Source organism: Tenrec ecaudatus, chromosome 6, assembly GCF_050624435.1.
Source record: "Tenrec ecaudatus isolate mTenEca1 chromosome 6, mTenEca1.hap1, whole genome shotgun sequence".
In the NCBI taxonomy this organism is placed as follows: domain Eukaryota; kingdom Metazoa; phylum Chordata; class Mammalia; order Afrosoricida; family Tenrecidae; genus Tenrec; species Tenrec ecaudatus.
Window position 1 is genome coordinate 25,955,123 of NC_134535.1, and position 116,738 is coordinate 26,071,860.

At 44.0% G+C, this 116,738-nt stretch overlaps 1 protein-coding gene across 2 annotated transcripts; it reads right to left on the reverse strand.

Annotated features, from left to right (window-relative positions):
• Positions 1-11,228: 11,228 nt before the first annotated feature.
• NR1H4 (nuclear receptor subfamily 1 group H member 4) lies at positions 11,229-115,345 on the reverse strand. Of its 2 annotated transcripts, none has more exons than XM_075552718.1 (10): positions 115,004-115,345; positions 94,027-94,159; positions 66,416-66,781; positions 47,937-48,077; positions 44,692-44,825; positions 42,832-42,930; positions 42,401-42,500; positions 37,038-37,184; positions 15,050-15,163; positions 11,229-12,612 (listed from the first exon to the last, which is right to left on the reverse strand). In XM_075552718.1, exons 2-10 carry the CDS (start codon positions 94,103-94,105, stop codon positions 12,374-12,376), a joined length of 1,419 nt encoding a protein of 472 aa, XP_075408833.1. In that variant the 5' UTR covers positions 94,106-94,159; positions 115,004-115,345; the 3' UTR covers positions 11,229-12,373. The 2 variants fall into 2 exon arrangements, with proteins under 2 accessions (XP_075408833.1, XP_075408832.1); XM_075552717.1 differs by having other exon boundaries at positions 47,925-48,077.
• Between the last annotated feature and the right edge of the window lie 1,393 nt (positions 115,346-116,738).

Consider the following 116,738-nt stretch of genomic DNA (forward strand, 5'->3'; position numbering starts at 1 on the left):
AGATACAAACGGTAACACCACGGCGAGATGAAGATGTCGACTTCCTCCTGGGAATACCATACACACACAATCTCAAAAAAAAAAAAAAAAAAACCACCCAAAACTCACTGTCATTGAGTCGAAAGAGCGATTGTACAAAAACCGAACTCATGCCATCAAGTCGATGCTGACTCCGCTGCCCTATAGGACAGGATAGAAGGGCCTCTGTGGGCTTATGACACGGTCAGTAGAAAGTCTCCTCTTTTTCCCACGGAGCAGTTGCAGACCATGCATGCATGCATGCCTTTAGCATCCCAATGCATAACCACTATGCCACCTTAGTGTAATGAGGGATCCTTAGTACACTCAGAGTGGAGGGCAAGCAGATTGTGGGCATGATAGTGACAGGTAGGTCTGTGATGACTATGAATAAATACAGCTTGTTGGTAGGTAGGTTGAGGGAGGGGGGAGAGACCACATGCTGAAAGCCAGGAGGCATGATTCTTGTGAAATCACCTCAGTCGCAGGTCCTCATCTGGAAAATGTGGGATTGAGCTGGAATGATGGTCTTGCTCTCTGACATCAGTTCTTTGGTCCACAGAGCACAAATAGAATGAAGTCCTAGCGTTGCTTGTCAAAGAGCCTAAAGGACGTGTCTCCATAGTGCTCACAGCAGCAGAGGGCAGGCTAACTGGGAGTCTGGAGACTCGTGAGAAAAGGGACGCCTTGTGAAGGGTGATGGTGTAAGGTTAGAAGGAGCAGGGTTCTGAAGAATGAACAGGAATCCATCAAGAGGCAGGAGGAACTGGGAGTATGGAGTTCTGTTAGGGTGGTTTAGAGAAACAAATTCATTGACACTCATGTGTAAGAAAGAGCTTTATATAAAGAGTAATTGTATATTAAGGAAACATCCCAGCCCAGTCCAGATCAACTTCATAAGCCCGATATTGGCGTATAGGTCTGATAGCAGTATATCATTTCCTTTTTAGACTCACACCACACATGCAATGATGCTGAATGCAGGAAGATCGCAGTGGATGCAGTGACAGTGGAAGCATCTCAGTGCTGCCACGGGTTTCCACATGGTTCCTCCAGTTCCAGAGCTCTGGTTCCATCCGTGTGGCTCCATGTGTCCTTGTCAGTAGGAATATGTATGTAGCAGAGAGAGAGAGGGTCTGCCCTCCAGTGAGCCGTTTATTTCCATTGCACCTCCAAATGAGGGCAGCAAGCTTCGACCTGATTGACAGGTTAGACCCCACCCATTCACTCTTAATAGTCTCAAATTGACATCAGATTATGTAACTACCACAGAGGTGCTTCAGAGATGTGAGAGTGTATGGAATTTTCTGGAAATCCTATTTCTAGGTGACTAAAATTTAGCAGTAGGAAGCTCAATCAGCCTGGAGGACTTGTCACAAAGGCAACCCTTGCTGTAGGTGTGCTCAGGAGTGGACATTCCTGCAGTGGGTCTCTGCTGACAATGCCGAAAAGTACAAGATGGCAGGTGCTTGTACTAGCTCAAGGAAGGTATGTCTGTCAGCTAAGTCTGTGGGACGCACTGATCTGGATTTGCTCAGGTGACGGCAGTGCTAATATCAGGGATATGAAGAAAGCCTGCTGCGGTGGGAGACGCATGCATTCACGTCTGAGGTGTGTTGAGTGGAAAGTGTCGCAGGAGCATGTAGGTGAGGCAGGGACAAAGCGCAGCTCCAGAGACCAAGAAACCTGTGGACCAGAAAAGCTCCCGGTGAATTTCAACACCCAGCCCCAGCCCCAGCTGATTCCCTTCCTTAACCTGCTTGCTTCCTGCTGGCCAGCCCCCTTTTCCCCCCTGCCCCTGAATCCACTCCCCTTCCTGAAAGCTTGGTCCCAGATTTGGGGGGCGGGAGAGGAGAAGCAGGGGTCGGAGTCTGGATACAAATCTGCTGAGCATCTGTGCCTGCACCGTGAGGGTCTTCCTTTTGTTATACCTCACGGGTTGTTGGCAACATCTTCAGAGTGAGTCCTGTAACACAGGCAGGGATGTTCAGGAGCTAATTGGAAAGGTAGGTTTGAAGCTTCTTAAATTGGTCTGCACAGGGGATATTCAGACGTCAAAAGTCCACTCAACAGGTATTAGCAGGGCTTACTCTGGACTGGAGTCTGGTAAGCACAAGAGATTCTCTTCTGATGGAGCTTACATTCAGGGGCGCGTAGGTGAAAATGGTTATCTAAAAGTTATCAGGGAGGTGACAGCTGAGCCTGAGACCAATGTCTTTTCTCTCTCTCTCTCTCTCTCTCTCTCTCTCTCTCTCTCTCTCTCTCTCTCTCTCTCTCTCTTTTCTTAACTGAAGTCAATCCCAGAATACTTAGCTGCCTGAGGCGGCAAGAGATCAATCTTTACAGGGCCCATTATTGTGCAAACCAATCTATGTTTAAAGCGCCTTCTCTATTAAACTAAAGGTACTTTGTCATGTCACCATATTTATCTAAACTCCAGGCTGAGTTGGATCTGTTGACTCCTGACAGCAAAAATATATACACTTTTCCACAGAACCTTAAAAATAAGTAAATTATGTTATGCAGATATAGTTTGATGAGTTATTAGGTGTCAACAGACCTTTTCCCCTTTGTATGCATACTCTGTACCAAAATATTTGAATACTACATATTAAAATTCCAAGTGATTCTATATGAAAGTACGTACAAACATGGTCTCTCACTCACACACACTTAATATTTCTAAGTCATTTTTGTTTGTTTTTTTGAAAGCTTGGCCTCAGGAAATTTTTATACTCACTTTCTTTCTTTTCCCTCTTTGTCTACTTTGTCTTGGTAACTTCTTGACCTTATAAAGAGAAGGGGCAGTGTATTCCAAGGTGACTCTAGAGTCAGGAACTCTGTGTCCATCTCTTCTCTCGAAGGTGTGTGGACGGGGCACTGGTTGAATGTAGGAATTAGACGGGCGGTTTCTTTGATCCTTTGAGTCTTGTTGCTCTTCTCCACTGCGGATAAAAAAGCTCTCTGGTTGCTCTTCCAATGCCACTTTTCCATTAACCACCAGTTAGCAACACCCCACTCCCCATCCCTAACCACACTCATCAGCTCCTCAGCTATCTTGATCTCCACACTGAAATTAAGAATGGAGGGTTGGTGCTAATGGACTGCAAGCTACTTTCATGTGTATACTTTCTAATTGGTGGTTTGGTTAATAGCCTATTTTAAAGGTTCTCTCTTGAAACTGGCATGGTTGTAACATGCAGAGCAAGCCTCGCCAGTTTGCCTCCATCAGATGACAAAATCTTAGTTCTCACTGTCCCAGGACTGAGACACGCCCTGCTTTAAGAACATGCCATAATTGGCTCTTCAAATGTGTGAAATTAGTATATTCATCTTTTTTGCTATCCTTGGGGGATACCCATCCTGGGTTGCATCCCAAGACCAGGATGATCGAGGCCTTTATATAAACACTGCCTGGTCCTACGTCATTCTCACAATTAGAGTTATGTTTCGAGGCCAATTTTGTAGCCACTGTGTCTGTCCATCTCATTGAGTCTGTCCATCACGCGAGTCTCCTTTTTTCCACTGCCCCTCACTTTTACCCAGGATTATGGCTTCTCTACGTGAGATGAGATTTCACTATCCTTCCTTCTAAGGAGCATTCTGCTGTGCTTCCTCTTCAAGACAGATTTGTTTGTGCTTCTGGCAGTCCACGATGCACACAGTTCTTTACCACCATCGCATCTGAAATGCATCACTCCCTCTGCAATCCGCCTTTTTTATTGGCCAGCCTTCACGTGCATTTGAGGCAATGCAAACGGTTTGAGGGTTTGAAGTACTGAGATCTTTGAGTAATGGAGATCACCACTTGCTCATAATTAATTAAGCAACTCATTCAGCAGACAATCTGAAGTAAGAGCCAACAACACTAAACTCTATTGTAAATTGGAATGATACAAATTTGTTTGAATATTATATATGTGAAGCCCAATGACTCATTGAGCGATATGTAATTGTAACACAACAAGCCTCGTGGTTAATGTTATCTGTCCGACTGGAGAGAGGTGTAGAAATCTAGCACCATAGAAAGAATGTGATTAACAATAATACACATTGATTGATATCTCTTGCTTGTGGAGCTGTAAGTTACTGCCCGTAGAGGGGGAAGAGTGCTCCTGTCAAGTGTAGGTTGGGCTTCGGGCTCTTGGAGTCTGGGACTTACAACTCTCCAGGGCTTGCTCTTCCCACGGCAGATGGCAAGAGCTTCAGACAGCAACACATGATGTGTCTTAAAAACCTCTGTTAGAAGTGGCACATAGTCCCTCCCACCCACATTCTCTTGGATGAAGTGAGCCTCATGGACAAGCCCAACCGTTTCTGTCCTGCCTACTCTTCTGGGAAGCACATTGGAAACATTGCCACAGCAAAGGGCCTGGGTGCTTAACTCAATCACAGGGAAAGTTAAGAATTTGGTGAAATTATCTACATCGACAAATGACTGGCACAGCCAGTTTTAGGAAAATATTTATCTGAGTGGATCACATAGCCCATCCTAAACTAATTGCTGTCACCAAAGGTTATGATGCTCCAATTGACTGTGCCAGTCAAACTTCCAACTCTGGAACTCCATTCAAAGCACATGAACTGAAAGTAGGGCAAGTTATAGTTCATACGTACATATCAGATATAATGACAAAAACGAATAGGTGTGCTAACATTCAAATGTGATATGGGACAATTTACTAAATAGATTCTTTTCCACAAGAGGGGGAAAAAACAGTAAAATGTATTTTTTTTCTCATAAAAAATCTATGAGGCAATAAAATTCCACTGCTATAGATTGGGTGCGTGAAGTCAGGTTGCATGTCTCAACAACAAAGAAAGAAACAACACTTCAACAGCGGCGGTTTAAGCCCAGCACTTGGATTCATTGTTAAAACAATTATTCACATGTTGGTATGAGCTAGAAAATTGCCGGAAGGAGAGAGTGGGGTTGACCCTCGATCAAGTTAGGAGAAAGAACAGGATTAAGGTCCAGCCTTTTCAGACTTAGAGAAAGCAGGGTTCTCCTCCCCAACACTATTGATATTTTGGACCAGGCAGTTCCTCATCGTGAGAGCATGATAGGGTATTTGCAGCATTCCTGGCCTCTACCCACTAGACGCCAGGATGCGACACCCAGAACTGTCTTCCCACATTGCCAACTGCACTCTGCTTCTCTGATTGAAGAGAATGGAGCATTTAGGGAAGGTCCTTTATCCGGAAACCTAGAGTTTAGACAGGGCTAAAAGCCAAGGCTACAACAGAAGAAATGTCCTAAATCTGATTGTGGTGGTGATTGTACAACTCTTCTTGATGTGATTGGACCATTGAATTGTACTCTCTGTGAATTATGTGCCAATAAAGTGGGGTAAAGGGAAGAAAGTAAAATTTTAAATAAAATGTTTTAAAAATCAGGTGATCTGGAAGGTCACAATTGCCCATTGACCTGTCAAAGTGATGTTTTTAACAGAAGGTAATGAGAAACTACTAAGGGTGAAGGGGACACACCTAGATTTGCCTTTTAGCAAGCCATCCTTCTCAGAACTTTGAAAAACGGCCCCGACAGGTGTGCAGTCATGAGAGGGAAACACTTTTCTTCATAGCACTTACCCCCATTGATGCTTATTTCATTTTCATGTACGCATTTCTCATCTCTCTGCTAGAATGTAAATTCCACGAGATCAAGGAATTGTTTCCCGGTTCACTACCATCACTCCATGACCTCAAAACTCAAAAGATATTTAGAAAGAAACCACCAGCAACAGGAAAATTTTTGTAATAGTAGTAACAATGGAGGCGTCCCGGTAGCACAATGATTATGCGTAGGACTGCTAACTGCAAGGTCAGCGGTTCAAAACCACCAGCTGCTCGGAAGGAGAAAGGTATGGCTTTCTGCTCCCGTAAAGAATTACAATCTCGGATTTCAGGCATCAAAAGACCTTAATTGTAGTAATGTGCATACCTAGGTCCAGCAAGATTCGTGAGCAAAACTAAGGCCAGAGTAGTGGGAGGAGGCATTTTAAAGAACCAGAGGCTAGTTCTGTGTTTCATCAGTGCTCTGCTGCACCCTGGATATAGTGCCACTTCCGTGTGGCCCCTCTGTGAGGATGGTCCAATTATCTTACAAGTGGGTTTGGGTCTCCACTTAGCCTATGTTCCTTCTCCACATTTTGATTGCTTGTGTTTGAACTTCTGATACCTGTTCCCATCGACACCTCATGATCACACAGGCTGGTGTGCTTCTTCCATGTGGACATTGTTGCTTCCCTGTTAGATGGCCACTTGTTTCCCTTCAAGCCTTTAAAACCCCAGACGCTATGAATGTCTTTTAATAGCCGCTGGGCTCCATCCGCTTTCTTCACCACATTAGCTTCTGCACCCATTTTGTTTTCAGCGATCGTGTCAGGAAGGTGAGCATCATAGAATGCCACATTGTTAGAACTGGAAGGGGGTGGGGAGAAGGGGAGGAGGAACTGACTGCTCCGATGACTGTATAACCCACTAAAGAGGAACAAACATTAGAATTTTAGGTGAATGGATACATTGGATGGTGTAAGTTATTGCAAATTATATATATATATAAAGGGCCCAGGGGAGTGGTAGGGCTGGGGAGGGAGGGAATAAGGGGAGCTGATAGCAAGGATTTCAAGAAGAAAATATATTGAAAATGACGATGGCAGCAAACTGCTTGATCTAATGGAACTATGGGTTGTAATAATATATGTAAGCACTCCAAATAAAATGTTTAAAAAAACCCAAAACTACAATCTCAGACTCACAGGGGCAGTTCAACCCTGTCCTATAGGGCCACTATGAGTTGGCATTGACTTGATGACTGTGAGTTTGAGTAAGTCATCATGGCAGCTACCATTTATAAGGTCCCCAGTGTTGGTGTAGTGGGTTACAAATTGGGCTGCTAACCCCAAGGTCAGCAGTTCAAAACCACTTGCCACTCCACTGGAAAAAGGTCAGCCTTCTACTCAGGTCACGAGTTACAGTCTCAGAAACCCTCAGAGAGACGGCAGAGTTTGGGGCAGTACTGCATGTGACAATAGCTCAATTGCTTTGGGAAACATAATCTTGTTCTTCATGCCAGCCCTGGGAGGTAGAGAGATTATATAGAGGACACTGATGTATAGCGGGATAAATTTCCCCCCGAGGTCATTTGGCCAAACAATGAGCTGCTTTTCTGACATTTTGCATCAATGTTAATGCATGTTCTGATCTTAAAGCCAGATTCTACACTACCAGATGTCTCCAGGGACATGGTATCTGATGGTACAGTGCTTCTACTCTTGGCCTTGCTCTTTGTTTTTTGTTAAAGTCTCAGAAAAATTTTCCTTGAAAAAAAAAAGCCAAAAACAAACTATCCATTCATTTTCATTCGGGTTTGATATTAAAGCCTTAGGTGCCTGACAAAATGCAGAGGACTGAGCTTTTAGCCCTGCCTACAGGAATCCGTGAGTTCCACATCAACTCCTACCACCTTCCCCACAGACACCTTGTGATCTCAAACACCAAACCACTCTCAGTTCCCCAAATTGGATCTCCTCTTCCAATTACCCAGAAACAGACTCTTCTGTCTTACATGCCCCTAGCTCCTAGCCTTCTCCCTTGTGGGCCCGCGCCTTCCTACTTCCCTCTCCGCAATCAGCTACATCCTTTTTATTGCTAAGAATCTAGATTAGGATTTGAACTTCATTTTTCATCAGAAGCACCTGAAAGCTTGATAAAAATGCAGATTCCCCAACTCCCAAATTAGGAGTCCAGATGTCTGTGAAGGAGCCCAAAGCATGTGACTGTTAAGCAAGCCAATCTTAATAGCAGCAGGTTTCAGGCTCCTCTGGAGAAGTAAAAGGTGCCCTGGTGACACTGGGTTATGCTGTGGGGCCGCTGAGGGCATCATCTGCTGAGGGAGAAAGATGAGACTGTCTGTATCCCTAAGATTCACACTGTTGGAAACCCGAAGGAATGGTTTATACTCTGCCCTAGAGGGTGACTGGCTGGGAGTCAGAATAGACCCAATGGCAGTGAGCTTGAGAAATAATGTCCTAAGAGTGCATGTACTTCACTACTGCCCTCACATCAGGTCACAAGCCAGAGACAACCACCAGAAGTAGTGACCTCTCAGGCTGTGTAGTTTAGAGATGATGAAGCATTTTCGGCAGACTGCTACAGTTGATCTTCCCGGTATCGTCATAAGGTAGATACATCTAACCCCCTTTTTGCATATGCAATGAGGCACAGAAAGGATAAGTGATATATTTATTGAGGCTCTTAATTGCAAGTCACAGAAATCCAGCTCAAATGGCCTTAAGTTCAAAGGGACATTTATTACTCTTAGAACTGGCTAGTAAAATGTGCAATCGATCAAAGAGAACGCTGAATCTTAGGAAGGCTTATTCTCGGGAGAGAGATGACATTTTCTCAGAACCTTCAGGGGCCCTGCCTCCTAGAATGAATCCCTTATCAGTCGCCCTAGGCTTTACTCGATAAGACAAAGGCCCATGCAGTCAGGTCCCTGCAGCCATCCAAAGGAAGAGGCAGAACTCAGCTGCCTGTGAGTCAAGCCGCAGGTGCTGTGCCTTCTAAGTGCTGATGCAGTTTTTCCAGCAGGCCGCCCCTCAAGAGGGAACATAAACCGGGATTATCTAGGATTTCCACAATGCCCTGCTATATTCCATTAAAGACAAGTCAATGCATAACGAAGACGTGACTGAACATAACTAAAGCATACCTTTGTCAGGCTTTCCACATAAATACATTTGCAAGTGAGAAAAACAGAAGATTGAGCTTAATCATCACACACGTACACACACCACCACCACCCCTTGTAAAGGAGGATGTGAGCTCAAAGCTGCTGGGTATCTGACTTCCGAAATCAAAATAACAAACAGTGGGAGGCGAGGGCTGGTTCAGCAACATGCCCACTGGTGGGAAGAGCAGAGCCAGCACCGACCTACTCGGGACCAGGGACTGTGCAGTCTCACTAATCCTTTCTTAGGGAGTTTTCCCAGCAAACTTTCCTCTGACTCCACAAGCCTTTCTGGACAGCTCAGCTTGTCCCCCAGCAAGCTCAGGCCCTGCAGACTCTGCTTTATTGCCCCAGGGTCACCCAGAATGTAAGGAAGCTCCTGTCCTGGGGGGCAACTCTCAACCAGTAGAAAAAGGGAGTTACTGGCTCAATGCTCCAGCCTCTGTCCTGCAGGTGACTAATTCTGAGGAGCAACTGCATGGTTCATGAGAGGACTGATCCTCAGTCGCTGTAACAGGGGAACTCCAGGGTGGTTCAAATGATCAATGCACTTGGCTGCTAACCAAATGGTTGGTGGTTCAAGTTCACTGCAGAGGTGCTTCCGAAGAAAGACCTGGCCATCTACTTCCCAAATCACTGCCATGGTAAACCCTATGCAGCTCCATTATGCTCCGACACACTTGTTGCGACGAAGAGGCTGCATGAACAGTAACTGGTTCTAAGGGGGAGGCCCACCACGGTGAGTTTATTTGCTTATTTGCTCACCTGTTAAGGACGTTTCTTCCCATTCCTTACTCATTCTCCCCACTCACTCACTTTGGCTGTCTGAAATCACCTCCTAAATAAAGCGTTTGGCCCTAGTGTTGTGTCGGCTCAGACCCCGACGAAGACATTAGACTGTGATCTCTTCATTACACAGTAGCCAGACAGGCTCAGGCAGGGACAGCGCGACCCATCTCTTCTGGCAGAACCCTCATAGTCCTTTAATAGGTCCACAGTCACCCGCCTTCTGCCTTCTGGCCCTGCCCCTTCTTCCTTCCCTCTTACCCTGCCCCATGGATGTCCTGTCACCCTCTGAAGCCCCGCCGTGCCACCCCCGTCACGAGACTTTCCTGGTGAGCGAGCACATGGCTTTTCTGGGCAGACTGTCTTAATCATCAGCGTTCCCAGACCAAGCCCACTGTTGACTCTGACTCAGAGGCACTGCAGGGAACAGAGCGGAACTTCTCCTTGGGGTTGCTGAGATGGCCACTCATTAGGGAAGCAGCTTAGCACCGTGTGCTCCCAAGGAGCAGTGGTTTGTGCCACCGACTTTGCAGTTAGCAGCTGAACACTTAACCCATGGAGCCGCCGGGGCTCCTTGTATCCCCCACTGAGGCTAGCAAAACACTCGTGCACCACGAGAACTCAAGCCGTGTGCTATATCAGATGGAATCCAATTGACACGAGCCCCATCCCGCTCCTTGTCCCACTGGTTTTAAGATCTCGGAGAAGGCCTAGGATTTTAATACCAGAAAGGAAAAAAAAATCTGTCGCTCCTTAAGTAGATTCTATTTTGTCAGATGTCAAGATGTCAACACCCCCTAACACGCACACACACACACACACACACACACATACACCTGCTGTAGAGTCCATTCTGACCCCCGGTGACCCTATAGGGCAGGACGATCTTCACCCCAGGCTGAAATCTTTACAGGAGTGGGTGCTGGCACTGTAGTGGGTGCAGTGGGGCTTCCAACGGCAAGGGCAGCAGGCTCTGCTCCTGTAACGCCGTAGGGCCTCCGAATCCAGGGCAGTCCTCCTCTGCCCCACGGGGGCTGTCCTATAGGAAGCCACTCCATGGCAGCGAGTTTGTTTCAGCCTCATCTCTCCGGAAGCAGAGGGCCACGCCCTTCTGCCGTGCGGCTGCTGGTGGTGCCAACTGTAAGCGCCGCGCCACCCGGGCTCCGTCCCAGTGTGTGACGATGGTGTTTTCGTACAGTCCCTAAAGAATCAGGGGGAGAGGAATGGAGGCAGGAAATGAACAATTCCTGCTGGAGGGGAAATACACAACAGGTGTGCGCCCAGCTGTAGGCGTGTTCTCAAAAGGGCAGAGCAAAATAAGCAACCAAATTGATGAATGATGTGCACCGAAGCCAACCGCGAGCATTTTAGAAGGCGATAAGGGACTGTCCCTTTGCTGTCCAGTGTCTGTGGACTCAATTTATAAATGCTGATAGCGCGAAGCAGTATTTCCTGTGAGAATTACTAACTTCTATATTGCATGCTGCGAAATTGAAATGTTCAGACAACCGTTACGAATGAATGATAGTTCTTCAGAGATGACATAGTACCATTTGCGAGAATTTCTCTTTCTCAAAATTATCCACCTTAGGTTAAGGGGTTGTCACCATTTAAATAAATAAGAGTTGGTATATTTTTCTATTTGAGTCCCACCCCACCCGCCTCCCAAGAAAACCTATTGACAGGCTTGTTTTATTGCTAGCATTGAACACAGCTCTTTAATAAAATATATGAAATAGGTAACATGCAGAGCAACATGAGATCCTTGCCCTTTATAATAGATAGGCCTGAAGTAGCAATTTAATTAGGCAAACAGGATGTGTCAATGGGAATGACAGATTCCCCGAAGTCTTTTAAAATACAATATAGAGAAAGTCACTCTATCTAAACTCTTATTTACAATTATGGACGGTATACAATTACTATATACATCAAGATTCTTGTGTGGGACCCAATCTCAGGGGACTCCTGGATCAACTTGCATGACAGTTCACAAAGGCAATAGTCTATATCCCACTTCGGGCTGAAGGTGTTCACGTTTTTTTTTAAGTGGCCGTCTACTAGGCAGCTCTTGGTCTCGCCCCACAAGGAGCCAAGATGAGTGGAGAAAATCAAAGCATCAAGGAAGTAACTTGGCTAAAGGACTAACAGACCAGTCAAACCATGGCCTCAGCAAGCCTGAGATGGGAAGAACTGGAGGGTGCCCGGCTACTACCACTGACCCTCTGCCGAGGAACACAGTAAGAGGTCCAGGACACGGTGGGAGGAGGGGGAAAAGGTAAGACAAAATTCAAAATAATGGCAGCAAAGATCTGACGTACTAATCTGGTAGAGATTAGGAAATCCCCTGAGACTGTGACCCGAGGACAGCCATTAAAAGTCTAGTCCTGAACTCACCCCTTCCCCTGGCCTCAGGATCAACTTCCAGGCAAATAAGTCTCTAAAGGGAACAATAAAACAATATCACCAGGGAGGAACATAACTCCTCAGTATCATCAGCTCCAGGGGGGCAAAGACTGCTTGAAAAGACAGGGGAGCTCAGGGAGGAAATGGGAAGCATGATGTTGCATTGTGTAGATTGCCCCCCATGTCATACAAGATGTGTATACATCATTGACCGGAAAACTAACTTTCTCTGCAAACTTTTACCCAAACCACATTAAAACATTAAAAAAAGATGTATGTGTGTTTGTGAGGGGGGGAGGGGGGGAAGCATGAGGTGTGGTAATCCTTCAGTGGAACCAGGTACAAGTGAAATAGAGGAAAGCTATACATCGAACTTCTGTTCCAAGAGAAATCAGGAGCTAACCCCGTTCCCTGCCCATGCCCTGTTCACTGCACATCCCAGATTTCACAGAGCAGGGGGGTGAACTTGTGGTCATTGACTCTCCAGGACATCAGCATCTCCGCGTGGTGATGGTTGAACGTCCGGAGTTCGGTTAGGCGACCCAGGAGACAGGCAAAGTGTTGAGGATTCTCGGGTTGACGAATCTTGCACAACTTCTGCAGCACTTCCAGCAGTGGCTCCTGCAGCTTCTCCACAGCCTCTCTGTCCTTGATGTATTGTCTGTCTGTGCGGAAGCGGAGAATGGAATGAAATTCCAATGGAAAAGGGGGGAACGTATTAAGCGAGGTCCCAACTCTTTGGAGAGGAACGTAGAAATGTGATACATAGCTACACAATAGTTATGTTCGACTTGATTGATTTCTATGCACATAGATGCCCAGGTGGGGTCTCTGAGGGCCACACATGGTTATGTACGCAACTGCTAAGCAGAAGGCTGGCTGGAAAGGCCTGGTGGTCTGTTTCTGCAAGGTCAAAGCCTTGAAAACCTTTGGGGGCAGTTCTCCCCTGCACCTGTGAGGCTGTCGTGAGTTGGAATCAACTCAACCACAACCAAAGCCAACCCAGCTGATGACAGGTAGCTGGAGACTTAGAATATTGACACCTCCCAGAAAGACTCCCTAAGGTCTCATTCAACAGATGCCTCTAGAGGTAGCCCGTATGCTCTCTCCACCACCTTAGATTGTCCGGTCTGTTTCCGTGACTGAAACAAGCTGACTAGTACAGTGTGTGCTTGCTTATTGGCCTGGCACCTACTCAGTGTGTTACCTGTGAGCTGCATCTATTTTATGTAACAGTTTTTTGCTCTTTTTCTTATTGCCATCACACAATATTTTATTCGGTGACGATAGCATAATTTGTTCATTCTACCGTTGACTGACATCTGGGTGATTTTCAGTAGTTGATTATTAATAAAGCAGCTGTGAATGTTCTTCTCATCTTTTTTAAAACATTTTATTAGGGACTCATACAACTCTTATCACAATCCATACATATACATACATCAATTGTGTAAAGCGCATCTGTACATTCTTTGCCCTCATCAATTTCAAAGTATTTGCTCTCCACTTAAGCCCTTTGCATCAGGTCCTCTTTTTTTCCCTTCCATCCCCGCTGCCCTCATGAGCCCTTGATAATTTATAAATTATTATTTTGTTATATCTTTCCCTGTCCCATGTCTCCCTTCACTTCTACTCATCTTTTTGATAGCTAGAAGGTTTCATTTGGCAGGAATTGAATTGCTGGAGCAGGAGAGAGATGCATACATAGTTTTACTAGGTACTACTCTCTTTAAAAAAACAAATTTTTCCCCATGGTAATGCCAATAACATGATTAGCTTCTGCATCCGGATTGTGTATAGAAGGAAGGCAAAGCTACTGTTCAGTGTGGTATGCCTTGCATGTGTAGCTTTGTTACGTGGCATAAAGCCTAAACATGGCATTGCTTCCTCTCAAATGAGTTAAAATAAACTAAAAAGACTTATGCACAGTGGCATTCATGTCCACATTTTCAGAACTGCAAAAATGGGAAACAGGAATTTCTAAAGATACGCTAAAGAGGTAATAAGTTCGTGTCCATCCACATAGCAGACTGTAATGTGTGTACTACAAAGAACTTTGCCAATATAGTTCTTTGAAGACATGGGGAACTACTTTGTAAGAAATGTGAATTTTAAAAATGTAAAAGGTTCAAGAAGCCCCTGGGTGACAAAAACGGTGATTCGCGAGCCTGCTAACCACGAGGTTGGCACTCTGAGCCCACCCAGAGGCACCTCAAATCGGGCTCCTTGGTATAAGCAGCATGGCTGCCTCTTCATGAGAGGCGCTTCATAGGAAAGGTGTGATCTACGTCTGAAATGCCAGTATTGAAACCCCCGATAGCAGTTCCACTCTGCAACCTGGGGTCGCTGTGAGTCAGAACTGACTCAACAATGGTTCGGGCCATTGTCATCACCGCCACCTTCCCTTACCAGCACACACTCGCATACACGCCTACATCGATGGACATTGTATGTTCACTACTACGCTAACAGCATGTGATGCTATTCCGGTCCCTGCTCGGATGTCAATCCTTTCAAGACGTATTCTCTAGCACGTACTTTCCTTGCAGCCTCATCTTTCTTTTGTGGAGAACTTACCACTTCCTCAAAAGTTACTGTTCCTTTATCATCTGCCCACCCGCTAGAAAAGGCCAATCCCCGGGAACGAGAGCCTGCCTGTTCTCATTGCTGTACCCTCATCATCTCGAACAGTGCTTCCCCAAGTGGGCGACACCCTCCCTGGGCGGTACGGGAACAATCCAGGGAGGGCGGCAAAAGCAGACACCTGCCCTTTAGCCCAAATCATGGGCTATAGAACCAAAGTGCCAGGGGGACACTGGGTAAACTGCTTTCTAAAAATGGGCAGTGGGTCAACTAAGTTTGGAAATTTATGCTCTAGAACCATGTTTATCACCTAGTAGCTGTTCAATATGCATTTATTGAATGAATGAATGAATGAATGAATGAATATGAGGCTTAGAGAAAAGACAGAAGTGCTACGTGCTAAGAGGAGTTGGTTTTGAGTGGTAGGATTACAGGTCTCTTTCCCCTACAGTAACATCACTACTATAACACGGAGGAGAAATGGGTGGTCCAGAGTACCGAGCATAACATGGAGTTTACCTGGAGAGAGGATAACAATCGCGGTAAGCAAAGCATACTCCTCTTGAGTCATCTTCAGTTCTCCAACGCTTTTGTAAAAACTAAACATGGGTGTTATATATTCATCTGAGATACCTGTGGGAGAAAGTTGACAAATTGTAACCGCACAGTACTGTTTTGAAGGACTAAAAGGTGTACAGTATGAAGACTCTATAGATATATTGTTAGGAGTTGACTCATGTTCTCCCGCAAAGGGATGCTGGAGTCTCAGCCTCTGGTGCCCATGAATGGGACCCTCTGGTGCCGAAAACCGCACGGAAGGCCATAGATGACCATGACCTCTTCTGGCTTCCCTGTTGTCACAAGGCAGAGGTCAGACATGCTGCCACCCTCCATCTCTCTTTACCTGTTCGGACACCCACTGCTCCTCCCACGGCACTCGCCTTCTGTGCTGGGTTTGAGCGTTTGTTGCAGTACGCGCACAGAGCTCACAGCAAGACTCACAGCAAGGGGAGTGACCAGGGGGGGTGGCCAGGTTACCACAAGCCCCGAGCAGTAACCAGTAAGGACACAGGTGTCCCACAGCAAGCCCTTTCCTCGGCGAGTAGCCATGTCTCCCTCCAGTCCTCAGGCTCTCAGCCACGTGGTCCCTTGGCCGCTGCCTGCCTGCTGCTCTGCCTCACGGCCTCGTAGTTTCAGTGTTGCGCCTCTGTTCCCTTTCAGTCTCCCTGCCTTGGCCTCTGCTGCCTCTGGTCTCAGCCTCTGCCATTCAGACAGCAGACAGAGATCTAGAACGTGCTACACTGATGGCTTTTCTTCCAATGGCCCCGGGATTTCTCTCCCCCCTGCCAAGCCGGCTCATTCGCATGACACCTAACGATTCCCTCTATTCATGGTACACATGCCGTGTTTGCGTCGCCCCACCCAATCATCTCATGGAAGTGACAGAGACATGGATAGAAGAGGGTCATTAAGAAAGTTCACTCTACCCAATCTGGAAGGAGCTGTCTTTGATGCTCCATTCACACAAAGCCAGAGCAGAGACCTGACAGCACAGCGCCTAAGCACAAGGCAGCGAACCGAATGGCCCACCCAGCAGCCCCACGGGAGAGAGATACAGCAGCATCCTTAACCACGGAATCACAGCCCAGATGTCCTGTGGGACAATTCCACTTGGTCCCACTGGGGAGCTGTGGGTTGGGGTTGACTTGCGCTCCCAACACCATACAGGAGTAGGATGGGGCTTATCCAGTCAGGGTGGTGCCCTTATAGAGAAGGGACAGAGAGAAACAAGCAGGCAGATAGGAAAACCATGTGAGGCCACATCTACGACCCACAACGCTCCTCGTTCTACCAGAAGCAGGGAGAGATGAGAAAGAATCTTCTCTAGACTTCAGAGGGAGCCTGGCATGGCCAACCTGTTGGCGTGGATGTCGGGAGTCCAAGTGGAGAAACAATACATCCCTGTTATTTCAAGCTTCCTGTCTGGTAGGACCTATACTCCCATGTGAATATTTATGTCAAAATGCACACATGCAAATGACTAAAGGCAATTTTGTGACCCAGCCAATGGCAGGGCATTGCAAAAAATATATATCAAAGAACAAACTCCTCAAATATATACTGGAATCAGCAATTTGCCCGCCTTTGATCTCAGTGGTGCCCGCAGTTCAGCTGTTCCCACATCTGGCAATGAATGATAAAGTTCGTTAATTGCCAAAACATTCTCTGCACGCCACCATTTTCTAGACACCGCGTACTTCCTCCTGCTGATACTTTTATCTATGACTGAGGCATGGGAAGCCTCCTTAAGAAGCAACCCCGAATTGTTGCTTTTTGTTCCACGTGGATCAACAACTCCAATTGGTAGATTTTCTAGGGTTCTTACCAAGCGGCTCTGGTGTCTCAGAGAAATACCAAACCTGCCTCGGCTTTGCTTACTGAGCAAGCTTCTCCACTTGGCTAATCTCTTCAAAGGGAGCTCCTGCAGGCGGTGGCACAAGTGTAAGAGCTCACTGCTAACAAATGGGGAGATGGGCAGATCAGGCCCACCCAACGGTCTTGTGAGAGAAAGGCCAGGCAGTGGGCTCCTGCAGAGATGGTAGCTAAGGAACCCTTTGGGGAGGCTCTACTGCTTCGGCGGATGGAGTCGCTGAGAGTGGAAATAGACTCGAGGACACTGAAGAACAACAACAATGCTGTCTTCCAATTCAGTAGGTCCCAAATCACCATCAGTGTCCACAACCAAACTCCCCAACGCCCTCCAAATCTGTGGATTCTTCCTGTCTACTCTCACTCCATCACCCCTCATCCCTCCACTACCAAAAGTCCCCCCCCCAAAAAAAAACAAACCTCTCCTCCCCTTCTAAAGCTCTCCAAATAAAACTTTAGTTGTTTTCTTTTTCTAGAGGAATCTGTTTGGGGATCTGGTGCTTTACTGTCTTAAACAGCTACTACTCAGCCCACAGGCTGAGTTCCCAGTTAGCGAGTCCTCACCAAGTTGTCCTGATGGTTCTCCATACATCTTAGGTGATTAGTGTTTATTCATGAGGTAGATCCAGAGAGGCTACGTAACGTGCCCAAAGACACACAGCTGGTGACAGGTGGAGGCAGGATTCAAACCAGCCTAACAGGCTAAGCTAAGCAGGTGTTTGGCTATTCACTCCGACAAGCTGCACCGCCTACCCAGCCCTTGAGTCGGTCACACCCAGCTTCACGGTGCCCAGCGTTCGTCCTTTCTCTCCTCTCTACCTGGGAGTGCGTCCTTCTCCTTTCTCTAACGGCTTCCTCTTCATCCTGTAAGGGGTTTATGTACCACTTCCTCCACTCATCCAATAAATATTAGTTCAGTGTCTGCTCTGAGCAGGGCTCCCACCCAGAAAAGAGTTGGTGAGGAAATTATAGACAGAGAAGAAGAGAGGGGGAAAGGGATAGGGGGGTGGGAGGGAGAGTGAGAGAGGGGGAGAGAAATGTGCATTACAGATTAAGACCAAGGCGAGTTTCCAGACCTGGTGCAGACCAGAGAAAACTACTCTGTTCCTTCTCAACCAGATCCAGAGCCCTAATGCTTGAGTTGAACCAAACCAGAATGAACCCGGATTCCAGATGCCAAAGAGTACAATCATTTTATGTCATACTTAACAGCACCAGAAAGTCTAAAGCCCCGCTTTCACCAGAGCCTAGTCTTCCCAGGCTGGATCCTTGCCTTTCCCTCTTGGACAAAATACCACACTATTCTTCCCCTTTGACTTTTGATTGACCCTGGTGAGCTCAGTGAACAACGTCTTTGTCGAGCAATTTGGGATTTATGTAATGTGGAAGCTAGCTCTTTATCCAGCTGCTACGTATTGGGCTGAAGACCCGGGACCAAACTAGAGACCGCTGTAAAATAAAGAGGGCTGTAATTAAGGCAAGTCATCAGTTTAGCTTCCCAACAAGTGTTGTCATTCAAAGCCAGAGGCTTGTTCTTGAGTACATAGGTTCTTTAAGACAGATTCTTTAATTCTAAAATGTGAACCATAACAACAGGGGATGTGTAGCGTGCTTAGCATCATGCCTGGCTTACTGTTAGCAGTCAGTTAATCCATGTTAAGGAAAAGAATCAGAACATTTTAGTATTGTTGTTTGGGAGAATAGGATCAATGTGTCAGTCTCGGTTCCTCTTTACACAGTTATGCTATGTTTGTTTTGTTTTAGCATTCTGCAGTTTTGCAGGGATGAAACAAATGCATCAGTGAATTGCTTCATAGGTTTCTCAATACTAAAGCTAAATTGTGATTTACGTTGAAAACAATCGTAGACTTTAGACTTTCCTTAGCATTTGAGAGGACTAAGCCCATCAGTTACTATGACCCCCAAATAACTGTGCTATTGCTTCAAATAGATTGGGGGGGGGGGTTCTTGAAGCATTCTGGTTTGAAAATATTTCGTTTTAAAGGAATCTTATTAATTTCCTGCTTTGTCTTTCCCAGTCTCCCCTCACTGTCCATTAACGAGTTGCAGCTGAAAGCTTTTGAGCACAATCGGGCTGACATGCTGGGTATGATTACTTCATCTTCTGCATGATAGGAGGGGCCAAGAATGAATACAGGGAAAAAATAAAGCGACAGATCGTAAAAGTTCCTACAAGGTATATCCTGTATGGATTTCGCTTTGGAACGCAGGCTCAACAATCAAAATTAACTATGCCAACATAAATAAAGGGGCATTCGGCACCAGTTAGGAGCCCTGGCGGTGTGGTGATGACAGACTAGGTTGCTAACTGCAAGGTCAGCAGTCCAAAACCACTATTGGTTCCATGGGAGAAAGGAGGCTTTACAGTCTCAGAAACCCACGGGGGCAGTTCTACCCTGTCCTATGGGGTCGCTGGGAGTCACAAGGACTCCAGGCAGTGACAGGTTTTCTGGTTCTGAGTGCATCAGCATTTCTAATCAAAGAAATGCAACAATAACATTGTCCTGCAGAGGGCAGCCTTTTCCTGTTTTCCCGCTTCCTCCTTTATGGAGATTTGCCTACACAATTTTTTGTTGTTGTTGTTCTTTTGACCCAATTAGCTGAATTTTGGTCACAAGGTGGGGCTATTTTCTAACTAACTACATGGATTTTACCAGAGAAAAATTCAAAGATGAGCAGCACAGTTTACGTTCCTGCATCTTTTTCTTGTGTTTGGGGGAATTTTTTGTTTTGTTTTTAAACAGAGGCCAGTGATTGGTAAATTAATTCTTCCATGATCAAAATATTTTAGAGAATAACTACTTGGTCGAATGAACACTGTGCTATTCCAAGCTATTATTGTAGCGGTCAATGTTGCTTGTTTCCTTGTTTTAATTGGAACCAAAAATAAACCAGAGTTCAGGTGTGTACACTATACACCGGTGTATGCAATATATACACCTCTTGATTAACTGGAGTCCTTAAAGGTTCTCTATGAACTGGAATTAAGCCCGTGGTAGTGATGTTAGTATGGTTGGTGCAATAGTTAGCCAGCTAGGCAGCTCACCAGTAGGTTAGAGATTTTTGTCTACCCAGAGGATCCTTGAGAGAAAGCCCTGGCGTTCCACTTCGGAAAACACAGCCAAGCAAACCCCACAGAACACGAGCATGTCTACCCTGACACACTTGGGTTTGCCATGGACCAGAGTCAACCCAATCCCAACCGGCTCATGACCGTTTATCATTAATAGTTGCAAAAATAAACCAAGAACCTTGTTAAAATGTAACTATTTTCTCAAAATCACATCCATGGACATTTTCCTAGAAATAATGACATAATCCGTCACCTAGAAGTTAATGTACAAACCCATGCGGCATACAAGGCTGGGTCTGCTTTCTGCCTTCCCTTCCAGCTAAATTCTCTCCATCTTAATGGTTTCCATAAAACTGCTGGCACCATCTCCCTCGATTCCCGGCTAATTTCGTTGACTGCCAACACGGTCTATCTACACTAGCCTATGGAGAGACAGACCCCAGCTCCAGCCTGAGGTCCACTGGACGTAGTCAATTAACATGGCCCTTCTAGCTATAATTTCTTATGCGATTTATTGTAGCCTCTATGTCTGCGGTTAGAATCCCGTTTGGCCAGGGGTTCCTTGCTGTGCTAATAGAGAGGATTGTGATGGGATGCATTCAGAATGGCCTCCAGGAGAGGATTATCACGCTTTGTGTCCTGGAGGTACAGTCAGCTAACGGACGAAAACCCATGTCCACATGAACCATCTCCTAAGCAAACACACACGGAGAAGTCCCAGGAACATCAGAAGAAGAGCCAACAGTGGGGCATGTTTGATATCTCTGCCTGAAGTCGGGGACTAGAGGCACAGAAGCCATGGCACGGAGACCAAGGGGCAGAGCGAAGGAATCATGCCAAGATTAGAGAACGGGGAGGAGACCACGAGAGGAGCAGTGGCCAGACTATGACACTGTGAGGCAGAACAGAGACTAGCCTCCTGGCTGACAGACGCAGAGGTCAAGGGTCTACAAGGCTGAGAGGCGGAGGCCTGGACAAAGACTAGGGTACTGGTTGAGGAGAAGTGCTGAGGTGGACAAAGCCCTGTATCCGTAGTGCTTCCTGATTCTGGCTTGTAAGCTGTTAACTTCCCTAATAAGCTCCCTTCATGGTGAATATTATTTGTGAATTCTGTGTGGCATTGCAACATAGTATTGAACTTGGCACAGACATGCTGTGGGAACAAGAGTTCCTGTCAGAATAAGTAAAGACAGAGGATGGGAGCATGTCTGACCCATACATGAACGGGCTTATTCCAAACAGATAGAATTAGGCACATCTCTAGGAAAAGTGGGCGAAGGCTACAGACAAGTTCTTTCAGAAATAGATTTGTCTTCACTCAAAATTCACTGCTGTCAAGACAGTTTTCCTAGTCTTGACCAAATCAAACCAACTCACTGCTCTTGAGTCGATTCCAATTCATCATGACCCCACAGGATAGGGGAGAGTGGTCCCTATGGGCTTCTGAGACTCGAAATCAGGCGTCCTCAGGCCCGCGGGCCACATGCGGCCCAGCGAGGACATTTATCCGGCCCGCCAGGTGTTTTTGCCCCGTCTGTTTTTACTTCAAAATAAGATATGTGCAGTGTGCATAGGAATTTGTTCATAGTTTTTTTTTCCTTTTAACTATAGTCCAGCCCTCCAATGGGTCTGAGGGACAGTGAACTGGCCCCCTGTTTAAAAAGTTTGAGGACCCTGTTAAATCTTTATAAGGGTCGAAAGCCTCATCTTTCTCCCACAGAGAAGTTGTTGGTTTTGAACTTCTGACCCTGAGGTTAGAGGCCCCCACATGCTACAGGGCTCTTCTTTAGTCGCATCAGGGTGCCTTTAAAAACAAGGATCTTTTTTTTCTGCCAAGGGATAAAACAACTTTGAGGTAAGAGTCCATATAAAATTATTAGCAAAATTCAAGCGGACATCTTCTCAAATCCTTGCAGCTTTGCATCAAGTTTCTGGGAATGCCGTTCCTATAAAACACGGGTTTTAGTCTGGTTACGCATTTTCAAGAAGGCCCGGATGACCTCCTGGATAACCAAGGGAGGAAAGAGCTTCCATCTAAGAAAGGAGAAGCTGTGGGTGAAGCCCAGAAATGAGTGGAAGAAGATTGTAGACGGACCATGGATGCTATAGCTGCTGAGCCTGGGCTCGCACATGGTTCACCTCGGACTCAACAAGCTGTGGCTCCATGGAGACCACACGCATTGTACGAAGGTCCATTAGTTCAAGAGCTGGGCTCTCTCTCCACTAATCGGCGCTCACAAAGACAACTTCATGGAACAAAGTGTAGCGGGGAATGTGTCTTAAATTTATCAGCCCAATCCAGTATACCAGGACAATACAAAACAAGGTTTCTGAGGGGATCTACTGGGTCCCTGAAATTCAGGGCAGTGTGGAAGAGGTTGAGGGTTGCTCCTTGGGATTCTCAAAGGCTCATCTTGATCGATTTTCTCAAAGGACGCAGGATCATCGACCACAGAGGCTGATGATGATGCAGTTTAAAGAACCTGAAAATAATCAGGAGGAATCCCTGCCCACCCCCCCTCCATGACAGTGCGTCTGTTCATTCTCGGACGACTGTAAGGCTGCTCGAGAGAACGTCACTGGAGAACCTGACACCCCCCACCCTTCGGCCCAAATCGTGTCCTTTGAGGATTCTTTTAGTTTTTTTCAAACCATTCTTTTGGGAGTTAATGCAGATATTATATCATTCCACGGTCAATCTCATCACAGCCCTGAGCAATCGCTACCACCGTCCGTTTAAAGACACTCTTTTCCTTCTCATGTTCCTTGACATCAGCCCTTTTTCACCCCACCCCACTCTTGTACCCCCTGAACCCTCATTCTACTTGCTGTCCTTACAGGTTCATCGATCCTGGGGTTCTTACACTGAAAAACAGAAAACCATAGAACACAAATTCAAGAGGGTGACCTCCAATGACATAACACAGCTGAGAGAAACCCCAATAGGAACAACAACAACAACAGAATACAGAAAATGTTGAAAACCAGATCAGGCCTAACGTGCAACAGAGGAGGAGGGATCAGCTGACATGGGTTTAACCATTCAAGCCAGGTGTATCCTTTTGACCTTCTATAGCCATCTCGCCAATGCACTCCGTTTGGTAACCACTTTCCCCTCGTCCCTCTATTACAGACTGAGGGAAATCGCTGGAGGCATATTCCCTATGTAGCTCCCACAAATGTATCTTGGACTCCCGCTGTCATGCACAGCCTCCTGCAAACCGGATTCTCCAATTCAGGTCCTGATACTATTCCTTCCTTCAGCTTTGGATTACATGATTTACAATAGGGATTCTTTTGGTTCCCCAAACTCAGAGAACCTGCAAATGGGACATGATTGAGTCCGTCCAGGATGGGGAAACTGCTGTTTTGATGTGGTGTAAGTGGAAGAGGTCAGAACTCCTTAGGGAAGGCTTAGCAAGATGGAAAAAGCCTTCAGAAGTAGGTAGCTCTAGATGGAGGATATGTTGAGAAATACTAGCTCTACATTTTGATCGTTTTATTTAATACAGATTTCTATGATAGTGTGGGGATACACTTTGATTCACCCTTGCATCCTTTACTACATATATGACATGCACGATGCTTCCATAAACAAGCTCGGACTCCAGCCTCTGTTGAGTCATGCGTGACAATATCCTCTGCTAGACATGCATGAGTGCCTCTCGATTAGAAATCTCTCCATTCTCTGACTTCACTGCTTCTACCCTTTACTACTCACCTGTCTCTAACTGATAACTATCTCCTGTGCTTAGTCTCTCAATCAATCAGCAGGAGCGCTTTCTTACTGCAGCTCCACATCGCTAAGAGCCCACCATCGGGAACATATTAGGGTTTTCCTAGCAAGATATCCCAGAAAGCACGCTGGGCTTCAAGTCAGAACACCTGCATGATGCTGGTTACCTGTGTGGCCTTGGGCAGGTCCTCTAGCCTCTCCAACCCCATTTCCTAATCTATGAAACGGGAGGGTGAGCTCCACAGCTAGAGGCCATTGGGAGTAGTAACAAGATGATGCGCATAAGAGCAATGTAGGGTAAAGCTGTGAAGTATATCATCGCTCCAGTAAAGACTAAATTGAAAGGCACTTACATCTCATGAGGACCAAAGAAGATCTAAAAGCGATGCCTTTCAGGGGTTGTCCATATTTGAAATTAACAGGATGTCCCCTGGTTAAGACTTCTCTGAGCAAGTTGGTTTGGTTTGTGAAAAGTTATGGCTGTATGCATTCAGTATGGTCAAGATTATTCAATTCTACCAAATTTTTAATGCTATCATATGATTATTCTAATTTTTGCTTAAGATTCCAGTTTGAAATACAGTTTGCATTATAATACTATATTAAAGATAAAGTCACTGACACTGCGTGTCGTGTAGAAATAAGTTACCCAGCGGTTGCACCAGATTTGTACATTAGTTCATGTCAATAAGTTCTGTAACCTCATGAAGTGAATGTATCTCAGCGGGCAGTATCTTGGTGTATGTAACTGAGTTTTAATAATAGCCAACAAGAGTATAACTCGGAAAAATAAGAAAATAAATTTCAGATTGCATGAGGGGACTTCCAAAATTCATGGGAAAATGCTGTTACCTTTCAATTCAATTTCCCCCAACAACTTTATTAAAGCCCCTCATATTACATAAAAAGCTCTCTCGGCATAAACACAGTAACTCTGAGACATTGTGTTACTGTGGAATTTCCTGTATACTAAAAATAAGAATGAGCTGTGTTAGCATAAGAATAAAGTTATTCTGAAAGGTCATCCTCCAAGATCAGGTTTTTTATGCATTGTGTGGAAGAGGCAGTGTTCTGAAAATCCACAGAAGAAAATTCATAAATATTAATAAATGGGAGCATCGCTATAGATAATAAAACACAAAGCAGCGCGGGAGTTTGGATGGTTTTTATTGTTACCACTGGTTGATATTTGGGGAAAGCATCTCATTATAAACCAGAGGCATTCCGACTTCTACAGATCATATTCTAGAAGACTTTATGCTTGAACATAAGGTTTGAAGCTTGTGAAATTACACCTTTTTGACTGCATATGTTTTTTAACCCGAAAGACCCTCTTTATTTCTTGCCGAGTTACTGCATAATTGTGTTCACAGGTCTTCTGCTCGTTGTTTCAATCTCCCAAACCCCCCTTCTCATTACTACTAGAGAGAGCTCTGTGAGGTCCAGCCATGGTCATATCGCGTCCCCATGATAGAAGAGCTAAATTACGTTACTTTTGCGGTCTTCGCTGTCCTTCCTAACCCAGCACTGTCTGCTCTCGGCTTCAAAACGATCATTGTGCAACACTATCAAGCCACTTTTGCATTCTGTCGTGAGCAGCTCAATGCATCATCATTACGCCACCACAACTCCTAACTTTTGCATTTTGTACACAGATGCTCTCTCTCCTCGACTCTTTGAACTTGCTTCTCTACCTGGGGCAACTTTCTAAGGCTTTTTGGAGCTTCCCGGGTCCCTAATCATAGTCCTCCTCAATTCAATGATCAGCTTTACGGTCCTTTCCAGATTCACCAAGCGGACTCACGCAGGAAGGCAGGCACTTTTTAAAGCACTGCGTTTTCTACTGCTGCTAGAGCAGGAAGAACAGAAAGTGGATGGCTTTGCCGAACACAAATTTCTTCTCTCACAGTTTAGCGGTCCAGAAGTCACATTGCAGGGGACCAGCTCCAGGGGAAGGCTTATTCTTTTCCTTGGTTCTGGGGAAGATCCTTGTCTCTTCCAATATCCTGGCGTTCCTTGCAGGGGTCCATGTGCCTCAGTATCAAGTGTGGCTGAGATTCCCAGTGCAGTGACCCTGGGTCTGCCTTTTCTTTCTTCAAAATAGCCATGTCCTCTTTGCCCTTCTCTCTCCTTTTAGCTCTTGCAAGATCAAAAGTCTCACTCAAATCCACCGATGATTTGCATATGGGCACATGGGCGGCTCTTAAATCATCCTTCTTTCAAGGCTGTGAATCCAAAGATGACCCACCTAACCCTGCCTTATTAACATACAGAGGTTAGGATTTGGGAAAATTGCATCATTCCAATCACAACATGGAAGGTAGCCACACAATATTGGGACGTCTGGCCTAGTCAAGTTAACACACATTTTTGAGGGACACAACTCAATCCACGACATGTTCTCGTTTCATTTTGCCTGTACTTTTCGTATAGTGTTTCCCGCCTGCCCCTAAATTCACAAGTATTTGCTTACCCAACTTCCCTACCTCTTTGTGATTTCCTAGAGGAAGACACCACTATCACCACAGAATGCTCGGAACAATGCAAGTTTTCAATGTACGAGGGGGAACCACCCCCCCAAAGAACAAAAATTTTTCCCAAAGCTATGTATTAATTTTTTCCCCCAAAACAACCTTGTAGCCATCAAAATACTCCCCATTTCAGTTAATACATTGGGCAAACCTCAGATTCCATTCCATTCTTGGAAACATTTTTCAAACTCATCTGTTTGGATGGCTGGCAGCGCCTCCCTTGTTTTTTTCTTCACCTCTTCTATGTTCTATCCCTGTCTCTTCATGTCCCTCTTCATTGGCAGAAACACGGGACATTGAACTGTGTGGTCAGGTGAGTCAGGTGCTTGGGGATAGAGAGGCATGCTGTTTATTGCCAAAAGCTTGCACACAGAGATGGCTGTGTGAGGAGGTGCATTATTGTGGTGGCAAAACCAGTGTCCCTTCAGCCACAGATCAGGGCTTCTTTGTTATGTAATCCTTTTAAGAACTTCTAAATAGAAAGCTTGATTAACAGTCTGACCTGGTGGAATGAACTCCAATGCACTATAAGTTGACATTTTCATCTGTTCAGGAAGTTGACAGACGTCCAGAACGAGGTTTGTCAACAATCAACATTTCACCTCATTTGAAATGAGAAAACCACTCATACACTTGAGTTTTTCCCATAGTGCTGTCCTTGTGAACTGTGTTCAACATCACAGCAGCTTCTGTGGCATTTTTCCCAAGCAGGAAACAAAATGTCACAACTACATGCTGTTCTCTTAAATTACAAAAAACAAGGTTTGAGTAAAACTGCTTTTACGCAAAAATTCACTGTGACCAGAGAGAACCTTCCCAGGTGACGCCACAGGTTACACTAACTCAGAGTGAGTTGCTGGATGCTCACCTAGTGTGAAAAATTTGTACTATGAGAGCTCTGCCCAGCGGAGCTTTTTTTTTTTTTAGGTACCCCTGTATACATGTTGAATGAGTCACTCAATATATAGATAGAAACATCTGGAATAAAGTGCCATCCTGCTGTCCACCTTTCCAAATGTTCACTACAGCACATCACACGGAGAAGACCCTGTTACTTGTCCCCTAATATCCACACTCTCCTTCTCAAGACAGGGTTTTTCAACCGATGAACTACTGATAATTCAGCCAGATCATTTCTTGCAGTGGGAGCCAGCGTCCCTTGCCTCTCTGCCCATCAGATGTCGGTAATATTTCTTCCTTTTCAGTCATGACAATAAAAAAAGTCTCCATACTTGCTAAATATCCCTGAGAGGCAAAATCCTCCCAGTTGAGAAACAATGTTCTATAATGTAGAAAGATAATTCTTAATTGGGCATAAGACTGCCCAGAATAAAGATGGTTTTTTCAGCTCCCCTTAAATCTGGGTGTGACCAGGAAACTAAGCTCTTGCCAATGGGATGTGGAGGGAATCCTGTGTGCTGCTGCTGGAACATTGCATTGCAGGGAGGGTCTTACGGCTATCACGTTGATTCCAACACACAGCCACTCTATAGAACAGAATAGAACTGCCTCTTTGGGTTTCAGAGGCTGTAAATCTTTGTGGGAGCAGACAAACTTTGTCCCAAAGGGCAGTTGGTAGGTTCAAACTGTTGACCTTATGGTTAGCCATTCCACACCCAATCCACTAAGCCACCACGGGTCCTTCTTTTCCCCTCACCTGGCTGGAATGTGGGTGTGGTGGTGAGCCATTGTGGACACTGCAGATTCAGTCAACACTCTATGGAAGGATGAGCAGCAAGACAGAGGGAGCCTGGGTCCTTACCCTTGTGAACTGCCTTCTACCAGGTCTGCTCTCCTTGGTCAGATGTTACAAGATAGAAATGAATATATCTCGCATTACCGTTGAAGCCTCTAGCTTAATGTCTAGGTGATACTCAATTGCAATCAGTTCTTTTCACATCTATTCTTTCTAGAAGATGAAGTATCTAAAGGTTATGACATTATTGTATTAGTTTCTGTGTCCCAGTGAACCTGGCCCATAGCAAGTACTCAGTTAAAGTGTTGAAAAAACTGAGTAAAGGTGTAAACAAAAACAATGAACGTCCTGATAGAAAGAGTCTCTCATGGTTATTGGAGGTTACCATCTTGACAGAAACAAATGGGAACAATCAGTTCCTAAAGAAAGAAGGACGACTTATGAGCCTCCAACCTGAGAAATTTGGGGATGTAGTCTGAGATGACAACCTTGGTAAAAAAAAGGTTAAGCAATTCTTAAGGTTTAGGGAGTATTAGTTATCTCTACTTTACAACTGATCTGTTAATTAGAAATCTCCCTTAAAAAAGAAGAAGAAACTGGAAAATGCTAAATTTGTAAAAGGGATAGACAAGACATGGAAGAGCCAGAACATTTGTTTCTGCCTCCTGGAGGCAGCTGATATATCAAGTACAGAGAGACTCCAGAAATTTAAGTCAGTAAAAACCGAAAAGAGTCTGCATGTAAGCATCCGTTTAAGAACCCAGAGGAGTCTGCATGTAAGCATGCAGTCGGGCCTCGTTCCTGGAGCTCCTGTGTCTTTATGGATGGAACCACTCTGCTCTCACCAATCGGTTCCGCCCTGCCCCAGAGTTCAGAAACTATGGCGATCCTCAGGTTAGATCTTATTCTAGGGATGCGGCTCTGGCCTTATTCCTTTCGATGATCCCTGTCTTGACCCACTGACCACATCTGGGGAGCCCTCCTATTCTAAGCAGTTCTCTTGGGGCTTGACCGCACTTCCGTGAAGCCCACATCCTATGTGGAACTGTACCGTGTATCTGACATACTCTTCCATTCTGGTGCATAACCAGAAACCAAACCCACTGCCATTGTTGAGGCAATTCTGATGCATAGCAACTCTATCTAGGGGCCCCAAGACCGTAAACCTTTATGGGAGCACACAGCTTCTTCCTTCTCCCAAGGTAGGTTCGACCACCAAATTTGTGGTGAGTAGCCCAACAAACACTTAACCCACCACAGAAAGCACTCCTGAAATCCTCTTATGCTCACCCAGACCCCTCCTTTGTTGCCTGCCTGTTACTAATTCCCAGGGCTTTCTCAAAGATCCTGACCCATTACAGTGGTCTACCAAGATCTAGCCCTTGACTCCTTCTCATTAGCTGCATCTCACAGCCCACAGAAGCTGTGTCCTAAAACTTATGAAGACAGAACATGGTAAGAAGAGTGAAAACCACGTGCCTTCACAACCAGGAGTGTCATTTGTGACAGTGCAACTGTCCAAATGACCGAGGGAGGGTAGCCAGTGGGGGAAGAGTGAATAGGGCGGCTGGTGTCTCCTTTATTCTTCTGAAGCTTTCAAGAAACTCACCACCATCGAGATGATTCCGACTCATCATGACCCAATAGGACCAAATAGCATTGTCCCTCTGGGTTTATGAAACTGTAACTCTTTACTGGTGGGGTAGAGGTTACATGGAGCTGCAATCTGCAGGGTTAGTGGGTCAAAACCACCAGTCGCTCCACAGGAGAAAACCAGTCATTTTGATTCCCATTAAGAGTTACAGTCTTGGAAACTCACAGGGGCAATTCTACCCTGCCCTGTCCTATCAGGTTAGTATTAGTTGGCATAAACTCACTGATAGTTGAGTTGAGATGAACTCTTTATGGGAGTGGAAAGCCTCATCTTTCTCCCTCTGAGTGGCTGGTGGATTTGAACTGCTGACCTTGTAATTTGAAGCTCAATATATAAACCACTATGCTACCAGGCCTCCTTTCTTCAGAGGCATTTGCCCCAATGATAAGTCTAATCTCATCTTGGTTGTAGCCTCTAGTAGAGCTCACATTCACACAAACAGAATAGAGCCTGACATATAGTACATGATGAATCATTGGTCATTTTAATACTATGATTAATAGATCTGTGCAGTATGCATATATGGCTTTTATAAAAACGCAAGGTCTCCCTCTTAGTTTTCTTTTTTTTCCCTCTTAGTTTTCTAGTAAGCTTTTTTGAAAACAATTTTTCTCTCAGCTGAATCAGAGTGAGAAGGGACATGTTCCACTGCAGCCACCCCGAGGGAGGTCTTCGTAGTAGTGAGACACTAGATATGGAGACTGGTGATGCTAGGGGTAAGGTACCGGGCTGCTAACCACAGGTTGGTGGTTCAAACCCACCAGCTTCCCTTTGGGAGATAGAAGAGGCTGTCTGCTCCCATAAAGATTTACAGTATTAGAAACACTAGATAGAGTTAGTATGGTTTTGGAAATTCTATATAAAGTCACTATGACTGATAATTGATTTGATGGCAGTGGGGGGGAGGACTTGGCTCAGGACCCAGGAGATTTGACGGAGCCAGACGAAGAGAATATGATTGTAGGTTTTCTGTGCCAACATGGCTTCCATAGGAACAAGTGGGCGGAGTTTATACTATCCATCAAGGTCACAGAAATGGCTTTCTAAGGCTGGCCTCCCTCTCTCCTTCTCCCTGGAGTCGGGCCACACTTTCTCTCTCTCTCTCTCTCTCTCTCTCTCTCTCTCTCTCTCTCTCTCTCTCTCTCTCTTTCTCTCTCCTTTCACCTTCCTATTCACAAGCCACGTGGAGCCACACTGAGGCCTGTGAGAGCCCTGGAGATGCTTCTACTACCACTGGATCCACAAGACTTTGCACCCACCAGCCTGGGATCTTCCTGCATTTTGCATCATTGCATGTGCTGCATGAGTCCGAAGAGGTATTTATGGACTAATATTGGATTTAAGGACTTGGTCTGGACTGGGCTGGATGTTTTCTTAATATACAATTACTCTTTGATAGAAATTTCTTTCTTATACATCTCTGAGTGTCACTGGATTTGTTTCTCTAATCAACCAGGCCTAACACAGAGAACAAATAGAAGCTGAGCACTCAGGACAGAGATGGGGCAGCTGCTGCATCATTCCACTTCAGATGTAACCTTTTCAAACCATTTCAGTGAATACAGCAGAGAGTGTGTGCACATTTTTCTGCCCTAGCACATGAATCAACTTAAAAAATTGTTTTATTAGGGGCTCATACAACTCTTATCACAATCCATACATACATCAATTGTGTAAAGCACATTTGTACATTCATGGCCCTCATCATTCTCAAAACATTTGCTCTCCACTTAAGCCCCTGGCATTAGCTCCTCATTTTTTCTCCTCCCTGCCCACTCCCCACTCCCTCATGAACCCTTGAAAATTTATAAATTATTTTGTCATATCTTGCCCTGTCCAACGTCTCCCTTCATCCACTTTTCTGTTGTCTGTCCCCCAGGGAGGAGGTAATATGTAGATCCTTGTAATTGGTTCCACCTTTCCACCTCACCCCTCCCGGTATCACCACTCTCACCATTGGTCCTGAAGGGATCATCCGCCCTGGATTCCCTGTGTTTCCAGTTCCTATCTGTACCAGTGTACATCCTCTGGTCTAGCCAGATTTGTAAGGTAGAATTGGGATCATGATGGGGGAGGGGGAAGCATTTAAGAACTAGAGGAAAGTTGTATGTTTCTCGTTGCTACACTGTACCCTGACTGGCTCATCTCCTCCCCCAGACCCTTCCGTAAGGGGATGTCCAGTTGCCTACAAATGGGCTTTGGGTCTCCACTCCGCTCTCCCCCTCATTCAAAATGGTATGAGTTTTTTGTTCTTTGATGCCTGATAACTGATCCCTTTGGCATCCCAGAGCATGCTGGAGTGTGAGCACACAGGTTGGTGTCCTTCTTCCATGTGGGCTTTGTTGCTTCTGAGCTGGATGGCCGCTTGTTTACCTTCAAGCCTTTAAGACCCCAGACACTATCTCTTTTGATAGCTGGGCACCATCAGCTTTCTGCACCACATTTGTGTATGCATCCACATTGTCTTCAGCAATTGTGTCGGGAAGGTGAGCATCATGGAATGCCAGTTTACTATAACCAAGTATTCTTGCACTGAGGGAGTACTTGAGTGGAGGCCCAGTGTTCATCTGCTACCTTAATACTAAATCTATACATATATGCATATAGATCTATTTCCATATCCTCATATAAAATGTATTTACATATGTAAATGCCTGTATTTAGACATCTATAAATGCCCTTTACCTCTTAGCTCTTTTCTCTATTTCTTTTTACTTTCCTCTTGTCCCTCTATCATGCTCAACCTTCATTGATGTTACAGTAATTCCTCTCGGTTGCATTGCCCTTGGTCATGCCCTACGAGGCCTCCTACACCCTCCTCACCACCGATGTGGATCACCTGTTGTTCCCTGAATCAACTTTAAATGACTCATGCTTGAGAAGAAGGAGAGCTAGCACAGCTCCCCAAACCTAGCCGTTGTTTCCATTTCTCATCTTCAAATGTGAAGGCTGTCTTCCCCCAAATTAATTACTCTAGGTAAGGTCTGGAGAAGAGGCACATGGTAGGCTAATTGCTGGACAGGATGATACCAGTCAACCTGATATTCATGGCAAGGACCATTTGAAAAGTACACAAAGGGGCAAGATTCATAGCTTCAGACAAATCTCCATTCATTCATTCCATTTGTTCCTCATGAGCATCTACTGCAATATAAGCACGCATTTAGTGCCTGTGGTGAACTATAAGTGAAAGAAAGGACAATCTAATGTCAAAATCCAGGTAAGACTGCAGGAAAAATATTAAAGTCAGCTCTGATTTTAAAAAGATAAAACTATTTGATGAAAAAAAAAACAACAACAACTCACTGCCATCAAGTCCATGCTGGCTCCTAGCGACTCTCTAGGACAGGGCAGAACGGAGCCTGTGGGGTTCTAAGACGGTCATTGTTTATGGCAGTGGAAAGCCTCGTCTTCCTCCCCAGACTAATTAGAGGACCTATTTTTAAAGCTTTTAAAAATATAGGACACATACCTAATAAGTAGTAGCCCTAGATCAAGCCAAATTCCAAAGACACTCCTCTTAATTATCGCTGTCTCTCAATGTATAAACTAAAACACACATTAGAGTAGGATCTCTCAGTAAAGAAAGAGGTTTATCTGTAATTTTTTTAAATGCCACATGAGCCAAAACGCCTTTTTATTTCATTAGCTTTAAAAACATTAAAATTCGATGTATGGGTCTTGTGAAAAGAGCACTACAGACATCCGGTTCCTGGAAATCAGGAAAAGTTACCAACCAAGAGCGCCATCCACCATATTAATTTTCTGTGTAAACAGAGAACCACAAATTATAGTCTAAACTAACAATTGAGTCAATACACATGAAACGGCAGCAGCTTGCACCCTATAACTATTCCTGAATTGAATGGTCAATTACTACTTACTTATAGTTTCAAAAACAAGACACTCAGGAAGCAGGCCGAGTACTTTACTAAAGGGTTCATCGAAATAATGGAATTCATTAGGAGAAGAAAAGCAACAAGTCCAACAGATCGTCCTGGTGGCGACCAGATTCACTCCTTTCTTCATCCTTACCCTCAACCTGAACACACATGCACACACACACACACACACACACACACACACACAGGATTAAGGTTCAGATCAGAATCGACACGCCTTAACACACAGTTTTCAAAGAGTGCAAAAGCTTCAATGATGGCCACCTCAGCTTGCTCTCCTCTCTCCATTCCTCCGGAAGCCAGGATCACATCCTTGAAAGCGCTCACCTCCTAACAGCTGTCCCCTTGTCCTGGCTTATGCTAACATTCCTGGAAGGGTGACCATTTGAAGCAGGGGGTTGACGCTTCCCCACCTCTTCAGTGTCTTCCTATTACTTAGGAGATAAAGAATAACATCTTTAGCACAGCATTCAAGGCCCTCAGCCATCTGGTTCTGACATTTCTTTTCTCACCTCTTTAATGTCACCTGCAATCTGATCCTGCTCCACGCCTCAGTCTTATTTTGGTGTGTTTCCCCTGAGATTCTCACCTGCTCCCTTTCTTCCTGCTGGTCCCTCTCTCTTCACCACCATCCTCAGTATCGCACTCAAACATCATTCAAGGCCCTGCTCAAATAAAACCCTGCCAGAAGACTCCCAAGGAGAAGCTACCCCTCTCATTTAGTTTTTCTCTTCCACATTTTAGTATAACAATTGTGATAGTTAGGTTTATTGTGCCAACCTGGCCATGAGGAACATGTAGGATTAATCAGGCTGCAGTTGGATTGTAGGGCAAAGAGATAAATGACTCTAACAGGCCCAGGCTTGTCTCTCTTGCTCTCTGGTGATTGGACCAACATGCTGCTGCTTTGACTAGTTCTCTGCCTCAACACGTATGCTACACCTCCTTTGGGCCAAGCCAACGGATGGATTGAGGATCCTATTGTTAGAGCCTGAGGCTCCTTTGAGACCTACTGTGCCATGCTGCATACATCACTTGAGCTTGAGGTTGGTGGATCCTGTCGTTTTGTATTGCTTAGGTTCAATATCCCATCCGGGCTATTGCTGACCCACTGTGATAGTTAGGTTTTAGTGTGCCAACCTGACTAATAGGGACATGGGGATTAATCAGGTCACAGTTGGATTGGAAGGCCAAGAGATAAATAGTTCTGCAAGGCCCACTCCTCTCTCTTTTGCTCTCTGGTGATCAGAGCATGCTGGAGTGTGTTCACTGCTCCTGGAGCTAGTTCTCTGCCTCAACCTGTGGGCTATACTACCTATGAACCAGGCCAACCCATGGATCATGTCACTAGAGCTTGAGGCTCCTTTGAGACCTGCTTCTCCATGCTGCTGCTGCATAGATCATTTGAGCTTGAGGTTGGCAGATCCAGGCACCTTGCATTGTTTGTGTTCGATATCCCATCGGTCCTGCTTTGCTAAGCTGCCAAGCTACTGACTGTTGGTAAACCACCCTGCTGCTTGCTGCGCCTGCCTTGCCTGTGGGAGGACTCCAGTGTCTGCTTCCTTGACCTTGGACCTGGCAACCCATGAGAATGGAAGAACTTCCAGTATATTAACTGTTCCAAGAAAGTGAATTGAGCTGAGCCCTCTGTGCTGCTGTGTGGACTAATTAGCTGTTTTATTCCTTCTCGCTGTATAAACCTATCCATATATGTATAATCCGAAGTGTCCTGGTTTCGTTTCTCTAGAGAACCCTGCCTGACACAACCATCTATGTACGCCTCCTGTCTTCTTACTAGAGAAAGGCTTCTTAAAGGCAAGGGAACAACCTGACTCATCTCTTCACTGCCCCCACCATGGCCTTAACCTTAAATATTCATTGAATTAATAAATCCATAAGAATGATATGCGCTTTAAAAAGTATGTGTTTTTCAATCTATCAGGAATGCTATTTTGTATTTTCAGTTTTCAATTCAGAGAAGAAAACACAATGGGAAAACCGTGACAAAGTGAAATTGCTTGATATGGCTCTTCCCTCCACAGCCTACTGTAACTGGGTGGGAGCAGGTGAACAAGGGGTAGAGCATCGTCATTCAAAGTTTGCTCCGTTTCCCCTTTCCTCTGGGGAGTAGATGAGTTAGCTCCGAAGTGAGAAGGGAGAGAGGCCTGTGACTGCCAAGAAAGAAAGCCACCAACCTGCCTAAAATAGTGAAGGCTGTAGGGGAACCAGAAGTCCCAGCTAGCAAACCACGAGCCAGGACCGAGGAGCCGAGCTGCAGTGAGATGGAGAGGCAGCGGGCTTCCTGGCCCCAGGTTTCCTGGCCCATGGAGTCAGAGGGCAAGGGACCACAGGACTGAGAGACGAAGATTCAAACAGACATACCTGCCAGCAGGGCAACAAAGAGATGCTGCTGTGGACACAGGACTGTGTCCTTAAGATTTTCTGATCCTGACCCGTTAAGAAGCCCCTGATAACCCCCTATGACCGTGAATATTGTCTGTGAGTTCTGTGTAGACATTACAATAGATTATGGAGCCCCGCAGAGAAGGAGAATGCTGTAGGAGAAACAGTTCTCAGAATAGGGTAAATCGGGTAAAAGAAGGATAGAAGAGGGAGGAACATCTGACTGCTGCCCTGGGGCACTTGGCCTTGAGCTGGTGCAGAAGCAGATCCTCCATCTCCCTTGTGTAAGCAGAGCAGGGTGGGTGTGGCCCTCATGCCATCCATCGCCACAATGTTTAAGATGTGTTTTCAATCCTTGTACTTCTGTCACAGGTGCAGAACCACCAGAAATGCTCCTTCCTATTTCTTTTTAAAATACTGATTTAAAATTTATTGAAGCTTGTCCTAGACAACCCTTTAAGTAGAAAAGGTCTTGAGAAGTCTTTTCATCTCATCCACTCTTACCCCCATGTATAAACTCCCTCAAGAATGAGAACTTAATCTGCTTGAATGTGTCCCACGGATAAATTGCATAGAAATCTTGGTCATTCATTTCAGTGTCTCTTGACCTTCCCTATCACTGTACCCGAACCCACTGCCATCAAGTCCATTCTGATTCGTAGATCTCTACCCAAGTAGACAGCTGCAATGGATGGGTTTTGAACTGCTGACAGCGCCATCAGGGCTCCTGGTCTCTCAGTATTGGACCATTAGTGAGTTAAACTGTGTAGCTCTTGTTGTTGCTTCTTTATGTCTCTTGTGAGGCAGCTACATAGTGGTTAGGACACAGACTCTAGCTTTCTTACCGTCCACCTCCCGGCAAGCCATTGGCCCTCTCTTTCCCAGGGACAGCTTCAGAAACCCGATGATGAGTTAGAATGACTCCACCCACGTTATGAGTGAGAATGGACATTATGGCAGTGGGCGGGTAGGCAAAGGGAGCCATGAGCACAGCTTTGATCGAGCGCCTCTATCCCGACTTACAGAAAACAAAACTCGCGTGCCCTAACCAAACCACTTACCGCTCTTTCGGATTCTTTCTTCCAGGAGGTCAGCATGCCCAGCTGGGAGTTTCTTATTGAAAATCTCTGCGGAACGGAGAAACATAGCTTCCACTGCGGATCCCTTCAGTAAAGCGATCTGATCTTCGTGGTCTAAAGTCTGGAATCCTGATAAGATGATAATCAAGTCAATATCAAGGAGCTTAGACTACTGTGTGGTCACATATCCAGAAAGCGATTTGGGCTACTGTTTTCAGATGACTTGGTCAAATGGAGTCCACGCGAATCTATTCCACTCCCCCAAATAGAAGTTGGCTTTATTTTCACTGAGTAGGGTTTAGTGAACAGGTTAGGCAAAAGCGATGTCAGTCCATGCCAAATTTTATGTTGAGGAAGATGCTGTCCAATTCACAACAAACGCCTCATATGCCTGGATACTCAAAAGCTCAGCTGTCCAGTCAGTGGCAGGACCTGGTGACCCTATACAACAAGGTAGCCTTTCCCCTTGGGCTTTCTGAGACTGGAATATTCTACGCAGGAGGAGAAAGCCCAGACTTTCTCCCAAAGAGCAATTGGTGGCTTCAAACTGCTGAACTTGTGGCTCACAGCCCAAAGCATCACCACTACACCACCAGGGCTCCTTGAGAAGGCTCTTGAATTTCCCAGACCATGTTAATTTCTTCATGTAGTCAAGGCTTCCTATGTCTCTACCCTCATGATACAGCGCTGAACTTGGATACCACGACATGACATATTGGTTTTGCTGGAAAATGTTACACAGTCTTCAGATGGACAAAGATCGGTGGCTCCTCGCCACCAGTGACTCGTGGGGAGAAGTTGAGACCATCTGCTCCTATGTGAAGGTTTATAGGCTCAGAAACCTTCTCCAGGGCCTCTATGAGTCAGAGTCCTTTTGGTGGCAAGGGGCATGGTTCCGCATATGTTGGCATAAGTCTGTTGCCCTCAAGCCCCTTCTGATTCATGGTGTCATGGTGCCCTCCTGTGTTGCGGAGCAGAATTGCTCTGGGTATTCTGAGTGCGTGTTTATTGCAGCATTTACAGAAGCAGATTGCCAGACCTTTCTTCTCCGGCATCACTAAGTGGTGAAACTTTAGGTTAGTAGTTGGACACAAACCATTTGTGCCCCTCAAGGGCACATATACAGATACATAGACCTAGAAATTCACACACATGGAGGGAGAAGGCTGATTAAAATGAAGCAATCCCTAGAAGATGGAGGTAGTCTGACTAAGTCTCTTTGAGTCACTATTTTTGTCACAACTGATGTCACAGGGTCAAGGGTAAATAACAGCAGCATTTTTATGTAAATTCAGAGGCTTAAAGGCTATTTGGCTGACACAAGAAATATTACCCTCTAGAGAATAGGTATCATTTTCAACAAAACCGATGAAAGTCACGTTGTAATATCTATCCAAGCTCAGCACTATACAATAAGGGTAGAGAAAATTAGAGATATTAACACTGCCTAGACATATAAAATCCTTCTTCAGGCTTCTAAGTCTTTGGTGTGGCTCCCTCAGGGCTATGTACCTAATAACTACAAAACCAAAGTTTGGTAATTTGCCTGTGGTATAGATTAAATTTTGTTTCTCCAAAACATAGATTTAAGCCCTAACCTCTGGTAGCTGTGAACATGGCTTATTTGGAAATTGAATCTTTTAAGAGGTTAGCAGGTAACATGAGGTCCTCATGGAGCAGGGTTGGTCCAAACTGAAAGAGAGAGAGAGAGAGAGAGAGAGAGAGAGAGAGAGAGAGAGAGAGAGAGAGAGAGAGAGAGAGAGAGAGAGAAGAAGGAGAAGGGAGAAGAGGAGAGGAGAGGAGGAGGGAGGAGAGAGGGGAGAGGGGAGAGGGGATAGGGGGCAGGGGAGAGGGGAGAGGGGAGGGAGAAGGGAGGAGGGAGGAGGGAGGAGGGAAGCAGGAAGAGGGAGGAGGGAGGAGGGAGATCATGTGAGCATGTATCTACAAGTCGAGGAACTCTGGAGCTACCAGAAGCTGGGAGAGACAAGGATTTTCTCCTGTAAACTTTGGAAGGAATATGGCCGGGTTGGCACGTTGACTCGGACGTCTAGCCTTTAGAACTGTGGGACAGTAACTTTCTTTTATTAAACACCCTGTTTGTGGTATTGTGTTGCAGTGACCCTGAAAACAAACGCAGCTTTTACAAAATGGTACCGACTCTGGTCGCCTCTCTGGTCTTGATTTCTCCTCCTCTGCTTCTTAGATCGCCCTGCTCTCTCTATGACCTCTGTTTATGCTCTGAACACAGACTGCTTCTGTCTCAGGGGTTTTACACACACACACACACACGTTGGTTTCTGTCTCAGGGGTTTTACACACACACACACACGTTGGTTTCAACTCATAGCAACACCCGAAGTTAGCTTCCCTGAAACAACACCCCCCAATGCTCACTAACCCCTATCTGCTTTATTTTTGTTCAAGCTGTGACCACAACCTGAAGGAATTAGAGATCTATGTGATTAACTGTTGGTTGTTTGACTCTTTTACTAGACTGTAAAATCCTTAGGGGTAAGACTTTGGGTTTTTCGCATCTCTTTCCCAGTGTCTGGTGTGTAATTATTGTCAAGTCGTCGGATCAATAAGTAGGTCCACACAGCACACACGTATATATTTGCATGCACACGAACACACAGAGTTTCATACAGAGGCCAATGAATGCCGCCGGGGTCTGAATAGGAAAGACTAAACAGTAACTGGGAATTTACAGAGGAGAGTAATGTTATGGATGAAAGTCAGTGGTTCAAGTCCTACCAGAGGCACCTGGGAAGCAAACCCTGAGGGTCTACTTTTGATAAGCCAGTCAATGGAAGCCCTATGGAGCACATGGTTGCCTTCTGGCACACCTGGGTCATCATGAGCTGGACTCGTGGACAAATGAGTTAGTAGTAACTGCTTTAAAATAAAAAAATCTTATTGAACATGATTTGTACTCTTTCTCTGAAGGATTGTGCTAAGTATTGGGATGTAAGAGACATGCAACATTTGCAGCTTCTCTGATATTGCCTACCTTCTTACCAATAAGATTTTGTTGTTATCTTCAATGATTTCTTTTTTTGTTTTGTTTAATAACTCATCAGTTGGGCTGAACATTATTCTCCTATTTGTGGCCCCAAACATCATATTTCACCTTTCCCCAGCCCCGCCCCCGCAGTTTCTGCTCTTATTTAATCTTGTTCTGATCCCGAGTGCCGTCTCCCTAATTAGCATATCATGCCTTAAGTTCCTCTTTCATTGTTAATAAAGAAATGAGATCATATTCATATCTTGATGATAGCGAGAACTTTCTCCCCGCACTTTATGAGTTTTGCAGATGCTTGTATCTGTGACACATTTAATAAAATAATTCCACAATGCTGGCAAGTAGAAGGCACATTAGCATGTCTAATTAAAGTCCTGTGCCAGAGAGTTACCTGCTGTAATTCAATATTCCAATAAAATGCTGCTACATTAAGATCCCCAAGGGTCAGCTCTTGACTGCTAACTCAAAGGTCTCCAGCTCAAACCTACCAATGGCTCAGGGGGGTGGGGTGGGGTGGCGGGGGGAAGGCCTGGAGACCTCCAGCTGGGAGAACTCTAGGACAATTCTGCTCTGTCCTGATCACAATCAGCAGTACAGCACACCACAGCATGCTGCTCCACTAGGTATTTGTTCTACTTCCTCAGCCAAATGCTCCTAATGTACTACTATCTCGGAAAGCCACTCAATCCCCTTAGATCTGTTAGCGTAGGATAGCAGTGATGATGTGGAGGGAAGACGTCCACACTCCACTGTCTGTACGTTCACCTTCTATCAGCACGCCTGTGGACCTATCCATCTTTCTCACTCCACACATACCACTGCTCATCAAGCCCTCTTACTTGTGAAATGTGTCTTCATTTGGTTCTATATGTCAGCCCTCTCACTCGGATGGGGGCGATAGCATGCTAACTGATCTGCCTCATGCCTCTCCTGACTCAAAAACACAGACCAAGCTGACGGATCGTCTCTCTACACCATAAATCTCATCATTTCTCATCCACTTCAAAAAAATCACCAGAAGCTCTTTACCATCCAAGGGACAAGGTTTCGATCACTTATTGAGACTCGTATCTGTTTAGTATCAACCTATATTACCTCTAGACACACTGAAGACATGCTCCCAAACCAAAATCCAACCCATTGCTGTCAGGTCAGTTCTGACTCACAGCCACCCAATGTGGGTCAGCAAAGAGCTGTGTTCCATAGGGTTTCCAATGACTGGGACCTTTCATATACAGATCACCAGGCCTTTCTTCTGAGGTACCTCTGAATGTCTGTCACACCAAATTTTCTCTCTTGTCTCTAATAGTCCCATTCTTGTTTCCGGCTTGAAATTTCCCTTCTCCTACACGTCACCTTAAAACCTGTGTTTTCTTTTAGACACAACTCATGTGTCTGAAGCCACCGTCATTCCCAAACAAAATAGTGTGTGTATGTATATATGGATATTTAATTAATTATAACATTAAGCACTCTTTTTGAAAATAATGGTGCTTAGTATATATGGTAGTTATCAAGAGATGCTCGATGGGTGAATAAGTGAATGAATGACAACTTTGCGTGGTCTCAATATCCTTACCAGTTTGGAAGAATAAATCGAAATTGGTTTTTTTTTGTTTTGTTTTGTGTTTGTTTTAAACGTTTTATTAGGGGCTCATACAACTCTTATCACAGTCCATACATATACATACATCAATTGTATAAAGCACATCTGTACATTCTTTGCCCTAATCATTTTCTTTTCTTTCTTTCTTTTTTTTCTTTTCTTTTTTTACATTTTATTAGGGACTCATACAACTCTTATCACAATCCATACATATACATACATCAATTGTATAAAGCACATCCATACATTCCCTACCCCAATCATTCTCAAAGCATTTGCTCTCCACTTAAGCCCTTTGCATCAGGTCCTCTTTTTTGTTCCCCTCCCTCCCCGCTCCCCCCTCCCTCATGTGCCCTTGGTAATTTATACATCGTTATTTTGTCATATCTTGCTCTATCCGGAGTCTCCCTTCCCCCCCTTCTCTGCCGTCCCTCTCCCAGGGAGGAGGTCACATGTGGATCCCTGTAATCAGTTCCCCCTTTCAAACCCACTCACCCTACACTCTCCCAGCATCGCCCCTCACATCCTTGGTTTGAAATTGTTTTTAAAGATATTTTTATGGCTTTAATGTGTCATGTCTATGGTTGTTAGCTATATTAACTTAATGCATCCAGGAGACCCACACATTTTTACCATTTCCACTTAAAAATGAAATGATTCTGAATGCCACAAGAAGATTGTACCAGGCAGCAGACCGATCACCTCATGTTGGCATACCTGGCAGCCTTTTGGTGAATTCGACAAGAATCTGTACATGACTAGTGGCCATTTCAGTTAAGATGAGAAAATTTTCTTCTGCACTGAATTCTTCTTTTAACTAAAATTTAAGGAAAATGCCACAAAATACAAATGATTAATAAGTCACCAGAAAAGGACAAATCAATATAAAATCATACGTAAAATCACTCATGAAGAACCAGATTACAAAGTCAGATTATAAAGCTCACAATTTCTCAAATCCTTGGAAGCGATTATTATTACCAAAGTGGATGTGAGCCTTCTCGCTTTTTAATTGCTCCGTGCTGCCCAAAGTTTAAATGTGTAACTTTAATCCTCGGTTCTCATGATTTCCAAGTCGGATGTAAGTTCCCCTTCCAAACTGAGAACGGTGGACTTTAAGCCCACGTATTTCCAGACGGTGTACGTACAATTTTGTTGGTGATTTCCTGAGGCATCCTCTGTTTGCTGTATGAATCCATAATGTAACGCAGAAGGTTCTGTTGGTCGGTGGTAAGTTCAGCTTTCTCCTACTCTGGCAGGAAAATAGCAGGTGCTGGTGTTAGGGCGAGACTCATCTAAAGAGACCCAGTTGTAGAAATTAAAGGGGAAAAAATCCTAACTATGGCAGTACCTCTGGACACTGGGACTTTGTGCCCTTGGGCAGGCAAGATCCTATTTACTCACACATTTTCCTATTTGTAACTGGGGATGAAATATTTCTTTCATTTATGCATTTCTTGGAACTAACTATTAATCCAGATATGACCCATATTAAGCCCATTCATGGAGAAGTTCAATGAAAGTTCAAGATCGACTCACAACTAAAGAAAACTCCCTCCAGAAGAAACAGAGAATCTAAGGGCTTTCATGTAGAGCACGGTCTACAAAGGGTGGACCATGAGCAAAATCCACCTGGTTTTATGAATAAAATTTTATTGGGACACACCCACACACCCATTTCTGTTTCCACACTATAAAGGCAGAGCCCACACTCAAGCTCAAGCTCACTGCTATCGAGTTGCTTCAAACTCACAGGGACCCTGGAGAACAGAGGAGAACTTCCCCTGTGGGTTTCAGAGGTGGTATGGAAGGGACTTTATGGGAGTGTACAATCTCATATTTCTTCCAAGGAGTGGCTGGTGGTTTCAAACTGCTGACCTTTTGCTTAGTAGCCTAACACATAACCCACTAAATCACCAAGATTAAGTAGAATTCATAGAGATGATATGATACATAGCCTAATAAATCTGACCCTTTAAAGAAAAACTAGATGAGTCCCCCCAAAAGATTCATCAATCTAGACAATTAAGATGCCCAGCCTCACCTTCTCTCTTGGGAATAGAGACTGAATTATATGCTAACTCTTTCCTTCCTTCTACCGAAGTACTATTGATGATGCCCTATGGCAAAGTAGTATTTTATATAAGATTCTTTTTTTCCTCAGAAGTGATCTACTTGACAAATTAAATGTAGATACAACTTTTTTTTGATCATTAGGTTAATGGATATTGAGACGGGAATGACTTGAATCTTTCTGATTTCCTGGTGTTTCAACTAACGGCAAATTAAAGGTTCTCCAAATGTCCGATGCTTATCACAGCACATCATCCTGTACACAGTGCTTCTACCACACAATTTTGACCCACGCTTCTTGACGTCTTTCTTAAGTAACTTGTCACCTCAGTGGGAAGGGCTTTTCTCTATGGGTCACAGATGTGAATGCCTCCTGTGTTACCCATTCTGATGAACTAGCCCGGAAGCCTCTATTCCGTCTGCCTCCTTCTGAGAAGGAGTAGCGGATTGTGTCTTGGGCTGCTGCCCTCAAGGTTGAAGCCACCAGCCATTCCACAGAAGAAAGAGGAGGCCCTCTGCCCGAGGAAGATGTACAGCACTGGAACCCTGGGAGCAGTTCTCCGGCATTCTATGGAGCTGCTGTGAGCAGCGACGGACTCAGTGGTAGTGGGTTTTGTTGCTGTGCGCAATGGCAGGAGGAAGATGGGCTTCCCAACTCAGTGTGGACATTGCCATTCTCTACACAGAACCATTCTTCCTGACATCTTCTGGATAGGCTGAGTGGGCTGAGCCTGGGAGAAGGAAGGCTCTCACTGTTTGCTTCCTATACTGCTATTATTTGAGTACACCAAAGCATGTACTCTCTCGGTTAAAAGGAAAGAAGCCATCCATTTGAGGCACACTTGAAATGGGAATTCGGCTCGTAGCTGTGACTCTCCTTCAAAATCCCCCCGGCCAGATCCCGGTGCACCCAGAAGCTCCGCTCCCGTTAATACCCTGCTGGACTTCGTGGTGGAGGTCACTTGTCGCAAGTCTCGTCCTTCGCTGTCCTCACTGGCGGGCTGATCTGTCTGCAGCTTCACATTTTTCCTCAGTCGTTTCGATTTACACTGAATTTCCGTTAACAAGCCTGAAAACATAAACAGAGATTTCACCAACCACAGGAAATCCAGTTGGGTGCATGTATGGTCACCGGGCCACACACATGCAATAGACTCAGAAGACCTCATGTGTGAGATTTGGCACCGAGCTAATGCTAGTCCTTCAATGGTTCCGAAAAGCGAAGGCCAGTGTTTAAGGCCCGATTCTTCTACTCGCAGGTCTGCGCCCCTCGACAATCAATACGTCATCCGTCTCAAATTTAAATGTGAGGTGAAAGGCGCTCGGTTGAAGTCCAGCTTTTTAACAAGTAAATTGGAGCCCCCACTGGGTGTGAGGTGTGTGTGACAGCAGAACAAATTTAAAACTGTCTTTGGTTATAAAATGGGCCTGCGATCTAGTTAGGGGGATTTTGTGTAGATTAAATGTAATCAGATCAGTTTGTAAGATGAGCTTTATATAAAGACATGCTAATAGTGAAACATTGTCCACCTGTAAGATATTTAGTCAATAGAATAGTGAGGCAATGTAGTCCACCTTTTGCAACTGTATATTGTCAAGGAAAACACAACTGTCTTCAAGAAATCAAGTGTGAGCTCAACTGAAACCCAACCTCACTGCCATTGAGTCAATTCCAACGCAGTGACTTTATAGGTCCCAGTCAGGTTAGAGCTGACCCTGTGGCTTTCTAAAACTGCAATGCTTTGTGGGTGTACAGAGCTGGGTCTTTCTCCCGCAGAGAAGTTGGTGGTTTTGAACTGCTGACCTTGCACTTAGCAGCCCAATGGATAACTACTGTGCCACCAGGGCGTCTAGTGAACGTGAGATAAAGGGCTGCTCTCAGTTTGAGTCAAGGTTGTATTAAGTACAATTGAGCGTCCGCTGTATGCAAGGCATTGGCTGCATTTGGACCAGCAAAAAGAAAGCTGTTAAAGCAGGCACAGACATTTGCACCCAAGAGCCTCTCTTGGGTCTGGGGGAAAAGAAGGGGGGAGGGGTGGGGAGAAGAGAGAAAACACTATAAGAAATACTTGAAGCATTCTGTATTCATCAGGAAAATAATAGAGCCCCAGTATTTTAAAATATCATCTCTAAGAGAAGCTTAGAGATCCTGAGGTCCAATTCTTTATTTATAGAAATTTCTGCCCCAGACTAGTCAGGCATTTGTTCGTTGTTAGGAGCAGAGCAAGGGTAGAAGAGGCTACTGTCCTTTTCATCCACGTTTACCTAACTGCACCATAAGAATTACATTCAATCTCACATTAAACCCACAAACGTAAATTTCCAGAGTAAAACAGATGCTAACAGCTTTTGGGGTGGGGGGAAATTAAATTCTCTTCACTTTCAGAATTGTCTAAAAGGTGAGAATGTAAAGATGAAAATCCCTGAGTTTATTTTGAAACTTTCTTTAGACTGAGTCTACAATATCATCAATTTACATTTAAATGGAGCTGAGAAAAAAACAAGCAATGTGGATTTTATCTCCCTTATGATCCATTTAAATTTGTTCTGGTTTTAAATATTTTCTACTTTTGTTTCATTTGAGGTTTTTACCTGTTTTGCTTTGTTATTCTTGTTAGTTTTCGTTGGCTTGTTTTTAAAAATGTTTTTCTGTACATGAAATCCATGATAGGTAAATCTACAGGCAGTAACTGGATTCGCAGTTCCTTGGGGGCATGGCAGGGAGGCTGGGGGGATGGGGAGCCCACAACAATGAGGACAAGAAGGAAGGGAAGGCTCTAAACTGACTGTGGTGATGACTGCTTGACTCTTCTTGACGTGACTGAACTATTGAATTATATGAGATGTGAATTAGAGGCCAATAAAGGTGTTGGGGCGGGATTGAAAACAACGTGGACTAATAGCCCACCTCTCCATTTAGATCACCTCCATATTTTTCTCTCAATGTGAATGCAACAAAGTTCTAGTGATTTCTTATCGAATTATATGAAATATCTGCCGTAGCACCTGGCTGAGTTTGGACTCATAAATCATACGACAGACCTGCTTATAAGCAAGTCATGACAAGTGGCGCTTCCCGCCCGTGGAGCAAGTTCATCTCTAAGTGATGAGCAACATGAGCTACTTCGTCCCCGTAGCCAAGTGTTTCCATTCCAAGATTGGATTCCGGCAGGAGCCCTCCTGGCCGGTCTCTTGTTTCCTATTGCTAACAGGAGATTGTGATCGACCACTATAAAACTTTCATCCACCGGGAGCTGGCTGGCTTACACTGACCTATTTTCTCTCCCCCCCACCCCCCGCCCCCCGACACACGATCATTTCTTTGGGTTCATCCTAGTTGTCGTCACAGTGTGAGAACAATGGAGCTGGAGTCACCTTCCCAAGGAAGGCTTTCATTTCCCGTGGCTTTCCCTCCTGAAACGCTGCCAGCCCCTTGGGGACATCGGTTTTGTCTATGTGTGTCTTGAGGAGGCAGAGGACGTGTCTCAGAACCCGAGTGGTCTGTAAAATGTGCAGAAGGGAAAAGTAATTATGTCATAGAACAGCATCCCTTCCAACGGGTGATGGAGAGGACGCTGCCTCGCAAACGCGCCAGTTAATACAGGGTCCCTTTATCAGATCGAAGGACCAAATTATATTAAAACTCGGAGCTGGTAATTTCCGGTGTAAACCAACACAAATTGGTTCAAAGCTGCACCCAGGGAAGGAGGCTTCTTCGTAAAATGACTCGGTTTAAAACTCTATTTAGACAATTCCGAGGCAGTTAGAGCTTATTGACAACCTTCATTGCTACCCCCACCCCACCCCCACGGCCTCCAACTGCCCGTTTTAATGCTAATTGAGCAATAAATAGGAGATGTGGCATCATTAACTATGGAGTAAACTTTGAGACTGCAATTCTTTGTTGCTTATTAAAGCCTGTTATTTTTGCAGCCCATAATTCATCACAACAACGAGCCAAAAGATTCGTCGCTTCTTTCAGGTGGCTACCGTGCTCCTTGGCTGGCAGCCTGGGCAATTTCAGGGGTTCTGGCCCCTTTTCGCGACACTTCAGTGGCTGAACAATCCCTTCTTTGATGGGTGAAGCGCCGTTCTGGTCATATGAATTACCTGACATCTGCCTCCTTAAGAGATCTTTCAGTGGAAGTTAATGGCTTGATGCGAATACCTGTATACATACATTCAGCCAACATTCCCATCTCTTTGCATTTCCTTAGTCGGCACTCTTGGCATTTCCTTCGCATGTACATGTCCATCACGCAGTTGCCCCCATTTTTACACTTGTACACAGCATTTTTGGTGATGCTTCTCCTGAAGAAGCCTGTGGGAGAAACACCACAAGGAGTTAAAAAGGTCCCTAACAACTTCAGTTCCAAAATGCATGTTGGAATTGAGAGTTCTCCAAGCACTTTCTCGTGACCCCCGGGACGGTCCAGGGACTGGACACTGGTTGGTAACAAAGGGCACTCTCAGCTATACTCCCTTGGCAAGAAGGACGCCATCTTAAAAGTTCTCTCAGAAAGAAAGACAAGTTGGCATTACACTCTTGCGGGGCAAACCTCGGGGGGGGGGGTGTTCTTCTTCATCTAGTCAATTTTAAACATGCTTTTATTGTTATAAAAATATAGAGAGCCAAGAGTTTACAATTCAATATTTGTTCACATATCCAACCCAGTATGACCAATTATATCAATCGCTTGTGCAACCAACTCCAAAACACTTTGCCAAAATGTCCATCCACAAAAACAAAAACTCACCACTTCCTAAATTATAGTTCTGCCCATTCCCCCTTCCCACTCTTAGAAACCACTGTTAAACTCTGGTCCCTTTACGATCACTTCACATTAGGTTAGGTTTTGTTGGTTTTTTTTTTTTTTTAAGATAACTTACTGTTACAATCTTTACTGAGAGACAAATCATGTGCCAGTGAGTGCTGGGTGTTGGTGCGAAAAAGGTGACTGATTCATCCCTGCCCTTTTAGAGCTTGCAGGATGTTTACAAGCTAAGACGTGCAAGGAGACAAGCAAGGGAAATGAAGTGTGCCATGGGACGTGACAGGACAGAGCAGACACAGAGAACAGTCGTTTTTGGATGAAGGTCGGAATAGGAAATGAGCGTGGAGAGCTGAAAGTATTAGTTGCTATTTGTCTATCAAGCAGGGAGTAGGTCATCCTCAAGGTTTCAATTCAGGACTGAACATGTCCGGCTTGTGTAACAATAAAAATGCCAAGCTAGTCTTAATGGTTAATGTCTTCCCCGAGAACAGCTACAGCCTACTACCGATGAGATGCCCTGAGTTGGGGAAGGGGCATGATTGGCTTCTTCCACTTGAAGTCTTTCTCCTCCATTTATCTAACCATGGCTTCAGACACTTTGAGAACAAACGAGAATAGGGAATAAGAAGAGGACTGTGTGAGGTGAGGGACGAAGGGCCAGGAAAGTCCTTTCTTGTTTGATGTTGTCATCAGTTGGCTTCTACGTAGCCAGCTCTGGGAGCCGGACTCTTCCTCCTTGAGAGTGGAGTCTTTAGAGAACCGTTGTCATCATCGGGATGAGCTCATCTACAGCTCTCTGCTGATAACAAATACACACCGTTACCCAGTCCACGGATTATATTCGTCTGCAAGTAGGTCACTCAGCTCACTTTGCCCCTCCATGTGGCCTTCTCAGCGTGGATTTCAAATAAGCCTGTGCTGCCTTTCTTTGGTTCAATAAACTCTCTGGGGTAGGAAACTCTCCACTTATCTCTAAGCAACGAGGCGCCTGACCTCTTGCCCTTTACATTTCTCAGATGAAGAATAGAAAATTAGTCCATTGTGTTCCGAAGCTTCATGGTTGCGTTTCCGTCTCTTCAAAGGGACACTGTTGAAGACACTTGCACTGAGATAAAAGACAGCAGGACCCCCTTAGTGTATAGTTTTGACCGAGGGAAGGAGGATAGCTTCTCCCAATTCTCTCAAAGTGCCATGTGTTCCGGTGATGGTCACACAGAGCAGTCACTATGACCCCTGCCCCAGCCCTGGTCAGTGGGGATATGGGATTCACGGCATATGAGTAATATGCTCTCGAATCTCCACTTCTATAATTTACAAATCATCAAAGTTAGTGCTTTTGAATACAACCAAACATTTCTGTGAGATTGGCTTATTTTGCAATAGAGCATCTCATTTTCTTCGGCCTCTATCAAGATTGAGACAGCAAGAGTTCGTGTTTATAAGAGCCATGCCACGAGTGGAAGAAAGACTAGGGTTTCTCCTCCCATAAACACTTACAGGCCCAGAAACCCACAGAGGTCTCTATGAGTCAGCACTGACTCCATGTCAGTGGGTTTTGAGTTGTGAACAGAGGTGAAATGACTAGATATGCACACACTCCTATTCATTGCAGCACTACTCTCAGTAGCCCAAAGATGGAAATAACCCAAATGCCATTCATGAAAGAAAGGATAAACAAACCATGGTACATACACACAATGGGACATCATACAACATTAAAGAATATACATGAAGATAAAAAATGCCTTCTAACAGGGATAACTCTGGAGGAAATTGTGCTGAGCAAAATAAGTCGATCACAAAAGGGCAAATATTGTAAGAGACAACTATCGTTAAAAGCCAAAAAAAATTTTCCTAATTAAGGAAACTGATGGTTATCAACATGGAAGGAGAAGAAAGGGTAAATTACTGGTTAGAGAGTTGGCATGTGTTCACTGCATAAAGGGCAAAGTAATATGCAATAAAGGGGAGTCAGCAACAGATGGCGGAGGTAAGGAAAGACCCCGGGAGTCTTGCAAGAATTAAAGGTAACAGAATTAATACTATTATATACACAAATTTGCAAGCCTAGTGACTTGTGCATGGATGCATGGATCGCCAAACATGGTGAACATGCTAAAAAGGTATGGGGGGGAAGAGAGGGAATGTATATATTTGTACACATGTATTTACCTTAAGTGCAAATAAATTCATAGAGGTGGAGCATAAAAGGGGCCAAGTTTTGAAAGCTTCCTAGATATAACAAAGCATCTTGAGAGCGTCACAGCGCCTGGAGGTCAGGACCATGGTCTCAGGGAACACCAAAGGCAATTGGCGTAACAATACACAAAGACAGTGTTCGGCATCCTACTGTGGTGAGTAGATTGATATTTTAGAAGTTCTTGAGTGGCCATCAAAGGGGTAACTATGGTTTTTCCCTGTCTGGAGCAAAAGAGAGTGAAGAAAATCACAGATGCAGGGAAACAGTGAGTTGAACTGACCACGTGAACCTCGGTCTCTACAACCCTGTGGCCAGAGCAGTGGTTCACCACCTTCCTGATGCCGCGACCCTTTAATATAGTTCTTCATGTTGTGGTGACCCACCCCCCAGTCATAAACTTATTTTCATTGCTACTTCATTACTGTCATTTTGCTACTGTGATGAATCAAGCGTCCCCTGTGAAAGGGTCATTCAACCCCCAAAGGGGTCGCAACCCACAGATTGAGAACCGCTGTATGGGTATAGGAAACACAAAGAAGAAATGGTGAGGATTGCAACGAATGAGATGAAACAAAACATGTATGAATTGTTGCATGGAAAGCTGGTCTGCTCTGTAAATATTCACTTAATTTGTAATGAAATATATATAAATTTCTATTTTGACAATCTGTTCAAATAATATCTGAGCGGCTTAAGTGCTTGACTGCTAACTTAAGTCAGTGGTGACACCATAGTGAATAAGACATTTTGATTCCAACTTAACGAGAAACTAAAAAGTAAATGGACAACTACAAGGGAGAGTGACAGAATAGCTAACATGTAATAAATTATTGGACTAGAGAGACAAAGTGGCCGTTTCACTGTCATAGGATGTATTTGTAAAGACTGTGCACATTTAAGGGGGGCAACAAGCACATTGCAGGCATGGAGACTTGCCTATTGATCATGACATGTTTCTAGAAGAAGGCAATACACTACATTGCAATAAGTATAGCATGAAAATTTCCTAAAAGCTAAAAGTCAAGTATACTGAAAACAGAAAACCAAAAACTGTTATAGGGGCAGAGGGAAGACTCAACCACCGATCCCACCGCCATTGAATCCATTCATCAACCCTATAAGACTAAGTAGAACTGCCCTTTGACCTTCTGAGGCTGTAACTCTTTATGGGAGTAGAAAGTCTCATATTTCTCCCAAGTCTCCTGGTGGGTTTGAACTAATGACTTTGCACTTAACAGCCCAATGAGTAATCCATTAGCCACGAGGGTGGGAAGAGTTCCTGAGCGAGGGGAGGAGGAAAGGCATCGTGAACCATCTGAGCTGGGTCTTGGACAAGAAGAATTTGGACACATTAACTCTGAGAGAAAAAGGGCTTTCTGAGAAAGAAGCAAGGTGGGGTTGTGGAGATTTCAAGGAAGGGTAAATAATTCAGTGAGAGCAGAACAAGAACAAAAATAAAGGGAGACAAGAAATGGATGGTTTTGTTGTGATCAGGTGTCATAGAGTCTGTTCTTGCTTACAGCTACCGCATTACATCATGATAAATCATGGCACCGCCATAATTTTCTCTCGGAGCAGCAAAGGCCATGAATGCCAAGCAAATTCGTTGGGAATTTGCTGTGTAGAAAGACAAAAGCCACTACAGGTTTTTGGCAAAGAGAAGTATGACTTACCTCACACTTTGAGTCCTTGGTGGAAGTGACAGTGGTGAACTAAGGAGACAAGCGATGGCTGACAGCCCACTGTTAGCAAGGCATTGCTGAGAGGCACCCAGTGTTTCGAGGAGGCTGGGCAGTGAAGATGGAGAATGAAGAGGAGGCAGAGCATTCAGGGCGTGGGAACTAACTGAACAGGCAAATGCAGCCTGAAGGAAGAGAAGTCAAGGGTAACAAAGTCACCGGCTGGCTTGTGAATATGTCGGCTGACATTCATTTCAGAAGGAAAGAGGTTTAAGTTTTCCTAATTATTAAATCCAATCAAATATGGAGAGAGAGAGAGGCTAAGCTTCAGACCATTGCTGATATTGGGAGTGCAAATATCAAAGCATGTACTCTAAAAGGAACCCTAGACAAATGAGGATCCCCCCCCCCCCCAATATCAAATGATTGGCTTCAATGGCCACTTTGGCCAACATGAGTCAGTCTTCAGCTCCCTCCAGGAACGTTTCCCTTGAGAACTGTGACAGGTCCTGACAGACAGCTCAATAGTTAACAGAATAAAGCGCCTTGTTCCAAGATGCGTCATAAGAAGAGTACATAGGGCAATTCTACAGGTTTCTTTCTTCCTTTCTTTTTTTTTAAACTCTGATATTAACCGAAAGAGAAACCATTACCATCTCAATAGCTGAATTAATTAGCTTTCACTCTGAGGTGGCAACACAATATTATCATCATATCATTTCTATGTGGGCACATATACTCTATTTGTACTTATGCAAATTGATCGCTACGCATACTTTTGTCACTTTCTTGTGCATATTCAACAGTGCTTATATCAGGAAAAAAATCATTTGGAAATGAATGGAAAGGAAATTCACTGAGAAACAGAGGCTTCCAGGGTAACAAAGATGGGTCGGGAGAGAGGGTTAGCAGTGCCCTCAGGAATGTGTAGCACTGAGGAGAATGTTGGGGTGGCAGGTGAACAGGATGGGGCTTTTCATTAAAGTAAAGTAATAGTGCTATTGGTATATCATTCATATATCATGCAATTCAACAATTTAATTCCATTCAGAAGAATTGTGCCATCACAACCAATTATAGGACATTTTATCTTTCCTCTTACTCAATGCTGTTTGTTCTCCCTTTCCAACCAATCTCCTCTGCCATATCTCCAGGAAATTATTAATTCAGTTACCGTCTCTATAGCTTTACCTATCCTGAATTTCATATACAGAAAATCATATAAAACAAAACCAAGAAACAAATAGACAAACCCAACAACAAAACAAAACAGAAAAGTCTCAACTGAAAAGAAAGCAGAAAATATATTAAAAACTGAAAAACTTTAAAATGAGTCAAAAGGTCGATCACATAAGAGGTTACATTTTACCCCACTATATCTGCCAGAGGAGCCCTGGTGGTGTCTTGGTTACTCCTGGTGCTGCCAACCACCAGGTCGGTAGTCGGAAGCTCCCAGGCACTCTGAGACAGAAAGATGAGGTTTTCTTCTCTCGTAGGGTCATAGTCTTGGAAACCCACAGGGGGCAGGTCTACTCTGTCCAGGAGGATCGCGTTGTGGGGGAATTGACTTGATGGCAGTAAAGATAACAGTGCCTCTGCCATAACTGATTCGGCAATGCTCTGTCTGAGAGCAAGGTCATTCACATCCTGCAACCATCCACGTGAGGTGGCAAGGACGTCCACACAAAAGCAGCTCACCAGCCTGTGTGATCCAAAGATTGTAAATAACAAAGTCCAGGGGAAGGAATGGGAATCTGAACCCCCAGTTTGGAGAAGGCTATGGATGACAATGGAAGCCCAAAATCCTTTTACAGGGGCCCCACATAGATTAAGACCCCCCGTGAATCCCCTCTGACCATAGGATGGTGTTTTAAATGGATCTCTCAATTCTCTAAGTGATTACATGTAATGTTTTTCTGCTGTTTTAGACAGGTGGGACCCCGCATACAACACATATGCACATGTGCACACCAATGCACACAAACTCACTTGCGCACGTGCGTGCACACACAAACACACACACACACAAAACTCCAACTGCCTGATAGGAGACTGTGCACTATTCAGACATCAGCCAACTGTTGAATGAGTGTTTACAGCTCCAGGAGCACCTTGCTTTTTAATCAACAACACACAGACCTGGGCAGCTAGTGATCTTCACATCCAACATGGCCTGTGTCAAGACAGCTTTCATTTGGCTTCAGCTTGCTGTGGAGTAAAAACGTTGAATAATAGGTGATCTCGCTCTCCATCTTGGAGGGATGGGAGGAAAGGGGTTACTAGAGAGAGTGCACTGGAGAGATGAGTGTAGAAGATCAAAGAATAGACCTAACTTGGACAGTCAAATTTTGTTAGCTGGTTCTCCTTCTGATGCATGCTGGACCTGATCTGGTTTTCAACATGTTCTGTATTTTTGTTTTATCTTGTTTATTTGTTCATATTAGGGGTTTTCTCAGAGGTGCCAGGTCATTGGAGGTCATCCTCTTGAAGTTGTGCTATATGTCTTTCTGTTTTTCGGTAGGATTGATGAACCTATAGAGACAGCAAGTCGAGTAAAGGGTTTTTTTTGGGGGAGGGGCTACAATGATGATGGAGGGTAGGGGCAAAAGGAGTTCAGGAAGAAAAAGAATGTTTGGAAATTGATTGTGGTAGCAATTTTACAATACTGCCTGACATGATTGAATGATATATGTATTAACTCCCAGTTAATAATAAATTCAAATAAACATAATTTTTAAAATGTTTGAACAGTAATAATGTTAGCATTCGCTTTAGAGGTAAACCTAAACAATTAATTCTATCATTTGCCTACTGATTGAGGAGCCCGTAGGTAGCATAAGGCTGGGAGGGAGATTTTCACCAAATAGTTTACAATTCTAAAATAATGGATCACCTCAATGTATTACCAAACCAAATACCAGAAGCAAAAACCAAACTCACAGCCATCAAGTCGATTCTGACTCACAACAATCCTGTGGGGAAGAGCTGCCCCATAGGGTTTCTGAGTCTGTAAATCCTCATGGAAGCAGAAAGCCTCGTCCTTCCCCAACTGAGTGGCTGCTGGCTTCAAACTGCTGACCTCATGGTTAGCAGCCCAATATGTAACCCATTATCAGGGTTCCTTTGAAAGTACTGCAGTGCCACACACACACACACACACACACACACAGGGATAATGGGTTTGGTTGCTAGCCGAAAGGGCAAAAATTGGAGGGTACCCAGAGTTGTCTCAGAGGAAAATTCCAGTGATCTATTTATTAAAAACCAGTCACCGAGAATCCTGGAAAGCCCAGTTCTACTCTGAGCCACGTTGGGCCACCGTCAGCTAGAAGCTGGCACCTTTCTGATCGCCATCCTGCAGTTTCTCAGACTTTCTCTTGAGCTGCCCTGCCCGTCTTCGTGATTGGCTTTCTAATCTGATCCTGGATTCCTTCTTGCGTGGTAGCAGCTGTTTCCATCCACCCCTTAAAACAAAACGACAAACACAAACCCTCTGTGACGAAATGAGTTCCTTCCGGTGGCTTTTGGAAAAATCCGCTTGAGAGATCTTTCTCCCATAAACTGTGAGGAATTTGCTTTGCCCAGTTTTCTAGCCCAGAGGGTTACTTTTGTCCAGTTTGGTGGACATGTCCTGTGTGTGCTCTAAGCAACCTGTTTTTGATACTTTGTCTGGTCCTGGGCGGCAGCTTCCTTGTGATAGGTAGGTACCTATACAAATGAGCTGTGTCTGTAGTCTGTTATGCAAAAGAGGTAGAGGTGGCCTCCCCAGAGGGAATTTGGTCAGGATGGGGACCCTCACTGAGATGGGCCAAGCCTTGACATTGAGAAGCAGTTTTGTACCTAAGCAGCCAAGCCCACAGATGTTTCAGGCAGAAAGCAGCAGGAAGCAGTGTAGCAGGCTGCAGTAGAAGGAAGGAAAAAGAGACAGAAAAGAGGAGAGGAACCCCTCAAATGATTGGTGACACAGGTCTAGGGCCGTAACACGCAAGACAACAAGTGGCCCAAAGGTGTTCTGTGGCAGAGCTGGCAGTGGCAGACAGGAGGGCGAAGAGGAGCCTGTCCTCCGAGGCCCAAGAGAGGAGGTGATAGTGTATTCCTTCCCTGGAAGGAGACTTTGCCTACATGCTTTCTGATCCTGCTTCTGGGATGTAACCTACTGCTCCTGACCCTAGGTTATAACATACTCCGCTGCTTCCTTTAACTTGGAGGATGGTTTGTGAGTTCTGTGTGGCTAGTGAACTGCATGAGCAAAGCCAACAGGAAAGTAGAGAGTGACGTGGGAAGGAAGGTGGGTGTCAGAATTGGCCAAAGCATTTGAGAGTGGGAGGTACACTTGACCTCCCTCCCCTGGACATCAGGAAGCAAGGTAGGCACTACCCTCAAACTTGTGAAACACAGATTATAAGAATTATTGGTCACTTTCATTCCTTCTAAAGGTGATTTCCAGGTGGTATCGTGATTATTCATGGGGCGGCTAACTGCAAGGTCAGCAGTTCAAAACCACAAGACACCAATAAGAGAAGAGGCTTTTTATTCCTATAAAGAGTTAGAATCTGAAAACCCACCCAAGGTGGCAGTTCTCCCAGGGCCTGTGGGATCGACGTGAGATAGAATCGACTCGATGGAGTTTGTTTTGGGGGGGTTAGAAAAACAATTTTAGATATTCTGTTCCTCCATTTCATGGAAAGTCACACAAAAAGACGCTTATCTGCCTCTTTCAACATTGATTGTTGCACTAATGACATTTAATTTTTTTCTAAAATAAGCTTTAAAACAACAAGTGTTGGATACCTTTTCAAAGTTACCTAACCATCGTTTGAAAATAGACAAATCTGCAAACAATTCTTTAAAGCCCCTCTGTCCTCCCCTGCCAAAACCCCACCATGGAATGAGAGAGCCACCCTCTGAGATGTAGTCGAGAAATGAGTTACAATACAAGTTGGCTTGTGCATCAACACTTAGTGAGCAGATAGAGCACAATTACGAAGGGGTTGGAATCATGGGGGTCACAGCCCCAGAGGCAGGATGTAGGGGGAAGAGCAGCAGAGGGAGTTCTGAGTTCAGATACCCAGAGAGGCAGCTGGCCCCTACCACTTGCCAGGAGCGTTGACCATTGCCAAACCAGGGCTCCTGGGCCAAGTCAAGCTCACAGCCGGTTTTGGTTTGGTCGATTTTGTTCTTGTATGCCTCACAAGCAAAGAAGAGTTTTTACATTTTCAATTGTTTGGGAAAATATCAAAATAAGAGTCATATTTTGTGGTCCATAAACATTACGTGACATTGAAATGTCACTGTCCATAGATGTACACTATCATCGAACATAGGCGTGTTCATTATAAGTATTGTGTGTGTGTTTAACCCTGTATGGTATGTCAGCTCTTTTGCTTTTTTCTGTGCTACAGTGGTGGAGTTGAGGAGCCGTGACAGAGATTTGAAAGCTCACAGAGCCTTAACTATGTAGTCTTTTACAGAACACATTTCCCAATCACTGGGCTAAATCATGGATAACAGTGGCATTTTCAGGCAGTTGTAAGTAAATGTGGACCCAGGACCCAGAGAGGAAAGGAAATTCCCAAGAGGAACTGAGAATCTGCATGGCCAGAAGACCCGGATTCCACCGTCCTACTCAGTGGTATGTTTGCCTCCCTTTGTCCTTCTTTCCCCTAACCAGTGACAAAAAGCTGCCAAAGCACAGAGCATCTTCAGAGGAGTGGACCGGGAGCCCAGAGGCTGGTCCAGAAGACCCTTCTCCTTTCCAAGCTCATTTGGGAATTGCCTATAGGAGTTCCAGTGTGCTTCCCTTGTACCTTAACCTGTTCATAGAAAATTCTGGAGTCGGTTTGAGACCAGGAATGGTGCACTCTTGATAAGTGGGTTGACCCAAACTAGACACGCTCCTGATTTTAAAACTTACTCCTTATGAAGTTAGGAGACAAACTCTCAGCTACATAACTGAACTGTGAGAGAAAATAACTCTTCATTTTGACATTGCCCATGAACACAATAAATCTCCATAATTTTTAAAAAGGTTTATTCAATTGGCCTCATGATTTTGGATGACTGAAAAATAAATGGTCTCCTACTAAGGCTCAGAATGAACAGCATTATCATTAGCATGGTCACAAAAGATAAATTAATAACATCATAAGAGACAGAATCTAATTTTTTTATTCTTTTTGTTTTCCTTCACAGCATTTACTGGTAAACCAAACCACCCCTGAGTCTATTCAGACACACAGGGACACTATACTACTGCCATGTGGTAGTTACATAATCTGTTGTCATCAATGTCATAATCATTAAGAGTAAAGGGGTGGAGTTTAGCCTGTCAACCAGGTTGCAGCTTGATGACCTCATCTGAAGGCACTAAGGAGATAAATAGCTCACTGGAGGCGGAACATATATACTCTCCCTGCAAGACATTCCTGTTGGCAAGCCACAAGGACACGCTGATGGAGCCAGAGCTCTGGAGCTGGAGGAGCTTGTGGAGACACAGACCACTGCTGAGATCCTTCTACCACCACTGGATCTATAAGACTTTCCACCCACTGGCCTGTGATCTTCCTGCATTCAGCATTATTGCATAGCTGTGTGAATCTAAAGAGGAATTTATGGACTAGTATTGGACATAGGGGCTAATATTGGACTTAGGGACTTGATCTGGACTGGGTTGGGATATTTCTCAATACACAATTGCTCTTTTATATAAAACTCTTTCTTATACACATATGATGTCCATAATTTTGTTTCTCTAGTCAAACGCGGGCTAACACAGGCCCCATAGTGTTTCCAAGGCTGTGAGTCATTAAGGAAGCACACTGCCAAGTTTGCTTCTGCTGCGATCACCTAGTAGATTCCAAGTGTGCACCTTTGAGTTAGCAGCCGAGAGTTTAACCACTAACTACACAACCAAGCCCCCTCCCAATAGTCATGAGACATTTACTGAGGGCTCGCCACAGGCATCTAACGTTTGCATGATCTTCTTTAATCCTAATGCCAGCCCCTAGACAGCTACCTCGAAGGGCGCACATGACAATGAAGTGAATTAGAACACGGAATGCCCCCAAACAGAGCCTGTACCTATAGTAGTCACTTGAGAAATGCCATCTATCATCATCATCCTATCACACACACTCCGACCCCCTTTTTCATCTTTATTTATCATGATCCTCATTTCACAGGTGAGGTCTCTGGAGCCAGGAGAGGGGAAGTAACTTCACACCCCTGGAAAGAGAATCCGCTGGAATCAGAAAGTAGGATTTTTGTGTTCAGGGTTCTCTATTTCCCAGGGTTTTTAGAATATAGATTACAAATGGCCGTCATTAAAATGTTTTGGCTGGGTTGTGATAAGAGTTGTATGAGCCCCTAATAAAATGATTTTAAAAACACATAATATACAGAAAGGCAAGAACATGAACTATTACTGGTTATAAGAATCTGTTCATGAAATTTAGTGTGATTCCTAGATCTCGTAGACCTCTGCCACATTAACAACATTTGGTTTGCTCACCTAGCGGAATTCTCCAATCTCCTTCCTGTTGGGAAGATAAGTATATAAGGATTTCTGGGGGGCGGGGGCATGGAAAGAACTGTTTTGGCCTCCTCCTTTCACAAATTGGAAGATGATGTGACCGGTGGAGTTCATGCGCATCATTCCATTCAGTTTTATAAAGCAGGTCCACATTTGACCTCTAAATACGAAGTGAGGAAGTTTATTTAGGGGCCAGGGTTTCTGGGCCTTCACGGTTGCCCCTAGGCACAGGTCTTGTTGGAGACACCACATCTGTCCTAGACATCAGAGGAGCTTCAGTACTGGTGCAAGCTTTTCCTGGACTCCCGAATTTAGGATAAATGCTGGCTCGTGGCCTTATGTAAAAAATATATTCAAGAGGATGGCAGAATCACGCACCTATTCATACAAGGCCTTATAAGAGGTCCACCCTCTGTAGACTCTCGCCTGGCATTGACAGGAGCATGACTGACAGTGACCTATTTGGCGTGGTGGCCATTTGAAATCTTTAGTCAGCTGTCAATCAGTATTGTTGGTTGAGGGTGGAGGTTTGAATCCCATTCATTTGGACATGAGCTCATGCCCTGTGCTCCCTGATAGAAGGAAGAAAGAAAGCTCTCCATTTCATCTAGGGCTGAACAAACGGCATTCACTGTCACCTTCCGTCATGCATCTGTTCTGCAGTGGAAACTTTAAAAGGGGTGGGGGGGAGCATTGAAATCTGCAGTTTCTCTCATTGATACCAGAAACGTCAAATGTCAGGGTTTAATGAATACAAAGCAAACCCGATGGTACAGCGGTTATGCCTTGGGCAGCAACCTGCAAGGTAACCGTTCTCAACCACCAGTTGAAAGGCACCAGCCACTCCACGGGCAAAGGACGAGGCTTTCAACCGGCAGAAAGAGTTACAGCCTTGAAAACTCACAAGGGGCAGTTCCATTCAATTGGGTCGCTATGAGTCGGAATCGACTTAATGGCAGTGGGATGACTGAATGGATTCACACAGTGCTGCTGTGGACAGCATCTAACCACCACAATAGATATAGAGACTAATGAAATCGGGCAATGTAAACATTGTTTTTACAAGGGTGCTTTGTTGTCGCTGGCTGCTGCTGTTTTTAGATATTTCTTTTGTTTTACCTATCACGAATCTGACAGATCTCCATGGAAGTCCTAAAGCAAGCGTCACCAGGATCTTTATATATAATAATCTAATTAGCCCTGATGGTGAGTGGGCTGTGAGTTGGGCTGTGATTTACAAGGTCCGCAGTTCGAAACCACCAATTTCTCCACAGGAGAAAGACGGGGCTTTCTACTCCCGCAAAAGAGTAGCAGTCTTGGAAACCCCCAGGGACAGTTCTGCCCTGTTGTGCAGGGTCGCTCTGAATCGGCATCCCTCGACAGCAAGGAGAATTAACCATCACACAACCAAATCCATACTGTCAAGTGGACTCAGATTCATAGGGGACCAGGACTGTGAACTAGTTCATTCTGATTCCACCCCTACTGAGAAATTGTGTTTCCACCCCAGGTATACTGAATCAGAACCCACATTTTGACCACGATCCCTAGGTGAGTCTTATGAAGCTTATGCAGTTCTACCGAACCACACAAGTTCACCACAGATTCAAATCAACTCGGCGGTCACAGGGTTTTATCTGGGGGAATAAACTTGTGCTGGAGCACTGCCACGTCTAGTCTTTCTCTGTGGCTGGTGGCGGTGTGCACACGACAGCAGAAGCGCTGGGTCGTGGCCACCAAGGCCTGGAGTGCAGTCTTAGAATAGTGACTGTCTGACACCTTATAACTATAAGAAAAATTTAAAAAGTCTCTTTGGGCCATCCTTTTGTCTTGACCATGGGCCTTGGCTGCTTCATCTCCTCCCTGCCCTTGCTCATCCACTGCAATGGGGAAACATTTGAAAGCCAAATCAATAAAGCTTTCTGTCTTTCTCTGCTCTTAGAAAGAAGTCTAGCTACTTTGCCAAAACAGACTTTCCTCCTTATGCCTCCCTGAGAAGGGGTTCGCATGTGAACGTTTCCCAGTCTTCTCCTCTCCTGGGGCCCAGCACGCATGCTCCCACCAGCCTCCCTGCTGGAACTGCTCCAATGCTCTCTCTATCTGGATGGTCCCCTGCGGCACAATGGTTACACGGCCGGCTGCTAACCACAAGGTCCGCAGTTGGAAACCCTCAGCCGCTCCGTGGGAGGAAGATGGGACTGCCTACTCCCAGGAAGAAGGACAGTCTCAGAAACGCACAGCGGCCCTTCTGCTCTGCCTGTGGGGTTGCTATGAGCTGGCGTGGCCTCGATGGCAGCGAGTGGTGAGCATGTTATTTCCACAGCCTCTATATGCTAGTGCTGGTGTTCGGCACGACGGCCTGGGTTCCCTGACTCATGGCGGACCTAGGTGCAACAGAATGAAACACTGCCCATCCTGTGCCTTCCTCACAATTGTTCGTATGTAGGATACAATATCACCATGACAGGATATAATGATAATAATAGGATTTAAAATAATAAGATATAACGGGGTTGTTGCAGCTACATATTGGGCTGTGATCTGCTTGGTCGACTGTTGGGAACTCTCAGAAGCTCTGCAGAAGAAAGGCTAGACTTTCTCTCTCCTGGAAAGTTACAGCCTAAGAAACCCATGGTGGTGGGGTCGGAGGAGGGAGAGGGACGCTATGAGTCAGCATTGACTTGATGGCAGTGACTTTGTTCTTTTGGTTTTTAATTTATAGGGTGTAATATCATTAGAATAAGATATATATCATCTATTTTATAGGGTGTAATATCATTAGAATAAGATATATAGCATCTATCTATTTACCTATCTATCTGTCGATCCATCTATTGATCCATCTATCGCCTATTTTGTGTCCTTATGGGCTTCTCTTCTCCTAGCCTTTAAAGTTGGGGCTTCCGAAGGTTGCCTTTGTTCCACTGTTGTCACTGTACACCTGATGTCCTCCAAAGGATCAAGCTTCACTAGAGTTCACCTTTGTAGACGTGAGCTGTCCCAAGGAACTGCCTCGCAGTTTACTGCTTGATCTTATTCAATATCCATAATGTAATTGGCTTGCTTTCTCTGGCCACTGAATGAGCTAATATGTGGTCTTGAGCACATTGCTCAAGAGCAGAATGATCACTGCCAAGCACTAAAAGGCGTCACCGCTCAGTGGTTAATTGTTTAGGCCCGGAAGCTAGATTTATAAGCGGTAGATTCAACGATCTACCCCTTATGAACTCTGAGGCCTTGAGCAAATTGCTTAACCACTTTTGCTTCAGTTTCCTCATGTATAAAATGGGGATCATGTCCGAGGGTTAATAAGTTTACTACTGGAGTGCAGTTAATGTTTCATATAAGCTGTTAGTATTGGCCTCTCGAAATCTTAGCTTCCTTGTAGAAGGATAGGCTTACTCCTCACCCTTAAAGCAGGCATGAAAATACCTGACTTTCACAGTTGCTGCAAGGACCTGAGCAACGTTTGTCGACTGCCTGGCATAAGCATCAGTGTGCCATTGACCCAGAGATTCACAACTATAACAGGATTGTCTTACCTTTCAGAATATGCTATGCCTGCTCTTTTCTATTTCTTTCTCTCTAAGCAGACTATGTGAGTTCGACTAGACTGTGTGTCTTTCTGGCCCATGTCCCAGTCTACATTTGTATCCAGTGAACTTTCCTTTTGATGACTGAAAGGAGAGCAGCCGCTCCTGTGTCCACTGGTCCCACCCGCGGGGAATTTACAGTCACAGTCTCTAGGCTGTTGCGCCAGGAGTCCCCGCAGGTGCCCTCTAGATAGGCTCTGTGCCCGGAAGTCTCCAACTTTACATGGAGGGTTTGTTAAAACGTGGATTCTTGGGGCCCGTTCCCAGAGATTCTGACTCAGCAGATCTGAGGGAGGGTCAACTAATTTGCATTTCCTGCGAATTCCCCATGATGCTAGTCCAAACCCCAAAGGTATGGCCAGGGAGCTGATTCTGACTCCCAGACACCCTACACCGGGTTTCTGAGACCATCCATTTTTATAAGTGCGGACAGCCTTATCATTGCTATTACGTTACATATACGTACATACATATACAGTGCTACATATACGTAACATTGCTATTATGTTACATATAACAACAAAAACAGGTATTTACTGAGTTTTGAAAATATTTTTCAATTCAAATTTATGTTCAAATTTTTGTTTTATAAGAACCTTTAAAAATTGATCACAGCATTCCCTGACTCCTCTCTGACTGCCCTCCTTATTCTGACCTTCAAAGTAAGTACTCTCCTTTTGGCCTGTGCTCAGGATCTCATTAAGAGCGGGAAGCCTGATTTGCTTGTCAAGAGCTACGAAAAAAATAAAGAACAAGACAAACTTAATATGCATCGCAAATGCTTTGTTCGGGAAATGGCCAAATATCTCTAGATGAAACAAGGTTTGGGTAAACCAACTGTTGGAATGGAGAAAAACTGGGTAAATGAGGCTCCAAATATCATGTGGTGTAGGTAGACGAAGCTCAAAAGAATTTAGGCTTTAGCATTAGAACTATAGTAACATTTTAAACAAAACTCCCCAATCTAACACATGCTATTATTGTATTGGGTTTGCAGCTTTATTTGTATTTAATTTTATAAAAACATTTTATTATTTCACTGCACAAAAATCTCTTTAATACCATAAGAAGTTTAATAAAGGCAAGTTGAGACAACAGGATAGATATCTAGGAAATGGTTTCTCCTTCTATTTCTATTCTGTTTCAGCTGGCGTGTAAGATACCTCTGACCCCATAGCTCAGCTGTCTCCAAAAGAAACTTACCACAAAGACTGAGGGGTAGTAATATATTTTTATCATCTGAAGGCACAAAAGAATAAATTATTGTAAAAAAAGCCAAATATATTTCTTCAGATTTATACTTAATGGTTGACAATTAAAGACTCAGTCATGAGCATGCATCTTCATTAGGTCATTCAAAAAGACACTCCTCCCGCTTACTCTGCCGCACACACGCCATGTTGTAGGCAATGATTTAGCCGAGGAAGATACTCAATGCCTTCCAAAAGTTGATGGCGTTTTTCATCCATTTAAACTTGACCCTCCACATACACGCAATAATAATAACAACAGAGGTCTTAAAGCCTTCATGGTTATGTGTTGGGCTGTTAACTGCAAGGTCAGAGGTTCGAAACTGCACCTCGGGAGGAAGACAGGGCTTTCTACTCTGGTAAGGAGTTACAGTCTGAGAAACGCATATGAGTTGGCATCAACTCAGTGGCAGTGATTTTGGTTTTGATATTTGGCTTTGAAAGTCTTTAAAATTTTCCTGCGAGATCTAGTTTGGTTTTCTCGTTTGGGAAATGCTTCTTTATTTAATGGGTGGAGGAGGGGGATGCCTCACAAGACTACCTTTTTAAGAAGTGACTAATATGGTTTTACACAATTTGACCATTTGAACTTGTAAAGGCTTTCCAAGCCCCTGTGCCATTCTGATGTGACTGAGTCCAGTGTCGGGTTTCTGGCGGTCAGTGGCCTCGGGCACCCCCATTTGGAACACGAGCAGGTTTGCCCAAGGCACATGGCCTACTTGGAATGTCCCAGAGCTAGCAGAATACCCAAGAAATGGTGGGTATTTGATAAATGTTTGCTGCGTGAACAAACACAAGAGTAAATAGATGAGCCTCCTGATCCCCTCTGTTCTTTCCTCTGAAATTTTACCAATTGGCTTGTGCCCTCTTGGGAGAGAATTCTCATGGGACTTTATATTGATTCTTTTTCACCTGTGATCCATTTTCTTCTTTCTAAATGAATTACCTTTCCTTTTGAATGGGGCTTCACGAGGCTAAGTTCCTGCCGGAGGAAATATTTACCTACTGTTACTTCCTTCTGATCCCCTAACCCACCTCAGTTTTTCTCCTTGCTCAATTAACTAAGGAACATAAACATATTTCAAATATTGTTGGAATAAAGTCTTATTCTCTCTGATCTTCATTTTTTAAAAGGTGAGCTCAATGATTTATCTTTCTTTTAAGAACTCAACAAAAGACACAAAAACCACAAAGCCATTGTCGTCCACTTGGTTCTCACTCGAGAGACCCATGGGGCACACCATTCAGCTGCACGCCAGGAGCTTTCCAGCCCTGGCGGTGACCTCACAGAGGCTGAGTTCCAGGCCTTTCTTCTGAGGGCCCTCTGGGTGGATACACACCACGAGCCTTTCAGCAGCCGGATACTTAAAACCCACAACTGACTGAATTCAAGCAGAGATTCTCTAAATTAGTTATGAAGCTGTGAATAGCAGAAAGCCACCTGCGAGTCACAGACTATTCCAATGAACTTTCCCTAGGGATCTATGATAGTTTAATAAAGATGTGGAGGGAGAAGGAAAGGACGAGAAAGTGGGATGATTTCAGGAAAACAAGGTGGAACCCAGCTGAAGGGACTTCAGCAACGATTGTATCCTTCACCAGGCGGAAGGCGCCCGTCAGGAGATGCTTACCTTTGCAGCCCTCACAGGTGAGTGCGTTATAGTGGTATCCCGACGCTCTGTCTCCACAAACAACACACAGCTCGTCGCCCTTGATCCTCCCTCCTGAGAGACCCGTTCGAACCTTCTTAATGACAGGAATCTCCGCCACCTCAGTCTCACCCTGGTAGAGAGTCTCAGCGGGCATTCGCCTGAGTTCATAGATCCCGGGAGAGTACCACTCTTCCGGCTGCTGGGGGTAGAAACCCACGTTGGAATAATAGGACGATGAGGAAATCTGCGGCTGGATTTGAGGAAACTGAACATTGCTGTACTGCGAATACAGGTCCACGTCTAGATTCTGTCCCAGAGGACCCGCCGCTTGCTCTGCGAGGACACCTGGACCAGGGTGACAAGGAGACGGGAATTAGCATCGCATTCCTGTCCATGAGCGAGGCAGTATGCCATGATTAGTAGGAGTATCACCTCTAAGAGGACATATTTGACTACAGAAAAACGATCAACTATTGTACAGCCAGGGGGGAAATATCTGAAACATAGATTCATATCATTAATACGCAGAGAGCTCTGGCAAACCAGCAAGTAAACATTCAAGAACTCTATGGGATGAGAAAGAACATGAACACAGAATATTTAGACACATAAACACAAATGTTTTATAGACATACAGAAAGAAGAGAATGGCCTGATGAAAGAAATTCTATATCTTTTCCTGCTCAAAATGTAAGAGTTATTTTTTTAAGTTTGATTCACATTCCGGGGAAGGGAGACACTTAAAAACATATTTTTGTAGTAAAATTTTACATAGTGAAACATTTGCCATTTTAATTTCTTTTTAACATGTACAATTCAGTGACAGCAATTCAGTTCGCCATATTGTGCCATCAACACTACTCTCTGTTTCTATAGTGTTTTCATCACCCCAAATCTTAGTACCTGTAAGCACCAGCTCCCCAGTCCCTCTTCTGCCTCCCCGTAGCCTCTGTAACCACTTTGTGTTTATGCATTTGCCTACTCTAGCTATTTGTCTGACTTATTTCACTGAGAACATTTTCAAAATTCATCTGCAATATGGCATGTATCTGGATTTTATTTTTCTTTATGGCTGAGTAATATTTCCATTATATGTACCTGCCACCTTATACACATATACCATGCTTTGTTTACTCGGTATTTGGTTCATGCAGTTGGGTTGCTTTTGCCTTTAGTTATTGTGAATTATGCTTCCATAAACATGGGGTACACCTGTCTGTATCATTGTTTTCAATTCTTTGAACATATGCTTAAGAGTCAATTGACTGGTCTGACAATAATTCTCTGCTTAACCAAAACAACAACAACTTAAAGTAACTTATCAGTAGCATCTATCTAATTATATGCCAGTATACAGAGAAAGAGGGCATTCTTTCACACTACAGCATTAATCACATCATGATGACACCATCGATGCGAACAGCCCCACTCATCTGTTAGAGTGTCCTACTTCAGGGGTTTACATGTCACTAGGATACTAGGAACTGTGCCATTATTACTTCAAATACCGTCATGATGAACAGGTTCCAGTAAAAGTTCCAAAGCAAGCGCAGAATAGGAAGAGGGCTAAGCAATTCCCCCTGAGAGATTAGCCAGGGAAAACCTCCTGAAGGGTAGCTGGTACAGTGGAGGAAAAGGAGCTCCCGAGGAGTCCAAATCTACTGCCTTGAAGCTGAGTCCCCCCTAAATGAGGAGACTGGAGCAGAGCTTTAGGGTCCTTCACTCGCTGATGACTACATGATAAGGAACAGCTGCAAACATACGTTAATAACTGGAATGTGGAATGTATGATGTATGAATCTAGGAGAATTGGGGGTCATCAATTGAAGTGAAACACACAAAGATGGGTATCCTACGCATTAGTGAGCTAAAATGGAATTGTGTTGACCATTTTGCAGATGACAATCCTATGGTTTACTATGTTCTAAACACACTCACTGTCATCGAATCAATGCTGACTCATAGCAACGCCCGTGAGTTTCTGAAGCTGTAACTCATTAGCAGTTTAGCTCCAATGGAGCTGTTGGTGGTTTTAAACTGCCAGCCACGTAGATCGCAGGCCAGCACATAACCACTACACCACCAGGGCCCCTTGACTATGGTAGGAATGATAAGTTAAAGAAAATGTCACTCATCATCAAAAATAACATTTCAAGATCGATCTTAAATTGCAATGTCTTCATGACAGGATATCTATACACCTATTCAAACTATGCACCATCTGCTTAAACCAACGGTAAAGAAATCGACAACGTCTATCAACTTCTTTAATCTGAAATTGATTGAACATGCAATCATGATTCAGTGATAATTACTCATGCTTAGAATGTGAATATTGGAAACAAAGAAGGAAGTTAAATAGTTGGACAATATGGCCTTCATGATGGACATGAAGCAACAAAGCTGGATAGACTTTTGCAGGAGGAACTACTTCATCATTGCAAATACCCTTTTCCAATAATATAAACAGTAAATGCACACATGGGCCACACGAGATGGAATACACAAGAATAAAATTGACTACATCCATGGGAAGAGATGATGGAGCAGCTTAATATCATCAGCCAAAGAAAGCCAAGGACTGACTGTGGCTTTATTGTCAATTGCTCACAGGTAAGTTCTGTTGAAACTGAAGACAATTAAGCAAGTCCATGAGAGCCAACATGCAACTTTGAGACAGCCCACCGGATTTCAGGACCATCTAAAACACAAATTATACTCTAATGAACAGATGACTTGGGGGATTACACAAAGAAAATGAAAGGTTATTCAAAAGATATGAAAGAACGAAAGACCAAGTTTCTATCAGACAAGACTCTGATACTTTCCCTTGAACTTAGAACATCCAGAGCAAATTGAAGAAACGATGACACAAGAACAGAAATTTTCAAAGGGCAGCTTGAGAAGACAAAGTAAAGCATTACAGCAAAACATGCGAACACCTGGAGTTAGAAAACAAAGAAAAAGACACACTCAGGATATCTGAGGCTGAAGAAAAAATTTAGCCCCACATTGCACTATTAAAGGATTCAATGGGCAGAATATTGATAACAAGAAAGCTTCAAAAGAAGATGGACTGGAATCATTGGACTCTGAGTCACAAATCTTGCTCTTGAGCTTGTCCAAGAAACGGAGATCTAAGACCAACATGTTTCCATCTCCATACTTTGCTTGTTTTGTGTGACCTATATTAGTTTTGCAGGTACATTTCACCTTGTCTAACCCTCCTTATTTTCTTAAGTAGTGTCAGTTACTTAAGAGCTTTTAACCAAGATAAGTGAACATTCCATGTATTTTATTCTAATAAGCATTCCTATATATGTAGGTATTCCTTTGTACAGTAGTATTTAAAATTTTATGCCATTGACTAGATAAAGGATATTATTAATATAATTGCCAGATGTCCCCTGTATGCAAATCATAATATTTTCCAGGAATCCAATAATGCTACCTCTACAGTGGCCCAGGGATATATCTCTATCTCTATATCTAATATATATCTAGATCTAGATCTAGATCTCTATCTAGATCTAGATCTCTATCTCTATCTCTATATGTAAATTAGATATTTGAATGAATTTTGAGCTAGCATTCAATTATAAAATGTAATCTAAAAAAATTGGTTCTTATGATGTGGCCCTGTTTGATGTTTACACTCATGAATTGATACCTGAAGATATGTGTCCTATAGCAAAGTATGGGAAAGAAATCAAATTGGTACCTGACTGTCAGAAAGAATATCATCTGGGGTCTTAAAGGCTTGTCTTAAACATACAGCCATCTAAGTGAGGTATCAGATAAAGTCTCATGGAAGAAACACACCAGCCCAAGTGCTACAAGGATCGTGAACTGTAAAACCCAAGAGTGGAGGAAGGAATTATATTAGAGCTTAGATTCTGAGCACTCAGTCTACAGAAGGCCACGGACGACAGTGAAAGCCCCAAATCCATTTCAGTGTCTCCACATGGATGAAGTACTAGGATTTGGACAGTCTTGTCTTTGTTCAAAGCGGATTACTGCAGATACCGTTAGGTTTAAATCTAGCATCTTACCATTTGTTTTTCCTTTTGATTCATTTTAAAAAATCATTTTATCGGGGGCTCTTACAGCTCTTATCACAATCTATATATGCGTCCATTGTGTCAAGCACATTTGTAATAGGTTGCCATCATCATTTCCCAAACATTTTCTTTCTACTTGAGCCCTTAGTATCAGCTCATTTCACCCCTCCCCCACCCTCCCTCCCTCATGAACCCTTGATAATTTATAAGTTATTATTTTTTCATGTCTTATACTGACTGCTGTCTCCCTTCACCCACTTTTATGTTGTCTGTCCCCCTGGGAGGGGGTTCTATGTGAATCATAGAACTGTCCCCTTGCTCCCCCCACCTTCACCTTATCCTCCTGGTATCTCTATTCTAATTATTGATCCTGAGGGGTTTATCTGTCCTAGATTTCCTGTGTTGCAAGCTCTTATTTGTATCAGTGTACATACTCTGATCGAGCCAGATTTGTAAGGTAGAATTGGGGTCATGGTAGTGGTGGACGGTGGGGGAGCATTAAAGAACTAGAGGAAAGTTGTATGTTTTGTTAGTGGTATACTGCACCCTGACTGGCTCTTCCTTGTGACTCTACCATAAGGGAATGTCCAATCATCTACAGATGGTTTGGGTCCCCACTCCGCCCTCTTCCTCACATCAATATGATTTTTTTATTTGGGTCTTTGATGCCTGATACCTGATCCCATAGACAGCACATGATCACACAGGCTGGTGTGCTTCCTCCATGTGGGCTTTGTTGCTTCTCAGCTAGAAGCTTCTTGTTTATCTTCAAGCCTTTAAGACCCCAGATGCTATATCTTTTGATAGCCGACCACCATCAGCTTTCTTCACCACATTTGCTTATGCACCCATTTTGTCTTTGGTGATTGTATCAGGGAAAGTGAGCATCACAGAATGCTAGTTTATTAGAACAAAGTGTTCTTGCATTGAGGGAGTACTTGAGTGGAGGCCCCATGTCCATCTCTTACCTTAATTTTAACAAATAAATAAATGTACATATATATTATTTCCTGTCATTATATATAAATCTATTTACATATATACATCCCTGTATTTAGACCTCTCTATATGCTTTTAACTCATTTTTATGTGTTCTAGTTTTTAATTACTTTCTGCTTTTTTTGGAATGAAAATTTTCTATTTTATTTTATTGTTGTTGCTGATTTTTTTCTTCTTTTTGTATGATTTTTTTAATGTGAAATCCAGGACAGGTAAACACATAGAGAGAGTAAGTAGATTAATAGTTTGTTGAGGTTATAACAGGGGAGGGTGGGGGATAGGAGATGCTAATAATAATGGAAACAAGAATGAAGAAAATGTTCCCAAATTGATTGTGGTGGTAAGTTCACAACCCTTTGTGATGTGTTTGAACCATTGGATTATATGATATGTGAATGATAACAATAAAATGGTTTCAAAAATCCCTATGGAGGAATACAAAGCACCACTGGATAAAAATATTGGCTGATACACGATCAATAACTTATGGTATTGAAAGAAGTCTGAGCTGCATTGATGGCATTGACACCCCCCAAAAAAGTGGGGCAGCACTCTCTAAGAATTTTCAGAATAGACCAACAGAAATATTTCAACCAATTGGTGCAGTGCTGTAACATAGTATATACTAATACATTTGGAAGACAGCCACATATTCAACCCACTGAAAGAAATCCACATTTGTGCACATTCCAAAGAAAGGCGATTCAAGAGAATTATAAATTATTGAATGATATAATTAATACATATGCAAGTAAAATTTTGCTGAAGATTATTCATTCAACAATGAGTGCTGCAGTGCATTGACATGAAGCTGCCAGAGATAAGAAGATATGGAAGAAGGAATATCATTGATGTCGAATAGATCTTGGCTGAAACCAAAGAATACCAGAAAGAGGTTTGACTGTATTTTAGAGACTCTGAAAAGGAATCTGTCTGTATGGATCATAAGAACTATGGATAACATTGTGATATGGGAATTCCAGAACATTTTGTTGTGTTCATGCTGAGTCAAGAGACAGCTATATGAGCGTAGCAGGGCAGACCTGTACGATCTAAAATCAGGAACTATGTGTGTGAGGGCTGTGTCCTTTCACCGTACTTATTCCACTTGTATGTTGAGTAAATAATCCAAGAAGCTGAACATCTTTAAGAACTCAGCCTCAGGATTGGAAAAAAGGTTCATTAACAAGCTGCAATATGCAGATGACAAAATCTTACTGTTGAAAGTAAAGAAATTTTAAGCACTTCTTGAAAAATATCAGACTGCAGCCTTCAGTGTGGATTATAACTCAATATAAAAAATATTTACAACTGGAACAATTGACAAAAGCATGATAAATGGAGAAGGATTGACGTTATCAAGGATTTCAATTTACTTGGATCCACAATCAAGGCTCATGGAAGCAGCAGTCAAGAAATCAAGTGACATTCTGCATTGTGAAAATCTGCTGAGCAAGACCTCCTTAAGGCGTTCAGAGCTAAGATGCCACTTTGAGGACTAAGCTGCACCTGAGCTAAGCCATGCTCTTTCCAAATGCCTTATTACTTGTGAAAGAAAGTACTACGGGCTGTCAGAAGAACAAACAAATATGTCTTGGAGGAAGTGCAGTCAGAAAGCTCCTTAGAAGCCAGAATGCCGATACGCTGTCTCAAGTACTTTTGACATGTTATCAGGAGAGACCAGTCTTTGGAAAGGGCCATCATGCTGGGTAAAGCAGAGGGCCATATAAACAGAGATTAGCCCTCAGCAAAATGGACTGCTGACAATGGACTCAAACTTAACAATTGTGCAGCACTGGACAGTTTCCTTCGGGGATTGTTACTTTGAGTTGGAGGTGATTGGACTGCACCTAACACATCACACACCATGCGCAAATAGAGAAACCTGGAATATGCTAGCCTGCTAAGAAAAAAGTTGAGGCTCAGCTGCCTCAGGGAGAGAGATGTGGCAATCTCCTTTCATGAAGGTTTCAGCTTTGGAAACCCTGTAGAAAGATTCTGGGGCCCCTGTGACTCAGAATCCATTCGACGGCAACAGGTTTATTGGTTCGGGTTTTGGGGGAGTGGAGTGGGTGGCGGGGTTGGGTAAGTGGGTGTATGCCAATGTATATATGCTAAAATGACTCCAAAATTTTCATCACAATCCACCTTCGGTTGGTTAAGTATGTTCTTGGGGGAACCACTGGGGGAGATCCAGCATCCTTGTGGCCAAGTCATAAATTTCTTCAGAATTGATTCTTTTAAAGGCGGCTTAAACATGTTTATCCAAGGAATGCCGCCGTGGCAGATTGAGTCAGAGCAGAGTTTCACTTCTAGTTTCTCAAAATGCTGACTCATCTGCTCTGGGAGGGTTTGAGAATACCAAGCAATTATCTTCCAGAAAATTCCTGACCCAGGAGTCGTGCTCATAAAAGTTTGCACCACCACTACAAATGGCACCACCACTACAAATGGCACCACCACTACAAATGGCACCACCACTACAAATGGCATGATCGTCATTAGGATTGTTTTATCTGACAACATCTTTGAATTTCCCAGTTAAGGAGAAGATAAGGGATGAAGGAGCTCTACCACTTGGTGAGTTGAGGGGAGGGCTTTGGTAGCTTGCAGTGAAATGGATGGAATGCAGTTTGGGGCTGTTTTGCTTGAGGTCTCGGTCCCATGAGCATCCTACTGGGACACAAGTTTTCTTGATGAATGCAGTTGACATTTTCGACTTTCTTAATAGATCAGCTTGCACTCAAGTCACTTGGTGTCACTTAACCATCCCTCTCTTCAGTCCTCAGAATGCATGCTGCATCCTATCACTTGACATACTCAGTCCCTGGTGAGCTCTGCTCTTCAGAGTGTCTTCTTGACCGGAATCCGTTTGTTTGCTTTTTCGTAGTTTCCTTTTGAGATTGCTAGTTTATCAGTTCCGGTTCTTGTTTCAAATGATGGACCTTCAGTTCAAGTTTTCCATGTCCTGGTTTGATGAAATTAAAAACTAAACTCACCTCCATTGAATCTATTCAGACTCGCCGTGACTTTATAGGGGCAGAGTAGAATTGTCCCTTTGGTTTCAGATCTTGGAGCAGACAACCTTATCTGTCTAGCTGGTGAGCTCGAACCATTGACCTTGTGGTTAGCAGCCCAACACTTCCCACGCTGTGCCTAATTCAGGGATACTTCAGTTTGACAAAGACGGATTTGAATTCTTCATCCCCTGCAGAGTTCCCACCCCTGTTCTTAGATAAGGTGTGTACAGCTTTCTGAGGGGTCACCAAGCAGTTTCCCACAGGGGCTGCCGCATTTCACAGCTCTGCCAACAATGGACAAGCATTCCGATTCCCCTCCCTCTTCACCAACATGTGTTGTTGAAAAGCAGATATTCTTGATGGGCGATTTCACAATTGCTTTCAACATTTAAAACTCAAATACCCTTTTGATACGGTAATGCCACAGCTACAAATTTATTCCAGAGACATGCTTGGACATGCGTGCTCAATGTTTGCATGAAGTTGTTCGTTTGTGTCACTATTTGTGATAGTGCATAGTTGGAAACTATTTTAACATCCATCCATAGGAGGCTGTTTGGCTAAATTATGCTATATCTACACCTGGAAAGACATGCAGATCTGCAATGATTTCAATCTCTCTGAGTCAAAATCTAATCCCTCGCAATGGCATTTTGTTGTTGTTTCCTGTTCTGGTGCTGATATGGAAAGATTTATTTGACATGGTGCCATATTTGACACAGAGCTAAAAAGCAAGCTATAGAACACTGTGCGTGTTTTTGTGCATATTAAGAAGAAATGTGTGTGTGAGCGCACACACATGCAAGGCAACTTTCCGCAGGAATATTAAACCAAATAACTGCGAGTGCTATTGGCTGTAGAGAGTGGGATTGGTGGACTGCGGTATCTTGTTACTCTTTGTGAATTTCATCTGTTCAAATGGATTCGGTAAACAACAAAGGCAGTCAGTTGCCATTGTGTGGAGTCCAATTCACAGTGGCCCTGGGTGTGTTAGAAGAGAGTCGTGTTCTATAGGGTATTCAGTGGCCTGCCAGACCTTTCTTTTGAAGGGCCTATAGGTAGACAAACCTCCAACCTTCCAGTTAGCAGCTAAGTGTGTTAATTATTTGCCTGACCCAGAGCCTCCATGAAACAAAGGAGGAACTTACAAAGCAAACAAGAATCCAGTGCCTAGAATAGGTCAACCTGGGTCCAAATCCCATCTTTGATAGTGAACAACCTCTGTGTGCATCCTGGAAATTTATTTAGCATCTAAAAGTCTTGCTGGCTCTTCAGAAAACAAGGAATAATAACACCTCCCTCATTTGGTTGCCGTTGAGGATTAAATGAATTAATGCCTATCAAAAGCTTTTCTGAATGCTTAATGCACAAGAACCAAAAAGAAAAGCAAATTCACTGTCAATCCATCCATTCTGACACATAGGGACCCTGTAGGGTAACGTACAACTGCCCTGGTGGTTTTTTCAGACTTTTAACTCTTTTGGGGAGTAGAAAGCCTCTCCTTCCCCTCATGGAGCAGCTGGTTGTTTCAAACTGCTGACCTTGCAGTTAGCAGCCCAACGTGCAAACCACTACACCACATTATAACTCAAAAACTCGCACCCACTGCCACGGAGTCAGCAGTGTCTCTTAGTGACCATGTAGGACAGGATAGATCTGCACCTAGCAGAGAGCTTTTTGTCTTTCTCCTGAGGAGTGGCTCGTGGTTTCAAACTGCCAACCTTGCAGATTGTAGCCCAACTCATAATTACTATTCTACCAGAGCTCTTATGGGCATTAGAATCTAGCATTAAATATTTGCTGCAAAAATGCTTGAAAATTATTGACAGAGCACGAAGCATACAGTATCTGCACCAAACCCCCTTTTTCTGTCCTCTGGCCGACCTGTTCATAGAAGACAGGCATCAACTGAGGACAGCTGACAGACAAGAAGTTTTGGCGACTCTGCTTTGTGGATCACAAAATGGAATGAAAATACGGGAGCTCATTAGAGACAAACGATAGAGTATAAACAAAGTTCTGATCTCTTTCAGAATGAAAGATGACTGCAATTTATGCGGTGAACAGGATTAGAATGAATTCAGAAGCATTAGTTTAATTTACATCTAGGCTTTCTCCTCCTGTCCATCTTCAGCCCAGCTTCTCTCTGCTGTTCACAGCCCACAGCCTACAGGTTTAGTAAAGTGAAGTAACTAGCTCAAGGTCAAGCAATTAATTAATGAAAGAACTTGGCTACTATAGTACTGAAGCAACTGTGTAGTTTTCTTCTCACATAATGACAGTTCTAAGGTCTCCAAGTTTCATTTCAACAAAACAAGTATTTTCAAAATCAAGAGACATAATAGGGTCGCAACTCATGTTAGATCATTGAATCTACCAATGTCAGATCTCTCTTGGAAATAATTTAGGCTACAGTGGAAAACTTTTAGAAAGAAATAGATCATATAACACCAACACAGTAAATAGAGTAAGAGGATATGAAAAAGAAACACGGTTATTAAAATGATGCTTTTAGTTCCTGAATGCCTTCTCTTCTTGAATACCATAGAGTGCTCATCACACTTGAGGAAGACTCATCAACAACCTGCAATGTGATGGTGTCACCCTCCCTGCTGAAAACGAAGAGGACGCGAAGCATTTATTGATAAAAATCAAAGACTACAGTCTTTAGAATAAATTGCACTGCAACATAAAGGAGGAAAAAAAAACCCTCACAAATGGACCAATAAGCAACAGCATGGCAAACGGAGAAAAGATTAAATTTGATAAGGCTTTAATTTAACTTGGATCCACTGTCAATGTCTGTGGAAGCAGAAGTCAAGAAATCAAGTGACATTGGGCAAATCTGCTACACAGACCTCTTTAAAGTACTACAAGGCAAAAGTGTGAGTGAAGATTAAGGTGACCCTGTGACCTAAGACAGTGGCTTTACAACTGTCTCTAAAACATGTGAAAATTGGACCATCAATAAGAAGACAGAATAATGGATGCCTTTGAGTTACGGGGTAAGCAAAGAATATTTATTGCATGTAACTTGGACTACCAGAAGAACAAACAAATCGATCTTGGAAGAGGTAAGAAAGAATGTTCGTTAGAGGCAAGGATGGCAAGACTACATCTCATGTCCTATGGACCTGTCGTTAGGAGGAATCTGTGCCTGGAGGAGGACATCATACTGGGCCGCACGAGGGCCAGCACACAAGAGGAAGCTCCTCAACAGATGGAGTGACACGGTGGCTGCACCAACAGGCTCCACCCAGCGAGGGTCCTGAGCATGGTGTGGGGCCAGGCAAGGTTTTGTTCTGTAGTTAATTGGGTCACTACGAGTTGTGGCCAACTCGACAGCACCTACCAACTTCAAACAGTTTCGACAACTCCCTGACTGCGAGACCGTCAACCACTGACCAACCTTTGCGTGTTTCATTCTCACAAAGGGATCCCCAGCGGCATAGCCGTCCGCATCTACAGCAACACGAACAACCCGCCAGCAAAGATCGGGAGGCTTCATCCCCTGTACTTTGGACATGTTATCAGGAAACACCAATCCCTGGAAACGAACACGATGCTTGTAAAGGGCCAGTGACGAGGAAGACCCTGCATGACCTGGCTGAGAGGGACTGACACATTGCAACAACAGGCTCAAGCTCCACAAGGGTAGAGATGGCACGGGGCCAGGCCGCGGTTCGTTCTGTGGCACACGGGGTTGGAGCCAACTCAATGGTACTTCAAGACAATATGTTGGGTTCTCATGGTAACACTGTGAATACAAAAGACAGGAAAAGCCTGCCTTTCTCTGATGTTTGTGCTGGAAATGCGTTAAGTAAACTAATACAGAATGTTCTCTGATTGAGAATAAGATTTGACAAAGGGAGATCACCTTCAATGGTTAAGAGTATGACCGACAAAAAGATCAACTTATTTCTATTTTAACATCACTCGGGGAAAATATGCACTTAATTTTGGGTTCGTTCATTCTTCTGGTGACCCATCCAGAAAGAAATTGGAGATTCTAGATTACTGTATAACAGGAAACTTTTCATGATGGCTTAGGGAAAAGTTCTTATGTGGAGTTCTATGGACGGACTCCAGAAGACTCTGGCACCCACTGTAGGAAGTAAAATGTAGGAAGTAAAATTCTTCTGAATAGAAATTCTTTCTCCAGGTTCCAATACACTCTTTAAAGCAGTACCTCTAAGAGAAGTTTCTGAGATGATGGAATGTTTTGATACTTATGTTATCCAATCTGGTACAAGCTAATAGCATGGAGTGGCTGGAATGGCGGGCTAAAACATTACAGCCATTGTGAGGGTGACCCAGGGCCATTCTATTGCTCATGGGGTCAGTCCGAGTCAAAACCCCACTCCGTGGCACCCAACAACATGCAGATTTGTGGGGGCAAAGGGGGGTGACAGACGATGGTGGCTGATTGGTGGAATTCTCATCTTCCATACAGGGAACCTGGGTTTGATCCATCCCTGACCAATGAACCTCCAGAGAGGCCACCACTCACGGGTCAGTGGTTTGTGCATCACTTTGACACTCTACAGGAGCTAATGGAAGCTCCAGACTAAGACTGCGTAGGAAGAAAGACCTGGCAAAATCTACTTCCCAAAATAAGCCAATGCACACCTTATGGGTCACAGCAGTTCAATGTGCAAGGGATCGTGGGAATGGTGCAGCACTGGATAGCATTTAGTTCTGTTGGGCAGGGGTTTCTCTGAGTAGGAGTCCCTAAAAGCAACCGTCACCACATGAGGAGAGTGAGTCCTTGAATGTGGTAAGCATAACTGAGGAAATGAACTTAAATCTTCTTTTCATTTCAAATAATAAAAATTGTATAAGTAAATAACTGCTTGTGATACTCTATTAGACAGTGCAGCTCTCAGGAGTCTGTGATGGGAACCACTGTCTAACCAAATGAGAGACTCGCTTTCTGGAGATCACAATGACGCTTCCCCATGTTCTCAGGGTTTCTTGTGCACTTGAGACGTTCTCTAAATTACCTCCATTTTTTTTCCTTCCTGGCACAATGCTGACCATGTTGTCAGGTGTCATTGAGGAGTTTCCAAACAGCAGCAGCTCGACATACAACAGATGGAAACACTGCCGAGTCCTGTTCCACCCGCAGGTTGATTGCCATGGTTAAGTCCATTCTTGCAGCCATGGTGTTGATCCATCTCACTGAGAACCCACCTCTTGCCCACGGACCCTCTACTTTACCAAGGATGCGCTCCTTCCACACCTGTGGTTCTCCACCTTCTTCATGCCGTGACCCTTTCATACAGTGCCTCATGTTTTGGTGACCCCCAACCATAAAATTATTTTTGTTGCTACTTCATCACTGTCATTTTGCTACTGTGATGAATTGGGTGGCCCCTGTGAAAGGGTCGTTCGACCCCCAAAGGGGTCGTGACCCACAGGTGGAGAACCACGGTTCTATACAAACTGGTCTCTCCTGACGACATATTGAAAATATGCGAAGTAATCTCTCACCATCCTAAGGATTCTCCAGCTGCACTTCTTCCAAGATGGGTTAATTCATCCTGCTGGCAGGCCGTGGTCTGTCCAATGTTCTTTGCCAGTGTCACCATCCAGAGGCATCCGTTCTTCATCCGGCTTCCTCCTTCCTTGTCCAGCTCGTGCATGCAGGGAGGCAATTGAAATGCAATGACTTCGCTTAGGGGCTTGTTAGTTCTCACAATGGCACCTCTGCATCTAACCCTTTACAGAGGTCTTTTGAAGCAGATACGTCCAGGGCAGTATGTCCTTTGATTTTCTGACTGCCGACCACAGTCACTGTGTAAGAAATGCTCGCTGAAATGTTGAAGTGGATTGAAAAGTAACCATCAGCTCTACCGATGGTTTTGTGGTTAGATCACACGCAGTTTCATCTGTCAGTCTGGGGGGGCTGGCCTTTGCACGATTGGTGGTTTTCCCTGCCTTGTCAGCTGTTTCCCTCCTCTGTGAAGCTTGATCCAGTTCCCACAGGTGGAATTAATCTCTACTGGCCTCTGTGCACTCATTGACTGTACCACTTATCAGAAGCATACATGACTTTTATTTGTTTGCATGCTTTATCTCCCATGCTCAACTTGAGGTAGTAGAAGATACCGACTGAGTAGGCCAGACTGAGTTGGACTTGTCTGGATTCCACTCATGTTCCCATTTTCTGAAGGTGAGAATTTGGGAAAGACATGGAACATCTTTAAACTTCCGTTCCTTCCTCTTACAGAGGTGGGAGAATCCAGCACCTATTTGAGAAGTTGTTGGAAGGGTGACCTAAGACAATGACTGTAAACTGCATCATGTCCGACCCATTGTAAACATCTAGCCCATTTCGGTTGTGGTGGTCAGAAAATAATAGATTATATTCTCTTTTGTTCATTCTCGGCATCTAACCCTCTGCCTGATACACAGTACACATTTAGTATGATGCTTGTTCAACTGAAATGAGTGGGAAATGTGCTTTCTGGCCGGGCCTTTCAAACAATATCCATTTCTAAGTGTGAGACCAGTCACTTTTAAACACTACACTAAATCAAACCCTTGGCTGCCATGTCTTTGGCCAAGAATGTACGCAAAAGTATAATTATTGTGAGAATGACTAGTATTTCTCTTTTATTGGAAATTTAAAAGAGGAGTTTCTATTAGAGAACAATTTAAGATGGATAATACTCTACTATCTATGTTCTAATTCAGAGAATAGAGATTAAACCTAAAACCAAACCTTCTTTTCAATTGACTTGCCGCAAATAATTGGGAGAAATTTGCTATAGAACCAGCTCATTAGACTGGTCTTTCTCAATCCCTTTTTACAATCCACTACCCATAGAGACAGTAACTGGATTAATGGTGCCCTGGGGGCATGGCAGGGAGCTTGGGGGAAATCGGGATCTAATAATAATGAGTACAAAAATAAGGAAATGTTCTAAAATTGATTGGGGTGATGATTGGACAACTCTCCTAAATATTATTGAATTGTATAATATAGCAATCATATGTCACTAAAACTGTTAAAAATAACCATTACCCATGGTATGAAAAACACCTTAAATAATGACCCAATGGACACACACATGTGCATCGACAATAAAATGCCCATGAAGGAATATGTCTGCTTATTTCCCGAGGTGAGCTCTCATACTTTTTTATTCTATTTCATTCTATTTTTGTTTCTCATGAGAACCACAAACCAAGATATAGCAGCATCCAAGATATAAAATCCCAAGCCTGAGGCTTACAATCTTAAAAATATTGTGTTAAAAAATAATGTATTTTACATGTCTGTTCAGCTATCTGTAGGTCTGAGTATTAGGATGGCCCAATATTCCACTTGAAAGAGTGCTGTTCATTTGGCATAATGTCCAGAGGAAAATTTCAGGGGGACTTACACAGATTTAATCCCAATGAGATACTCATTTTCTTAAACAATAGCAGCAACAACAAAATACAACAAATAAACAACAACTCCAAAAAACAAATGTCATAGTGACCTTGTAGGACAGAATGCAATTGTCTCTCCAGGTCTCCAGGCTGTAAATGTTTACAGAAGCAGATTGTCACAAGTTTCTCACGCATCCCCCCTGATAAGTTTGAACCATCAACCTTGTGGTGAGCAGCCCCGTGTTCCATCACAGCGCCATTAGCTACTCTTCCCCTAGAATCCTATCAAAACATCCTCAGATCTCTCACTCCCAGTCTTTGGATCTGGTCAGCCATCTTTGACAGGGCTCTGTTCCTGTCACGGCCCCTGGAAGCCCCTCAGAGTCCCCCAGTCCCGCTGGGGGAGCCAGGCCAGCAGGGGCCATGACTTACCTTTCGCAGGCTTCATGCCCATGTCTTCCACGGCCAATCCTGGGGCTGCGTGGCTATGGTGAGGGCTGCTCTGAATTGGAGTTTCTAGCCCCTGAAACTGCATTACCATGCTTAGCTTATTCACAGCAACTGAAAATGAGACTAGGTGAGGAGTCACAGAGGACAGAGGTTGTGTGGTTTACTGATTAACTTCATTACAGAGCAGAGTATTTGTAAATGTTTATGAGAAAAGGCCTTGATGCCAGATTGCCTAGTAAGCTGGAAACCAGTCTCTTAGATAAACATTTTCGGGGAACACTTTCGGAGAGTAGATTTCTGTCCAGTGGCTCGGCAAGGGGACTTGGGGTGATTCAATGTCATGGGCCGTATCTGTTCCTCTCAAACGGCTTCAGAATGTGAATCTAGTGACATCAGGAAGGGTCATGGAAGCATCATGGTTCACTGTGAGCCCAGGAGACTGAGTAACCTGGGTTTGGATCCAAATGCTCTCACTAGCTCTGTGGACTATGCACACGTTCCTGAACCATTGTCTGCCTTGATTCCCCCATCTGTAAAATGGGACTGATAACCAAATAACTTCCCAGAGTTATTATAAGGTGCAAAGGGTATCCCAGAGTTATTATAAGGTGCAAAGGGTGAAACACTGACAAAATCCTTAGCACCGTGAGCAGCTACCTATCATCATTCTATGAATGGTAGGATTATCTGAATTTAGAACTCATGGTGAATTGCTGACAGAGTAAAATAAATTCCATATTTGGCCTACAGCGTAACTTCTGGGTATCAAGCCTGTATCTGTTGGCTGTTTTCTTTAGAACAGGAGTCAGAAGGCTCATGGCTGAGGCCAAGCACCATGCAGCCAGTTGCTCGTATAACCCTAGGCAGGTCTCTGGGCTTGCGTGGGCTCCATTTGTCTTTATGAACAGATGGTAAATCACAGATAATCCTTCCTGCCCTACTTCCTTCCAAAGCCTGTTGTGAAGGTGAAATCAGATAAGAATTGTGAAAGCTCTTTAAAAAGACCGAGGTGCTGGATATAAACATTCAAGTCATTGCTGGAACAAGGCAGCTCCAGGGGTATTATCTGATTTGCTCCTCACCTGCCCCCTTCAAGAAAGGCGAAGCCCCTGGTCGTCCAGTCCATTTCACAAAGGAGAACAGGCGCCCCAGGGAGGTGTGGTGGTTTGCAGTTCCACAGGGAGTAAGGATGACACTGGTACTTTAACCAGGCCTTTTGACTCAAAAATACCGTGGTTGAAAAGCTAAGGTACTTTTGCCCAGGTTTCCAGGAAAGAGAGAAAAAATGGTGATCTATTGATGAACTTCAGTTTGCCACTGGCAAAGCAACTGTCCATTCTCACTTCAATTCTGTCTTGTTCTCCTCTGCTCAGAAGCCCGGAGCGATCCTCATCTTGAGAGGACTTGAATGGAAGAGATCAATGGCTACCTCCTCCGCCATGCACACACAGATAGGAACCACAAAGATGTCTCTGAATCTTTTATTTCCAGAATTCCTTGCTGAGTTTTTCTAAAATAAGCAAGCCTATCTTTGACCTCTATAAAGTCTCTATAAAAATTAAAAACCAAAAACCAGGAAGCCTTTATTCCTGAGTGTAATTAATACAAAGTTTGATTGCTTCTGTCCCACCAATGAGAGACTACATGATTATTATTTTTCTTCTAAAAATACGTTGCTTTTTCATTTTGATCTGGATTGTCTATATGGGCACACATAATTATTTAAATTTCATTCACCTAGAGTTGTTTCCTCAGTCACACTAGCCCCAGTTCAAGTACTCTGCGGCGATACATAAGTGTTGTTGCTACTTTTGTTGTTGCTGTTGTTAGTAGTTGTTGTGTCAGCTCCAACTCATGGCCACTGTGGATCACCGAAGAAAATACTGTATGATCCTGAGTCATCTTCATGATCCCTGGTATGTTTTTGTCCCTTGTTATGAATGGATACTATGTTAATTCATCTCTTGGAGGATTTTCCTCATTTTTGCTCACCCTTTACAAACAGAATGCCCTTGTCTAGCAATTGTTCTTTTTAAATAAGAAGTCAAAAGTAACGGAGGTAACATCCCACCATCCTTAACGTGTTGGTCTTTCTGGCAGTCTACATGATGTTCAGTGTACACTGGCTTCGTAGAGATGTTGTTTCTGTTGTTGTTGTTGTTTAGGTGCTGTGCAGGCAGTTTCAGCTCACAGGGACACCACCTAGTCCTGCACTACACTCACAACAGGTCTTATTTTTGAGCCCATAGTTGCAACCACTGTGACAATCGGGCCTGCCAAGGGTCTTCCTCTTTTCTGCTGCGCCAACCCCTTACCATGAATGACGTCCTTCTCCAGGCACTGATCTCTCCTGATAACATGTTCAACATACATGAGACCAGGTCTCATCATTCTTGTCCCCAACAAGCTGTCTGGTTATACTTCTTCCAAGACAGATCTGTTTGTTCTTTTGTCACTCTCTAGTACTTTCAGTAGTGTTCATTAGCACTATAATTCAAATGCATCTGTTCTTCTTCAGTCCTCCTTATTCAGTGACCACCTTGCACATGCACACAGGGCAATTAAAAAATACCCTGGCTTGGGTCAGGCCCACCTTAGTCCTCAAAGGAACATCCTGGCTTTTCAACATCCTGGCTTTTCAATCTGTGTAGCAGATTGACCTGATGCACCGCTTTGTTTGATCTCTTGACTGCTCCGTCACGAGCATTGATTATGGATCCAAACAAGACAAAACCCTTGACAACTTTGATCTTTTCTCCATTGACCATAAGGTTGTTTATTGGTCCAGTTGTAAGGATTTGGGTTTTCTTCCTATTTCCTGTAACCCAGGCTGAAGGCTGTGGTCCTTGATCTTAAAGAGCAAGTGTTTCAAGCTCCCCTCACTTTCCGGAGGCAACGTGTATCATCTTTTTATCATGTATCAATGTATGTTGGCTATGTGTAGGCAGTGAAGACAATATTGGACAGAATCTACATAGAGTATGGCCATAATTGCAGACAGTGCTACTGGACAGCAGCACTTCAGGGTACATTTAGGGTTCGTCATACGGGTCTTCTACTGTTTGGCTGAAAGTATATTCTCAAGAATGTATAATTTTCATTAAGAGGGAACCTAAGGGCTTGGAGGGGGTCCCACCAGTAGTCGACTGTTTTTTATCATTTGGGGTTTGTCCTTCATTTTTCCTGCTTCTCTGTGAAGGACTTTATATTATGATTCTGATCAGAGTGCATCGGTATTGGTAGCTGGGCACCATTTAGTCCTTGTGGGCTCCAAGTACTAGCACCTTCCAGCCCTTGCTGGGCCTATTCAGTATGGGGCTTTGGAAAGACTTACATACAATAATAAAAAGAATATTAAAATGAGGGTATCAATGTTGACAAAATTGTAACGCCAGCTGAGCTGGAAACACATGTTCCCTTCCTTAGGGCGCAAATGTTTCCTTTATACTCTTGGTTTTTGTTGGCTCCTTGCAAACTCTTTGCACTCACTGGTGTTAACCGAAAGAGAACTTCCTTCTTCTAAGGAGTAGAGTGGCATTTATTATTTCAACAATTTAAAGAATCTAACAACGCCACATCCAACTCTAAGACAGTTACGGTTTCATGATGCCCTGCAGTTTACAAAACCCTTTCCCACACCGCTCATCCAATCTTCCTGATTAGGCCAGTGCAGTGATTATCTCCACCACACACAGAACCTCCCCCAAAGCAAAGCTCGACTAAGACTTTATTTAGTTCAATTTCATTGCTAATCTTACTTACATTCAATGCTTTTTCCCAGTATCGCTGAGCTAAGTGAATCAGGCCTCACTACATTGGAACACTAGGTAACAAACAAACAAAATCCCAGAATTTTCTAGTTGAAGCTGCCTCGTAGCTACCCTGTACGACAGAGTAGAATTTCCCCCACAGGCTTTCCAATTCAAAAAACCAGAAAGCAACAAGTGTTGGAGGGACTGTGGGGAGATAGGAACTCTCATCCACTGCTGGTGGACCTGTATGTATGTACAGCCACTATGGAAATTGATTTGGCGATTTCTAAAACAGATGGAAATTGAGCTACCATATGACCCAGCAATCCCCCTACTGGGCACATACCCAGAAGAGGCAAGAAACAAACCAAGGCCAGACATCTGTGCTCCAATGTTCATTGCAGCACAGTTCACTATTGCAAGGAGATGGAAACAACCCAAATTTATCAACAGATGAATAGATTAAAAAGCTGTGGTACATACGTACAATGGAGTACTATGCCTCGCTAAATAGCAGTGATGAACGCATGAAGCAAATTGCCACATGGGAAGAAATGGAGGAAATTATGCTAAGTGAAGTAAGCCAAGCACAAAAGGACAAGTGCAACATGAATCTGCTGAGGTAAGTTTATATAAACGAAAAGAAAAATGCAAAAGCGACACAGGGGGAAAGTTACTGTATACAAACACTCCAGGGGTGAGGTCCAGGTAGTATAACAGGGGCCAGACCAAATCCAAGGGTATATATGGTAGCCAACTAAAAAGGAGGTGGGAAGGAAAGGGAAAAAAAAAGATAGAGACGTGTGGCGGGGGAATAGGAGACTGACGCACCCAAGGGGAGGGTATTGTTTGTGTCTCCACAGGGAAAGAGGGATCAGACTTAAATCCAGTGTTCTGGGATGCAAATACAGGCTGCTGGCATGGAGAGGGGAGCCAGTGGAGGGGCCTGAGGGCTCGGCCCCCATATCAGCTACACGGACACCTGCCCCTCCCCCCAGAAGAATTTACTGTAGAGGACAGCACTGAAGCTGAAGCTAGCGGAGAGGGACATGTCTGATCAGAGCACATGGGAGCAAATGAATAGGGAGGAAGAGAGTGTGGAGCACATCCTGGCCCACCAAGCCTTGAGGACAATATCCCCGCTCTGAACAGCCAATGCACAGAGTGGACCATACGGCTGATCCCACTATGAGACACGACGTCCCTCACTGACCCATGGCCCTATGGGGGACAACACTGGCCTGGTCTGACCCCACCACACTGAGGCAAAACACTAATGGCGTGGGGCAGAGCAACGGAGGGAGCAGAGCAGAGAGCTCCAGAGGGAGTACGAAGGATAGACTTTGGGGCCAGAGCATGGTACCCCATCGGACTGGACTGGAGGACACACCTAGAGTTCAAAAATCAGACCTAGATCTATTTACAGGTTTTTTCTCTTTTTAAAAATTATTTTAAATATTTATTTATTCTTTTCTTGGTCATTGGTTTTCTTTGTTGTTGTTGTTGTCATTGTTGTGTTCTTCTTTGTCTCTTTGTCTTGCTATGCCTTGTTTTTTGGTGCATAATATTATCTCTGCAGATCTAGCTAGATGAGATAGGCTGGATGAACAGTCCAGAGGAGAAAACAACGGGACTGATAGTTCCAGGGGAACATGGGAGAGAGGGAGAGGTGGGAGAAAGGAGGTGGTGCTGACCAACCCAGGGATGAGGGAGCAACAAGTGATGCAAAATTAGTGGCATGGAGGGTGTGTGAGGCCTGATAGGGATTCAGCAAGGGCAATGTAACCGAGAGAAATTACTGAAACCCAAATGAAGGCTGAGCATGATAGTGGGACAAGAGGAAAGTAAAAGGAAATAGAAGAAAGAACTAGGAGGCAAAGGGCATTTATAGAGGTCTAAATACAGGTATGTACATATGTATATTATTATATAGGATGGTGGGGGAATAGATCTACGTGCATATATTTATAGGTTTAGTATTAAGGCAGCAGATAGACATTGGACCTCCACTCAAGTACTTCCTCTGTACAAGAGCATTTGTTCTATTAAATTGACATTGCATGATGCACACCTTCCAGACACGATCGCTGAAGACAAATGTGTGCATAAGAAAATGTGCTGAAAAAAGCTGATTGAGCCCAACTATCAAAAGATAGAGTGTCTGGGGGTCTTAAAGGCTTGCAGGTAAACAAGCAGCCATCTAGCTCAGAAGCAACAAAACCCATATGGAAGAAGTACACCTGTGTGACCACGAGGTGTCGAGGGGACCAGGTATCAGGCATCAAAGAACAAGAAATCATATCATTGTAAATGCAGGGGAGTGCAGAGTAGAGATCCAAAACCCATCTGTAGGCAACTGGACATCCCCTTACAGAAGGGTCGTGGGGAGGAAATGAGCCAGACAGGGTGCAGTGTAGCAATGATGAAACATATAACTTTCGCCTAGTTCTTAAATGCTTCCTCCCCCCCACTATCATGATCCCAATTCTACCTTACAAATCTGGCAAGACCAGAGGATGTATATTGCTACAGACAGGAACTGGAAACACAGGGAATCCAGGACAGATGATCCTTTCAGGACCAGTTGTGAGAGTGGTGATAAAGGGACAGTGGAGGGAAGGTGGGGTAGAAAGGGTGAACCCATTTCAAGGATCTACATATGGCCTCCTCCCTGGGGGATGGACAACAGAAAGTGGGTGAGAAAGACGTCGGACAGTGTAAGATATGACAAAATAACAATCAATTATCAAGGGTTCATGGGGGGGAGTGTTGCGGGAGGGGAAAATGAGGAGCTGATATCAAGGGTTCAAGTAGAAAGCAAATGTTTTGAGAATGATGATGGCAACAAATGTAGAAATGTGCTTGACACAATGGATGGATGTAGGGATTGTGATAAGAGTTGTATGAGCCACCAATAAAATGATTTTAAAAAAACAAACTTGATTTCAAATAAAGTTTCATTTTTAAAGGAAAAAAAAGAAAATTGTTGAATTGGCAAATGTGCTATTTTTTTACAACAACAAAATAATTGTTCAAAACTACACTCTGTTTATAATCGTCTCTCACTTTTTGTCTAAAAATGATTTCTTTTCCTTCATGTTTAAAGTACAGTTTTGTGCTTGCTTTGGAGGCACATATACTAAAATTTAAAGTATAGTTTTCTGTATATGAAAGTCAAGACAGGTAGCTATCGCTTTTCAGTCCTTTAAATATGTTTTTCCATGGCCACCTGACTTCCATTATTACAACTGAGAAGTCGCCCATCTGTTGCACCTTTAAAACTAATGACCAAGGACAAAGTTCAGAAGGCAGGAAGGAACAGGAAAGGAGGAGGAGTGGATCCAGGAAACACAGGGAGGACGAAGGAAAAGTAATTTGACACTGGGCAAATTGTGATCAGTAACCAAACAAAACTTATGTGAAATGTTTCATGGAAAGCTGCTTTACTCTGTACACCACATCAAACACTTCCATTGAGTTGATGGCAACCCGATAGGATGGGGCAGAACTGCCCCTGTGAATGTCTAAACTAACTCTTTACCAGAGGAGAAACCCCAGACGACCTCCAATGGAGAGGCTGGTGGTTTCAAACTGCCGACGCTGGAATTTCTGTCCCAGTGTGTAATCTCTAGTCCACCAGGGCTCCTTTGTCCTGGAAAGTGTCACCAATTCATCATAAAAGTGTGAGGGCGAGTAATATATTTCTTGTACGTGGTTATAAATATATTTTTTATTTTTAAAATTATATTGAAATACTTTCTTGTTAAAACAAGTATCTCCTATTCATTTTGTCAAACCATAGGATTCTCTGGTTTATTATATTACCTTTTATTGTGTACTCATTGCAGAAAGACCCCACATCTTCATTCATCAGCAATGCCTTTTTTCATCCATTAAACTAACCATTGACTGAGTTTCCTGGGCTGTAGTGTCACCAAAGGGAAGGACACGCGTCCTTCCGTTCTGAATCAGCCATGCGGATCGAGTTACTGATGGACTCGATTTCCATCTGGACCTCAGGAAGGTGATTCCAGACCCACTGCTTTAATTCCATCTGCGGAAGCTTCTTTTTGTCTACAAGTACCAGTCTAAGGAAATAGAGTGTAATAGAGCAAAATTGTGGAGTTGTTCACAAAGCTTAGCCTTTAAGTGCTCAAACTGATTTTAACTTCATACAAGGGGAGGCGGAACCCACATTGCTACAGTGTGTCAGACCCTTGGGCTGATGCTGTCATCTGTCAGAGGCCCACTTCCGATTTCAGACGTCACTAGAGCCCCTGGTCCTTTGCAAGCTCAGCCTCGGGCCATACTAACAGTCTCTCGTCTCAAGTGTACCCTGCATATCTTTTGGTAGATGTTTTGTTTTCTTGCCAAGAACCACTCCAATGCCACATGAGACCATTTAGGTGAGTTAGCACCACTGGGGATTACCCTTAAACAGTAAGAGGTAGCAGCCCCTCACTTTTGCCCCCGACCCCTTTCCAGTTTTAGTCACCCCAGTCCCTCACTTCACCCCTGTAAGATTATGTCTCACATCGTCTGCCTGCATGCAAGCCCTGGCTTCGGGCTCTGCTTGTCAGAGTGGCAGTGCAGATTAAACCTTTGAAGACAGAGCGCTCCATCTGCATTTGCAGAAGAGTCTGACAGGTGCTGCCGCTGAGCTCTGTAGTGACCCATGCTCGCGTGTATTTCCCGAAACACCTTCCCATTATGGCCTTCGCAGTAATTTCCAGTGAGGAGCTCCTAACCCAGAGCCACTCTACAAAGTGTTAAAAATTGTGTACCAGGTGAAAGCCACAGAGTCCAAGCCACCACTTGCTTGAACACAATGACATTGAGTCAATGTCACTGCCATTGAGTCGATTTTGACTCCTGGTGACCCTCCAGTGACAGCAGACTTGTCCCTGTGGATCTCCCAAACTGTGAAACTCTACAGGTCAAGAAGGCCTCATCTCTTTACTGGGGAGTAGCTGGTGGTTTCGAACCACCAGCATCCCAGTGCATAACCCACCAGGGATCCTTAAACCTAGACAACGGCCTAGACTACCCAGTCAAACATTCTCATTTTTACCAGTTCGACTTGAGTGAGTCATTCAAGGCTGCTTAATGGGAAAGGAGAGCCCAGATCCGTTCTCTGCCACACACGAAAATGAACTGGCAAGGCCATTCCAAGACCAGACGTTGGGCCTTTGTGCTTACTATTTCCTCCACGTGGACTATTTTGCCAAATTTTCTTGTTGTTCAGTCTCCGGTCAATTGTCAACTCCTCAAAGATGTTTTTCTTTTTTTAAATATTTTATTAGGGGCTCATACAACTCTTATCACAATCCATACATATACATACATCAATTGTATAAAGCACCTCAAAGATGTTTTTCTTGATCATTTTTCTTTCGTCCTTCCAGCTACTATGACATCATCCCATTTTGTTGTTTTCACAGCCTGTACCACTCTCTGATCTTATCTTATTTATTTATACGTTATTATGAGTCTACCATCCACCAGAACGTAATGCCACATGAGAGAAGAGATCTTGGTCATCTTATTTTTCTGCTTCATTGCTGGTACGTAGAACAACACCTGGTATATTGTCAGTGCTTAAGATTTGGATAGGAGGAATGATAGCGACCCCTGGTATGTTGTATCACAGCCTCTTTTGTCTGCGTTGACACAACATGCCTGCTGCTTTGGATCACGCTGTTAGCATATTGGAAGAGTCAAGGCCCTGATTAGATAAGCCCATAAATTAACACTTCATATCTCTGGCATATCTCAGCCTCTGGTCCTGGGGTTAGTCATGCCCGGACCGTGCAGTTGTTTCCCTGGGGGGTGGGGTCTTTGCCCCAAGTGCAGAGAGAAGTCAAGGCTCTATACGCGGCATCAGGACATACAATATGGAGAACATACTTTCTCTACATGGTCCTCTCTAGACTATCGCAAGTTTGCGTTCCTTAGCTCAGGGATGTTCAGGAGAGATGACTAAATCCCTAGAGGTAAGAGACATAAAGAGAGAATTCTAAGATTTAGTGGGACAGCTGGAAAAAAAGTCCCAAGAGTCATGGTTCAGGCGAGCTTTCCAGGAAAAGGAGACAGGAGCTCACGCTTCTTGTGCTAAATGTCCCCACAAAGCTTCAGTGCAGTGTTAGGAAACTGGATAAAGTGTGGTCCGGCAAGGGAGAGATGAGGGAACCGCAACACAGAAAGCACAGCATGTGTAACATTTATTTTTCTTAACAATCATTATCAGATAGACACTTTGATTCTGATAGCACCTTTACAACTCTGTCTCTTATGTAGTCACATCTTTTTCACCTCAGAGCCGCTAAGTCCAGACCCTTATCCAGGTTTGCGTGTTCAACACTGGCCTATGTTGTGAATGAAATTAAGTCCCTCTCTGTGTACAAAATTGGAGCAGAATGGATCAGTTCAACAATGATGACACCAAAGTTCAACTTTGGAGATCTTAACATTGAAACCTCTGATTTTAGAGCAGGAAATGGACGTTTTTGTCTAAGCACAATCATCTTAGGTGGACTTTTCTGTCTTTGATGTGTCCGACGGGCCTAACCCCCCTGGGAGATCTGATAGGCAGAGGCAGAAGTAGCGAGGATATCAATACACTGATTTTTCTAGGAGCCCTAGAAGGGCAGAAGCAAATATTCCAGTGGCCAAACAGAGAGCTAAGGAGCCCTTGACTGTCCTCAGGATGAGGAAAATGAAATGGAAGAAACAAAACTGTGACAGTATGTCGAAGAACTGGCGTTTCATAAATAATTACCGCTGCCTTTAGTTGCTCTGAGACTTACTGATAAATATCTTTTTCCTTAAACTTCTTTCCCCTTTACCTTCCATTATTTATTACTTGATTCCTATTTATCCAGTACACACCAGTAGTAATGAAATACGGCCACTTCCCTTAAATGCTCTTTGTATAAGGGAGGTAGATATATAAATAGGTAATACAAATAAGCTTTTTCCTCAAAAATGACTTAACAAACCATTACATACAGAGTTGTTAGTGTTTGGTAATAACATGGCCTATTAATTAATATATCCCAGGGATTCCTGCAACCAAACAAGGGATTATGCCTGAATACCTTTTAAATATAGTGAAATGTCAAGTGTTTTCAAGGTCACTATCAGAGTATATTCACCAGAGTCCAGATATTAAAATGGAGTGAAAAACTTCTATAGAGAATAACACAAGAGTACGTGTGCCAGGCATTCATAAAGCACTGGTTTTAAAATGGCAGGAGATCTCCTTGCCCCACCCAACAAATTGAGTCAGCCTCTGCTGACTCTTTCCTGATGTTCTCAATTGAAGCTTTTTATAATGAGCTGTTTTTCATGAATGCATAAAATGGAGCAATATATCATTTTATGGCATCATCTAGTTACAGATCTACTGAACACAAGATAGTACAATTTGTTCTCAATCAAACTTAAATGACTAATCCTGACACGGTGCCATGGAAGTCCAATTAGGGGTAACTCTGATGGAAAAACAAAACCTAACATAGAGGTGTAGCCTAAATAGCCGCATTCTTCAATAGTTATAGTATTAAACCCTGAGAGTCATGACTTCATACTTTAGTACATGCCACATTCATATTAGAATTAGTGTCAGAATAAGAATCAGTTTCTACTCCCCGCTCTAGTATTTACCTAGTACTTTGTGACCTTGGGCAAGTCAAATGGCTCTCTGAGTCTCTATTCCCATCCATAAAAACGAAGACCATTAGGTTAGATGAATCCAAGGTCCATTCTACCTCCAACCTTATAGAACAGATAACATTGAGTACTTGGAAGCTAGAAACATTTGCTCTTGACTCGGTGTTGGGCTAAAAAGTATTTAGGCCTTTTGTCATAGATTTCCAAATTGAATTTCTTAAAAAGTTAACATTCAAAAGAACTTGACAACTTACCAAATAAATTGTCAGAAAGAGAGAATTCATCCATGGCAGGTCCGTGGGAGTGTTCAGTGAGATTCATTGTGGATCCCATCCAACTGTTCACCTGGAGAATGCCCTTTGTGGTGGTGCTCTTCAAAAGAAAATCCTGGAAGACAAATAAATAAAACGGGACTTAGTTGGGGTTGAGGAGGAATGATAAAACAAGTCATAGCCTTTTAAATTTATGAACATTCAACAGGTGTGTTTTCTTTCAGAAGAGAAGCTGTCTAATTTCTTTTGTCTTGGAAAAGGGTCATACATTTTCATTGAAATAAGCATTTGAGAAATTTAAGTGTATTTAAAGTGTATTTTGGTTTTGCCTTCTTATTTCTTCTCCTGTCGAAAACAAACAATGAGTCCAGTCAGTGGTCTGTCACTAGAGTTGGTGTCTGCTCCCAGTGCTGTAACTCATGGAGTCACTACCACATTCTCCCTCACAGAACTCCTCCCAGACCACAAAGAATCATTCGTAGTGTTTATGATTTATTTTAACCATAGAATAATATTTGATAATAATAGTTATAAATGCTAGAGAGTCATATTGCTTCGATCATATGAATATTAACAACAAAATAGGAGTCCTGGGAATGTAGTTATTACGAGTCGAGTTGCTGACGGCAAGGTCAGCCAATCAAAAACACCCGCGAAGGCTTTCTCTTCCCACAAAGAGTCAAAGTCTTGGAAATCCCCAGGTCAAGTTTACCCTGTCCTATAGGATCATGAAGAGGCTGAATCAACTCAATGGCAGTAGTTTTGAGTTTTAGCAACAAAATTATTTTGTAAAATCTTTCTATATTCTTAGTAACTGAGCAGAAGCCTTCCCTTCCCCTCTTTCTTTTCCTTTAGTCACTACTTTATTCTCAAAAAGTTATTGATTCGGGTTCACAAATTATAATAACCACAATATGGTAACTAAAACATGAGAAGATTTGACAAAATAAATGATCGACTCTAGAAACACTGGCAGCAATGAAACAGCAGTGCTTGCTGATTTCACGAGCAGACAAGTCACATGATTTGAAGAGTCATTGAAGTTGGCTAATAGTGACAGCTCTGACCAAGGGAATGAAAAAGTTCAATAAGTAAATGAGCATCGTGGATTGGAAGGCTGAACATAGTAAAGATGACAATCCTACCTAAAGCACTTTACAGGTTCAATGCTATACCAATTCAAATACCATCAACTGTCTTCAAAGAATTGGAAAAACTAACCACCAATTTCATATGGAGAGGGAAGAAACCCAGAATTAGCAGAGAACTCCTCAAGAAGAAGGATACAGTTGGAGGACTCACCCTACCCGATTTTAATGCCTATTACACAGCTACAGTGGTCAAAACAGTGTGGTACTGGCACAACAACAGACACGCAGACCAGTGGAAAAGAATAGAAAGCCCAAGAATAAAATCATCATCGTATAGACAACTGATCTTCGACAAGGGTCCCAAAACCATCAAGTGTGAAGCGAATGCCCTTTTTAACAAGTGGTGCTGGAAACAATGGATATCCACATGTAGAAAGATGAAACAAGAGATTTACCTCACCCCATGCACAAGAATAAACTCAAGGTGGATCACAGACCTAGAAGTTAAACCCTAAACCATCAGGACCATCAAGGAGGGAATTGGGACTAACCTCAGAGCACTGGCCCAGGGAATTCATAGGCTCACCAAAATAGGGAAGGGTACACACACAGGTGAACTGGAAATCAACAAATGGGATTTAATAAGAATAAAACACCTGTGCACCTTGAAAGACTTCACCAAGAGGGTGACAAGACAACCCACAGACTGGGAGAGGATTTTTAGTAATGACACATTGGAAAAAGGGCTCATTACTAAAATCTACAACACCATCAGGACCTGAAAAAAGAGGAAAACAGTTAACCCCCTAAGGAAGTGGGCAAAATAACTGAAAAGAACTTTCATTAGTGAGGAAACCCATATGGCCAATAAGCATCTGAGAAAGTGTTCCAGGTCATTAGCCATAAGAGAAATACAAATCAAAACCATAAGATACCATAAGATACCACAAGATACCACCTAACACCCCTGAGGCTAGCCCAAATCAGAAAATTAGAGAACAAGTGTTGGAGGGGCTGTGTGAAGTAGGGACCCTCCTCCACTGCTGGTGGTCGTGTAGATTTGTACAGCCACTGTGGAAAGCAATCTGGAGATACTTAAAGAAAATAGAAATTGATCTACCTTATGACCCCGCCATCCCTCTACTGGGCATATACCCAGTGGAAGCAACACATAAAACACGACCAGTCATCTGCTCTCCAATGTTTATTGCGGCACAATTCACAATTGCAAAGACTTGGAAACAGCCTAAGTTTCCATCAATAGATGAGTGGATTAGTAAACTCTGGCACATACACACAATGGAGTACTATGCAGCACTGAAAGCACCGATGATTACATGAAACACGTCGTTTTGTGGGAAGAGCTGGAAGGAATCATGTTAAGCGAGGTAAGCCAAACTCAAAAGGACAGGTATAACATGAGTCCCCTGAGTTAAGTACAATCATCACGCCAGGAATAGAAGAATAAATACCTATCTCTCATTTAACGGGTGGAAGCATAGGTAGTTGGAGGGAGGGCAGGCCACACCTAGGGAGGTACATGAGAGTCCAACATAAAGAAGGAGAAGGGAGGCATGTGGTGGGAGAAGCGGGGTGGGGAGAAACTGAGTTGATGGCATGGAGGGAACAGGGCACTAACCCACCCGGGGGAGAGTATTGGTTGTGTCCCCACAGAACTGGAATGTGCATAGAGACCCCCACCATGACACGCCAAACCAGGAGGGCAATGTTGCGTGTGGAGGAATCTACAAAGAGACTGGACCATTCGCTGGCCCTAACCAGAATCAGCCCCACCCCCACCATGGAAGGGAGTAGCACAGAAAATAAAAATAGATCGTCTGGTGTGGGAAAGAAACTGACCTACCACACCACACCCAGAAGGAAGCTGAAGCAAAGGAAGGAGGAAGAACGGAGCAGAACACACCTGGGCCCACCAAGCTCAGAGGATGATAGACTGGTTCGGAGGGCCCAATGTACAGAGAGGACCATATAGCCGGCCCCACTGTGAGATGCGACATTCTACACTGACCCATCGCTCTACACGGGAGAACACTGGAGACACAGTGTGGATGTGCGACTAAGCTGCCCCCGCCACACTGAGGCAAAACACTGGGAGTGTGCAATGGAGCAGCGGGGAAGCAAAGCAAGGAGGTCCTGAGGGAGTTTAAAGGATGGACTTTGGGGTCAGGACATGGCACCCCATCAGACTTGTCTGGAAAACACTCCTAAAGGTCAACAAACAGACCTTCAACTATTAACAGGCTTTTTTTTTTCCTTTCTGTTTTTTTGTTTTTTTTTCTCTTCTTTTAAATTGTGTATGCCAGTGGCTGTTTTGTTTGTTAGCTTGTCGGTGTTGCTGCCGTTGTCGCCATGTTCTTATGTGCCACTCTGGCGCTGTCAAAGCCATGCGCAACTTTATGCACATATCCGCAGGTCCACCTAGATAAGATAGGCTGGACAAACAATGTGAGAAGAAAATAATGGGACCAACGGTCCCGGAGGGACATGAGAGTGTGGGAGGCAGAGGAAGGTAGGAGGTATTGGCCAACCCAGGGACAAGGGAACAACGAGTGGTTCAAAACCAGTGGAGGGAGGGGATGGGAAGACTGGTAGGGAGTGACCAAGAGCAAGGTAACTGAGAGGAATTACTGAAACCAGAATGAAGGCTGAACATGGTACTGGGAGAGGAGGAAAGCATAAGAAATAGAGGAAAGGAGTAGGAGGCAAAGGGCATACATAGAAGCCTAAATACAGACATGCACATATGTAAATATATTTATGATTATGGGGGAAATAGACCTATGTGCATATATTTATAGTTTTAGTGGTAGGGTGGCAGGTGGACATTGGGCCTCCTTGCATGCATTCCCTTAATACAAGAGTTCCTTGCTCAGCTAAATGGTCATTTCATGATACCCACCTTCCTGACATGATTGCTGAAGACAGACGTGTGCATAAGCAAACTTGGTGAAGTAAGCTGATGGTGCCCGGCTATCGAAAAGATATAGCGTCTGGGGTCTTAAAGGCTTGAAGGCAAACAAGCGGCCATCTAGCTTGGAAGCAATGAAGCCCACAGAGGAGATGCACACAAGTCTGTGTGACTACAAGGTGTTGAAGGGATCAGGTAGCAGACACCAAAGAACAAAAACCATCATTGTGTGATCACCTTCCCCACATAAACGCTGAAGACGAATGTGTGCATAAGTAAGTGTGGTGAAGAAGGATGATGGTGCCTGGCTATTGAGAGATATAGTATCTGGGGTCTTAAAGGCTTGAAAGTAAACAAGCCTCCATCTAGCCCAGAAGCAACAAAGCCCACATGGAAGCAGCACACCAACATGTGTGACCATGAAGGGCCGAGGAGACCAGGTTTCAAGCACCAAAGGTGGTGGGGGAGGGGGGGTGGAACCATATCATCATGAATGAGGGGAGCGCATGATGGGGACCCAATGCCCATCTGTAGACAACTGTACATCCCTTGCAGAGGGGTAGTGGGGAGGAGATGAGTCACTCAGGGTTCAGTGTAGCAATAGTGAAACTCACAACATTTCCTCTAGTTCTTCCCCCCAACTATCATGATCCCAATTCTACCTTGCAAACCTGGTTAGACCAGAGGATGCACAGCGGTACAGATGGGAACTGGAAACACAGGGAATCCAGGACAGATGAACCCCTCAGGACCAGCAGCGAGAGTGGCTATACCAGGAGGGAAGGAGGGGTAGAAAGGGGGAACCGATCACAAAGATCTACATATAACCTCCTCCCTGGGGGATGGGCAACAGAAAAGAGGGGTGAAGGGAGACGCCAGGCAGTATAAGATAAGATAAAATAATAATTTATAAATTATTAAAGGTTGATGAGGGATGGGGGAGCGGGGAGTGGGTGGGAAAGAAAATTAAGAGCTGATTCCAGGAACACAAGCGGAAGGAGAATTTTGAGAATTTTGAGGGCAACGACTGTATAAGTGTGTTTTACACAATTGATGTATGTATGGATTGTGATGAGAGTTGTATGATCCCCAATAAAATGATTTTTTTAAGTAAATAAGCATAGAGTTTTAACCTTTTCGGTGTGCAAATGTACGTAAGCTCTTGTTTAATGATGTAAAATAGTTTGTTGTTTCAATTAACTACAGAGATATTTTCATCGAAAGATAAAAAACTTTCTGCTCAAATGTTGCAGGAAACTTTTCTAGAAAGTCATTTTGGTGTCATCTGACAGAGTCACCTTGTAGGGTCGTCCCTGCCTCACCCTCTCGTGAGGCCCCTGGACGAATCCATGATTTAGTGATTAAACTTCATTCTGAAGTTGATCTTTATAAAGCCATGAGGATTATGGCCAAAGCTTATATTGAAAAATCAAGGTCTTGTGTTTTATTCTCATGGGCTACCAGGCCATAAAAGAATCTAGAATTAAAGAGATAGCTTTAAAGAAAAGGAAAGAAATATTATGGTAAAGCTTACCTAAATGTCTGAGGTTTCATCCTCAGGAGGTGCCCCGAATAAACTCAAGACCTCGAGAGAAGCTGTGTTCACGTCCAGCTATATCTCTTGGTTTTCCTTCCTTTCTCCCAAGATAGCTTCTCAAAAAGACACTGGAAAGGTCAACTCAAGAAAAAAATTCAAAGAACCTTTGATTTTTTTCCTGGCTTTTTCCTGAGGACAATTTCCCGACTTTCAAAAAACACTATCTCTATCAAGAAATCTTTTTTCCCCATAAAGAAATAACTACTTATATTTGCTACTCAAGAAGATAATATAGGGATCTTGCTAGATAAATATTTACTTGTCTTCATCAGCACTCCCTCATTATTCATGCCTTGAAGTTTCTCTCCCTCAGCAAATGCCTCAGCTCAAATAGAACTGACTTTCAGATACATGTGATTGCTGGTACGGCAGGAAGTTCACCAGGAACCCATTTGTTTCACCCCTTCAGTTTTCATGCTTTCAACACTTATTGAGTGCTTGCCCTGCCCTAAGCCTTGTGCTCTATATTTGGGGAAAGAAGCACTAATAGTCCATGACATCAAGTGTAATGAGGAATAAAAACATTAACAAGGTAATCACACGAATTCACATATGATCCCATATGGTCATGACAGTTGTCAATGAAGGGCAAAGAATTAGATGTTCTAATAGAAAGGTTGGATGTGAAGAGGAATTTAGAGACAAGAAGTAGTTTAAGGGGGAGGTGGTTTCACTTGGAGGTGATGGGAAGATGCCTTGGGGAGGGAGTGAATGAATAAAGAAGAGAAAGACAGAGCATCCTGAGAAAGGGCATGGACTGTGTCTCAAGCTATGCGCAGGTCTGTCTGGTAAACCAGTGGCATGGCCTTACTGAAGCCTGCTGTCCATAAGGACAAGGGGCCTATTGGGAGAGAATCCATCCTAAAATCAGAAAGAACCATGCCCAAAGTCAAAGTCTCTGTCAGTAGAGAAAGAGTTAATTCTCACGATGTAGTGAAGTATTTGGCCCATTTATACTGAGTGTGAAAGAAAGATGAGACTATCTACTCCTGTAAAGAGCTACAGTCTGAGAAACCCACAAGGGCAGTTCTACCCTGTTCTATAGGATCACTATAAATTGGAATAGACTCAATAGCAGTGAGTTTGGCTTGGTTTTATTTGGGGGAATGGCTTGCAGTAGTTATATAATCTGTTGTCAATTTCAGAGGATTACGAGTGAAGGATGGAGTTTAGCCTGTCAATCAGGCCTCAGCTTGATGACCTCATTTGAAGGCACCATGGAGATAAATAGCTTGCTGGAGGCAGGACGCAGGCTCACTCTCTGGGAGACATTGCAGCTGACAAGACCCATGGAACTATGCTAGTGCGCTGAGCTGGAGGAGCCATGAGGAGATTTAGAAGGCCTTTTTGCCTTAAGGTGAGAAGCGAGGGGGCTACTTACCTCATAAAATTAAATCGAGTCTACAATGCTCCCAACAGAATGCAACAATTAGTAAGAAAGAGAGCTCATCACAAATTCCACCCTCTGGCACATATCAGAGTGAAAACTTTGACCCCAAGATGACTCTGGGACTTTCTAGGGAAATTGTGAAATACCACCAGCAGCCACAAGTACAAGTACAAGTGGAGTAATGACCACTGCTTGGGTTGTTCTACTCTGTGGACAAAAAAACGCTACCAGAGAAGACTTGGGTATGAACAAGTCAGAGAAGGCCCCAAGGGGGTCCCGAAGTGTTGGGAAGTGAGAAGCCCTAACAGGAAGCTGGAGATCGAGAGGACTGTTAGTAAAATAGAGTGAAAATGGGGCACCCATGACAAGGATCTACATATAACCTCCTCCCTGAGGGGTGGACAGCAGAAAAGTGGGTGAAGGGAGATGTTGGACAGTGTAAGATATGACAAAATAATAATAATTTATAAATTATCAAGGGCTCATGAGGGAGGGGGAGCAGAAAGGGGGGGGGATGAGGAGTTGATACCAAAGGCTCAAGCAGAAAGCAAATGTTTTGAGAATGATGATGGCAACAAATGTACAAATGCGCTTGACACAATGGATGGATGGATGGATTGTGATAAGAGTTGTATGAGCACCCGATAAAATGATTTTAAAAAACCCCAAAGCTAGAGGGTTAGTGAATTGAGTACCCTGGGTAGTTCAAATGGGTAAATTGAAGGCTACTAACAGAAACACAGCACTTTAAATCCACCCAAGTCTGCCTCAGAAGTAAGGCCTACCGGTCTGCTTCCCAAAGAGCTACAGTCCTTGAAAACATAAGAATTATATGGAATAAATGTATGTAGAGTCTGCAGAAGTTCTCACGGTATGATGCAAATCATTTGCACTCAACCAACCGAAAGCCTGGTGATCCCCACACACTTAGTGACCTCAGGGAAGGAAGACCCCAGGGTCTGCTTCCACAGAGTGACAGCCAAGAAAAGTCTACGGAGCACAGCTCTGCCCGGTAACGCACGGGCTCACCATGAGTTAACATGGACTCAATGGCAAGGGTTCCGTTTGGTTTTGCTTTCCGAATATTGTGTAATGTATGAGTTACAATGCCCCGCCACCCCTGATTCAGATAACTGTTGTTCCAGATAGGGACAAATGCATTTCTCCTAATGCGAAGATAGAAGATGCCGCAATTTCCCATAGGAACCCACAATTGGCAGTCGAGATTTCTCCCTGATATTCAACCCAAATTTGTGTTTGTGACTTAAGACCCATTTCCTCTTGTCTTTAAAAATGAGAACATTTCAATGGTAGGTCTCTCTTGCCCTCAGTAATTAACTTTTCGAAACTTCGGGTGTTCACCCAACTCCCCTTTATTTTCAGCTCTTGTTTTTTTTTTCCAGGTATAGTCTTCTTCACTTGGGATGTCTACAGCACATTTCTTTTTAAGTGATCATGTTCCCTTGGTTCCTTCAAGTTCATGAAACACTGCCAAATCCACTGCCATCCATTTACTTGCACTCTGCAGGTCAGAGCAGAGCTTCTCCACAGAGTTTCCCAAGTTCAAACCACCCATCTTTCAGTTAGTGACCTGTTTGGTATTGACTCCCGGCCACCAGGCATCCTTTTGATACACAGTAGGTCCTCAAAAATGCTTGCCCAATGACGTTATCTATATTGGCTTCCCCCCCCCCCATTGAGTTCTGCCAAATTTCATGATATTTGGTGTTCTTTTCCTAGATACTGCCCAAGATGAGCATTTCATTCTCTTGTTGGCACAAAGGTTTAGGACATAATTTATCACTTGCTCACCCACATGGAAGGCCAGTTCCCCTAATTATGCACCATTTGAGATACTGCCCCTGGCTCGATACCCACCATGTGGGTGACACTGATTAGAAAACACAACAGAGCATTCCAGAATCCAGATACTTAGCAAGGTCCACTCAAATCCGGTTTGATGGGTTTATGGCTCCTAAAAGAGCTTTATAGAAGCAACTCTTTAATTTTTGAAATGGGAACATAAACACGTGGTAGACGATGCAGACAGTACACTGAATAAACTTCCCTCCCGCCTCTTTCACCCATTTCCCTTTGTATTACCAGGGCCTGGATAGCCTCCCAGACACCAATCAACTCTTTAGTATAAAGGTACCATTAAGCATTATCCCAAAGGTTGGCAAACTGCTGCCTGCAGCCAAATCTGGCCCACAGCCTATTTTTGTAGTGCCTAGCAGTTAAGAATGCTTTCTACATTTTTTTCGTGGTTGAAAAGAAAGAAGAAGAGTCTTCATGGCATATACAAACTTGTGTGGACTTCAAGTGTCAGTGTACATAAATGAACTGTCATTGGCACAGAGGACACCCATTTATTGATGTGATTTCTGTGGTTATTTCTTGCTACAATAGCAGAGTTCCATAGATGTGACACAGACTATATGGCCCTTAAAGTCCAAATTATTATCTATCCCATAGCAAAAAAGGGTGTGGGGGCTAGCTGAGATTTTTGGCATTAGGAGCTGGGGCCCTGGTGTAGTAATGGATAAATGTTGGGCTGCTAACCACAAGGTTAGCAGTTCAAAGTCACCAACCAGATCCAAGGGAGAAAGCTATGGCTTCCTACTCCTAGAAAGAGCTCGAGTCTCAGGAACTTGCAGGGGCGTTTCTCCCTGTCCCATAGGGTCGCTATAAATAATCCTTGACCTGATGGCAGAGAGTTTGGTTCTGGTAGCAGTAAAAGGTTTACCAGTCCCTGTCTTAAATGTAATATTATAGGTAAGCTAAGAATAAATCTCAACGATTGCCTCCACCACGTGTTTGTCCATTAGTTGTACTGCAATGGCTTGCGTGTTGCTGTGATGCTGGGAGCTGTCAGTGCAATTTCCAATACCAGCAGGGTCACTCAGAGTGAACCGGCTTCAACAGAGCTTGAAGACTATGAAGAAGGAATCGGGTGTCCACTTCTGAGGAATTACCCGCTGAAAACCTGATAGGTAACACTAAAAAGTTCTCAAATACTGAACACCCCTTGAATAGGAGCCTACCCTTGTCAGAGAGTGTACAAGAAGGCGAACCCCTAAGGAAGAGCTAACGTCATGAAGGAGTCTGACTGTCTGACGTGGATGGCGTCAAGCCTGTGGGAGTGAAGTGTTCTAGACCTTCCTTTGCTCATGGGCTTGACTCAAAATGAGAAGAAATGCCTGAAAACATTAATTAGTAACCAGAACTTGGAACATATGAAGCGTGAATCTGGGAAAATTAGAAGTTGTGAAAAATGAAATGCATAAAGATTGATATTCTAGGTATTGTTGAGCTGAAATGGACTGATAGCAGCCATTTTGAACCAGAAAAATTGGATAGTTTACTATGCCGAGAATGACAGATTCCAGAGGAATGGTGTTGCATTTGTCGTCAAAGAAGACATTTCAAGATGTACTGTGAAGTCCCCTATTGTCTGTGGTGAGATAATACCTATCCACATACAAGGAAATCCAGTCAATGCAACTACTACTCACATGTATGCACCAACCACTAACGCTAATGATGTAGAAATGGGAGAATTCTACCAACATCTTCAGTCTGAAATTAATCAAACATGTGATCAAGATGCATTGATAGTTATTGGGGACTGGAATGCAAAAGTTGGAAACAAAGAAGAAGGAATGGATGTATGGACACAATGGACGTATGCATGGATTGCAATAAGAAGTGTATGAGTCCCCAATAAAATGATTTAAAAAAATAGCTTCCTTGGGTTTAAGAAGTTATCAAGCCTATATATTTGGGGTGGAAGATTTACCTGTAATGTTCTCTTACTTCATTCTCTATCTTTTATATATTGGAACTATTCCATAATGGAAAAGACTAATAAATGAAAATATCTCTTATTTCTAAAAAATATATTGTGGGGAAAATATCTATAACAATTTTACCATTGATGGTGTTGTGTGGCCCTCGCCACTATTTCCAAGTTTTACATCACCCCAATTAGGCACTCAGTACATCTTCGGCTACACCTTCATTCATCCCCCCCCCCCCGCCACCTGCCCACCTCCTACTCCAGTAACCACATTTGTCTCTGCCTATTTGCCAAATTGGATGTGTATTTTAAGAGGGATCATGCATTTGCCATTTTGTGCTTCACATTTCACTCAGCATCATTGTCAAGGTTTATACAAGCTGTAGCATGCACCAACATGTCATTTCTCTTTCTGGTTGAGTGACGCACCGTATACATATCACAGTTTGTCTTCACACTCATCGGTAGATGGACGCGTGTGTTGTTTCCACCTACGAATTACCTTCTGACAACCTAATGCCAACATCGATTTCAAATGAGTTTATTGAGTACATACACATGACTGAAGCACTGAGACTAAAGTACTTTCTTCCTATGACACATTTGCATTCTATCTGTGGTGAGTGGAGAGTTTCAGGAAGTGTTTGAGTGGTACAATAGAATTTGGATTCCGGAAGTTTACACTAATGAGCGGGAAGGAGGAGAATGGGCAGTAAAAGAGGGAGACTTTTCAGGAAATTGTAGCTGAGGTGAGATGATGAAGGGGCATGCGAGAATGGCATGTGTAGGGATGAAAACGAAGGGACGATATATTCAAATGAGGAGGAAGAAGAGGCAAGTGCCGGCTGACATGTAGGGTCTAGCTTGATGCTTTGGGTGTCAGTGGAAGCAGAGATGGAGATGTTTCTTTTACTTTAAGCTGCATGCAGCTGTAACGTCTCAATTTAATTTCCCAGGAATAATTTCAGAAATAATAAGTCTGTTTGTGTTTAAAGTGATGAGACCTATTTCCTGGCAGCATGGATTTCTGGTTATCAATGTTGACTTGTGTAGACCCAGTGGCCCAGGAAGGTCATGTTGTACATGAGCTCTTCGTATTTTAGGCTAGACCACTTGCCAAAGGAGACTCTGCTCCAATTAAGTAGGTTGGACTGTGGTTTAGAAGAATTTCAACTCTCCAAAGATGAAGGTTGATAACTGGTGAAGTATGCTAGTTCATTTTTAACTCTTCACCCCCAAAGACACCATCTGGGATGACATTTTCTCTGTTTGATGGTGAAACATACGCTTTATTGGATGTCTGTGGAATCCACTCAACGAACAGGGAAATGGGGAACCTTTTTCTAGTCGGTGACCCTTGAAGTCCAGGCAAAATCCCAAGGTTGGAAGAAGGTTCTTAAAGGAAAAAAGGAAGGCCTTGTAGGGGGAACAAAATGATATGCACATTCTATAGATGAGAACATTGAAATTCAGAGAGTAAAGCCATCGTCCCTCCTCCGTTCCACCACGCAGCCGTGGCGTGGAGAAGCCTGTGTCTGGCCCAGAAGTCTGTCCCAGCTTGTGCTGCTCTCCCAGACTCTGCCTCTAGGCATCACACAATCCGTCTTGAGGATGAAGCAGTTGTTTTTAAGTTTGCATCTAACTGAGCTTACAATATTAACTGTTTATCTACACAAACGAAGTAGCAAGATTGTGTAAGGTTTGCTCACATTTTCTCTTTCTTTCCTCAAACTTTTTGTTCGATGTCTCTGAAGATGCTGTGTGACGGCCCACTTCCTTCATGTGTTGTACATCAAAAGTGATCCCAGCAGACGTGAGAACTTCGGGAATGGTGCCCTGGTGCTCTCTGGAGATCCCACAGTGGTACCGACGGTGGCGGAGCTTCAGTTGCAGTCACTTATGAAAGGAGCATCTACAGTGGAAGGTTGGGATCGGAGGCTTCCTCCTTAAGAACCAGTTCTTGGACTCCTAACTTCCCAGCCCACTCCCTGAGGAGTTGTTCCCCAGATGCTACCAGACTGTGTTCTGGTTTCCCTAGGTGACTAGACTGAGGAACTATCAGGAATGGGATCCCTGCTCTTTATAGTTCAAGACATCGACGATTGCAGAGATCCTGTGACTTTCCTTCCCAAGAGCATACAACCAAGAAGAGAGAGAAGCAGGATTCAAACCAAGGCCCCTGAGCTTCCCTTGTCACCACATGAGCTATGGAAAAAATGTCCATTGACAGATTTATTAGCCCGTTACTGTCTCCTCCTCTGGACAGGACCATCAATGCTGCCTTCTTGGCAGCACTGAAATTTGGTCCACAATTGTTCTCATCTGGACACTCAGTCCTGACTCCCTGGCTGAATGCTTCTGTGTTTGGTGTTCAATTTAGTTACCTTTGGTTTCCAGTAGAGCCACTCTGTCAAGCTGGTCAGGACGCTGGAGCCCCCACTGACGAGACTCAAGTATGATGCCTTCCATTTTAACATCACACAATGGACCCTGGACCAGCCCTGAAAAGTGGGTTCTTGTGTTGTTCTCCTGTCACAACTCAGAGAGTTTCCTCTGTTCTTCTGGACGCTCCACTAAGCTCCATTTGTGAGTCCCCCTTGTCGTCAGGTATGAGTATGTGACTCATTTCGCTCCAATGGAATTAAGCAAACGTGAGGTGTGCCACTACCACATCAGAGGCTTTAAGATCATGGATCTGCCACCTTTCTACATCCTTTTCCCCCTTTCCTATTTGACTGGGTAGCCTGTGACAGGGTAGGTGCAGTCACCCAGATTGATCATGTATATTCAGATAGTGCCTACTTAGCAAGTAGAGCAACAACTTGCAAAAAACCAGGGTCCTTGAATAAAGGCATAGAACCAACACCTGTACCTGCCTGGGACACTCAGATTTTTACTATTTGAGAGACAATATTCTTTAAGCCACTGCATTGTTGTGGTAGCTTATCTGTCCCTGACTGTTGTTGTTAGCTGCTGTTAAGTTGGTCCCAACTCTTGGTAACCCTGTAGACCACGGAATGACGCCCTGCTGAATCCAGCACCGTCTCACCATGCTTGCTGTGTTGGAGCCCGTTGTAACCACTGGTTCAGCCCATCGCATTGAAAGTCTTCCCTTTGTTTCATAGACCATTTATTTGCCAAATATGATGTCCTTTTTCCAGGGATTCAACCCTACTGAGGATGAACTCATAACGAGCCAAACTTCTTCTTTTTTTAATTTTAATAACTCATTTTATTGGGGTCCCTTACAGCTCTTATAACAATTCACACATCAATTGTATCAAGCACTTTGGTACATACGTTGCCATCATCTCCAAAACATTTTCTTTTGACTTGAGCCCTTGGTATCAGCTCCTCTTTTTTCCCCTCCCTCCTCCACCCTCCCACCCTCATGAACCCTTGGGTTTTTTTCTTACTTTTATTGGGGGCTCTTACATCTCTTACCACAACCCATACATTCATCCAGTGTGTCAAACACATTTGCACATATGCTTCCATCATCATTTTCAAAGCATTCTCTTCCCACTTGAGCCCCTGATATCAGCTCCCCATTTCTTCCCCCTCCGTTCCCCACCCATCCTGGCTTAGGAACCCTTGATAAGCTATAGATTATTATTATTTCCATATCTTACATTGTCCTCCGTTGTCCCTCACATGATCCTTCCTTCTCAGGAGCATTCTTACCAACACACTGCTCATTTTCTGACCTGTGGTTTCTGCTGACTTAGATTCTTCCAACTAAGAGCAGTACATTTCCATCGTACACTCCATAAAATGAAATGCTCTTCCACAATTTACTTTGAGAGATTTCCCTCTCATTCCTTCATCTTTAGTCCTAGTGCTGGCCACTTCTAGTAAAAACGACTCCTCTGCCTGCCTCTTCCAAGGTGTGCCATGTCCCCATCACTCACCGGGGATTTCCACGCACTGATAAGACCAGCATGATACCTTTGGACACCAGGTCTGCTCCAATGGGTTTGAACTTCTTCCCCTGTGGCCTTTTAGTATTATGTCATTATTAGATTGTGGAAATGTATGTCTTTGCAGGTGCTGTTTCATAAGCCCAGAGCTACTTACTCAATCCACTTTTGTACATTTTTATACTTCTTAGACCTAGTAAGCCTTCCACACATCTTTTGAGGGGACACAATTCAATCCTCAGTGGTTAGAATGTCAAGTATATCCGTTTGTAATTGATTTATTAAATATGTTCTCCATAGTGTTCTTAATTAAAATAAGAAGCAATTCCTGTCCATAGGTACTTTCTGTAGCGAAACCGTGGCACACATGCTCAAAGATGTTCATCGTAGCATATTTCTAATGAGGAAAAGTGCAAGGCATCTAAATAACTGACAGCAGTGAAATAAATAACGAAGAAATCTGTGCTCACTCTTTTCGGCCATTGAGTTGGTTCTAATTTACAGCAACCTTTCTGTGCTAGAGTTGAACTCTGCTGTGTAGCGTTTTGAGCAGCTGATTTTTCAGATGTAGAACAGCAGGCTTTTCTTCCTACGTGCCTCTCGCTGGTTTGAAAACACCAGCCTTTCTGTTCCCAGCCAAGAGTGCTAACCATTTGCAGCGCCCAGGGACTCCGCTGACTATTCGGTTGTAGTTACAAAGACTGAGGCAATTTTATAGGCCTTATCACTGAATGAAAAAATAACAGAGAACAGACCTGGGGGAAGGTCAAAAGAGATCTCAAACTTAGCAATAATGCTGCAACTTTCAAGAGATAAAGGCATTGAGATGTCAGTTTCCTAAGGAGATCATGGACTCTCCTCGTTGTGTGTATTATACACTGTTATGTGATACAATTCGATGCCATAATCAGGCATATTTTATCTAGTCTCTCTCACCCTTTGCCATTGAGTCGATGCCCATTCATATCAACCTTCTAGGAGCGCATAGAAGTGGCCCCTGTGGGGTTTTGAGACTAATTCCTTCCAGGAGTAAAAAGCCTCATCTATCTCCCAGGGAATGGTTTTGAATTGCCAATCTTATGGTTAGCAGCCCAACCTGTAATCACTCAGCCACCAGGGCTCCTTTATATTCTTTAGGACTCCGTATTGGAAAACATTTTTAAGATTAGGCAGCATTTTTTAACTTTATTGAAAATTATAGACCTTTTAACTTTGTCTCTCTATCTATAGAGAGAGGGAAGAAGGGGAAAAGGAGAGGGTGGGAGGGTGGAATGGGAAAACATTATTCTTGCTAAATTCGATGGTCAGCACAAAAAGGGAATGACCTTCAGTAATGGAGATTGATACAATGCACCAATAATGGGCTCCAATGTAACAACAATTGGGAAGATGGCACCGGACCTGGCAGTGCTTCATTCTGTCACTGTAAGTTGGAACAGGTTGGCTGGAATCGAACAACACACATCCACACACCTAAATGCGCACATATGTTTAAACACCCTCACAAATGATTCCCCTGGCATTCCAGGAGAGCAAGGAGCTCCTGCACAGCGATTATAGGAAGGATGCCACTTTGTCCTGCCCTGCCCTCCCAACGGTGGACCACAGCCACCTCTGGTTCCTAAGCCCCAAGCTGAGGTAGACCTGGCATCTACACTGAGGTCTTCAATGGCTTTCGGGGAAAGTGGTGGCTCATTCTCTGCTTGAACAGGGACAATTTGAGGCTCAGAACACTGACAACAAGCCAGGGCAGGACCTTGTTAAATATGTCTGCTACAACCTTTAACAGCAGACTAAAAGACCTAAGTTAACCAGAGATAATGGGACCAGGAAAAGGCTCTATGATGCTACCATTTACAGTGGATTGTTGGGTGCTCACCTCCCTGATATGATCAATGAAGACGAACATATGCATAAGCAAATGTGGTGAAGAAAGCTGATGGTGCCCGGCTATCAAAAGATAAAGCGCCTGAGGTCTTAACGGCTCGAAGATAAATAAATGGTCATCTATTTCAGAAGCAACAAAGCCTACGTGGAAGAAACACACCAGCCTGTGTGACCACGAGCTGTCAAAGGGATCAGGCATCAAGCATCAAGGAACAAAAAATCATATCATTGTGAATGGGGGTGAGTGCAGAGTGGAGCCTCAAAGCCCATTGGTAGCCAACCGGACACCCCCTTACTGAAGGGTTGTGGGAAGGAGATGAGCCAGTCAGGGTGCAGGGTAGCAATGATGTAACATATAACTTTCCTCTAGTTCTTAAATGATTCCTCCGCCCACCCCCCACTATCATGATCCCAATTCTACCTTACATTTCTGGCTAGACCAGAGGATGTATATAGGTTCAGATAGGAACTGGAGTCACAGGGAATTCAGGACAGAGGACTCCTCCAGGACCAGTGGTGAGAGTGGCGATGCCTGGAGGGTAGAGAGAATGTGGGATGGAAAGGGGGAACTGATTATAAGAATCTAGATATAACCTCCTCCCTGGGGGATGGACAGCAGAGAAGAAGGCGGGGGAGGGAGGGAGGAGACATCAGACAGTGTAACATATGACAAAATAATACTTTGTGAATGATGAAGGGTTCATGATATAGGGGAGAGTGGGGAGGCTGGGGGAAAATGAGCGGCAGATACTAAGGGTTCAAGTAGAAGGCAAATGTTTTGAGAATGATGATGGCAACAAATGTACTTATATTCTTGACACAATGGATGGATGTATGAATTGTGATAAGAATTGTACGAGCCCCCAATAAAATGATTTAAAAAATAAGGTGGATTGTTATTTCAAAGTGAATATTATTATTTAAAATTTTTACTAGGGTTTTATCCTCAAGCTACGAACAGATCTTCCGTTCACATGCATGCAACTGAGTCACAACCCCTCTATTTGAATTCGTCAACCTAACAGAATCAACCACCTCCCTGTGTCCAGCACCTGTGTGCTTCCCTTTCCAATCAAGAGCCTGGATGTGGGCACTGCAGTGGCACCGCTTAGATAGCAGAGAGCCGTGAGAACACGATCCTTTCTCATCAGTATTGGAAAGGGGATCAATAACTCATGGAGAGAGCAAGGGGCCTAGAGGATCATCAGGGGAGAGAGGGAGGGAGAAGGGCGAGTACTTTCCTGTGGTGATGACTGTCTCTCCCCATGCTGCTAGGTGGCTGAGGACGCCAGTCACTGACTGGGGCCCCCCAGGGAGAGAATATTGACCCCGAGAAGGGTCTGGGAGGGGATTTGGTCCTCTTTCCTTTAGGCCCACCATAGCTGATGCTGCTAGGGTTGGAGGGGGTGGGGGTGGGGGTGCATAAAGTTCTGAGCAAAGTGAGGGGAGAAGAGCACATGCCTATTTCGTTCCTTTATCTCCCCACCGAAAGCCAACGTGAGCCCTTTACCATCTATCCTGGCATGAAGTGCATGCCCACCGGTTCACAGCTCCCGCCGCTGTGTCCCCCCACCCCCCACCCCAGGCCCGCAAGTCTAAGCTCCTTTCAGACAGCCTTACTCCCGGCTGCTGGGAGCCTTTCATTAAGGTCCTCCAAACAGTTATCCTGGACTGACCCCTGGGCTAAAACTAAAAGGACTGAAAACTTTCCACCCAGGCTGATGGCACAGCCTTTAGGAAACTTCCCGCAGGGTTTTTGGAATCTTCCGCATAGTTGTGGGGTCTCACAAATCACCCTTCATGCTGGAATGCTTGTGGGCTGTTCCCCACCTCACCCCCACCCTAACCTGCACCCCACCCCACCCCATCCCCAGTCTTCTTAGATGCCAGGCCTTTTCAGTGGCCAGCAATGGTGCTCTAGCTGGAGGAACTCTGGGGATACAGACTGCCCCCCAGTGCAGGCCCTGCCACTTCCTAATGGACAGAACTAGGAGCAGGCGGCTTGCCTCAGTTTCCTCACTCGGAAAATGAGAAGGAAAGTGCCCACATAAGGCATTGTGTGAAGCCAGGCAGGCAGTGCGGGTGAAGTCGGTGACAGGTGGTTGCTGCTGTTGTGGTGTGCCATCTAGTAGATTCTGATTCACAGTCACCCTACCAACAGCCAGGGAGTCAATTCCACTCACCAAGAGCCTTGGAAGGCTCTCCCAGGAGGTCACCTTCACGGGACCGAATAGCCTCCTCTTTCTCCCTCAGAGCAGCTGGTGGGCTTGAGCCCCCAACCTTTTGGTTTACAATCCAATGCTCACCCCACAGTGCGGCCTGCACCTCGACAGGACAAGCAGCACCCCACCCCACCAGGACCTTCTAGGTGGTTATCTTTACAATAGCACATTCATAGGTCTTTTCTGCCCCAGCAGGAGAGTTCAACATGCTGACCTTTCAGTTAGCTGTTGAGTGCTTTCCCATTGTGCCATCAGGATCCCTTATGTCATATTCCTCGACATCTATGAAAGTTTGCTCCATCAGACCCTTACAAACTTAGAGCACACACACTCCCCCCCCCCACACACACTTCTTTTCCATAAAGAGTCCTCAGAGGCCCACAACCATCACGTACTCTATTATAAAATTGGGCCAGATTTGGGAAGCGTGGAAATGGGAAGGAGAAGAAAGGGTAAGGGTTACATGATTTTCTTTCTCCCAAGGAGAGAGACCTATTCTAAGAAACAACACCCCATCTAGTGAGGAAGGGTCTCCGGATGTGAGAGGGCTTTGTCCCTGACCAGCGCTGCACCAGTGAACTGGGGGTTGCATCAGTCACATTGCGACATTCCCAGCAAAACAGAAAAGTCCACAGTGCAAAAGGCACAGGGCCATGAGTTGGAGTAGGGGTGAAACAAGGAGAAGGGTGGCTGTCGCTGAATAAAGGCACAGCCCCCACAGGGTGAGGGCTTCCCCAACACCTCTCCCTCCCTCCCCTTCTTGTCCAGGCTAAGTTTTCCAGGGGTGACATCTGATCTGTTGAGCGTGAGTTCCTCAGAAAAAGAATTCAAGTTGCGTCCTTTGTGATCTCTCCACCCCTGCCTTTCAAACCAAAGCCCAGTCAGGAGAAATGGCCCAGGCACCCCCACCGTTGCCTAATTCACTAGAGTGGGACCCAGATGAGGAGGAGGGGGCTTATCTGTGGAGTCAGTCTGGGGACAATTTTAATATTAAATTCTTCCTGGTATTTTTCATCTGAAAGGATCACTTATTAATATTAGAAGTGGAAAGCAGAGGCTACATCTGATATCAAATGATAAAACTTACAAATCAACTTTTCTCTTGGGGAAAACTTTCTCTTCACGTGAGCAGTAAGGTTTTCCTATTCAAGTCATCTGGCATTCACAATAGTACAAACTCAAAGCAAGGATTCAAGCAATCAATCGCCCAGTTATTGCACTCTGCACAAGTCAAACTGAGCGTGGGGTCAGAACAGAAACCAACCAACCAACCTCCCTCCACGCCCACCCCACCCCACACATCGCACCAACCTGCCATTGAGTTCATTCTGACTCTCAGGAATATATAGGACCAAGTAGAACTGCGTGGGTTTCCCAGACTATCAATCCTTACAAGGACAGATCGCTTCATGGGTCTCCCTCAGTGCAGTTGGTGGGTTCAAACTGCTAATCTTGCCATTAACAGCCCAACTCATAATCCACTATGCCATTGGGGTTCACATAGTTAAAGTTAAAAAAAACCCAAACTCTAAACTCACTGTTGTTGAGTTGGTTCCTACTCATAGCATCCTTGCCCCTCTGCGCTTCTGAGACCATAAATCTACAGGAGTAAAAAGGCTTAACTTTCCCCCATAGAGCAAATGATGGTTTTGAACTGCTGAGCTTGTGGTTAGCAGCTCAAAACATAACCCATTATGCCACCAGGGCTCCTAGACTATTAAAAGGCATCCCTAGAGGATCTTTCACAAAAGTAAGCAATTGTTCAATCCATTAAAACCTGATCCCCTTTTTAAAAATTGCCATGAAAAGATACATCACAGACCAAATGAACAATTTCCACAGGTACAATTCAGCAGCATAGACTACACTCTGAAGAACTCTTGCTTTTTTCTGTTTGCTGTTTTGGGGTTTCTCCTTTTTTTTTTCGTGCTTGCTTTCTTTCCTTCCGCTCCCCCCCCCCACTTCCTTCCTTCTAATGATCAGAATTTGGCACCAAAGTCTCATAACGATTAAATATTAACCCACCAATTGGTAAGGCTTACTGATGTTAAAGAGAAATGAAACCATCATTTCTCCTCTGTGCTGTGTGACAGACACCCCATCCCAGAGGAATTAGGTACTTACTTGGAATAAGTTGTGTCCGAATTCGAAATTTCAAGTCCCGGGTGGGGTGGGGATTCAGAGCCCTGTCCTCCTCTCCAAACTCCAGTAATTACCCTCCAAATGCTCTGGATCTGATTTTGCATTGGGGTGAGTCCAGGAGAAAACGGGATGATGATGAGGAGGAGGGAGATCTCCCCAAAGCCGTGGAGGATCACAGGCTGCCTTCCGGCCTAGCAGCATTTCTTCCTTGGCTTCTTGCCACGTGGACACAGATTAGTCATTAACAATCCTTCCCCTGCTAAATTATATCAACAGAGAAAGGAACTTTGGGAGTGCCTGGAGATTCCCAGAATGAACCCAGCGAGCCCCGGAACAGGGGAAGGGGCAGAGCCTACTGAGCTGCACCCACGGGCCTCTTAAGTACTCTCCCTTGGGCTGTCTTTCAGGCTCTTCGATGCCTAGGTTTCTGTACACCTCCTTTAAAATGGGACAGTTATCTTCAATCCTTCTCTTTCTGATTTAGCTTATTGTCCCCTTCTCCGAACTTTATTTGGTTGCTGCTGAGAATATACACAGCAAGACCTCTACCAGTTCAATTTCCAATTTCTGTTAATAGCCGAAAACTCCAAATCTTCGTAGCCCTCTCCCTGCCTCTCCTGTCCGCCTCTCTCACTCTGTGGCTCTTCCGTCCAACGCGCCAGCCTCTGCTCCTTTGCGGTCCACGGCTTCCTGTTTGAAGAGGACTGGTCCCGTGACCCCTCTCGCTTCTCCCCTTTGTCGCTTCCTGATCCTCATGCGGCAAAGAAGGTTTCAGCATGGGCCCAGACGGCCTGCTCACTAGTCACAACCTTGGAAAAGGTTTCCAAAGAAACAAACAAACAATATCAAAAAGTCAGGGTCATCAAGTCGATTCCAACTCATAGCGACTCTATAGGACAGGGTAGAACTGCACTGTGTGTTTCCAAGACTGAACATCTGTAAGAAAGGAGGAAGCCTCATCTTCCTCTGGAGAAGCAGCTGATGGTTTCAAACTGCGGAGCTCGTGGTTAGCCACATCATACCCACTACCACCAGGGCCACTTAGGCAAGAGGCTTAGCCTCTCCGCATCTTCTTCACCAGTAAAATAGACATACCGTATATACTCGAGTATAAGCTGACCCGAAATTTTCAAACTAAAATTTTCAAAATTCGAAAAGCTACCTCTTGGGCAATTTGAGAATTTAATGAACAGGTAAAATATTTTAATAGCGCCAGGCATATAATAAGCATATATTTCATTTATTTATCTAATAAATATTAATTACATCTGTATTGTACTCAGAACCTTATTAGTATTGCCCTTATCAAAAATCCAAAGGTTGTTTTGTTTTCTTTTTTTGGAAGTAAAACCATTTATTTCATATTTGATAATACAATGATTAAAGGAAAATATATTCATGAAGAAAAAAATCATATGAAAGGTATTATAGAGTTTATACATTATTTACCCTAAATGACAAATCATTTTAAGTATAGTTTAAGAAAATAAACAGCACAATCCAGATGTCAATTGTATCAAGCATATTTGTACATACGTTGGCATCACATAAGAGCCCTCAGTAAAATATTTTAATTAAGAAAAGGAAAGAAACATCTATCCTTATTAAAATATGTGAAATATGAAACTTATACTTGCATATTTGTATACTCATATGTATAAGTGATTTAGGTTTTCTTTACTATTGTTATTAAATATTGTTGTTGGTGGCTCTTACA

Bases quoted from the DNA above. Each gene is read 5' to 3' on its own strand.
- NR1H4 (XM_075552717.1), bottom strand. From the start codon at position 94,105: ATGGGATCCACAATGAATCTCACTGAACACTCCCACGGACCTGCCATG. The intron at 48,078-66,415 runs GTAAGCATCTCC...TTTCTCCCACAG, and splicing joins CACCTGTGAGGGCTGCAAAG to GCTTCTTCAGGAGAAGCATC. The intron at 42,501-42,831 runs GTACGTACACCG...CTTAAATTTTAG, and splicing joins AGGAAATCACCAACAAAATT to TTAAAAGAAGAATTCAGTGC.